Raw genomic sequence first — 144,179 nt, forward strand, 5'->3', positions numbered from 1 at the left:
AACAGCAAATAGCCATCTGGCGATCGATGAATACTGAAGCTTTTTCAGTATTCCCTACATTTTCTCACAGCCACATTGGTTCCCCCTCAGCCTTAATGGGCAAAATGCCGGGTGCATATCTGTAAAGTCTAGTGTGACAGGTGTCCTATGTGAGGCAGGGCAAAGTCCCTTTAGTCTTGTGGTTAATGAAGAAGTCATGCAAAGAGTTGCCTCACCCATTTCTCACTCTTCCTCACCCTCTATTTTCCCTCCATTTCCATTTGTTCCCACATTGTGGTTAACAAGTGAATGCAAAGTGTTGTCTTTGTGCTTGGACTGTACCCATTAGTGCCCTTATATTCTGTATTGTAAATGCCACCAAGTGACTAAGCCTTCTGATTTATTCATTGGCTCGTTTGGGATTTGTGTCTCCTTGTGTGGTTGGTTTTAAGATTGGCTGCCTCTGCTGCTTGCACCACTGACCTGCTTATGTTTTAACAGATCTTCTGGGTTACTTAACATGTGCACATACACAAACACACATGCTACAAAGGCATAAAGTAATGACATCTTGAGGGGTGTGAATGGCTAATTAGTTAATTGGAAGTCTCCTTCTCAAGCTGTCTGAAATGATCTATGTCATGAAAGACAGTCATTGATTTTTGTGCTTGTCTGTAGTTACTTCTGTATTGTGTATTTACTGTCTGTGCCTGTTCACAATCCAGTGTTTACCATCTTAAAGCCAGATGTATCGTCAAATAGCTCTTCTATTGATATATCACTTCAGTTCTTACAGTTACTCTTTAGACATTACAGAGTCAAGGCCCATATACATGAACTTTTAAAGATTAACCTAGTGAGGTTTCATGGTGTGAAGTAACCCTTTTTATGTGAAAACATGCAAATGTTATATAATGTATTTCTTATTGTTGCTTCTTTTGGTTAAGGTACGATACGAAGTAACAATCCGATTACTCAGAACTTACAGGGCTAACCCCAAAGCAACATTAGTCATCCTTATATTGAAAGAAAACATGTACAATCCAAAACATGTGATACAGGGTGAGTTATTAGCAACAAGCAGTAGCAGCAAATGCCTTGTATCAACCCAGCAAGCTAGCATATTAATGACTGAGCTGGGCCTCTATCAGAACAGCTTTGTTGCTGCTTGTTACAGATTCTCCAGTCTTAGAACTGAAAAATAATTTCTCTTCATGAAGTGATGAACGCTATTCTTAAACCCCTCCATAGGGGAAGCAGCATGTGCTCTGAAACAGTCTTTTCTATGGATTGGGATACTCAATTTCAATTTACTGGTGTTCAAGTAAAGAATGGCACGAGGACCACAGCGCAGAACAACATACATTCACACAACCAACAGAAATGCATGATGACAGTGAACAGGTGTATATGGTACACATGATTTTTATTTTTTATTTTTTTTTTTTTTAAAAATACATAAAGGACAGTACAGGCAGAGCACAGCGGCCAGCCCAACACAAATTTGGGACTGTTTGCTTAAACTAATTGTCAGGACAGCTGATGCTGTTTCTTTAACAGTATGAAGTCTCCCATATATGTTCAGTTGGGCTGAGATCTGTGAGGTGTATAAATCACATCATTTGAGCTTGTACCCCATCACCAATACCGAAACTGGTTTTCCTGTTTTTGTTACCTGTTTGTAGGACATGAGTTTACATAAAGCTCTACGTATTAAAGTGGTCATGTGCAGAGGTTCCCCATTTATATTACAGGTTCACATCTTCCAATTGTTGTTGTGAGAAACGATTCTTGTAGGTCTTTGGCCGTAGTAATGTCCTGGTTCCACTGCACAGCTGTGAAGTCCTGACATCACAGCCTTTACAGTGATATCTGAATTCTGAAGTATTCTTTATTCAGTATTCATATCAGTGTTGCTCTGTCATAGCAAAGTGTGGTTGAGGTCACAGAGATTTCAGTCACGCAGACACATATATATTACAGTACACATTTTTACATTTAGATAAGGGTATGCAGAGTGTTCAATCACAGCTTTTATTCGTTTACAAAATATCCACAACGTTGGGAAGTAAATGCTGTTAAAATCAAGGCTCTATTTTTCTTTTTGCAGCTTTCACTCAAGCGGTTTTCCTCACAGATCTCCATTTCTCTTCTCATTCTCCTTTTCCTGCCCTCAGAACCTGAATTCAGTCCTCCATACCACACCAGTGCTGCTGCTGCTCCATCCATCCTCCTTGCATTTTGTGCACATTTTGTCATGAAATCACCATAAAATCTTTACACAGAAGAGACACTTGTTTTGGATAGATTTGCACCAATATTGTGTAAGTGTAGCTGATGTATGGAAACAGTCACCTTTACTAAAACAATCAAGAGTCTACTAGTTCCATAATGAAACGTCTTGAGATCAGAGTATTATATTTAATCTGTAAACTATATTCAGTGGAGCTCAATATTGTCTGTACAGATTCCAGTGTTGTCCATTTAATAGTGCTTGTAGAATTTTAGTGCGTACAGGAGTAGCACTGTCATGTCCTGAGCCATTACACGTATACACTACGTCAGCTGCAGTTCCTGATAACCCAGTAAGCTTTGTTTTTTGTAAAGGCAGCAGTCGCTGAGGTTCTCTGACCATGTGATGCTTTCTGTATATTACCTCACATACTGTCAATTCATCTAATGGGAAGTATTAAAAACAGCTGCATCTGCGACTCTGTTTCTAAAGTTTTAAATGCCATTCTGCCAGACGTTTATCAGTCCACCACCCATTTTACACAGTAATCGGTCAGATGACCACAGGTGAAAAAGAAGCCAGAATTTGCCCTGCTTGTGTTGCTTTTCATGTGCCCACATAGCAAAATTGGTATGGCCCGGATCTGGCCCACACAATGTGCTTACACATGGCCCACATACCGCAAAAAATGACGGCCCCTTGGAGGCATATGTGAAATGAGAACTTGTAAAGGTACTCACCTGTCCTGGTTGCCTCTTGCAGGATGTGGAGCAAAAGAGTGAAAGTGGCTCAATCACCTGTTTAAGAGCTCTTGGAGCAGACCAGTGTGCCAGGTTAGGGAGTGTGGTTAAAGAGGGTTTTAATTTAGATAGAAATGGGTGAACCTTATGTTATTGGTTTGTTTATAGTATGTGTTGGAAATATGTGTATGTTTGTGATGTGCTTTAATGTTATTGTATGTTTGTTTGTGTGGAGGGTTATGTTTCATGTTGATTAGTTAACCCCATACTTGGGCTATTCCGGATGCTCACCTGAAAAGGTAGAGTATAAAAGGAAGCCATTTTGTTTAGTTGTAGTTAGTGTTTGTGCTGTTATCATGCGCCTTCTTTAATAAAGTGCCAATCCATGGATGTCTTTTACTCCAGTCTCGCGTCATATTATTGGACAGAACCTATGACCGCCGGCCAAAACTGACAAGTGGTGGCCCACACGTTGGCCAGCACAAGGCCAGTTGCAGACACACTGCTGGCCCACAACAGTTTCAACTCTGGCCCCAGATGTCAGCCTAATGTGTACCTTAATCAAGCCTTGTAATGACGACATGTGCTGGAACATAATAGTGCAAAAGCAACATGACGAAACTCTGTTCAGACAGTGAATGGACTGATTCTTATATAGCGCTTTGCTACTCTCCCGGTTTACTCAAAGTGTTCTTTACAACATACCATATTCACCCAATTCCTCTAAACTGAGTGCTTCCTAACTACAGCCACACACATTCTCACTCTTGCAGACTGGAAGAACCAGGGATCGAACCACTAACCTTCCAAGCAGTAGGTGACCTGCTCTTCCTCCTGAGCTACAGCCACCCACCAGAAAAGATGAGTAAACCGTCACTAGGTATTGCTGCCAAAGGAATCTCTGAAGAAACTACATGCTCAATTTGTTGGCTTTGTTTGATTATGCAGCTGTGTAAAAGATCAGCCCTGATCTGAACATCATTTACTGCATCCTTTAAAATCATTGAATCCTTTTCATATATTTATTAGCTCTTACAGTCTGATGCTGATCTCAGTAACAAATGGGCTGCTTCCTTCCCTGTAGGAAGGTTTGCAGATGTGGCTAAAAGAGGGTGATGCACTGTCATCAGTCAGTCAGCAAAGGAGACTGTTTTCTAAGTTTGATATGTAGGATTCTCTCATACTGAAATATTTATTTAGCATAGAAATTTTTTTTACTTGACAGTGTTTTGTGCTGAAATTAGGATTATTTCATATTAAATAGTGATGTGCATTGGCTGAATAGCACTAAGTGGGAAGGAGACTTGCGTTTTAAAACTTTTGTATTGTTATGTTTGGATTACCTGTGTCTGAAGAATACTGCAAAGAGAAAGAATAAAGGCATGCTCACATTTACAAATACATCACCATTTCCTTGTAAAAGCTGTATTTATGTTACGTTATATTTAAGTTCATATTATTCCTAATTATTCAATAATTCCTCATATTTGTTCTATGAGCACTACATTGAATAAAATATATTGTGTCAAGCTTCAGATATGAGAGTATAGATCGTTCCCTGGGTGCATGATGGAAGCATTGGTCTGTGCTGGGGCAGGAATAACACACACACTCGATATGTACTGTGCCCAGCTGAATTGTTGGCTTAAAAAGGCATGGAACAAAAAGGGATGGTAGAAACTGCCTTATGTGAGCACGCCTTCATTCTTTCTTTTAGCACTTTCTGTTGTCAGAAGGGAGTTTCCCGATATTCTGGACATATCTGCAGTACCTTCAGTCTCGACATCCACACAGCAGGAGAGATATGCTTAAATTTTCGATGGTCACAGATGGACGTGTGTGTGTGTGTGTGTGTGTGTGCGTGTGTGTGTGTGTGTGTGTGTGTGTGTGTGTGAGTGAGAGAGAGAGAGAGAGAGAGTAGAAGAGGGAGAGTTAAAAGTTTCTGCTCTAATGCACCTTGTTATCCATTCATACTGCACTAAACACAGCCTGAGGCGATTCTATCTCTCCCTCTCTATCACTCTCTCTGTCTTGCTCCCTTTTATGTCCATTTCTATGTTAAAAGAATGAAGATTTAAATAACTCTGACTGTGTGCAAGACTGAATAGGTATGTCTCCCCTCCCCCCAAACCCAACCCCAACATCACCATCACCACATTTCTTGTCACAAAATCAATTTTTAGTTTAGCAAGAATAAACCTGTCTCCTTTCATCGCAGAGGCTGGCTAAATAATTGAGTACATATACGCACACACATACACCTAAAAAACAATTACACACTTTTGCACTTGTAAAGTACTTTTTGTGAAAAGGAACATTGCTGAGCATTTTATCATTTTGCTTTCTTACATCAATGTGTGTCTGTGATTTTGATACATTTTAGAGAATTATTAAAGATATCCCTCTGAGACATTAAATCTACTCTGTGTTTTTGTTACAACATACCATAAAAATCAAATACAATAATGTATTCATTATTGGACTCCACTCCTATTTACATGACTCTCAAATAGACTCTCAAATACATAGATGCATAATCCAACCACTCCAAGGGTGTTCTCGAACTGACCCACATAGCAAAATTGGTATGGCCCGGATGTGGCCCACACATGGGCCAGCACAAGGCCAGTTGCCGACACACTCCTGGCCTTGTGCTGGCCCATGTGTGGGCCACCTCTGGCAAACCTGGTCTGGGCCACCAAAGGGCCGTCATTCTTTGCGATATCTGTGCCATGTGTAAGTTGTGTGCAGCCACGGGCCAGTTGCAGACTGCTGGCCCACAACAGTTTCAGCTCTGGCTCCAGATGTCAGCATAATGTGTACCTTACTCAAGCCATGCAATAACAGAATATGCCAGAACATAATAGTGCAAAATTAACATGACAAAATTCTGTTCAGACAATGAATTACCTGAATCTTATATAGTGCTTTTATACTCCCCTGGGTTACTCAAAGTGCTCCATACAACATTCACACACTTCCTCTAAACTGAGTGATTCCTACTGCGTTCATACACTTTCACACTCTTGGTACGCAGACTTGAGGAGCCAAGGATCGAACCACTAACCTTCCGAGCAGTAGGTGACCTGCTCTACCACCTGAGCTGCAGCCACCCAGTGGCAAACCTGAGTAAATCGTCACTAGGTTTTGGATAAAGTGTACACTCACAAACCTGCTTTTGAAACGTTGGCTACCATAGCAGTATAGTATTGCAACATGCCATTTGGATCTTCTAACTAAAATAGGAAAATAGGAACATAAAAAGTGTCATCATTGCCAGACCTGGCCCACATCTGGTTGGCATACACTCTGCCATGACACCAGTCAGTCCGAAGTGCCTGCTTGATGCTAGATCCAGGCCAGACCTGTTTTCTATGAGTCTGGGCCACGTAAACCAAACCACAATCGGGCCAGATATGGCATGCCATCACATAAACAGTGCCATCTATGCCAGGCCTAGCCCAAATCTGGATGACATACCACTCACCATGCCAGAAGTCAGCCAGCAGTGCCGGCTTGACACCAGATCCAGGCCAGACCTGTCTGCTATGTGGGGAGTAGTCCTTAGCATGCAAAGCATCTTTGACCACCAAATGCATTTTGGGGCTGTTTGAGTAGGTGAGCCTGGGGACAGGTCCTCTGGACTTGGACTGTAAAGGTGTCGTGTGATTGCACATTCACTCAGATAGATGCACTGTGAGCAATTTGGTGTTCAGTGTCCTCAGAACCCACACTGTGACACGAAAGAGTGAATCGCTGAAAGGTGACCTAGTCCCATGGCTGCAAAAGAAGCTCCTCCCTTCACAACTATTTGCCAGTTAGTTTACGGTGTTTGTCGTGACATGCTCTTTGGCTTTGACCAGCTGTAGTGCAGGCCAAACCCTTTTCTCCACCATTTCTCTGAGCACTGGGGAGAATTTGCTAAAGCTGTCCTGAACGTTTTCCACTGACACAGTTTAAAATGTCATATGCTGTTATTTATGTGAGGTTGTGCTGTAGACCTGCTTAGGACCAGATATTATTTTATGTCCTGAAACATAAATCCTTAGAAACTGAAGACTGTTTTTTTAACTTTCTTTTTCACATTACTGTATACGACACATATACATACAGTGGGGCAAAAAAGTATTTAGTCAGCCACCGATTGTGCAAGTTCCCCCACCTAAAATGATGACAGAGGTCAGTAATTTGCACCAGAGGTACACTTCAACTGTGAGAGACAGAATGTGAAAAAAAAATCCATGAATCCACATGGTAGGATTTGTAAAGAATTTATTCGTGAATCAGGGTGGAAAATAAGTATTTGGTCAATAACAAAAATACAACTCAATACTTTGTAACATAACCTTTCTTGGCAATAACAGAGGTCAAACGTTTACTATAGGTCTTTACCAGGTTTGCACACACAGTAGCTGGTATTTTGGCCCGTTCCTCCATGCAGATCTTCTCGAGAGCAGTGATGTTTTGGGGCTGTCGCCGAGCAACACGGACTTTCAACTCCCGCCACAGATTTTCTATGGGGTTGAGGTCTGGAGACTGGCTAGGCCACTCCAGGACTTTCAAATGCTTCTTACGGAGCCACTCCTTTGTTGCCCGGGCGGTGTGTTTTGGATCATTGTCATGTTGGAAGACCCAGCCTCGTTTCATCTTCAAAGTTCTCACTGATGGAAGGAGGTTTTGGCTCAAAATCTCACGATACATGGCCCCATTCATTCTGTCCTTAACACGGATCAGTCGTCCTGTCCCCTTGGCAGAAAAACAGCCCCATAGCATGATGTTTCCACCCCCATGCTTCACAGTAGGTATGGTGTTCTTGGGATGCAACTCAGTATTCTTCTTCCTCCAAACACGACGAGTTGAGTTTATACCAAAAAGTTCTACTTTGGTTTCATCTGACCACATGACATTCTCCCAATCCTCTGCTGTATCATCCATGTGCTCTCTGGCAAACTTCAGACGGGCCTGGACATGCACTGGCTTCAGCAGCGGAACACGTCTGGCACTGCGGGATTTGATTCCCTGCCGTTGTAGTGTGTTACTGATGGTGACCTTTGTTACTTTGGTCCCAGCTCTCTGCAGGTCATTCACCAGGTCCCCCCGTGTGGTTCTGGGATCTTTGCTCACCGTTCTCATGATCATTTTGACCCCACGGGATGAGATCTTGCGTGGAGCCCCAGATCGAGGGAGATTATCAGTGGTCTTGTATGTCTTCCATTTTCTGATGATTGCTCCCACAGTTGATTTTTTCACACCAAGCTGCTTGCCTATTGTAGATTCACTCTTCCCAGTCTGGTGCAGGTCTACAATACTTTTCCTGGTGTCCTTCGAAAGCTCTTTGGTCTTGGCCATGGCGGAGTTTGGAGTCTGACTGTTTGAGGCTGTGGACAGGTGTCTTTTATACAGATGATGAGTTCAAACAGGTGCCATTCATACAGGTAACGAGTGGGGGACAGAAAAGCTTCTTACAGAAGACGTTACAGGTCTGTGAGAGCCAGAGATTTTCCTTGTTTGAGGTGACCAAATACTTATTTTCCACCCTAATTTATGAATAAATTCTTTACAAATCCTACCATGTGAATTCATGGATTTTTTTTTCACATTCTGTCTCTCACAGTTGAAGTGTACCTCTGGTGCAAATTACTGACCTCTGTCATCATTTTAGGTGGGGGAACTTGCACAATCGGTGGCTGACTAAATACTTTTTTGCCCCACTGTATGTACCACATAGCATTTTACACAGATGAAATAGGTCAAATTTCTGATTCTCTGTAACATTTCAGGTACTTTTCATTGACCATCAGTCAAACACAGGCCCTAAATCTGCTCCACAGCCATGAATCACAAAATTATATCTATCATCCCTTTAGCCAACTGTCTACTTTGTAGAGTAGGGTTCTAGATAATCAACCACTGAATATCCATATCATCAATGGACTATATGTTCTTGATCACTCTCTAAATTATTTTTGATTACAAATAACAATGCTTTTATTTTCTTTTTCCTTCTTTTTCTTTTTTTTGGGGGGGGGCCAGTGGATACACAGGGCAAAACGAATTCACACCAGCAAGACTGAGGTACAAAGGAAAAAACAGGGCTTCGGAGTCACAGCAAACTAAGACGAGGCGAATGAAAACATCCGTTCAGTCAGCACAGGGACTTTGAGGTCCTCTAGTGAATGAGGCAATATAGTGGATGAGCCTTCAAGGTTCAAGGTTCAAGGTTCTTTATTTGTCACATGCATAGTTATACAAGTATAACACACGGTGAAATGTAGCCTGACACGCTCCTCGACATGTGCAAAAAAAATTGGGGGGGGTGTAGAGGAAGAACATTATATATATATATATGTAGTATATACATTGGGTGAATGTGCAGTAGTAACAGCAAGCAGGTGAATTCTGTACATTAATATGAATAGACGAATAGACATCAGCCTAGAGCATTGCTTAAGACCTAGAGCAAATACAACGACGTTAGTATTATATACTGATCTCAAACTTGACAGTCTGATAGTTTCTGGCTTCAGAACTTTTTAGGCAGCTCTGAGGTATTTCAGTGACTCCTACAGCAGGAAAGGTGGAGACGAAACAACACAGGGTATGTGTGGAGTCCTATTAATTAATGCTTAAATATGATCTTAAACCAAATCTACCTTTATTAATCGTGTATGTACCACAGGCCTTCAAGCTGGCTGTAGTTAAACCTTTACTCAAAAAGCATCTCTAGACCCAGCAGTCTTAGCTAATTATAGGCCAATCTCCAACCTTCCTTTCATATCAAGCATCCTTGAAAGAGTAGTTGTCAAACAGCTAACAGATCATCTGCAGAGGAATGGTTTATTTGAAGAGTTTCAGTCAGGTTTCAGAGCTCATCACAGCACAGAAACAGCTTTAGTGAAGGTTACAAATGATCTTCTTATGGCCTCTGACAGTGGACTCATCTCTGTGCTAGATCTTAGCACATCATTCAAAACTACTGACCACAATATTTTATTACAGAGAATAGAGCATGCTGTAGGGTACTGAGCTGCAATGGTTTGAATCATATCTACCTAATAGATACAATTCCTGGCCACAATTCTTTCATTTACCTGTAATATCTCCAGAATTAAAACATCATATCTCAGAGTGATGCTACATCTAGACTTCAGTATTGTAATTAATTATCATCAGGTTGCTCTACATCCAGAATCAATTTTTAAATGCTTATTCTGACACAAAAGGTCTTGAATAATCAGGCCCCATCCCATCTGAAAGACCTCATCTTATCATATGACCCAATATAAGCAACAGACAGGCTCCAGTTTATGAGACTGGGCAGTTCTCTGATAGATTTGGTGATGTATAGTACAGAGGCTGCTCCCCTGTAGGCAACATACAGAAGTACTTTGCTGGGGGTGCCTGTACTCCTAAGCTTTCCAGTCCAGTGAAACAGTGAAATATGCCACCGGCAGAAGTTCTCTGTTCCCACCACAGTGGCGGGGTCTTTTAGAGTTGGGCAGGAACTGGGGAATTAAGGAACTGGTAAGATTTCTGTGGAGTAATCCAGCAGAACTGGAGGGCCAACAGTTATGCTGTGCACAAGAAGCGAATGGGAAGATTCTATCTTCCGAGGAAGCTCAGATCCTTCATCATATGCAGCAAGATGTTGGAGATCTAATGCCAGTGTCCATCTATTGACTGCCCGCCTGTCCACCCGTCCACCTGCCCGCCCAAACCAACACAGTGTATACAAGAAGCAGGCTCTATTTCCTTAAAGAGGATGAGATCTCCCAGTGAGTGTGTGCAGTAAAATAATGAAGGTTTTCTATGAGCCAGCCGTGAAAACTGGAGGAGCAACATCCCTTAGGAAAGCTGGCTCTGCGGTGGAAGCATGTCATTATTACCTGTTACTGTGGATAAACTCGACCACAGCATGTGCAGAAGAGGCGGCGGAGTACCTTCACACTGTTTAAGCTTCGCTGCAAACAAGAAACCTTGATACATCATCTACAACAGAGCTGTCTAGAGCATTATTTGCCACACATTATTATTATTATTATTATTATTATTATTGTTGTTGTTGTTGTTGTTGTTGTTAATGATAATAACAATAATAATGGTGTCATCATCATTTTAACTGCTGTAACAAAAGAATTCCTGAAATATGACAAATAATATTAATAATAAATCTAATATTTTGCAGCACATTGTACTTCCTTAATGATTCATAGTTAGTCACAGGGAGTTGATTTTTTTGTGGCTGACAGCCTTTTACTTCTCCCACAATTTGCAATGACAAACTGTGAAAGCACCCATCTGTGTCATAAAGTAATCTGAGTGATTAGCACCACGTTAAACATGCTGTACTCATCACAGTAATCAGGATAAATTCTCAAATCCAAAGGGGCAATGATTCAGTTAAGGACTGTCTACGTTTATGAGCGATCAAATGGGCAGAGGGCAGAATGAGACAGTTTACTGTGTAACTCTATAATGTGCAGTTAGTGCACATCGTGGTGCAGGTCTGCGTTTTATCCAGACTCTTTGGGTCTATTTGTGTCATTTAGTGCTGCTGCGAACTGATATGTCAGAAAATCAATTAATTACTTTGAAGTGGCAGTTAACTGCATCCGCACAATACACCCCATGAATTATAGATGAAGTGTGTGTGCAAATAATCTGTGTGTGTGTGTGTGTGTGTGTGTGTGTGTGTGTGTGTGTGTGTGTGTGTGTGTGTGTGTGTGTGTGTGTGTGTGCAATACCAATGGTTTCTCTGTTAACTAGAGACAATTGCTAGCTCTTCTGTCCCTAATAACTTGATGAGAGTGCTTTGACACAAATCCACTGAGTTGTGAAGAGTCTGAAGCAACTGAAATGAATAATAGGACAATAATACAAAGATGTCAAGTAACATGAAAGAAACAAAAGTTAATAAAAATCCAATAAAGCATTTAACGTGATGTCTAAAACATTTCACTGCTGTACATTCCTATGTGTGATCTCTCTGTATCATTTTCTGGAGAAATTCAGTGATGCTCGTAAAGATTGGATTTTATCGCAGTCTGAACTCGAAATTCTGGTTTTGAGAAAATATGATGAGACATGTTAGAAAAAACAAAGGATTCACCCTCAACACAGCCACTGGTTTCTCAATCCATTGATCCCCTGCTGAAGGTGTGTGTGTGTGTGTGTGTGTGTGTGTGTGTGTGTGTGTGTGTGTGTGTGTGTGTGTGTAGGTGTGTGTGTGTGTGTGGGGGGGGGGGGTGTTGAACAAGCACTGTCATTAGCCTCAGGCTGGCCTCAGTTCAGGCGACGACAGGGACTGACAGCCACTGGCATGGGTGGGGGCGGGGACCATGAGGTCATTTTATCTGAGTGCTTTTTCACCGGACTCTGATTATGCACAACTTTACAAAAACTGCACACAATATCAAATAGCATGTATTTATTATTACAAGCTGTTGTAATTAAACACTTACAGTTCAAGTAGTACAGAACTTTTGGTCATTTAAATGAAATCACAAAACAAATTATTGCGTTTGGTTCCTCATTCAGCCAAAATGGTGAAAAACAACAGAAAAAGAAAGACAGTTTCTCAGCTTTCAACATGTTCTGCCTGTTAAATTGTTGAATTTAACACGTGGAGTATCATTGCAGTTCCCCTTTATGTTAATATCAAAATAAAATAAAGTTTAAGTACACTGTGAACCCAAACGGTCAAAGTAAAAATGAATAAAGTCATGTTTTTTAAAAGCAGTCCTACAAACTCTAACGTATTCAATAAACCCATCCAACATTTTCTTCAACTTATTATTTTTGATCAACTTCAGCTAGTTTGCAGAATCAGAATCAGAATCAGAAAGGGTTTTATTGCCAAATGTTGAGCGGGTTTACAACATTAGGAAATTGCTGCGGTGCTTCAGTGCAAACATACTGTTCTAAATTAAGCTTAAATAGACATGAAAATAAAAATGAGAATAAGAATTAAAAGTGCTAAGCAGATAGATAGATATATACATGATATATACATGAGTGCAGGTGGTGATCAGTGCCAAACATGGAATGATGCAGTGAACACAGCGTAGGGTCATGTGTTAGTGGTGGGAACAGTCATACGGTTATTGTTCATGTGTTCAACAGCAGAGGGGAAGGGGGGAACATTGCACATTACATTCCTGCTACTTAAAAATGTGATTATTTCTTTTAATAATGTAATTTTACTCATTAATTTCATCTTTGGAAGGTTTTATTGTTTGGGTCGATTTGACCCCAAACATAAAGAAATCTTTTGTTTTAAGTCTTTTGTCAGCTGTTCACAAGTTCTTGCACTTCCATTATGTTTAAGTTGAATCATTTTTGGGTTGCTTTTATTTATTTATTGTAAACTGCAGGGGAAAAATCAGTATGAACTGCACATCTTAAAAAGAGTCAACCGACTTTTTAATTTAGGGTTTTAACTTTTTAAATGCATTTCTTTCTGAGGTCATTAAATAATGTGAGGTAATCTACTGTCCAACAGTGTCTTCAGTTTGTCTCCCAAGTCTGATATAATTAACCAAAACTCAGTGACCCAAACCCTCCCAGCTGTTCCTTCCTGTAAAAAAAGGATTTACAAAGTTTCATGGATTTGGAAGTTAGCAGTAGAGTTTTATACATACGATGCTCTGACTGAGGGATTTCTGAAAAACTAAAAGATGGAGCTGTGCTATCACTGCAGGACATCTGGGAGCTGAGACAGACCTCTAAGTTTTTAAACTATAGACAATGTGCTATTCTTATTTGGTGCAATGGACAGACGCACATTATAACAAAGTCTAACCTATGTGAAGGGGAATCAGTGGATGAAAGAGAGCTGATGAAAAACATCTGCAGTTATTCCCAGGTAAAGAGAAGTGAATTTTTATTTAGTGATATAATAAGTATGTATGATACGTAAAGAAATGGCTGAACATTTTGCGTGGAATATGTTGCTGCACATCTGCTCAGTTAAAGCAATGCAGAAATCTACAGCCAGGATGACGGCCGGTCAGAACATCCCTCACACTTGTGTTTGAAACAAATACCGCAGCAGTAGTCACGCTGCATCTTTGTTGTTTTTTTCAGTGTAGGTTTACTCAGAGTTTCAACATTTAAAGGAGGATTCAGAGGATGCAGGACACTTTCTACACCAAACTTGCCAGCCTGCCAACCAAAAAAGTCAAATCAGCAAAGGTTCTGGGTGAAACATTAAAGTTTCACAGTGCAAAGAGATCGTTTAATGTGAACCTCAAAATGTGATTTTTGACCAGTAGTTTACTTTGTTTTCCTCTTTCTCTTCTTCCTCTTTTTAGTGCTTTTGTAGATCCTTGCACACTGTGTCCACTGTCCCTCCTCCTGCTGGTGTCTAAACCATCTCAGCCTTTCCTCTGTTTGTCATCTGGGTTTGGTGACCATACACAGGCGATCTGTTTTGATCTCTCCGTTTGTTCTCAAAACAATTATAAAAATACAAAGTAACTAAAATAATATGTAGTTTTCAAGCATTAAATAATAAACTGGAGATTTGTAAAATCATCATCTGATGAGCCGAATCTGAGAAGGTGCCTGTCGAGTCCAGCATCATTCAAAGCGACGGTGTGGACGTCTGAAACTGCAACCAACTGCTGAGGAATTGATGCATGCACCATACCTACAGTACTACGCTGCATTCATTCAGAATACAGCTGGAGTCTGTTTCAGAGCACGCTATCTTGCTTTGTATTTTCAGTGTTTTTGAGTTTTGTGTTACATGTTTTGGAGATTTCTGAATTTCAGCTGACTGACTTCTGTTTAATTCAAAAGGATCACAGACATGAACCGTTTTCTAAACTCAAACATGTGACTCTGTTATGTCAACTTATTCTATGGGATATTGATTTAAAACATTTACTACATTTACTCAAACCATTATTTGGTCAGATAATATCTATGCGCCATTCTTCCTGTCAGTATTCATTACCAGTGTATGAATGAGAGAGTGAATGAATAGTGGAATTGTAAAGCGCTTTGAGGGGTCCCGAAAAGCGCTATATAAATGCAATCCATTATTATTATTATTATTATTATTATTATTATCCACTAAATACATCAACGCGATGATAAGCAGTGATGTATTTGCATCCAAGGAAAACCATCATAGGGATCAAGGTAACTGTCTGTGTTGGTTTTCACTTCTGCATTATGTCGAAGCATCAAAGCAAGCAGATCTGAGGCAGGCCTCGACCACGACCACAGCGGCTCACCAAAATCACAGATAGTTTTTGGTCCAGCAGTCACATACACGCTATAAGTTTGCCAGAGCCACTATGGGGAGACAGATAGACGTCACCTGCTAAAAATCCTCTGTGGGAGGTTAAGTGAGCACCGATGTTGGTGTGAGGTCTGGCAGCATGCACCATCTTTGCCACGTATAATACTCTTTTACATCTATGTTGAAATGTAAATCTGCACATACCATGTAAGCATGTTGGTGGACTAGAATTTATATAGGAGTTTTCTAGTGTCACTAAACACACAGAGTAACAGCAACATTTACCTTTGGGCCATGTATAAAAATGTCCATTCTCCTAAATATTCATGTAATACTTTTGTTAATCCCCTTGAGGTGCATTAAACTCACTTGCCCATTGGCCATTAAACTCAAACTCACATCAAAATCACATTTATGTGTCTATAACAGGGGTCGGCAACCCTGGGCACGCGTGCCACAGCTGGCATGCGACGGGTTAACTGATGGCACGACCATAGCTGGTCTGGCTGGTGGGCCGATGATTTTTTTTTGTAACGGTATAAACAATGAGAGGTGGTGGATTGGCCAGATGCTGGCCAGTGTGTAAAAATAACTCAGTTGTTTGATGGTGGCTATGGCGGAGCTTCCACAGATTCAGTAACATTATCAAGTGGTGGAGGCCAGCAGGTGGATGAGGGAAGGGGAGGCAAGAGGAGCAGAGACCCGAGGCGGCCGCCGGTCCGAGTGTCAGGTGAACTGAACTTCAGGTAAGAAGTTATGACCTGCAGTCTATCTGGGTCAGATATAAACCAAGTTTAGGTGCAGTTTATTTTCATTGTGCCAACTTTTTACAGTCAGTTACAATAACTCCTACTGCTACTAGCTAGCATGACAGAGTTTCTACAGCTGGGTGGGTGCTATGATGTTACTGATAGTGAACTTTATTTTGTTCATAGGGTTAGTTAGTAGAGTTGCCAACCGTCCCGTAAAAAACTGAATCATCTCGCATTCAGAGAAAATATTACGAGTTTCGTGTTGAGCTGAAAAGGAACAGTTTGTCCCGGACTTCAGCTACAATGGAAAAAGACACAAAGCTGGAGTTATTCTGTCTTTGCTGCACAGCTGCCTCTTCTCCTCTCATTCTCTCCCCTCCCTCTCCTGTTTCTACTTCAGTCATGAAACTGATCAATGATCAGCTGATCGTCTCTCTTGTTTGTTTATCGCCCACTTTGCGCCAGAAAGAGGAAACCAGCGGATGTCACGCTAAACAACAGCAGCACGTTTAAGCTTGATCAGCTGTTGTTAGCATTTATTTAATATTAATTTCTAGTATCAGCTGATGTTTGCTGGAGCCACAGCTGTAAAGCTGCTGGTCATGATGTCGGTTTGGATACGTGGTGAGAGGGAAACATGAAGATGAAACCAGGAGATGTCCTTACTGGATCATCAGAGCTGAACAGGTGATGGAGAAACAGGTTTACCTTTTAGGTGACATGGATGAGTTGAAGTTATGAACTGTTTCTGAGAGACACAAAGAAATACTTTCTTATTCTCATTTAAAATGTCTCGCTTTAATAAATAATTATCTGAATCTTACGACCAAAGTTTTCATCAGATGTAAAATGTATAGAAATCATACATATACCAACAAGACTGTACATCACTGTCACAACAGCGTTTGTTTTCATTCAAAGGCTTTATGGCTTTAATACCTGGGGGGCCGGTCTTTAGTCAAAATGCTGATTTTTTGTCCCAGTCCAGCCCTGCGCACGACACGCAGTGAATTAATCTGAGAAGGTGCATTAAAAAATAAATGGCCGCGCCAGCGGTGCACATCGCAAATTAGCTCGCATAAACACATTAGTTGTGCTGCTTCTTAATGACGGTATCTTAGCTAACAACCCCAACTACCAGATTCAACTTGTAATTGGCTAAAAATAACTTAGCCTACCAGTGAGAGGGACGTTGCTAGCTGGCAGTTTTATCAAGCGATGTTGAAATTTCCACATTCTGACACTTCAAATGCTTCAGCAGCTGTCCGCTCAGCGCAGCATCAGCACCACGGAAATACATGGATACATCCGTAGACTCGAGACAGAATTCACAATGTGTTTTCAGGACTTTCAGGTGTTTGGACCAATGTTTTATTTTCTGATCAAACCAGAAAGCTTTAATGAGCAGCTGGTTTGTCTCACATTAACTGGCTGAGTTAATGCCAGTTAATGCAACACGCAGCTGGAATCCACAGCTGTGCGTGTTCATGGAGCTGCATGTTCACCTGCTGGACGTCACTACCTGAAAGTTTAACTGTCTTCAGAACATTGCAGAGGCCTTATTGACAGCATTTGGCTACATGTCTGTGTGAGCAGATTTTCTCTCACATGAGTCCTCAGGTAGCCTCTGAATGCTGGACACTGGGAGACCTGTGTCTCTGAGTGGGAGACCAGAGATCACATAAACATGTGTGTCTCTGTATTAACAAACATGCCATATTGGCCCAGTTTATTTTTCTTATCATTGTTGTGAGGAGACCATAAATAGCATTCGTATTTTCAGTTGTACAGTTCATTTGCTGTTATGGATAAAAAGTCTTTTTTTTGTTTCCAAATAGCTGATAACTATTCGCTGATAGCTGCCAACATCAGCGAACACATATAATTCTATAAAGTGGTTCTATATAGTGTGTAATTGTTCATATAGAGCGTTATTAAATGTATTGCTAATGCAGTCATATGGCACACTGACCTCTGAGGAAATTTTAGATGCACTCGTCATCAGAAAGGTTGCCCACCCCTGCTCTATAACAACTGGGACATGTACCAGCACATCAGGGATGCCAAACCTGCCCAGGATGAGTTTGTTGGGTTTCAGGTTGCTGAGCTAATCTGAGCTCATCTTTTTAAACAACCCACAGAGCTGTCACTGGTCGCTATGGTGACAGTGTCCAGCAGCAGCCTGTATCACTTTGAATATTTTTATGTCTTTCAGTGTAAAATCTCACTTTTGGGTAACGGCACAAACACTAAGAAACGACAGAGAACATGTCATTATTACAAAGCTGTAGCTTCTGTTTTGCCCACATTTATTGATGATGATTTCACATAACTAAGCAGTGTACTGTACTCTCATCAGTTATTTGGGCTCTTATAATAATTAAGAGAGAGCACAGAGAGGTGGTACGGGTACAGGAAGGACGACGGAGCAAACAGTGAAGTTAGCTGAAAAACAAACGTTATTGTTTATAAAGTAATTGTTCGTGTATTTCAAGGATCTGTGCTTTCTAGTAGCACACTTAAAAAATGCCAGTGCACATTCTAAACAGGAAATATTGATATGAATGGTAACATTTCACAGGATGGCTGCTACACTGATGTGACGGACTACAAGTCTACTCTCCACTCATGAAATTGGGGTACACAGTGCTCTGTGCTGAGACTGCATAAAAAGGGAGGGCTGTATTTTATTACAAAACAGCTCTATTACCAATTTGCTTTGTTTGCAGGTCTTTGGAATGAATAATGCTGCTTTTGGTGGACTGGGATGGTCCATATGTCAAATATCAGTGATGTAATATTTAGTTAGCATGGTTTCAAATTGAACACAATAGCTATCTGCAAGTTCAACACTTAAATAAAGCTCATCATACTGATTGTTTGACCTCAATGTTCAAGCAAATCTTAGCAGAACCAAATAGAAAGAGCAAAGAGCAGATCGAGAGATGGAGAAAAAAAGAGAAAATTATTTGAGCGCTTAAATAAAATTAGCAGCTTTAAAGAGCCTGAGGGCAAAATGGAGTTGTGTCCCTCGTGGCTATGCTTTGAAGAAGGGGAGAATGAATTAAGCTTGACTTGCTCCTCTCCCTCCTCCTCTTCTTTGCTCTCACTTTTAACTCCCTCACTTTTCTTCTGGTTTGCACTAATATGTAGGGTGACATGGAGGGAGAGGGAGGGGGTTGAGGAGATGAACGAGGGGTATAAAAGCAAATGATGAAGGTAAGGGCAGGCTGGAGCACTTCATTGCTGAACAGCTTTTTGGATTCTCTTACACGTGTTGTTCTTAAGTTTCACAAATACTTGATTTGTTCCCTTCCTATTTAAGTTCTCTTTTTCCTCCCTCTTATCCTTCTCCGTACAGTTTTTCCCTCATACGTTCTGAGTATCTGAAATTGGGCCCCAGTTGTTGGTGCTTCTACACACAGGACCGGAGCATGAACCCCGGGGCTTTCTCCAGCTCTGGGCCTCTGTCTTGGGCTATGTATCTGATGAGGAAAGGCCGGACAGGCAGCGGACTCTTTGGTAAAGCTGATTCTTCTTCATGTTTGACGTCACCTCGATCACTATCATATCTGCTCTGTTCGTGATTATGTTGTTTTTGTTCTTAACTATTTGTTCTGTTGTGGCTCCTTATTGGGAGGTTTTGCATGACCTAAATCCTCACAGTACAAACAGTTAAACTGAACTGTGCTGCCCATCATCAGATGGCTCTTACCTGTTCCATTTTCTTGTCTAATTCTGTTTCTTGGATTTCTACAAGCATTTGTAGATGGAGTTTCAGGGCTTTTTGAAATTCTGCTGGGTGCTTCAGTTGGTTCTGGCTAAAGGCTACCAAAGTTTGCATTGTCTCAGATCTGCAGCCGTGCCTGTTTATTAATATAAATCTTTAAAAAAGAAATAAACAAAAAACCATCAAACGTGTGAGAAGCACAGCTGATTCTGACTGCAGATATTGATCAGTGTCAATCACTACCCTGGACAGGACATATCTCTTTAGTAAACTTGTCCTTCTGCTATTTCAGAGAAGCAGCTTCTGGTTTTCACAATGAAATTTTTATGTCTAATAAATAATTAGAAATGGAAAACAGTTGCACGCACACTACTGATCCACGCTGTATTTCTATGAAAGATATCAAGCAATGTTAGTATCAATAACGTTGATAGGACACTGTGGCTGAGTATTGATTATAGATCAGAGGGCAGTAAGCAGCTCACATTACAAGATAGTCAGCAGTAAATGCTGGCTTCGTGAAATCCAACTCCACTGCCACTGTCATCACTCTTTCTTTCTTTCTTTCTTTCTTTATCTGTTGTTTTATTTGACTTCTCAGATGTCTACAGAGGACTTTCATTGAAATAGTGTTTAGCAGGCTGCTCTTTGTTTTTTCTTTTATTGTGATGAGCACCAGAACTCTATTTCTGTCTTCAGAGATATACTGTTTCAAACAATCCTTCAGTATTTGGAATATTTAGCAGTTTACTCATAAGAAAAGGAAATGTCACGTTTAAAAAATCTATATTTTAAAACAACTTTAACTTGTACTTGAAGGAAAATAATGGTAAAAAGCTGTGAAGTCAGCCTTTAATAGGTTTAACGTTTTGATTTCTGTTAACTCCTGATGACCTGCACAGTGTGGACAAACAGGCATGATGTGAAAAATGGATATTTCCAAGAGCAAAACACACCGTGTCCATCTGGGGCTGGGGCATTTACATTTTTTATTATCCCCCGTTGGCTACAAAGACAGACGGGTGTCTGCATGGACAGCATGTGTTTCTCAGGCAACACAAAGCTGTATTTAATATAGTTTTATAGTGAAAGGAATCATCGCTACTGTGTGTACAGCATAGGTTTACTCCTGTTTCTGGAAAAACTCCAAGCTGCTGATTCCTGATTTTTTTATTTCATTTTTTAGTTTTTATTTCCTCCAAAGGAATATTAATGGAAGAGGAAAACAGATATTTGAATTTGGCTTCAAAGCAAACAACTGCAAAATGATTTCAGAGATACGTTCACTTATAAGTTGGTGTGCTGCGGTTTGACATACAGATATACACAGACACAGAGGAACATTAACGTCACGCACACACAAATGAGTGGATCATTTTCTCATTTTTGGATAAAAAAAGAAAGAAAAACATGATTTCATACACTCGTTTTAGTCTTTAAGATTAGAACATAATGTAAAACTGAAGCACGTGAACTCCCACGTGGTTACTGTGTGACTCTTTAAGTGCTGTTGGAGTTTCAGCAGCAGTTTAAACACAGTTTAGTTCTTCATCATTGAGACTTTTTTTAGTTGAGCAGATAAGTCATAGTTACTTTTTTCACCTGTCAGCTCTTTCCCTGTTGCTGCTTTCTTCCAGAAATGGTTAATAGCTCCATAATAATAATCTTCATGGTCATCTTCATTTATATAGACTTTACATACAGTACATGCAGAAGACAGAGTGCTAAAATGAACTCAGTATCTAAACCATTTTTTGTACATTAAAGTTTTTGTGTGTGCATGAAGACAATGTGCATGTGCAAATGTTGTTCAAATATGAAATTAATATAATAGCAATATAATAAAAATAGCTTTTCCTTCATTTAAAGTTATTTTTGGTGCTTAATTTGTTTTGTGAAATACTTTCCAGTAAAAACTTGAGCGGGATTCAAACTATCCCTGGTCAGTATAGGCAGCAATAACACAGTGTTCACAGTTTTGATGATAACATCACAATAATGCAATTTAGTATAGCTGGAGGCTGAGAGCATTATAAAACGGTCAGGAGTTCAGAAGTATCATTTATATCAAAGTACTAATGCAGATGTTTGAATGTGTATTCGAACTCTTACTATTAGAAACAGATGAAATCACATGAAAGTGGAAGTCATCCATGTGAGTCGGCTCGTTCGGCCTGTGCCGTCTTCATTTAGGATCAGTAACGTGCTTTAGATCACCTGCTGCCCTCTATCGTCTGTATGTGCTACTGACAGCTTGCATATATAAAGCACACAGATTCTGTGGTGAAAAGAATAAGAAAACAAAGATTTGGAGGCATGTGACTCTGACTTTGATCCGCAGTGATGCATTCATATGTCGTTAGTTTGTTATGTGTGGATAACGCACATAACCACACAGTGTCACGCAGGAAGAAGCGCAGCTCTGCCTCCTTGTTTCTCTGCTAAAGCCGCCTCCTTTCGGACGCACAGGATGCTGATTGGTCTTGTGTTTTCGGCGACAGCCTCTAGAACGTGTCCTGATTGGCTGAGAGCAGGTCTTTGCGCAGACGAGATGCAAATCCAGAGCGGTGCCGGTAAAAGGCTGACGCCAAGATCGGAGATGGCCATTCATCTGCAGCGGAAAGGACATAGAAGTAGTTATGATGAAAGCGCTTACTTACCGAAGCAAAATTTGAAATACAGTCAGATACTCTCTCTTTTTTCCCCTCCAACGTCTGCCCATTTCCTTCCACTTTCAGTATGAGCGGAAGTTTGTTCTGCTGAGCTTTGAAGACTACAGAACCCATCTCAAGTCTGCCTTTGACTTCTACTCTGTATGGAGAACGCATCAAACACATCTGAAAGCGTCGGGGACATGTTTGCACGGATTTAAATGTGTCGCGTTTGGTCGGGGTAGTTTGACAGATAAGTACTGGACGACGCGCACACAGGAATCCGCTTCTTGGCCGCAAACAGGAGGAAAGCAGGAGGCTTATAGTGAAAGTCAGCGAGAGGAGACTGTGGACGCACAGATGGTGTTTCCGTGGGACGCCAAATACGGTACGACGTATTATTCTGGTTATTGTTCACGATAAAGTATGAAGACATGCGCAGAGAACATATTTGTTCTCTTCAGCTGTCACATTAGTTTGACTGACTGAGCTGTTGGAGAAATGGTCTCTGACGGCGCGGTGTTTGTTGGTCCGTGTGTGTTTGTGTGTGAGCAGTGATGGTGATGTCCATATACTGGAATGTGTGTCATTGTACAACAACGTAGTCATTTACAGGCCTGTAGAAAACTGTAGCTTTATACATAATATAGCACAATCCAGCGTTCGTGTACCGGTTTACTCTGTGACATCCAAATCAGCTCAAACGATCATTGTCAGGTTATTGGTTTGATCCAGTCCATGAGTCAAAGTTTCTTAGATTTAAATATACAACCCCACCTTTTCTCAGTGACTGCGTTTGTGAATGGAAACAGAGTTATTGTGTGAACTGGTGAATGTGGTTTGTAGTGTTTGTAAAAGGGGAAAAAGTGGAGTCTGAGTTTTGCACTGCTGCCAGAATTCTTCAGAGATTGATGCAAAATGTTAACCATGTGTTGAAGTGTTCATTCTGAACTAACAAATGTGTGCTATAATACGAATGAGTGTTACCTGAGCTCACTAGGATCCAAAACTTTGGATTTGACTGAGAAGGTCATCAGGTTGGTCCAGTCTGCATGCCATCCTTGGGCAAGATACGAACCCCAGGGTGCTCTCTGTGCTCTCAGTGTGAATGTGTGTGAATGTTAGACCAAAAGCGCTTGTATGAAAGGACGTGAATGAGGTGTGTTGTATAAAATACTTTGAAGGCTCCAGATTAGAAATTTAAAAATCAGATATAAGAATCAGTCAATTTAACATTTAGATACAAATGTAACTATTAGCAAAATAAACGGTCACACCTGTTCACCTGGTTACCTTCTCCTGTGGTTGTGGTGCCCCGACAAGTGTACAACTTAAACATCTCTCAGTCTCACTGTGTGTGTGTTTTATAGATCCCAGTTCACACACACCTGTACAGTGAAACAGGTGTGTGTGTGTGTGTGTGTGTGTCTTTAACCTGAATAAAAAGCAAGCGTAGTCATAATTTGTCAAACACTATCTATAGAAATCTTTCTAGTCATTACCTACTAATCTACTTACTGATTGATCATAAGTTGTGACAGAATAGTGAAAAAAGTCCTTGTTAGTGCAGACTGGGGGGGGAAGAAAATATCTGTGAGCAAACAGAATCGCTACGTTTTCTTTTTCTGCTGAAATTATTTCTTAAACAATGAATGAAGAGTGAAAATATATTCTCATACTGTTCTGATGATTACGTGATTCAAAGAATATTTTTTCCTGGGTTCTGTCATAGACCCTGCCCCCGGTCGCCGCTATACTCCCCCCTCTACCACCCTTGCCTCGGGGGGGAAGATGGCCGAGGCCCTGCCTCTCGGAGCCCAGGAGGCCGGTGGTGGAGCTGCTATGGTGGGGAAATTGCGAATTGCAGACCACGGCATGGTGGAGGTAGGGCAGCACGGGACTGGTTGCTTATTTCTGTCTTAGACTAAAATAACTGTGCTGCTGTTTTTTCAGGTGATGCCAGATCATCCAGGAGAGCTGGTGAAGACAGACAGTCCCAATTTTCTGTGCTCTGTGTTGCCTACTCACTGGAGGTGTAATAAGACTCTGCCCATTGCTTTTAAGGTGTGTATGTTGTCATTTTAGCACAGGCCGTGCTGTACATCGTAATGGACTGTGCGTACTTAGAGTTCACATACATACCAGGTTTTACTGTTACGTATACAGTCAGTTCCACCTCTAACCAAGTGATCACGAACCTTTCACCTACTGAAAGTTTCCTGATAATAACATGTAGCATTTTTATATTATTACATCATCATGAGTTCATCTCTCTATTACTTTGATTGCCTTTACTGTTCTTGTCCAACGTGCTGTTCAGTATATTCACTGACAAACAGAGAAAAGCAGCATTTCCTCACATCTGGGAACAAATGTTTGACATTTTGCCTTTAAAAGTTAATTGATGTAAATGGTCCGGATGATTTACGACTTTAGTGTTTAATGTACCAAATCTAACATTTTGTACATTTTCCAGCATCACTCACAAAGGTCCATTTTTACAGACCTTTATACTGTCTTACCAGTGGGTCATATGATCCATCCACCCTCAGTGATTTAACACAAGTTTGTTTGTTTTTGCTGCGTTTCCCTCATGTGGATGGTTTTCCTGCACTTTGAGACAAAATGCATTTGTGAAAAAGCGGCTTTTAGCTGCAGAAAACACAGTGGATTGATTTACTGAGTTTTATGCATTAGTGTTTGTGCATACATGTGTGTGTAAGAGAGAGTTTGGTGCATTATGCATCATTATGGAGTGTCATGAGCGGATGTCACTGCCTCTTACTGATAATGGATGACTGTTGAGATGAACACGCACATTTTATGCACACAGCGAAAGACGCGCATCCATATTGTGTGTAGCTGATAACACACACTCTTCAGGTATTGTTCTGTATACATACACAGACACACATATTTGCTGGGCTGCTTTTTTGCTGCTGCTCCACAGTCTGCCCGATGGTGAATTTACTGTTTGTTCTTGAATAATTTCCAAACCCAGTGAAATGCTTATTGCAGCCAGTGTGATTCCATCAACTTATCTCATTACTGTGACCGGCACTGGTACTCAGTCTCACACCACTTTAAGTGATTACCAATAGGTGGAAGGTATAATTGAGTCGTTTTAATACTAGTGTGGCAGTCAGCGCTGGTTGGAGCGCTCTGGGTCACAGACAGAGATGCTCCATAGTACTATATCTGCCCTGCTTATTTGCACAATGATGCTTTGGTGTGATTAGCCATAATATGGAAATCAGCCTGCCTGGCTCTATATTTGTGTAGGTGTGGAAAAGGAGAGTGTGCTTTCTAGTGCGTTGAGCTCTCGTGGAGGGTAAAGCCTAACAGTATGCACAAAAGCTTTATTCAACAACTTTTAGTTAATCATTTGCATCTTTTACTGTCCATGAAGTTCAGTGTAAAACTGCCTCTTTGCCTCTCAGTCAAACCAAGCGTATGGTCAGTTTGAAATTGTGCTAGCCTCTCAGCAATTCAGTCTTTATATATGAACATTAGCTGCTCAGTCACTAATAGATGACTTTTTTGTTGTACTCTACTTTGGATCATCCCACAATCATCCCATCTGCATAATCAGGAGTTTTGCACTCCTGCTTTGCATGGACTGACATTTGGTGCAAAGTAGCATCAGGTGTGTAAAAACCTCTGTGGGACGTGTGCACTGAAAAATGGCACCGAACAGGTTGGATACAAAGATGTTCTGAAAACCTCAAACTTGGATTAAACCCTCGCGCAGACACAGCGCACACTCGTGCTTTTCTCTTGTTTGTGCCAACATGTCACTAGGTGGTTGCCCTGGGCGACATTCCAGATGGCACCTTGGTTACAGTGATGGCAGGAAATGATGAGAATTACTCAGCAGAGCTTCGCAATGCGACAGCTGCAATCAAGAACCAAGTGGCCAGATTCAACGACCTCCGCTTTGTGGGCCGCAGCGGTAGAGGTACGCACAGACACGCAAATACATCCATGGAAATGTGAATGCAGATTTACTGTATAGTGTAAAAGTTGTACAGTGTGAAATTAGCAGGCACCAGTTTATTAGTATGAGTGACATTAGTCAGAAGAGTTTCACCTTTAAATCTTCCACAGGTTGAAAATTAATAGACATGTTTTGTACAAGCATACAGCACAGCATTAAATTAGGGGAAGTACATGTGAATAAAAACAGCATTCACACAACTTCCTCCTAATATCCCATCCAGTGTCTGCCTCTTTCTTTCTCCCTCTCTTTTTAACGGACACACAAGCACAGTTACTCTAAATCAGGCACAGGCAAATGTCCCTACTTATCTATTTAAAACACCAGTCTTGTGTACACAAACCCTGCTAACATACAGACACACACAATATTGATAAATCCTCCCCCAGCCAAAAGAAATTGGTATAACTGTCAATATTTTATCAGCTGTGCAGACCTTAAGTTGAAAAAATGAGCATATTAATATTTCAAGTGCAGCAGAATTCAAATGAAGAAGAGTGAGGAGTCTAAATTTGTTTCATGCAAATTTAACAGCACAGAATACAATGGGACCATTTTCTCTCCCAGCAGTATTTTAAGATAGTATTTCTGTAATGTTGACTTACAGCTGGAAGACTGTAGTTGCATCTGTCTGTAAAACAGTGTGTGACCCAAACTGCTGTGACACGCAGTGCTTTGTTCTCTGTGCGTCTATTTCTTATTAATGCGTTTCATGATAAGGTGACAGGAACAACACGCAGGAAGGACGCAAATCATTTACACACACATGTGTAAAATGTACAGATGTGACGGAGACGATACAAACCTGCACAAATGTCACTTTCATTTCCACTAAATGGCCAAAAGTTAAATTGGAAATTGGTGAAAAATTTGTTACAGACTTGGTAACAAAACTGCTGGTTCGTGGATCAGTTTTCAGAATGCAATTATTGGAATCTGTCTGGAAAAATAAAGCAGTCAATATGGAAATAATCTGGTGAAAAATCTGGACCTTGCTTCTTCATTTTTGAATAAATGTAGTGGAGACAGTTACATACGATATGCCTCGTGCAGTAAATACATATTTTATTTCTTACCGTTTTCTATATGTGTAAAATCACATCTCACCGTGTTTCTGTTTGCTTTTGATAAACCTTTACACTCATGGATTCAAGTCAAGATCATTTTTTGTGCAGATGTCATCATCTCATGCTCACTCGATCAAAGCCTGATTTCGTTTATTCATGAGTGCTGCCTTTGCTTTGCACAGAGATGTTCTGACTTTAGAACGTTTGCCTCGCTAACCTGTATTTTTTCTTTGTTTATGCTTTCTGATGACTTTTCAGTCCCCTCGTAGGGACCAAAATCCACGTCCCCACGAGGTTCAGGCGTTTTTCACACTCAAAATGTGGTTTTAGTGTCATGGTTACAATTAGGTTATGGTTATAGTTAGGGCTAGGCATTTTTGATGGTTAGGGTAACCGGCTCAGGAAAGCATTATGCCAATGAGATGTCCCCATGAGGATAGCAAACCAGACGCGCGCGTGTGTGTGTGTGTGTGGCCATATATCGTGAAATACAGAAATCATGGTCTTGAAAGAGGAACTGAGAAAAAGACTGAAAATTGGTTACATACATGTGCGCGCACACACACACACACACACACTCTGTGTGTATTTAACTTTGATTGTTAGCTAAACTGAGTAACATGATGTGCACATTCATGAATCACATCTCGTCCTATTTTCCCAGGGTGAGATGTGCAAGAGTGACTGCAGAGAAAACATTTGTTGAGACGCACACAGGCTCTTTGTTATCTGTTAATGTAGTGTGTGTGTGTGTGTGTGTGCATGCATGTAACTCTTTTTGTAAACAAGGGAACAGAAATGCTGTTATACATTTTTCATTCATGGTGTGCTTTTCCTTTGCTTATATAGAGCAGAGAAAACACTGTGTGTAGACCAGGATCACGATCTCTTTCTGTTGGTTGCACAAAGACAGCAGAGACACACTGATGTCAGCTGCCATCTAGTGGCCATTAATACAGCTGAGAATGTCATGTGTTAATCGTTAGTGTTTCCTATAGAAGGGTTCTAGACAACTTAAACTGTTATTCAGTTCTGAGCTTTGTATAGCACTATATATGTTATATAATATATGACTACATTTCATGTATCATAATTTAAGATAATGAGAGGAGACAGAAAGGGAGAGGGAAATGAGAGTAACACCCGACACACAACAGCAGTGGGGCTCTGCCATGTGCAGTGTTTACATCTAGCACAGTGTTAAGTGACTGCTACTTCACACAGACACAGAGATAGTCCTATTAATGTGTGGTACATACACTCATATCTCTTAGATATGACCGCAGTTAAACACTGGTTTGTGATTGGCTGGCAGGTGTCTATTAGAAATGGGACACAGTAGTTTTCTAAATAAGTAATTAGGCTACATCCAAAGCCAAGCTTTAAGTCACTCAAAAAAGTATTTGTCATTTAAATGATCAAACCTTTACAAAAACTTGTTTTTTATAACATTTAAGGTAAAGCAGAGAATTTCGTTTATAAATGAAAGACAGATTTTTAGTTTTTCTCTCATTTTTTAAAAATATCTACTTGAAAAGATTGACTGCAGATATGTGCGAATAGCTTCATAATACCTTGTAATTAGAGCTGGGCGATAGAACGATAATGATATGTATCGCGATATAACTTTTTCTCGATAGAAAAATTAAACTATTGCGATAGACCTCGCCGCTCTTGTCCTCTTAAAAAAAAAGAAAAAAAAGAACAGCCAATCCAAATTAAGTAGCGCAGAGCCGAACCAATCACAGCCGCAGCGTCACGTCACGTGACTTGTTACGTACAGCACAAGTGCCAAGCCGCACATGTGTATTTGTTTGGGAAGCAGCCAGCCACCGTACCGCCCGGGTATTGGAGGAAATGAGTGTGCCACTAGAAAAATCAACCGAGCGTGACCGAAGAGAAAACAGATGATGGTTCCAATGCCGGAGAGATTGTCGAACGGAAGAGCCAAAGAAGTTCCGTAGTGTGAAGGTATTTCGGCTGTTTCAAGTCTGACAAAAAACAGAGTAGCGCGCACTGTAAATTGTGCCGAAAGCAAGTCTGGAAATACAATAAACTGGTGCATGCTCAGGCTACGTCCACACGTACCCGGGTATTTTTGAAAACGCAGATTTTTCTATGCGTTTGCACCTTTCATCCACACGTAAACGGCGTTTTTGGTCACTGAAAACGAAGATTTTTGAAAACTCCGTTTTTGCATTTACGTGTGGACTAGAAAAACGGAGAAAACGCAGCGTCAAAGGTGTGCGCATTTTTTGACGTCACACTGTGCGCCACATTATTGTTTCGGTGAAATTAATTTCTACAATACTGTTACTGTTAATTCTACTCTCTGCAGTGTTTAAATGCTTACACACAGTTACTGTCCCTCCACACATACGACTCTGTTCTGCTTCTATGCCCCAGCTTTGTTTACTTTTTCCCACCGAGGCTTCTAGACTTCTGATTGGCCAACATTTCTACACGGTTAGGAATCTAGCGCCACCTCCTGCTTTGGCATGTTCATAGCAGCGTTTTCCTTCATTTCTGCCTTTATGTGTGGACGGGATTATTTTTTAAAACGGAAACGGAAAATCTCCGTTTTCAAAAATACCCGTGTACGTGTTGACGTAGCCTCAGTCTCTGACTGGAAGCGCTAATTCGTCATTCGGCTTTTGTCAGACTAAAGTAACTGTTAAAACTGTTTGAAAAGCTAAGCTATACAACAAGGACAGATTGAGAATTTCCTTTTAGTTCTCAGTTTATTTGATATTGACAAAAGTTAGTCAATTTTGTCTGTTCTTCTGTAAAACAAACTAAGATTTATTTTTAGAATTAATATTTTGTTTCTAAGTGGAATTGACAATTTAGTCTGTTTCGTTTGTTCTATTTTGAAACTTAAACGCTTTAGCGGCTGCCTTTTGTGTAGTTTGCAATATTTGCCTTTATTTATCTGAAAAAGTCTCATGTTCCTTAAGTACATCTACCCTGTTGAACTTATTATGGGAAATAAATATTTAAATAAAAATAAGCTGCTGATTATTTCACATTTTACTTGTGAGCAATGGCACATTTAAATCTTACAAATATAGTTATTTGGCTTATATCGTGATATATATCGTTATCGCCTGAAATGAAAAAAACATATCGTGATATGAAAAAATCTTATATCGCCCAGCTCTACTTGTAATATTCATGATTACAGGTAATATTCTGTATTATTGTAGAATATGTAATATTCTACATTTGAATTGTTAACTTTGTCTATGACCACAAGTTTGCATGAAAAAACATTTTCATGTACACCATCCTTTTTTCTTTGCTCCACAATCTCAGGAATCAAGTCACATCCAGCAAAGGACAAAGTAATAGTTTTTTATTCTCATACATATTGTTTGCTTTTCAGAAACTCTTTTACTTTCAGTACTTTTTGTATATCACACTCAGAAGCTGGAATAAAGTTTACACATCGACCATTACCAATAAAAACCAAATTCAATGTAATTTACAGGATTACTATATAGAAAGAGCCAGAACCCCCACAAAGCACCTCAGCACTCAATGTCTTTATCCACCCTGAAACACTGTCGACAGTGTTCACTAACATTTTCCACACCTCACTGCAGATATGTCATGTGCCAGCCTGCTTCAAGGCTGCCAATATCATTCCTGTTCTGAAAAACAATGATCACAATGACTACAGACCTGTCGCTCTCACCTCTGCCTGTCCCATCTACAGTCAGTGATTGACCCCCTCTCTCTTGAACTCCCTGTGTTTTGCGTACAGAGCCAACAGATCAGTAGGTGATGTAGTTAGCATGGCACTAGACTTCTTCATCCAGCATCTGAACTCTGCAGGAACTTAGTATAATGGTTTTGTGGACCGTAATTTTGCTTTGAATACAATCATGCTGTAGGACAAGCTCCCCCACAAGCTCCCCCACAAACATCTTCCTTGGTTCCTTATACATATATATTGGCCGGTAATTGAATGGGACTGGCGCAGGACCCAACCAGGCCTTTGTTAGAGGACCCGAGCCTGAATCCTTTCCCCCCCGAGACCTAGCCTTCTCACTCACACACACACACACACACACACACACACACACACACACACACACATACACATATATATATATATATATATATATATATATATATATATATATATATATATATATATATATATATATATATATATATATGTTGTATAGAGGTTTTGCCCTGTGATTTTTGTCCATTCCCTTTCTCTCGTCATTTCTCTCTTTTCACCTTCCTTTTTCTCCCTTTCTTGTGTTTTCATAGGGAAAAGTTTCACACTGACCATCACAGTATTCACCAACCCTCCACAGGTGGCCACATACCAAAGAGCCATTAAAATCACAGTGGATGGTCCCAGAGAGCCGCGGCGTGAGTACTACTGACATACAAATGTTCACATTTTCCTCCTAGGCAAACGCTAACCTGGTGTTAAATACAGTTCGCTTGTAGATCAAATCAAATTACAAAAATACATATGTTTGTGGTCAGAAGTTTACGTACAGTCATGATGGGCATGAATGTCATGGTAATTTGGGGGTTTTAGTGAGGTTTAAATTGCTCTTTTTTCAGAGTGGAATGATTGTATATGTATATATTTATTTTCATTTCATTTTCATTTTTTATTTTATTTATAAAGCATCAGATCAGCACAGCTGCCTCAAGGCGACTAAAAATGAGGAATTGGGTGAACAAGTTTGACTTCATTTTGGATTTTCTAGGATCTACACAGGCTGGTTAAATTGTTTCCTTTCCTGGCATGGATCCGCTTAAGTGTTGTCATTTGGGAAGCTTTGGGAAGGGCATTGCAGAATCTTTATGTTAGCCTGCTTTATCCATTACAAAACCAGTTTAATCTATCTTTGTTATCTTTGAGATTATTATCCTGTTGTTTAAATATATTGTTGTTTAAAAGTTTTAACCATCTAGCTGTTGACTGAAGTTAAAGAATTTGGAGGTCATCCTCCTCCTTCATCACTAGGAGAATAACAGCCCCAGAGCTTAACACTACCATCTCCATGCTTGACAGTTGGTACAGTGTTATTAGGCCTGAATGTCTCAGACTTACACCTGGAAAAATTACCTCTGGACACCTTGGCCAAATAGCTCAGCTTTTCTCTTGTATATCTCTTTCTTCTTCTTTTCTTCTTCTCTTGTAAATATTTCGTTTTAGCCACGCTTGAAGGTCTTGATTTTGGAATAGGGGTTGACAGTCGATGGTGACACTAGTGTTCATAGTCCATGCCAGGATTGATCCTTGATCAATACTGCATTTCATTTATAAATGGTTCCAAAAGACCTTCGCAACTTAGATCTTCACTGAGTTTGTCGTTCCCCAGTTCCATGGTTCTGAGTATTGGTCAATCCAACAAGCGCTGTCGAGCAAACTCTTTTTATGCCACACAAGTTCTAATTGCTAGCATGAAGTTAATAGAGCTTGGCCTTTAAAACATGAACCAGGGCTCTAGTAGTAGTAAATTTTTCGATGGTGCAACTAAAAAAAATCTTAGGTCGCACTGGTGCGACCAAATGTTCGGGTACCAAAAAAAAATCTCTGCAACTCTGAAAGTCTCCGTGTGGTCAACAACAGACACACATTATGCCCCTATTGTGGACTAAACCAATCAGAGATAGTCAGGGGCGGGACCTCTCTGATTGGCCGTGGTCCAGTTGAAAGTGCAGGTGGATAGAGAGAGATGAGTAGCTTGAATAAAGTGATATCGATTCATTAAATCCACTTTTAAATATAACCGTGTTTTGCCAGAAACGCCAGATTCCCAGATTAAAGCTCACAGTTAAAGCTTTAATCTGGGAATCTGGTGATTTCAACAACCACCAAACAGTAAATGGACACGGACACGCCGTCGGGGCTGAAAGCCGACAGCTCGCTGACTCTGATGCGTCGGGTCCACGCTGTGTTTATGTCTTTTTGCGCTGATTCTGAGCTGCAGGTTTTGTCTCTCTCCAACCAAAATTCACCGAGCCAGCAGCAAAAGAAGATCCAAACTACGCTTCACATTTGATCAATGTCGTCATTAATTCCCTCTTACTATTGCTGTTTTGCTTCCACCAGGATAAAAATCACTTCATGCACAGCTCTCTCTCTCAGTGTACTTCAAGAACAGTTTCCCATCTCAAGTCTCTGTTTTCTGCATTATTCTTTCGCTTATCACCCACCAGTCTACCGTTGTTTACAGCGCTGTCGGCCACTATCTTTTTTTTCTTTTCTTTTTTAACTTAGTGACCTTGGATAAGAAAGACTAATTTCTGCTGTTCTATACTGAAGAAATTTTAACTTTTTTAAATCTATGCAAAATTGCAGAATATTGCAGAATATTTTTAAGGTTATCTGCTATAAAAATCCAGGCCAGGAAAATCTCCTTCATGTTCTTCTGTGTTTTACTCTCAGCTACTTTCACACAAAGGCATCTGCTGTGATGTTCACACCTCTGATGAAGTCTCACATGTATCAGTACTGATAAATGATCAGAATTATAATATTTCTGACTATCTGACGCAAAATTGAATCGAATCAGGATTTGTGAATCGGAATCAAATGGATCAGAAATCAGTGATGATACCCAGCCCTAGTGAGTAGCCTAGGCCTGACAGAAGTGGATGTAGCTGTGGGGAATAAGAAAAGATGAAAAGAACGATTGATAACTTTTTTTGTTAAGTTAAGGCCTGATCCATCTGAAATTCATAGCCAGTGCTCTGACAGGGAGCTATCAATTTCTGAACGCTGAAAAAGCAGCAGTGTATCCAGAAACATATTATATGTCGTCATAAATGCACTGCCCAAGTGTTCCCTCTACCACTGCCTTTCAGCGGCAGGCAGCAGCAAACAGGTCGTCAGAGGAGGTCGAGATGATGATTAAGTTGAACATTTTCTACAATATTGCCAAAGAGTGCCAAAGCACTTTAAGCACAAAATTGTTAGTTAATCATTTACAAATGAATACTGTCTATATGGACTGCAATTTTCCCCCCCAAAAAGTGCACATGTAAAACTGTGGTGTTAAGCGATGCAGTTGAAAAATTTGAGTGCACCTAACTTTTGTGCTGGTGCGCCTAAGAAAAAAAGTTAGGCGTACCAGTGCAACCATGGCGAAAAGTTAGTCTAGAGCCCTGTGAACTGTCAGAATCATCTTTGAACCTGTGAGCAGAGAAAATCCCAAATAAAGTCAAACTTGATAACCCACCTCTCATTTTTTTAAATCACTAAAAATGTATGCAGTGCAATCATTCCACTTTTGAAAAAAAAAAACAATTAAAAGAATTATTAAAAGCAAAGAATTACCATGACATTCATGTCCAAGTGAAGTACAAACCGGACTGCAAAAAAGTTGGGACACTAAACAAATTGTGAATAAAACCTGAATGCAATGATGTGGAGATGGCAAATGTCAATATTTTATTCAGAATAGAACGTAGATGACAGATCAAAAGTTTCATCCGAGAAAATGTTTCATTTGAAAGGAAAAATATGTTGATTCAAAATTTCACGGTGTCAACAAATCCCAAAAAAGTTGGGACAAGTAGCAATAAGAGGCTGGAAAAAGTACATTTGAGCATAACGAAGAGCTGGAAGACCAATTAACACTAATTAGGTTAATTGACAACGTGATTGGGTATAAAAAGAGCTTCTCAGAGTGGCAGTGTCTCTCAGAAGCCAAAATGGGTAGAGGATCACCAATTCCCACAATGTTGCGCAGAAAGAAAGTGGAGCAATATCAGAAAGGTGTTACCCAGCGAAAAATTGCAAAGACTTTGCAGTTATCATCATCAACTGTGCATAACATCATCCGAAGATTCAGAGAATCTGGAACAATCTCTGTGCGTAAGGGTCAAGGGCGTAAACCCATACTGGATGCCCGTGATCTCCGGGCCCTTAAACGACACTGCACCACAAACAGGAATGCTACTGTAAAGGAAATCACCGAATGGGCTCAGGAATACGTCCAGAAACCATCGTCAGTGAACACAATCCACCGTGCCATCCGCCGTTGCCAGCTGAAACTCTACAGTGCAAAGAAGAAGCCATTTCTCAGTAAGATCCACAAGCTCAGGCGTTTTCACTGGGATCATTTAAACTGGAGTGTGGCAAAATGGAAGACTGTTCTGTGGTCAGACGAGTCACCATTCGAAGTTCTTTTTGGAAATGTGGGACGCCGTGTCATGACCAAAGAGGACAAGGACAACCCAAGTTGTTATCAACGCTCAGTTCAGAAGCCTGCATCTCTGATGGTATGCATGAGTGTGTGTGGCATGGGCAGCTTGCATGTCTGGAAAGGCACCATCAATGCAGAAAAATATATTCAGGTCCTAGAACAACATGTGCTCCCATCCAGACGTCATCTCTTCCAGGGAAGACCCTGCATTTTTCAACAAGATAATGCCAGACCACATTCTGCATCAATCACAACATCATGGTTGCGTAGGAGAAGGATCCTGAAATGGCCAGTCTGCAGTCCAGATCTTTCACCTATAGAGAACATTTGGCGCATCATAAAGAGGAAGGTGCGACAAAGAAGGCCCAAGACGATTGAACAGTTAGAGGCCTGTATTAGACAAGAATGGGAGAGCATTCCTGTTTCTAAACTTGAGAAACTGGTCTCCTCGGTCCCCAGACATCTGTTGAGTGTTGTAAGAAGAAGGGGAGATGCCACACAGTGGTGAAAATGGCCTTGTCCCAACTTTTTTGGGATTTGTTGATACCATGACATTTTGTATCACCATATTGTTCCCTTAAAATCATAAATTTTCTCAGTTTTGTTCTGTGATTTATGTTCTATTCTGAAGAAAATATTGACATTTGCCATCTCCACATCGTTGCATTCAGTTTTTATTCACAATTTGTTTAGTGTCCCAACTTTTTTGGAATCCGGTTTGTATTTTGGCATTGTTTATTGGGCTCGCAGAACAAGGCATGGTAATAATAAATGAACCTGAAAACTAAAAAACAAACTTCTGATGTGCCATTGTTTAAAGGGTTTCCTTTTAACAACACATTAGACTCACCAATAATAAACAACTTTTATTATTTTGTTTATTACAAAAGGTCGACCTACCAAATGTAAGACCTTTTTACTGTATTTGGTGCTAGGCTGCATTTATATCATGCCATTTTAATTGCCCCGACTCAACAACAGCTGACCTACCTCAACTGCAATTTGCACATCAGTACACTTTGCACACTAACTTTATTTTGCACATTGAGCTCCTTTGTACATCCATTTACATCTGCATACCTCACTTGTCTTCACTTACTTATTTTTGTACTTATTTATTTAACTTTCACTATTTTTATCTGTATATATCTAATATCTTGTCTTATTGTTATCCTTGTTTATCTTGTTCCTCCAACCCTACCTACTTGGCATTTGTGTATGGACAGCAAAGGAAGAATTTCATTGCACAGAGAAATGCTATTTCTTCTGTACACATGACAATAAACACTTTGAATTATAATAATATTATTGACAATTTCTTAGGATAATGTGTTTTATTTAATGTCATTATTTCATCAATTTTATTTTATTTTGTGAACTGCATACTCAGTGAAGACGCAACCCTGCAGACAAACTTTCAATTGAGTGTTTTCATAAGGGGAACCTGATGCAACACTTACTTCCTCTCCCACTGAGTATGATGAAACACGGGGATTTCTTTAGGCTTACGAATGGGAGAAGAAAAAAGATAGACGTGTTTCTTCTAATAAATGCTAATAAGTGTCATTAAAATAACATTAGTCCACTTCACTTCCATATAACATGAACAAAGTGATACTGGTCAGAACAAGAGGAGAAGTAACAAAACAACAGGAGCACTTGTCAAATCTGCTTAGCTGTGAATACCCATCACTCGTCTATAACTCACCCATGCACACACAGTATAAATACACAAATGCACACTTCCCTTGTTGTGAGGAAGTGCCTGTAACTGGAGCTCAGTATCAGAGCTTTAAAGTGCAGCCACACACACACACAGTGTAATCACATCACAAGCATGGAGTGCTTTGCTGACAACTCAATAAATTTCAGGAATTTTGAGCTCAGGAGTGATACTTGAAATTCTAACGATTTCCTCTTGACTTTCTGCCTCAGGTCATCGTCAGAAGATGGACGAAGTCAAACCAGGCTCCCTGGCTTTCTCTGAGAGGCTAACAGAACTGGAACAGCTGAGAAGGAGCTCCATGAGGGTGACACCTCCTCATCACCATCATCAATCGTCAGCCAACAGTCGCCAACCTCCAACTCTCAACTCTGCCGCTTTCTCCAGCCCCACACACACTCAGATAACTCCTGGTAAGGATGTTTATGTCCTTCAAATCAGTCACTCATGTTCCTACCTGTCCACAACTGTACAACTGTTATATATATCACCATTTTCATTAACTGATGCCCCTTTAATGTGGATCCATATCCATGACAGTCATCCAGCTTTCCTGATGTAGGGGTAAAGGATATAGTAGCTGTTTTTCAACCAGACCCAGGTTCATTGTACTATGTGTCAGTGTTAAATAGCAAGTTCGAAGGTGAGATGAAGTTGTTATCACCATGGGCAGCCAGTCCGAATGCATAGAAATGACCATCAACAATTGTGAAGTGGGTCTGGGTTTATTTCACGTTAGATCAAAGGAAAGACACACATGAACTTCTCAACTCTTCAAAAGAAAACTAAGTTGGACATGGATGTAGTGACCCACTCGCCAGTCCAAGTGGGTCACTACATCCAGGTCTTCACATTGTATATACTGGTTTGAAAATAGGGATTGTCCTTTTCCCGATTTACTTTTTTATATATGTTTGTCACATTTAATGTTTCAGATCATTAAACAAATTTAAATAGTAGACCAAAAAAAGGAAACACAAAATGCATTTTCTAAATGAAGGTGTTTATGATTAAGGGGGAAAAAATCCAAACTCTAATCTCTTAATCATTTGTGTTGAGAACAGACATGGGCAACGCGTTACGGTAATCCGATTAATTTTTGTCCCTTACCTTAGTAACGACTAAGGTAAGGGATTACTGTTGCAAAAAAGGTCATTAAGCATGTTGCGTTACTGCATTACTAAAACCGTGATTTTTTTTTTGTGAGAGTGTCTCATGACAGTGATGCAAGCGTGTGCGACGTTCGTGACAACAGCTGTGATCAACAGTGGATCATATAACAAGTGCGGCAGCGAGTTTGAGTGTGCAGCGTTTAAAGCGTGGAAGTGCTGACCTTACTTTGAGTTTGATTCTATAAACAGTGACAAAAACATTTGAGTCCGCTGTTCACTGTGTGGGAAGAAAACTTCTTTTTACAGCAAAAAAACCCCTAAACTTCCGAGCAAACGCCAAATACGCTGCCGCTGGAATGTGACATTCACAGAGAAGCTGCCGTATCCTTCCACTGACCGCTGCGACACACCTGCACCAGGGTAAACCTCCGCCTACCCCACTCCTGCTTTACAGGTGAAAATAGAGCAACAGGACCTCTAGTCTTTATTTATTTTCTGCTGTGTTTTACTTGCACCTATTTGAAAGACTGAGTGTAAACACAAAAAATATTTTATTTTATTTGCTGGAATGACAGAAAACAGGTTTAAATGTTAAACTAATTTCTCCCAGTCAGAGAATGTTGCATATAATTTAATGTTTGCTTGATGCATAAAGTTAAAAGATTAAAACTAACTAACTTTTCCATTTGATTGCATTTTGTATGATGGATTATGCAGAAAAAGTAGAATTGGGCTGAAAGATCTATCGATTTATCACCTATTCAGGTTGTAAATCATGTTTTAAAAAGTAACTAAGTAACTAATCACTTCTGAAAATAAGTAATCAGTAAAGTAACAGGATTACTTTTTTGGGGAAGTAATCAGTAATTAGTTACTAGTTACTTTTTTCAAGTAACTTGACCAACACTGGTTAAGAATATGATTAAAATACAGCCACATAAATAATTATTTGATTCCCTGCTGAATTTCTAAGTTTGCTCACAAAGAAATGACCAATATCTGATTTTAATCAAGACAGATAGAATATCAACCCAAAGTTCAGAAAAGCCACATTACATAAACGTTATAAATTGATTCGCATGTCACTGAGTGACTTAAGTACACATATGAATGAACACTTCGGATTGTAAAGGAAAAGAAAAACATCATGCTGGATGGCTATACTGATATGGACTGGGTATTTTCGATGGAACTGAAGATGATCAACCTACAGAGGGCTGAATTCAAAGACACTCCAAAAGTCAAAGACAAAAATTTTGCCGAAATTTCATTGCAGCAGTTGAAAATGGTAGTCAATAGGTTGCCATGTGTCACGTGCCCGTGACACATGGCACGTCACACGGTCACGGGCACGTGACACATTCCTGTTGAGACTACAGATCATCTCCTAGGGGATCTCGTCCCACATCTGGACAAGGGCATAACAGTCTGGACGACCTGACGTCCAACCTGGTGGTGTCGGATGGAGCAAACCATAATGTCCCAGAGGATTAAACATTAGATTTAGGTCAGGTGAGCATGGGGGAAAGTCAGTGGTGTCTCTTTCTGAAGCTCCATGCAAGATCTTGCTCATTCGATCAGTTCCTAATATTTAAATTTACAGTAATGGATTACACAGTAGTGGGAATACATTTCATTACAGCAGAGTGTCTTTTGGAAAGTGCTGTAACTAAATTTAAGGACATAATTCCTCTACTGTTACACTTTTCAATACCATGTGCCAAAACAGTACAAAGCAGCTATCTAAAGTCTACTGCTTCAGAAGTCGATTATCTTGCTGTTACATTCATACTGCAAAGGGACGTGCAAGGGACGACACAGCCATGAGGGACAATGCAAACAGTAACAGAACCAAAAGCAGATCTAAACAAAGCAGATAATGAGGGAGTTGGCCTGGCCAAGAGGTTAGTCTTAAAGGCTGCAGCAGCTTGAGTGGCTGGTTTGGCCATAAGGCAAGGTCTACAGGCAGACCTCCTCAATGCAGGCAGGCAGTGAGGAGGTCTGCCTTGGAGGCCAACAATTTAGAAAAGAATTGAGGGGGCATCATGGGTGACAGTGTTTGAGGAGATGTGGCTAATCCAGTTATATGGCAGGAGGCTATTTTTTACTCCGGCGATGATTTATTGGACGCCAACTGTGGTGTCAGAAACCTTTGAGCGACAGGACTGGAGGCTGACAATGGTGGCAAAGACTGGATTCCAGCGACTGCAGCGACTCCGGTGGCTTGGATGGAGGACAGCATCGAAGGAAGCTCTCAGATGGCTGTAAGGTGATTAGAGTGACAGACTTCCTTAAGCTGGGTTGGAGGTCCACATAGGCAGTGGAGTTGACAGACCCCATCAGATGGCTGTACCGGACACACCGGGGATCGGTGAAGGTGGAGTCAATGGAACACCTCTGGAGGCTTGGTAGGGGACCAGCATTGGCAAAGGCGACGGGTACTTGGTCCAGATGACGCTCGTTAATGCATCAACGCATTAACGAGCTAGCCGCGCCAACGCGTTGACGCCATACAGCCCTCGCACGAGGCGATCCGCGTTAACTAACGGGGATTTGGGCTGATGAGTCCAAATTTGTCTACAGGAAATCATACTATCCAGGGAGAACACGAACAAAGATCAAAGGGAGACACAATATTGGAGGGTTGTTAGGAAAGTGGGGACAGCTGGGAACAAATCAGGGACAAATCAGGAGTAACAAGACAGGGGAAGCAAAACTGAATGTGCCACACACAGGACAAGTGAATAAAACTGGAAGTAGCACTGAGACCAAGACTAAGAAACAAGCTTGACACAGGGACAGAAGACAAATCATGGAGACAAGACCAAGGGAAGAGAATGGGAACACGAAGAGAAACTATAACTGCTAACCAACTAAAGGCACAGATGACAGGAATAATCCAAAACCCATAGCCAGAAATAAGAACCAAGAATAATCATAAAAACAAGACAACAACCAAAAATGCCAAAGCTCAAAATCCTCGAACAGCAACCCAGGAAAAGAACAGCTAGTCCATTTAACTCCGCTTCTAGTGATAACAGGCATTTGTGTGTCATTTATCTTCTTGTGGCTTTAGTTAATGAGATCTGTTATCTTCTCCATGGATGCTCTATGTTGTACCGAAAGAAAGTATTTGTTTCTCCTCGTCTTCAGTGGAGGTGACACAGAATGTCAGTTCCTACTAATGTGTGCTTTTAAATATTTCTGTGTGTGTGTGTGTGTGTGTGTGTGTGTGTGTGTGTGTGTGTGTGTGTGTGTGTGTGTGTGTGTGAGGACACAACTGGCATCTTAAGGAGGAAATGAGAGTCAGCTAGCAGGAAGTGCTACTGTGAGAAAAAAAAAAATTTGTATGTAACTGTCACAAACTAAAAAGAAAAAGCTCACATACTACAGCTGCCATATGTAGCTTAAATGCCCCTTCCAGCTGAAATAGTTCAGAAGTGAACTGTTTTTGTGCTGTTTAAAAATATGTTAAAAGGAATAAAACTCAAAGTAAAATTCCAGATAACTAAGCAGCCAAACATCATAACATTGCTCAAAACGAACCTGTTTTAAGGAACCTTAAGTTCAAATACGCAAAAAAAAATACATTTGTTGGATTCCTGTTATAACATTCTTACTACCTTTAAAACGACTGTACTGTAGCATGGCATGGAGGCATGGAGGTAATGTGACTGTGGTGGATGATTGCTTTCTATGAACAGTTTGATATTTCTTTCATGTATTTTCAAGCTGTGACGATGAGCGGAGATGTAAAGTAGCAGAAGAGGTGTGTGTACACTGAGTGAAAAAGAAACAGAGGTGATCTCTAAGTGCTTCCTACTGTCATGGACCCTGTTAAAATGAAGAAAAAAATCAACATTCAGCAGTTAACTTACTTTTTCCTCGCCCTTTCTTCTCTGAACAACCTGTCGCTCTCACTAACCCCACCAAGCGTTCATTTCTAATTTGTCTTCCTTTCTTTCACATCTATAATTTCTCCATGCTGTGAATAAACAAACATGCACGGAGCTGTATCTCCGTTACATTTGAAATGGCAGCTTATTACATATTTGTGTTGTTGGCTCTCTGCGCTATTGTATCACTTCCAGTTCCTGTTAAATGCACAGTGGTATTTTGTGTAGCCAATTTAATTAAAACCTTCAGATAATGAAGAATGTATGAAGAAATATAAATATATATATATATATACAATAACAGCAGCTGTACAAGTATTACATGGAAATGAAGAAGTATAATGTCCAGTGTTGTGCTATCCACATTTGTAAGCGTCTTACACCATCTTACAATGCTGTGATTGCAGCCATTCCCCAACTCTCTGTGAATGGGACTCATGGTTATTGATCAATAGTCTTTGATCAATGATCAATGGTCTTCCTTACAGATGGACTTCTAATAGGATCAGTGCCTTTATCGTTACAAAACCTCTGAAGAGATCAGATAGGACCATCAAAAACAAAGGACTCTGATGCCGAACTGGCTTTTCTACAGGCATTTCAAAGTTCCTGTTCCTGCCAGTCTTTTTGGACCTCAAACAGCTCAAGACTTGATCATTTTGTTAAGACCTGACAAAGTGAGTCCAAGAAATACAGAGTTAGAATTAACACGTGTTGTGTAAAAAAGCTTTATATATCTTTACATACTTTGTCTGCATAGCTGCCCACAAATATTACCTGTTGGGCTGATTAAGACCCAGTTTGCCTCTTATAGCACCAGGAATGCTTAGATGTATCCTCACTGTGTGAAAGGTTAGGATCTACTAATACTGATACAGGCAGATAGCCCTTTAACTCATGGGACTACCATCAATACCAGTGTGAAAACCCATGCCAACCCAACCAATTCCATTTGTGAGTGACTGGGAGAAAATCCAGAGAACAAGCCTCCATACTTAAGCTCTGGGTACAGAATACCACCACAAGTTGGAGGTGGAAATACACTGTCCTGCCACTTCATTAAATACTAACCAGGAGCCACCCATGAGCCAGTAGCCTTGGTAAAAGCCTTGAAATAAACAAAGCAAGTAAATGTCAAAACAGGGTGCTGGTTGAGCTCAGTTGGATAACCCGGCGATCAAATGCTGCATGGCTGAGAGTGGCCAGCCCAGGTTTGAGTCCAACCCGTGGCCCGTTGCCACGTCTCCCCCCTCTGCTTTCCTGTCAGTCTTCACTCCACCTTTCTAATAAAGCTGTAAGAAGGGCGATTTTTGTTTGTATGCGGCATCAGTCCATAATTCCTTCAAAAAAAGAAACAATCAGGAGCCAAAATCAATTATCTAGAAAGACTTCTGTATTGTTTCATGCAAGCTGATGCAATGCATCATTTAATTTATTAAGCTCGTACATGATCATTTCTTGAAGTGTCATGTAATTTTATTTTTTCATTTGATGTTTAGTTTATGATTAAAGAGTTACTGACACAAACCTCTTCCCTTAATTTAATCTCAGTATAGCAGGACAGTTATTTTTCTTGAATCAGTCGTACCACACAGTTTTTGTTATCATAGAACAGTTGCTTATTATGATGAATGTAACTCCAAATTCTCAGTGTAATAGTTAACAAATTAAAATTAAATTCTAAAGTTTTATATCTCAGAACATGTAAAAAAAATAATGTGGTCTGTAGTAGGTCTTAACATTAGTTTAATACAAACTCAGATAAACTATAAAATGTGACATATTACACTGTGTTATTATTTATTTACTAAAGAAAATAAGCCAAAATGCAGAAGCAGTGTATAAAAAACCAAGCACACCATTACTACTTCCATGAAGATGTTAATCAAATGGTCATGATGAAATGATCATCAGCGAGTGTGCCCACCTCTATAAAGGCAGACATTTTTGGTCGTTTGCTCGGTGGGGTATTCCTTTGGGATTTAATGCAACACCAAGGTAGAAAGAGATCAATGTTAGAGGCTCATCAGTTCCAGGTTTCTTTCAATGTTTTTCTTTTGATTAGAAAAAACTGAAGAGGTATGGCTTGTTTGGTAGCATTGTCAGCCAAAAGCCTTGTATCCCTAAAACCTTAGCTTTGCAAAATGGCATCTGAGCAAGCCACAAGACTTCTGGGACGATGTTGGATATAAAAGTCTAATGTGGATATGTTTGGCCAAATTGGCTTGTTTGGTGAAAGGAAAAAAACACAGTATTTCAGCACGAACATATCATACCAGTCCTCAATCCTGAGGTAAGAGTTTCGACTTAATTGCAGCCCCAACAACAGAGTAAGGAAGACATAATTAACGTTGTAAGAAAATAGATGGAGGGACATAATTAGGAAGGGAGAGATTGGGGTAAAATGAATGGCTACTTTGAACATGAACATTTAATAAAGTGTGGCTTTGAAGTTTTTAATAGTCACATTCAACATCCATCCAGTCTCATCCACTTATCCTTGTCAGGGTCGGGCTGGAGCCTATCCCAGCTGTCATAGGGCTGGACAGGTCGCCAGCCTGCCGCAGAGCTAACACAGACAACCATTCATACTCACATTCACACCTATGGACAGTTTAGAATTACCAGCTAACCTAACCCCAACTGCTAATCTTTGGACTGTGGGGGGAAGCCGGAGTACCTGGAGAGAACCCACGCGAACACGGGAGAACATGCAAACTCCAAACAGAAAAACCTGGGGGTGGAATCAAACTCAGGACCTTCTCACTAAATAGAAACAGTGCTAATCACCCCACCCACATGCAACATAACATAACATAAACTGGGAGTGTCAGTAGCACAGGAAAAAGTCATGTGAAAAAAACTTTTCTTGAACCTCAAACGTTGATCCTGTTCATCTGGACGTAACGTTTTCAGTGGGAGAAACGTTTCATCCAGATGACTTCTTCAGTCTCAGCTGACTGCAGGATTCCAACCTTATATACAGTACATTTGCACAGTAACTGAAACTAGCACTGTTGAAGGAATAAGCCTTTCTTGAAACATTTTACTGCTCCAAAGGTATCAGTGATTATATATTACATGTATTTTCGCTCACAGTCCCTTTCTCCTGTCTTGTCTCTTTCAGATTCCAGACAGATGCAGTCATCACCATCATGGTCTTACGATCAATCGTATCCTTATCTTGGCCAGATAACTACACCCACTGTTCCCACAGCTAATTCTCTATCACCTGGTCGTTCTTCTCTCAGTGACCTGTCCTCTCGACTAACAGGTAACAAACCTATGCGTGGTGACACACGTAGGGAACACTGTGATTAAGTTGTAACAATCAACCTTTGTCTTCTTTCAGGCTCTGAGCTCACTGCCTTTGGTGACCCAAGGATGACCTTAGAACGGCCTTTCAGTTCCCTGCCCTCCTTGCCTGACTCACGTTTTTCTGATCCCCGGGTGCACTATCCTCCCACTGCAGCTGCCTTTACCTACACCCCATCCCACAATCCAGTCTCCAATGGTGCACTCGGTATCACAATGGCAACAGCCATGGCCACCACCCCTGCAGGGAGGTACCACACCTACCTGCCTCCACCCTATCCTGCAAATGCTCCCCAAGCTCAGAACGGGCCCTTCCAGTCCACCTCCTCACCATATCTCTACTACTCCACTGCCGCTGGCTCCTACCAGTTCTCCATGATGACAAGTGGAGCAGGCAGCAGTGATTCACGCTCACCACCAAGGATCTTGCCACCATGCACCAATGCCTCCACAGGTTCTTCCCTCCTGCACCCCTCTTTACCCAGTCAGAACGAAGGGGTGGGTGCGGAGGTGGAGTCCAGTCACAGTAGCTCACCAACAAACATGGCTCCTGCTGAAGCTGTCTGGAGACCCTACTAAACGAGCAATGGCAGAAGTGAAGGGTGCACCCACCCACTTTGTCATGTGATGCACACACTGGCAAGGGTGGAACAAATAAAATGAAACGGTAACATCCGGTGGGTCTGCCTACTAATTAGCAAGCAATATTGAGTTTCAAGTTAAGCTGCATGTTAAGACCAGTTTATGTTAGAACTGGCTAATGTCGGTACCAAACATCACACAACTAGGAGACAGAAGAGTACAGCCAGTAGGAAATACTGTCACATCAGGGTCTATCAAGATAGGATTGCTGTAGAGGAGAAACAACAAACTGAAGACACTGTGCTTGAGCAGGACTGGACTGATCTCAGCCAAGCATCCTTTGTTCAGTACCAGGACTTATTCGTCATAATGTGGTTGATGATGTGAATATATTATTTGCTCCTGACAAATGTTGTGATGAACTGTTTGTGTTTACTGTAGCAATTTCTGTCTCTTTATACATCAGCATTCTTTCCCCCCCTTTTTCTGTCTCAACTAAAGTTCAAGAAATATCATTATAGACATGAAATAGTTCAAAGTTTTCCATTGTTTCCATTTCCAAAGTTCACTGTATTCCATTAGCTGTGTTCATCCAAGATGGTCTTCTCTGTTCTCCAAATCCACCACCATTTAATTTTGAACCAACAAACCATCGCACCAAAGATTGCACCATTGTAAAAGCAGTGAATTTGTTCTCATGACACCTTTTTAGAGTTTATTTCATATTTGTTCCTGTCTGTGTGCATATGTGTGTTTGGGTGAGAGTCTCTGTGTGTCAAATTTTCCAGTGATCCACTACTGATTTGTACCATATATAGCAATGACTGTATATGACACCCTAAGATTGTTTTCATCACCCCTTCCTCTCTCTCACTGTCTCTCTCAAATAGACACACAGACTCAGAGAGACATACAAAGACACACACACACACACACACACACACACACACACTTACGTCATAGTTTGCTATAACACTGTTGTGTGTATTTCAATTAGACTGATGTAAATATAAAGAAAACACAACTGTTTCCTGGTCCTTTAATATGTTTTCATTGTTATTTGTCTCTTCATGAATAATCTGCCCTAAGACAAAACACACACACACAACACACACACGATCTTTTGCTGTTTCTGACCCTGAACCTGAAGTGCAACACCAACACACTTAAAAGTCAAGTGAGATACCTGACACCTGCAGCCTGGAATTTAATACCAAATGAGTAATTCAAGTTTGTAGATGACTGGATCTATTCATATAAAAAGGACCCTAACCCGAAGCTGGCGACGTTAAATTTGTCTCAAATCCCCTCTAAGTTCCAGGTACTCGTCACTGTATATCCGCCGGTAAGGCACAGGAAGCCGCTGCAGTATTCTCCTGGACGATAGGCGTCGCCACTCAGACAATATTGCCACATAAGCGCTGATATAGGAAGAGAAGAAGTCAAAGCCGGAAGTCAAGGCTTTGGCTTGTGTTTTTCTGAAAAGGTCTTTCCACAAACCCTCAAGTTTTTAAACTGTTCCAACATCTGCTTGTGTATACGTCTCTGATTATTATTTAATTATTAATTTAAATCATACAATTCAAATGTAGTAAAACCCGACGCGACGTCACATCCTGACGTACCATAATGTCCAAAGTTCCCGATGAGTAAAGGCTCCAACAGATACAATAATTGTATTTAACACTGTAGATTATTGTGTATTTATTTTTAACGCGCGTCACAAAAACAAACGTAAGAAAATGACGTCCGTTTAGCTCCTTTTCACAGCCATCAACACGCGGGGACTCTTTACGTCAGCACGCTGCGCGCCAAATTTTTACAGCGCAGAAAGCGCAAAACAAAAACAGCCGCGGGTCCTGCGCTTTCTAAAGGAAACAGCGCTAAAAGCGGATTGTTTGGGGCAAACTGCATCTCCACAGGATGTCGGAACACTTTGGATACTCACCCAGCTTCAAGCGACCAGCGGAAATTTTGCGAATGAGGTGCAAAAGAGCCCGAAGCGACACCGGTGCCGGGTCCACAGACCGCCCCGAACAAAGCGGCTCATCTCCGACGTGCGTGCGGACTTTCTCCCCGGAACCGCTCTCCGGTGCCCAGAACCATTCCGGGGTTGGAATAAAACGCAGGAACCCGTTCGCAAAAATAGAAAACACTTACAGTCCTAAGAAGAAACGTCTGACTTTCAGCGACGCCAGCTGTAACCCCGAAAACTCTGAAAGCTCCGGGATCACAAACAATGAGAGAGATGAAGAATCATCGAAGAGAGAAGGCGCGCTAGATCTGGCTCTCAGTTTCAGGCTCGATGAGGCACAAAAACAGGAGTACCGACAAGCTTCCAGCCAGGTTGGTCTCGGTCCTTTGCACCGCCCGTATCATCAGAAAGCTCCTGTGTTTATGTGGTATAGATGTAAACATGAAGGGAGACACTATATGACCCCCTCTTACCTTTCCTGTCTGTGTCCTGCTGCAGAAATCTGGATCTCTGTCTGACAGTGATGTGTTGTTGGAAGAAGAACCGGAGCATATTAAAAGCCCCCTGCTAAAGGTGGGGATTTTTTCTGTATTTTTTTAAATGCTGACTGACATATCTGTGAGAATTGTCACTTTTTCCCAGGTTTTCTGTTGTGCAGTGTATAACCGTGTATTCAAAGGATTCCCCTCTGTCCTTCTAGAGCCCCCAAGCCAGTGCTCCCACTGCAGCTCCTGTGTGCACCCAGTATCCAGCAGACTGGAGCCTGAAGACTCGTCTCCTCCTGACCTCTCTGGTCTCCCTTTCATGGGCAGAGCAGCTCAAGGCTCAGGAAGAAGCTCAGGGGCTCAGCCAGCACTGCAGGGCACAGTTCAGTTCCCTGCCACACAGTCCACAGGTAGGCTCATTGCATACATGTGGAAGATGGACAGGCACACAATAGTCACATATGTTGAGACACCAGTGACACCAGTTACAGCCCTCCAAATAAATATTTTTTCAGCACTTGTTGAGCCCTCACCATGTCACGACTTTTCGATTTTAGACCTACTTCAGATGTTTAAACCTAAAATCTTGTTTTTTATTCAGCCAGATTATTTTTTCTGTAACCAAATTAAAAAATGATATCACAGAATAACAGAGATGATCCATGTCACAGTTTCCATGTAAACCTGGATCAGTTTGATGATTCTGAGTCTCAGTCTAAAACAAAGATTTGCGTCTTAATAATTATTATTTATAATAATAATGAAAATTGCAGGTCCCTGCTGTCATTAGTAGGGATTTTGTATATATGAGCTCTTTAGCCAGTAGGCGTGGATGATGTCAGGGCCTGGTGCTGCCCAACGCTTCATGCTTGAGACTCTTTCATGGATGTCTGCCGCTGTGATGCTTAATGGATCCCGTTCAGAGAGGCTGCTGTGGTCCGCTCTTAGATCCACTTAACACTGAGCATTGCTGTCATGGGTTGTGTCCTTCTGCTGTATACTCAAGGTTCAAGGTTCTTTATTTGTCACATGCATAGTTATACAAGTATAACACACAGTGAAATGTAGCCTGACACGCTCCTCGACATGTGCAAAAATTGGGGGGGGGGGGGGGGGGGGTGTAGAGGAAGAACATTATATATATATATATATATATATATATACAGACATATAGTATATACACTGGGTGAATGTGCAGTAGTAGCAGCAAGCAGGTGAATTCTGTACATTAATATGAATAGACATCTGACTATTTTACAGGATAGACAATATAAACATATTTAAAATTAAAGGAATTGAAATGTACATTGTGCCTTGGTTTAGTGTCTGGAAGAGTCCTGACTCAGTCAATTATAGATGATGTGAGAGGGCGGGTGTGTGTGTTTAGGGCACGGATGGCTTGGGGATAGAAGCTCCTCTTGAGTCTCTCTGTCCTTGCCCGGAAGATGCGGAACCTTCTACCAGATTGCAGAAGTTGGAACAGTTTGTTGCCAGGATGGGACGGGTCCTTCAGTATCTGCGCTGCTCTAGTCCGGCATCTCCTGGTGTAGGTGTCCTGAAGCGGGGAGAGAGCAATCCTGCAGCAGCGTTCTGCTGTACGGATCACTCTCTGGAGAGCTTTTTGGTCCTTCACACAGCTGTTCCCGAACCACGATGTCATGTTCTGTGTGAGGATGCTCTCCACAGCGCCTGTATAGAAAATCCTGAGGATCTTTGGAGAGACCCTGAACTTCCTCAGTTGTCGTAGGTGATACAGGCGCTGCCTAGCCTTTTTGGTCTGGACCTGAATGTGGGCAGCCCATGTCAGGTCTGAGGAGATGTGGACACCAAGATACTTGAAGCACTGCACCCTCTCCACTGGAGCTCCATTGATGATGATGGGCTTGTAGTCTCTGTGCTGACCCCTTCTGAAGTCCACCACCAGCTCCTTGGTCTTGCTGACGTTCAGCTGGAGGTGGTTGTCCTGGCACCACGATGCCAGATTCTTCACTTCATCCATGTAGGCCGCCTCATCGTTGTTGGAGATGGCACCCAACACCACTGTGTCGTCAGCAAACTTCACAATGGTGTTGGAGCCATGGGTGGCCACACAGTCTGAAGTGTAGAGGGAGTAGAGCAGTGGCGAGAGGACACATCCCTGAGGTGCTCCTGTGTTGATGGTGATGCTGTTGGAGAAGCACCTGCCCACCCTCACCACCTGAGTTCTGCCAGTGAGGAAGTCCAACACCCACTCACACAGATGGCTGTTAAGTCCCAGATCCCTCAGCTTTGTGAACAGTCTGCAGGGCACTATTGTGTTAAACGCTGAACTGTAATCAACAAACAGCATTCTCACATAGTTACCCTGTTTCTTGTCCACGTGGCTGAGAGTGGTGTGTAGGACGTGGGCGATGGCATCCTCTGTGGATCTGTTGGATCTGTAGGCGAACTGCAGCGGATCTGTGGTGTCTGGGATGGAGGAGGAGATGATGTTCTTCAGCAGCCTCTCAAACATCTTCATTACTACCGAGGTCAGTGCAACTGGCCGGTAATCGTTCAGGGATGAGGGTTTGCTCTTCCGATATTGCTCCATCTCCAGCACCTCACACCTCAGATGATTTGATTTTCATGGCTTCGATCTCTCTGGTGTACCTCTTCAAGCTGCTAGCCAAGGCTGTGAGTCTTTGATGATCAGGTATGACCAGCTTGCTGTACTTCTTAGACATCCCTTCCTTTATCACACCTTTCTGCAGCTCCGATACGTCCCTCTATGCTGCCTTGACTTTGGCCTCTAGTTTCCTTCTCCATGGAGGGTACTGCTCCTTGTGGGTGCTCATTTTGTTGCCAAAAAACTCACTGATCACTGCTGTTGTGGGGTAGATCAGTTGGTTGGTTACATTGATGACCACAGTGGGGATTGTCTGTAATGTTGCATTCACATCGCACGGGGGCTGCACGGCCTAGAGTCCTTTCTTTTTCTCAAAAATCGACAGTGCACCTTATGTATGAATTCTGGTTGTGCTTACTGACCGTGAACCGATTTTATGTACACGGCGCTCAGCAATCTGTCAAAAATGTTTTAGTACGACTTTGGTAGCTACGAAGCTGCACCGCTTGATGGATTGTCGGAGCATTACGGAGTGATACGTACTGTGCTTCAATGCAATACTACCGGATTGTGTGCGTATAAGGACCACAAATGGCACCTGTTAAGAGACGTGGTTATGAAGCGGATTTCAGACTCCAGGTTGTCAGTCGCGCAGTAAACTTGGGAACAGAGCAGCTGTGAAATCTGTCTTTGTTATTTTTTTTTTAACATTTATTTATTGGTTTTAACCGGTTTTACATGGTGCACCGCGAGCATTAAAAAAAAAAAAAAGTAAAAAAAAAAAAATACATAAATAAAAACAAAACCACAACAACAACAGAAACAACATAGTAATAGAAACAAAAACAAAGCAAAGCATAACAAAAGGGAAGGACAGATATACAAATCAAGTTAGCACTTCAGGCCGTTAAGTCCACAGTGTGCACGCTGCAGTTCTCCAGAAAGTTGTAGAATTTTGACTATATAGCTCAAACTTGTCCAGTTTATTTCTTAATGCATAAGTTATTTTCTCCATAGATAGTATAGATGTCAGTCCATTAAGCCACTGAGATAGTCCAAATATTTTTTGATTTTTCCAGCACATAGCAATACAGCGCTTGGCTTCCAAAAGTCCAATCGTTAACAGAGCTCTATTGTTTGCAGCAGGTACAAAATTATTTGGGTATATATTTAAAATACATATTTTAGGATGAAGTGGAATCACATCACCAATAATTTGACTCAACAGATTTATTACCTTTTCCCAAAAGATTTTCACATGTGGACACTCCCATATACAGTGAAATAAAGTGCCCCTGTCCACTCCACACTTAATACAGGTATCTGGGATGTTTGAGTTAAAATGATGCATTTTTGACGGAGTCTTGTTAAACATTTACCGTATTTTCACGACCATAAGACGCACTGTACTAAAAGGCGCAGTCTCAGTTATGTGTGCCATTACTGTATTTAACACACACATAAGGCGCACTGGACCATAGGGCGCATACAAGTACCGTATGCGTATTTAAAAATAAAGCGGGAGCAAACCTGAGTTCGGTACCTTACTCACATTTTTATTACCAGTAATCGTCATCATCAACAACACACAAGCATACAAGTGTGCATATTTAAAAATAAAGCAGGAGCAAAACTGAGTTTGGTACTCACATTTTTATCATCAATCAAACCCATCGAAGTCCTCATCCTCTGTGTCTGAATTGAACAGCTGTGCTAAATCTCCATCAAACATGCCAGGTTCACTTTCTTCACTGTCAGAGTCACTTTCCGTGCCGTGCGGCTCCTCGGAAATGATGCCGGCTTTTGCGAAAGCTCGAACAACAGTGCCAGCAGACACGTTAGCCCAAGCATCTACAATCCATTGGCAAATTGTGGCGTAACTCGCCCGGCGCTGCCTTCCACTCTTGGTGAAACTGTGGTCCCCATCGGTCATCCATCGCTCCCAGGCCGCTCGCAGCCTTACTTTGAACGGGCGGTTCACACCGATGTCCAGCGGCTGGAGTTCCTTTGTCAGGCCTCCCGGAATGACAGCAAGCTCACAGTTCATTTGTTTCATTAGTTTTTTCACATCGGCTGTGAGATGGACACACATAGAGTCACAGATTAAGAGCGATGGTGATGCGTGGAAAAAACCACCTGGTCTCCTTACATACACCTCCCTCAGCCACTCTTTCATCATTTCCTCATCCATCCAGCCCTTTTCATTTGCCTTAATGATGATTCCTGCTGGAAACTTCTCTTTAGGCAAAGTCTTTCGCTTAAAAATCACCATAGGCGGCAGTTTCTGTCCATTAGCATGGCAGCCAAGCACAACAGTAAAAGAAGACTTTTCGTGCCCCGTTGTGCGTATCGCTACCGTGCTGGTCCCCTTCTTCTCCACAGTGTGACTCACCGGGATGTCAAAAGTGAGCGGGACCTCGTCCATGTTTGTGATGTGGTTGGGCTGGATGTTTTTGTCGCCGATGTGTTTGCTGCAGTAGGAGCGGAAGATGGCCAGCTTTTCCTTATAATCCGCTGGAAGTTGCTGCGCTACCGTAGTCCTGGTCCGGATGGAAAAATGGCACCGTTTCATGAAACGAAAGCACCAAGACGGACCTCCTTGGAAATGTTCAATTTTCATTTCTTCTGCTAGCGAAACTGCTTTTAGCCGAATGGTGACCGTCGAAACGCTTCTCCCACTCGTTCTTTGCTCGATGATCCACCGCTCGAGTCTTTCCTCCAACTCGGGCCACCTCGCCTTATGTCCGCGGAAACTCAGCTGCGTTTTCTTGACCTGCCGGAGCTTGTTTTCTAGCTTCCTCCATTTGCGAACCATCGATTCGTTAATCTTAAATTCTCACGCCGCTGCTCGATTTCCATGTTCCTCCGCATAGCTGATGGCCTTCAGTTTAAACTGTGCTTCATAAGCGTGTCTCTTTGCCATTTTCAGGGTTGTTAAAACAACAATGTTCCACATAATGCACATACCTGTCCTTTTAGACAGGTATGTGCGATTGTCCGGTATATACGATCAACGCCCACACTTCACCCTTTAGCGTTCTCATGGTGTTCTCTACTACGTCCTCCTTACAACACACAGGGCGCACTGCGCTATAGGGCGCGCCGTACTTTTTGAAGAAAATCTAAGACTTTTAAGTGCGCCTTATGGTCGTGAAAATACGGTATATTGAAATAGTTCAGATTGCACATTAATTGTCTGACTCTGGGCCAAGGAGCATGATTTATACCACTCATCATCAGATATATCCATTTGCAAATCATTCCTCCAAGCCTCTAAAATAGACTGTGTTGATTCTTTGGAATTGCCCATAAATAATTTGTACAATGCAGAAACTCAGCCTCTCCCATTTAGATGCTTTATAACTGTGTTCTCTAGAGAGGAGTAGGTGGGGATTTCTAAGCTGTCACCTTGTGTGGTTAAGATAAAATTTCTTAATTGAAGAAATTAAAAAAAATGTTTGACAGGAATAGAAAAAGTACTTATAAGTTGTTCAAAATACATAAGAGTATTATTCCTAAATATATCAGACACTTTTCTTATACATTGATCGAACCAAATTTAAAACCTGCATCCGCCCTACCAGGAGGAAAGCTGTTATTTCCAAATATCGGAGTAAACCTAGACAGCTGTATCATTTCTCCCAAGTAGTTATGCATTTCAAACCAGATCATTATAGTGTTTTTTAAAAAGGGGTTCTTAGTTTGCTTATTTAGTGTCTTCCTGTCGGCTGAGTAAAGATATAAGTTCGGGGGAATTTTGATTTCTGTGGACTCCATAGAAACCCACACTGGAGTCTGCTCATTAACAAAATAAAACATTGCCGCTCTGATTTGAGCAGCCCAGAAGTACCACTTTAAATTTGGAAGTTGTAAACCCCCTCTTTCATAAGGAAGGTATAGTAATGAGACTCTGAGTCTTGGTCTTCTGTTGTTCCAAATAAAGTTTCGGAATAGTTTTTGCAAATCTAAGAAGAAAGAGTTTGGTGGAGAGAGAGATACTGATTGAAAAAGGTAAAGATATTTTGGCAAAATTGACATTTTTAGTATATTAATACAACCAATTAAAGATATAGGTAGTTACATCCATCTGTTTAGAAGTGCAGTAACTGACGTTGTTAAGGAATTATAATTGGATGCCAGAATATTTTCAATTGAGTGAGTTAATTTCACACCCAGATAAGTAAACCCATGTTCACTTGTACAGCTGCTGTTATTGTGTATATATATATTTATATTTCTTCATACATTCTTATATATTTCTATACTGTGTATTGTGTATTTTGTTGTACAGTTATTTTATTTTCAACTTTAATTTATATATTTTATCTTATTCTTTCCCAGTTAAATTTACCCTTCATTCTAATTTGTGTTGTACAGTTATTTCATTTTTAACTTTAATTTTTATATTTTATTTTATCCCTTCTTAGTTAAATTTACCCTTTTTAATTTTCATATTTATTTCCTATCTTATTCATAGCCTTTTCTTTTTTTTTTTCTTTAGGTCACGGGCAGTTTTCTAAACATTTCACTGCATATCGTACTGCGTATGACTGTGTATGTGACAAATAAAATTTGAATTTGAATTTGAATTTGAGATAGCAGAAAGGGAGTGTTGATTGGAGGATTTTGTCGTTCATTTTTATTCAAAAATAATATTTCGGATTATCAGAATTTATTTTATAACCCGAAAATGTACTAAATGTATTAATGAGACTTAATATGGATGGTATTGATTTGTTTAAATTAGTGCAGAACAGGATCACATCATCTGCATATACAGGGCTCTAGAGTGCGACCAATTTGGTCGCAAATGCGACCAAATTTTTCAGTGGTGCGACTAAAAAAAAGAATTTGGTTGCACCTTTGCGACCAACTGTTCGGGTAGCAAAAAAAAAAAAAAAAAAAATCTGCAACCTTCCCTGTGGTCAACAACAGACACACATTATGCCCCTATCGTGGACTAAACCAATCAGAGATAGTAAGGGGCGGGACCTCTCTGATTGGCTGTGGTCCAGTTGAAAGTGCAGGTGGAAGTGGGAGGTGAGTAGCTTGAATAAAGCGATATCAATTCATTAAATCCTGAATCTGTGTTTTGCCAGAAACGCCAGATTCTCAGATTAAAGCTCACAAAACCATTTCAACAACAACCAAACAGCAAATGAGAGCAGGTACACGGATTCCACACAAAGACGTAAACACAGACCCGACGCATCAGAATCAGCTTTGTCTTTCTCGGCTTTCTCACCCGACGGCCCTCAGACGGACACGCTGTTGGAGCTTAGCGATCCTGATGCGTCCGGTCCGCGCTGTGTTTACGTCTTTTTGCGCTGATTCTGAGCTGCAGGTTTTGTCTCTCTCCAACCAAAATTCACCAAGCCAGCAGCAAAAGAAGCAGCAAACTGCGCTTCACATTTGATCAATGTCGTCATGAATTTTGCTGTTTTGCTTCCACGACTATTAAAATCACACTCCATGCACAGCTAGCTCTCTCTCTCTCTCTCTCTCTGTACTTCAAGAACAGTTTCCCGTCTCCAATCTCTGTTTTCTGTATTATTCATTCGCTTATTACCCACCAGTCTACCGTTGTTTACAGCGCTGTGGCTGCTGTCTTTTTCTTTTCTTTTTCTTTTTTTCACTTAAATGACCTCGGACAAGAAAGCCTATTTTTTCTGTTGTTCAATACTGAAGAAATTAAACTTTATATGCAGAACATTGTAGAATATTTTTAAGGTTATCTGCTATAAAAAGCCAGACCAGGAAAATCTCCTTCATGTTTTTCTGTGTTTTATTCTCAGTTACTTTCACACAAAGGCATCTGCTGTGATGTTCACAATTCTGATGAAGTCAGTACTGATAAATGATCAGAATTATAATATTTCTGACTGTCTGAGGCTAAGTTGAATCGAATCGGGACTTTGAAAACCGGAATCGAATGGATTATAGAAATCAGTGATGATACCCAGCCCTAGTGAGCAGCCTAGGCACGACAGAAGTGGATGTAGCTGTAATAGGAAAAGAACTATTGCTAACTTTTCTGTTAAGGCCTGATCCTCCTGAAATTCATACCCAGTGCTCTGACACGGTGTCATCAATCTTTGAATGCTGAAAAAGCACAGTGTATCCAGAAAAACACATTATATTATATCAATTATTATAAAATTTGTGTGCGCCTAACTTTTTAAAGTTAGGCGTACCGGTACGCCCATGGCAAAAAGTTAGTCTAGAGCCCTGATATAGGGCAATACGGTGGTCAACATTGCCTACTTTAATTCCTGATATGTTTTTATGATTCTGAATTGCCATCGCAAGAGGCTCAATTGCCAAGGTGAACAAGAGAGGTGACAAGGGGCACCCTTGTCTAGTTCCACGATATAATCTGAATGGTGCGGAAAAAAGACCATTAATTAAAATCTCTGCTTGAGGGTTGGAGTATATCAATTGAATCCATTTAAAAAATCTGTTTCCAATACCAAACTAAGAACGGCCATTCGATCCTGTCGAAGGGTTTTTCCACATCCATTGAGATTAACGCATTGTCTCTTTTTTTTTGTCATAAATGATATTCATGATAGGGCTGGGCCGTATTATACCGTTCACGGTAATACCGGTATAATGTTAGGCAACGATAGGAAAATGAAATATCGCGATAGAATATGAGTAAAACGCGCATGTGCAGTGCCTTTGTTTTCATACGCACATGGCCGATTGTTGAGTGAAACAGATGAACCAGAATTGGTTTGTAAAAATGGTGCAACTTCAGTGATGTGGAACTGGTTTGGTGTTTGTCCGTCAGATACACGACAAAGCACATTTTTTTTGCAGAACATGCAAGCGGCCGTCGTTATTGTCGTATTTGCCGGACTAAGATGCTCTTAAATCTGGGAGTAATCTGGGTCCTAAACTCCGTATTCTTCAGGTCAAACGAACACTGCAGCATCACTGAGAGTTAAAAACTGTCTAAATTCTTTCATCTTTAATAAAACGATTAGCATTGCTGCTTTACCAGGTGTAACTATAAAGTTTAACTTCCAGGCATCCATGAAAACAAAATGTATTACATTTAACGGAGTTAGAAGTTAGCAGGAAGCTAGCGGAAGTTAGCTCGCTAGTTTCGCTAGTTACCTAAGCATGATATTGCATGTTCTGACTGAGAGATTTCTGAAAAAAATCAAACGTACAGCTCTGCTATCACTTCCAACATAAATGAAGACAGGAAACTAAACAGCAGTGACGTTTGTAGGGTTACTGAAGTTGGGCTAGCTGGTATATAATGATGTGCTACGTGATCGCTAGTGACACAGCTATGTTAGCATAACATAAACAGTGAAGCTGGAGGACGAACACTAACACTTTTCCACTTATAAAAGTTAACGTGAAGGTTCCTCATGGTTAGAGACAAATGCAATCGCATGGCAGGATGCTGTAAATGGACCAAACTTCAGTCAGGAGAACAACTGAGATAATCCATCCACAATACGAGGTTAGTCATTAATATACTGCAACAACATGGGAATAGAGCAGCTGCCAGAGAATTCAACATTAATGAATCAATGGTACAGAAGTGGAGGAAGCAAGAAGAATGAGTTTAATAAAGTTTGATTTATCTGACTGCTTTGTTTCGCTTAATGTGCCTTATAATCCTGTGCACCTTATGGTCCGAAAAATATGTACTGCACACTGCAGTTTAATGTTGCAAAGCACCTCTTTTTAACTTCAGTGGATATTATACATGGTTATGCTCAGGATATGTCAGCCCATTTCTACTGGGAATGCCTTTTGGTTAAACTTTCAGCAAGGAATTTGCATTTGCACTGTTAAATTTTTATAAAGCTTTAATGTACATAAAAACCAGCTTCTTGTTTAAGTGAAAATAAATGGAACGTTGTCTTTTTGCGCTAGTAATGTTGTGGAGTTGTATTTTGTCTCGCATCAATTATATCGTCAGTTATATCGCTATCGCAAATTTTCAAATATTTATCGTGATAAATATTTTTGGCCATATCGCCCTGCTCTAATTCATGACCCTCCGCATATTGTGAAACCCCTGCCTCCCCTGGATAAAGCCATTCTGGTCTGAATGAATCATCTTAGGCAAGAGTGTCTCTAGTCTTATAGCTAATAGTTTGCAAAGTATCTTGTAATCATAATTCAACAGTGAGATTGGTCTATAAGAACTATAATGTGTTGCATATCCAATAAAGGCTGGATTAATTTATCTTTAAATATTTTAAATATTTCTATTGGTATTGTGTCAGGTGCAGGAGTTTTGCCCCCTTTCATGTTCCTTATAGCATTAGTAATTTCTTCTACTGTTATATTAAGCTCTAGTTCATCCATATTGTTTTCTGGTAGTCTAGGAAAATGCAGTTGATCCAAAAAGATTTTTTGTTTTGATGAAAATGACTTTAAATGCTCAGTTTTGTATAGCTGTTTATAAAAAGTACAAAAAGAGTCATTATATGTTTAGGATCAGCTGTGATCTGTCCTTCATCTGTAGTTATAGAGTTTATTGTTCTTTCAGCCTGAGTCTGTTTAATACGCCAAGCCAGTATTTTACTTGCTTTTTCACCCTGTTCATACTGTGACTGTTTCAGTCTTAGTAAACTTTTAGTAGCTTTATTTAATGACAAAATATTAAATTTAGCTCTGAGTTTATTTAACTCTACAATTCGAGCATTAGATTTGGATATAAATATCTCTTCCTCAATATCTTTTATCTTTTTCTCCAAATGAACCAGTTCCATCCCGGATGCTTTATGTTTAAAGCTTGTAAAACTGATCATTTGCCCTCTCAGGAAAGCTTTAAAGGCCTCCCATTTTATAGTCGCCGTAGCTTGAGTAGTGTTATAAGCAAAATAATAATCTATTTGCTTTCCAATGTATTCTAAAAATTCTGGATCCTTTAACCAGAAAGATTGCAGTCGCCATCTAGTGGTAAATAATGGTAAGTTAGGTAAATTTAGTTGAAACGAAACGGTGGAGTGATCTGATATGACAATGCTATTATACCAGGATTTAGTTACCATGGGTACCAAAGATGGGCTTTACGTCTACCAACAACTGCTCACACTGCCAAACCAATTCACCGGACAATTATATCCACGCTCTTTGGTTCTGTCCACCAGTTCAGAAGTTTTGGCACGAGATATGTGAAGACTTATCGAAGTGTCTGAAATGTAACATTCCAACTTCCCCCTTAGTGTGTTTGTTGGGCAGCTTAGATAATGTCACTTCAGAAAAGAATATCGCCCATATGGTTTTCACTGCCCTATGCATAGCCAAGAAAACAGTCCTCATGAACTGGAAAAATAAAAATAATCTTAATTCTAACCAATATAGAAATTATCTATTAGATTACATTAGTCTTGATACAGCCTCTGCCACCACATCAGATCAATTGCTCTGGGCTCCTTTGATCAGCTCCATCACCTAGTGGGGGTGGGGGGTCATAGTTTGGTCCCGCCTTCACTGTTGTGATTGGTGTGGGGGTAGGGACAGGCTTAGGGCGTCGGGGGGTTCCCCGGAGGCATCTTCCTTGGAGGGCTCAACCCGGGGTAGCGGTCATGTCCGGTTAGGGGCTCTGTTGGCTCTCAGGTGACTGTTTCCTCGCGGCTGCGTGCAGCGGGGCTAGGGGAGGGTCTGTGCTGACGGACGTGGGTTACTGACCTGGTAGCCTGGCTGCCCCTGGGTGGGTCCGGGATGGGCGTGAGGTTCTGGGGGCGCTCCGTCTCTGGGCTGGGGCCCGGGCCGGGCCTCGGGGGCTTGGGTCCTGGTTGGTGTGTTGCCGGGGTTGTGGGCGGGTGGGTGCATGGGGGCCCAGCCCTGGAGCAGGGTGCCGCCGGTGCATCGAGCCACCTGGGGGGCTCTTCAACTGGTGGGGAAGATTGTCACATCTCGCAGGAGCTTTCCTCTCCTCAGGGGCTCTCTCTGCAGGAGGGGGAGACACAGGAGAGGTGGAGGAAGATCTCAGCCTGGGTGTTTATTGTCTTATGTAGTCTGGAAGATGAGTGGATGGTGGGGTGGGTGCAGTTTTCTCTGTGGTGGGGTTGGGTGGACTGTCCCGGGCTCTGTGGGGCCGGGAGGCGCTGCTGCGCTGGGCCCCGGTCTGGATGGGCCTGGGCCCCCTTTCCCTGGCGGGTCGCGGAGTATGGGGGTGCCTACTGGGGTCAGCGGGGGAGCTGGCCCCAGGGAGGGGTCACTTGCCCCTCCCTTCCTTCCCTCCCCATCTCCAGCTGCCTCCCTCTTCCCGCTCCACCACAACCACCCACACATGCAGGACCTTGGAGTAGGGGTATGTCACCAGGGTGCAGAGGAGGCTACCACCCCCCCTGTCCCCTTCTGGCTGCCTCTGCCTCAATTTTATCCCACAACTTAGACATTCACATTACTCACACTCTCATTACACATACATATAGGATCTTGGGGGTGGGCACGATACACGGAATCCAAAGTACCATCAGGGTGTACACCCCACCCCTGGCGTCGTTGCCCACCTCTCAATGTTAAACACACGTAGACATTGAGGGCTAGCAGGAGGGACCATGCGCTTACCTGCTGCTCTCTGGCAGGTAGCTCCATGCCCTCCTGGGTTTTAAATGCACCTTAGAACACACATGCATCAACACTACAATGAGCGGGTGGAGGGAGGTTTGGAGTCTTCTCTCACCCCCATTCTCTGCGACCTGCTGGAGCGGGGGGGCTAGGAGGAGGAGTTGGCCGTCCGACTGCGGTCTGGAGTGTGGGGCCTCCCTGCTGCTGCGGAGTCGGGGCGGTCTGCCTCCCCCCACCGCAGGGAAAAGGGTAACACCACCTGGGTCTGGGTGCGGTTCCCCCCTCCAGGGGCAAGGGTACCTAGACCCGGTTTGTAGAGTATGCTTGGGGAGTGTGATTGTGTGTACAGCGTCTCTTTATGTCTGTCTCCACGTTGGTTGAGTGTGGAGTAAGTGCATATGAGAGCATGAGGGTGGGAATGGATGTTTGTATATGTGTGTGCCTGTATTTCTGTGTCTATATGTCAGGTTGGGTGTCAGGCGCCACCTCTCTGGGGACATCTTAGGCCCTCCAAGGTTTGGAGGCCTATCTCCCCCTACCACCACTTCCCCTGCCAGTGGCGGACTCCTTCAGACATCGGTGCGTTGGTGGTTCTTTGTGTCTGGGGATGGGCGTCCAGGTACACACCGGCTCACTCCTTGGCGGCCGCTTATCGGGGCCTGGAGCCTGGGGCTCACTCGGGCCACTTCGGAGGTGGGGTGCCCCCAGCCTCTCGGCCTGGGGCTCGGTCACTCAGGCACGGCTGGCTGCCGGCGGAGCTCACGGGCGCGTCACTACAACCCCCCCTGGCTTCTGCTCCGCGGCTGCTGAGTGAGCCCTCATCTGGGACTCTCCTCAGCTCTTACTGGGACAGTGGCGCGGCTGCCCCTCTGTTGGTCTTCCTTGGTCTCTTGTGTTCTGGGGGCCTCTGGATGTCTGGAGTTTTGATCTCCTCCATACCTGCTTCATGCCCTGGAGGATGGGGCTGCGGCCCCCCCACACCCTCTAGCAGATCATTACATGAAGGAACCTTTTGAAAAAACAAGCGCGTCCATGCTCACAGGTGTACACACGGGTGATCACACCCACAAACTACACCCTTTTTGGCTTCTACCTCAAAGCACACTGTGTTATGTTGATCTTATGTGCTGCACAATAATGTTTAATATTTAGTATTTACTGTCATATTCCCATATATCATTGTGATGTTGTTGATTCTATTACTCTTGTTCTCTTCTGCTTGTTTTCTTTTTTCTTTCTCAGCAGGTGATCCAGGTGATTGATATATGCATTTTTTTCTTTCTTTTTTTTTTCTGCTCATTCTGTTGGTTTTTGTCTTTTGCCCTTCTCCCCCGTCCCTCTTCTCAGCTGTTTCTCTTTCCCTCTTTCTTTCTCCCCTTCTTTCCCCCAGTCAAGTCTGTCCCGTATTCAGTAAGTGAAAATAAAATAAACAATAAAAGGTGAATCAAATGGACCATTACGGCAAGGCTGGGATGGTCAATTTGGTAAAGTAAATCCGTTGGGCATCTTTCTTTGCCTTTAGACAACAATTCTGATGGCAAAAGAGCCAAACGGGACAGGCAAAAAAAAAAAAAAAAAAAAGAAAATAAATGGAACGTTGTCTTTTTGCGCTAGTAATGTTGTGGAGTTGTATTTTGTCTCGCATCAATTATATCGTCAGTTATATCGCTATCGCAAATTTTCAAATATTTATCGTGATAAATATTTTTGGCCATATCGCCCTGCTCTAATTCATGACCCTCCGCATATTGTGAAACCCCTGCCTCCCCTGGATAAAGCCATTCTGGTCTGAATGAATCATCTTAGGCAAGAGTGTCTCTAGTCTTATAGCTAATAGTTTGCAAAGTATCTTGTAATCATAATTCAACAGTGAGATTGGTCTATAAGAACTATAATGTGTTGCATATCCAATAAAGGCTGGATTAATTTATCTTTAAATATTTTAAATATTTCTATTGGTATTGTGTCAGGTGCAGGAGTTTTGCCCCCTTTCATGTTCCTTATAGCATTAGTAATTTCTTCTACTGTTATATTAAGCTCTAGTTCATCCATATTGTTTTCTGGTAGTCTAGGAAAATGCAGTTGATCCAAAAAGATTTTTTGTTTTGATGAAAATGACTTTAAATGCTCAGTTTTGTATAGCTGTTTATAAAAAGTACAAAAAGAGTCATTATATGTTTAGGATCAGCTGTGATCTGTCCTTCATCTGTAGTTATAGAGTTTATTGTTCTTTCAGCCTGAGTCTGTTTAATACGCCAAGCCAGTATTTTACTTGCTTTTTCACCCTGTTCATACTGTGACTGTTTCAGTCTTAGTAAACTTTTAGTAGCTTTATTTAATGACAAAATATTAAATTTAGCTCTGAGTTTATTTAACTCTACAATTCGAGCATTAGATTTGGATATAAATATCTCTTCCTCAATATCTTTTATCTTTTTCTCCAAATGAACCAGTTCCATCCCGGATGCTTTATGTTTAAAGCTTGTAAAACTGATCATTTGCCCTCTCAGGAAAGCTTTAAAGGCCTCCCATTTTATAGTCGCCGTAGCTTGAGTAGTGTTATAAGCAAAATAATAATCTATTTGCTTTCCAATGTATTCTAAAAATTCTGGATCCTTTAACCAGAAAGATTGCAGTCGCCATCTAGTGGTAAATAATGGTAAGTTAGGTAAATTTAGTTGAAACGAAACGGTGGAGTGATCTGATATGACAATGCTATTATACCAGGATTTAGTTACCATGGGTACCAAAGATGCAGAAAGTAAGAAATAGTCAATTCTGGAAAAAAAACAAACAAGCAAACAAACAAAAGAAAACAGAGCCGCTCTCTAATAATAAAACTAATAAAATAGAAAAGTTAACTATGAATGGATGGTCAGATATTATAAAATAATAACAGTAAATTGCCACCACAACGAAAAAGAATTAAATCAGGCCATGACACTTCTATACTCAAAGTATATTTGTTATTCACTAACTATATGGCCTGGAATGAAATTATCCTTAAATCCAACATTACAATCATGACAACAGAAGCTTTACCAGTAAGTGAGCATTTGCCTTTCAGGTCGTAACGTTCTCTTGTCCATTTGGCTTGAGTTGTTGTACATATGAACTTGCCTCAGATGGATTAACAAAAATATGTCGATCCCCTTGAAAGGTTATCAACATCCTTGCTGGGTAGATGAAGCCAAAACGGAGGTCCGGGATGCGAAGTGTTAACAACTGGTTTTTTTACCGGGTCAAACAACCTTCGTTGTTTACGGAGCTCCACTGAGAAATCTGGAAAAAACATGACTCTCTTGCCCTCATAAAGTACGCTGCCCTTTTGCCTGGCGATTCTTAGAACCCAAACCTTATCAGCAGAGTTTAACAACTTCATTAACACCTCGCGGGGCCGTGTTGGATTTACTGTTGACTTTGAAACATCCCGGGGTCTCCCGATTCTGTGGGCTCGCTCAATCACTATGGGTTCTGGGAAAGATTGAATCCCAAGCACCTCTGGGACCCACTTAGTTAGGAATTCACACATATCTGTGCCCTCTTCTCCTTCACGGAGACCCACCAAGCGAATATTATTTCTTCGGCTGTCATTCTCCAGCTCTTCTACCTTGCGTGTTAGTGTCTCCAACTTCGTTTCCAAAGTATTCGTAGCTTTAACAGCAGCAATGTCGTCCTCGTTTGTTCCAATTCTGTCCTCTGCCAGTGCGACACGGTTTGCCAGAAGTTGTATATCACATCTTGCGGCTTTGATTTCGGCAAGCACAATATCAAATCTTTTCCCAAAGTCTACTTGCATTAACTGAAGTACGGATGTCGAGACAACTTCGCTAGCATTAGCATCCGTAGTTAGCTCATCTTCCGTGATCTCGCTTGCTTGTTGTTCCGGATCTTGAACCAGGTTAGGCTTTTGCTGTTTTGAGTGTTGCTTCGTAGTTTTGGGAGGCATCGTATATATTTTTTTTGAATTTGGCCCTTCCGGTAAAGCTAGAATTTGATGTAAATTCGATTAAATTATTATTGAACTTCTTGAAAGTTAGGAGCGGCTCTGCCACGCGACTGCTCAGCAGCGAACCATAGCGGAAGTCTACGGTCTTTGTTATTATGCTCAGCGTCTGTTAGTTCACGTTTTGACTGCACAATTGTGAGCTTTTTGTTATGCACAAAAACAACATTGTTTTCTTTTATTTATGGAGCATTATTATTTAATAAATGCTCATAATTTATTTCTGAGTAATTTTTTCATGTACATCTGTGCTGTATGATAATGAAAGTGCCTGTGTGACATCTGGGACACAGCTTTGACTAAGAACTCTCTTTTTGTTCTTACTTTATGGCTTTAAAAAAATATCGAGATATATATCGTCACCCAGCTAAAGAATATCGAGAAATGAATTTTGGGTCATATCGCCCAGCCCTACTTCACATAGTCTTCGTAATCATTGAGGGTCCAGGTTTTCCTCTCAGGTCAGCGGCTCTTTCAAATCTCTAGTTGCAATAGCAGTTGCTTCTTCTGCATATTGGAACACTGAGCTACTAGTTATTTCACCATTAGGTTTTAATACTTGTGCTTATCACACAAAATGCATGTGTGTATTTGTTATTAGTCAATACCAGATGACAATTAATCTGCACCAGTTTAAGAGCACCAGAGTGAACAAATTATTTCCAGAAATATAGAACTAAATACACATGTGTAACATACTGTATCGTTAAATAATCTCGTCTGTAGGGCTGCCACAAACGATTATTTTGATAGTCGACTAGTCACTGATTATTTTTGCAATTAGTCGACTAATCAGATCATCATCCATTGAACGTAAAACGTACAGCTTATTGCACCAGCAGCATCTGCTCTTATATAACTATCATTAGCTTACAGCTTTAAGTGTTTACGTATGTGCTAACTAAAAATAAAGACAAGATTAATTACACTTTAATGAAATCTGCAGATTGTTTCAGTGGAGTTTAATAAACTCAGCCGTCTGCTCCTTGCTATCTAAAATATAACAGGACACTGGAGTAAATCCTCGAGCATCTCACACTTCTGATAATCAGCTGTCTGCTTGACGTTTATTCAGCGATGTAAAAACTTTAATCTCAGCCAAACTGATTTACTCAGGAACAAATAAAATTCTAAAAAAAAGCCAAACAATAACATTTTTAAGTTATCTGAGTGACTTATATATCATGTTTAACCTGAGTAGTGAAAGACGGCGGTGGGTTTGAAAACGATTTGCTGGGAGTCCAGTGTTCTCACGGCTCTAGTTAGCCTTGCCCCCTGCTAGCTATCGAGCTAGTGGGTAACAGACGTCTTCGACAAACGTCGGAGCGCTTTTGAAAATATGTGGTGTCTTGATAAACTGAGCAGATATTTGAGGTTTACACAGCTACATTCTCGCCTGAAAATATGTTAAACGTTTATTTTGTGACCCAGAAAGAATAATAAGAGTAATATTAAAACTAACTAGCTGCCGCCATTGTTGGAAACTGAGCTGGGCCGCGCTATGAATTCTGGGACAGCTTCTTCTTCAGGGTTTAATGGCAGCTGGCATCCTTGTACATGCAGTGCTGCCATCTTCTGTTTCAGTCCGTTATTACACTCTTAAATCCTGCTACTTATTCCTGCGTCTTTTGGGATCTTACAAAGCTTCAAACGACGCGTCGACTATTAAATTTGTCGTCGACGATTTTAATAGTCGTGACTAGTGACTAATCGTGGCAGCCCTACTCGTCTGTTACTGTTACTTTACTGGAGCAACTGTAACCCACATAATTTCCTTAGGTATTAATAAAGTATGCTGATATGGATACCCGACAGCTCTTAGTTTGTCTTGGTTTCTTCAGTAGCTTGTTCCTCAGCCCGACCTGTCTCTGTGCCTGCTATAGGATCCCAGGTCCTGCTCAGAGCTACGTTGTGCCTTCCAGCAAAGCCTGGTCTACTGGCAGCATCCCTCCATACCCTGGCTGTCTCTGTTCCCTAGGATCAACGCTGAAAGGAGCTTCTTTGGCAAGAGCGCCCCCTGGGCTCATGATGCAACGATACAGCAGAGTCTCATGACAGAATGGTGAGGCTGATAGGGTGACAAGGTTTTACTGCAATGATTTCATTTTTCTCTCTGTCCTGATTTTAAATGAATCAAGATGCGATTGAATCACAGACTTTCAGCTTTAACTCGACGGATTTTAATAAAAATATTGTTTGTTTAGGAATTACAGCCATTTTTATGTATAACTGACTGATAGGTGGTTTCACTGATATGTCCTATTGATAAATGAGTCATTAAAAAAAACTGAACTTGATTCTAAGATTTGAGATCTTTACACTGGAGGTCCGAAGAGATGTAGATGAAAGAGGTCATTGTTAGGCTGAGTAGCCCCAATGAATCTGTCAGAGAGAGAAGGAAGTTACGACCTCCTTAGACTGTGTTTTAGTATCAGGGACCTTTTTTTCCGCCGAGTTATCAGCTCTGTCACAGTTAGCTAACACAAACCCAGTCTGTTAGCAGCAACCAGCTAACCATCGGACCCAGTGACATCACGCTCTGTACTAGCGCTAAACATGTTTAAACACTTCTTTCCTGAATCCAGCTTCACAGGTGGGGTTAAATCTCACACAGCAGGGTTGCACATTAAATGAACCTTTGTACAGTGAAGTGTTTCATGGCCAAGTAAGAGCAGCCACACAATGAAGTAGCATTTTTAGGTGGAGCTCCATGGTGATGCTCTGCAAAAAGACTTCTGACATTGTTGTGTCTCCTGGACCAGGTGACGTGTGCGTGTGTTCAGCTGTGAGTTTGAATGTAACTTTACTGTAGCTGTGACAAACAGGTCAGGTGTAGTTATAAAGTGAAACGGGTGTTTTAATGCCAGCCTGTATCCAGTAAAGGTTTTAGTGGAGCTTCCAGGAACAGGTGCTGCCTTGTTGAGGTTTCTTTTTTGTAATTCAAAATACTCGATGCAGCCAGAGTCAAATGAATGCTGTGTGTACTGTGAAACTGCTGAACACTGACTGCTGTGTTCTGTATACTGTACATGTATTCAGTGGCATTATTCCCACACTCCTTCCTTTGTCCATGTTTGTTGCTCAGGTCCGTCAGTCTGTCATCTCTCTACAGTCTGTTAAAGGCCAGACTGTGTCCGTACTTCTACCTCTGTTCCTATCAGGTAGGTGTTAATATGCAATCTGAACTGTGCTCAGCAACACCGTCCTTCAGCTCATCTGTTTCATTGTCAGTTCACAGTGTTGTTCCGGGCAGCAGGTCTTGGAGGATCCAGCAGCATCACTGCTTTCATTTCCCCCACAACGAGGGGCCTCAGAGAGGCAATGAAGGCTGAAGGTGAGAGCTGAACTGTAGCTTTGGTCTCAAAATTAATTTTCATTTGATACATTTACAGCCGTAAAAGGCTGATAAGGTATTGTTGTCAGCCTGCCGGGCAGGCAGCGTGGACAACCAACATTTTCTTTCCACTCGTCTGAAATGTGACATGTAGTGGCAGTAAAATAGTCCACAAACCTGACCGCTGTATGAAAAAGCTTTGCCTGTAATTTATTCTTTAAGACATGACTTGTCAAATAAAAAAGTACAAGAAAAATTAGCTGTAGGAGTTAAACAATGTCAGACCTCGAGCCTGAGGTTAGGACTGAACAGAGGACATGACAGCTTCATCATTCGCTGCTCCTCACTGATCAGTTTACCCATATAGGTATAGAGTTCAGCCTCCCTCTGCTGGAGGAACAGAGGAGGTGCAGGGAGGCACAGAAGCAGACCATTCACCAAGAGGAGGAGCAGAAGGAACAAGAGGTCACGTAAGTGCTGCTCTTTCATTGTCTGTGCTCAGTAGGGCTGGGAGCTGTCGGGGTTCTGATTCTGATCACTGTTTTTAAAATATGTGTAAAATATCAGTTTGGACTCACTCAGCAGTTTCCACACAGCTTCATATCATTCTAGAATAGCTGACTTCTCATACAGCTAATAATAAATAATAATACTTCCTTTTTTAAAATGAAAAATCTTTGGGTAGTTCACATCTGGCGGAGCTGCCAGATGGGAAAGATTTTTAAAAAGACGATTGAAGAGACAAACACGATGTCTGAGCGGCCATGAGCCAATTTAATAGTCGATGCGTCATTTGAAGCTTTGTAGGATCCCGAAAAACGCAGGAATAAGTAGTAGGACTTAAGAGTGTAATAACGCCTGAAACAGAAGATGGCAGCACTGCATGTAAAAGGATGCCAGCTGCCGTTAAACCCCGAATAAGAAGCGGAAGAAGCAGCAGTCTCTGCTTACTGTGTCCAAATTCAGGGGCCACATCTTTTGACCCCTGAATTTGGAGAGCAGACACATGTTGATGCAATAAGCTGTATGTTTTACGTCCAACAGATGCATGATCCGATTAGTCGACCAATCAGATCATCATCCATTGAACATAAAACGTACAGCTTATTGCACCAGCAGCATCTGCTCTTATATAACTATCATTAGCTTACAGCTTTAAGTGTTTCAGGTATGTGCTAACTAAAAATAAAGACAAGATGATAGTTTATTAAATTTTAATGAAATCTGCAGATTGTTTCAGTGGAGTTTAATAAACTCAGCCATCTGCTCCTTGCTATCTAAAATATAACAGGACACCGGAGTAAATCCTCGAGCATCTCACACTTCTGATAATCAGCTGTCTGCTTGACGTTTATTCAGCTGTGTAAAAACTTTAATCTCAGCCAAACCGATGTACTCAGGAACAAATAAAATTCTAAAAAAAAGCCAAACAATAACATTTGTAAGTTATCTGAGTGACTTATATATCATGTTTAACCTGAGTAGTGAAAGACGGCGGTGAGTTTGAAAACGATTTGCCGGGAGTCCGGTGTTCTCACGGCTCTAGCTATCGAGCTAGTGGGTAACAGACATCTCCGAAAACGTCGGAGCGCTTTTGAAAATATGTGGTGTCTTGATAAACTGAGCAGATATTTGAGGTTTACACAGCTACATTCTCGCCTGAAAATATGTTAAACGTTTATTTTGTGACCCAGAAAGAATAATAAGAGTAATATTAAAACTATTGGCTGGGCTGTGCTATGAATTCTGGGATAGGTTGGGCCATACGCCCGACCCGTCCTTCAAATCTGGGGAAAAGTAGGATGCATTTGTCGACTGTATTTGCCGAAGTCTTCGACGTTGGACAGCCTTCATCGCATTGCTGTAACGTAATCGGCCTTCAAATGCGGCCTCCGAAGGATGCGGCCCCTGAATTTGGACACAGCTACAATACCGGACACAGCTTCTTCTTCTTCGGGGTTTAACGGCAGCTGGCATCCTTGTACATGCAGTGCTGCCATCTCCTGTTTCAGTCCGTTATTACACTCTTAAATCCTACTGCTTATTCCTGTATCTTTCTGGTCTTACAAAGCTTTAAACGGCGCGTCGACTATCAAATTTGTCGTCGATGATTTTGTTAGTCAACTAATCGTGGCAGCGCTAGCTGCTATCCACACAGACATAAGTCAAGAGGTCCAGTTCGACCTGGGTCAGTTTCAAGAAAACATTAGAGACAACCTGAGAAATGATAGCAGAACTTTAACAGAAACTAGGCGACCTAATAACTGATTTGAAGACGACGACCAACAGGGTGGGAAGATGAGCTGATATGGAAGAGTGGAACTCGAATCTGCATTCATGAGCTGACCTGGAGGCTCCTAACATGTGGAGGCCTTGGAAGGATACAACATCTGATTCTATAAATGATTTTATTAAAACAGCTCAAGAGCCCTGAGTGGAGTCAAACTCAGAATACAGCAGCAAAACTCGAAGCAAGACATTTGATCCCAGACACCAGCCCTGCTGCCAGAATACAAGTGTACAGGCTGGTAGTGTACAGCAGGGCAAACAAGGCAGTGGAGGATTTAAGGAGACCAAGGGGATCTGCTGCACAGGACACCTCGAGGCAGAAACTGAGAAGCGCCCAAGTCAGGACTAGAGATGGCACGATACCACTTTTTTATGTCCGATACCGATATCACAAATTTGGATATTGGCCAATACCGATATGAATCCGATATAGTGTGTTTTTTAATCAATGAAACTTTTTTTTTAATGTATTGCTGCATTGTGTATAAGTTCATACTCAAGTTTAAAAAACAAACAAACACTAAAGCTATTCTGTTATACCTGTATGTAAAAAACACACTGCACCCAAAATATTTCATAGTTCAGCAACACTGATCAATCTAATAAACCTAAACCTGCTCCATCCTCCCTATTCTGGTATTTTAAAGGGTACTTAACAGAAATATTAAGCAACCTAACTAATAGGGTTGCAAACTTCCAGCAAAAAAAAAAAAATAGGGAACCACCCCCCACCCTCCACCTCATGATGCTTAATCGATGTAATCAACTTTAATTTGATGCAGTGTGAAAAAAAAATGCACAGAAATCAATTATTTTTCAAGAATAATTAAATAGATTCAACATCTTTCTTCAACAGAACTGCAGACTGCACAGATGGAAAAAGTAGTATAGCTTACCAGGGTATATTAGACTTAACAGTTACTATATACAGTAATGGACTTCTATACATTTTACATCAGATTAAAACTTTGGGTGTAAGATTCAGATAATTATTTATTAAAAACTAGACATTTTAAATGAGAATAAGAAAGAAAAGTATGTGTTTGTGCCCCCTTTTCCCTGTTCATGCCCTATCGGCCCCCCTGGCTAAACTTTGCTAGATCCGCCCCTGCACAGTTACCAGCTGTCAGCTGCATAGAAAAAGATCCTGGTGTAGAAAGTAATATTAAATCAATTCTAACAACAGCTGATCAAGCTTAAACGTGCTGCTGTTGTTCAGCTGCTGGTTTCCTCTTTCTGGTGCAAAGTGGGCCAAAAACAAACAAGAGAGACTCGCGACAGAAAAGCCGATCAGCTGATCATTGATCAGTTTCATGATTGAAGTAGCAGCAGGAGAGAGAGAGAGAGAGGCAGTCGCTAACGCTGGAATGCTTTACAAACATTCAGAGATGAAGTTACACACTTGCTTTACTTCTCTCTGGGATAACTTCCTCGGAGATGAAATGCCGGTTTGGTAGCAAGGCTACAAATGCTCAACCAGACCGCTGACAGGTCTGGCGCGCCACAGCCGCTCTATCACGTGATGCATACTGCTCCCACGTGCTACGGTTATGAGCCGAGTTAGGAGTTGTCGCAAGTTCTGTGAGCTGTTTTTTTGATATTTAATGGATCGGATTACATTTTTTATTTCTTTTTGATATCCGATCCAGTAAGTTAGGTCTGATACGTAATATCGGATCGGTCCATCTCTAGTGAGGACATATGAGAGCTAACAGAGCAACCCTGCAAAGCTTCCAATGGCTGTGCTAAATTACAACTTTGCAACTGAAGGCAACAGTCTGAAAGAACTGCATGGCAATAATGAAGAATTTGGGTAAGAGAATGTGCAGTTAGAGAAGTCGACACCAAGCATGTGGAGTAATGCCATCGCTGGCATGTTTAATAACTGATCGTGGTTCACATTTCACTTTTATGGAACCACATTTTCTTGGTTCCTGCGTGGACAGAACTCCGGTTCTCAGCGGAGTCGCCTTCTCACAGAATTATTCACTGAAGCTGGTCCGTGTGGACGTTCTTACCCGGCTGTGGATCAATGTCCATACAGGCGCAGTACCACACTATGGATTCAAATACTGGATGGAGCAGCCAAGTACTAGCAACACTCAGTACTACAGATGTTTCTTCTAACATTCATAGTTTCCTGGCCTTTGCACTGGATGCTTGGACCACTGACAGCAAGGCGAGTGCACCAGGGAGTGTCTGGCCTTACTATATCATTGAACCCAACTTTCAATGACTTAGTGGGTTATGACTGTTTGTATGTGCATGATGACCAGGTACCCCTATGCCTAACATAAGCATAATTCAGACTATCCACTGAATAATGAAACATTTGGTGAAAGATCGAATCTAAATGGACAAAATGCACAGAACACACTTTAGAAGTTGTTGTTTTTTTTCCTGTTGCATTAAGGGGGCTCTGCTGGGTTAGCTACATTATCCCTCGCACACCAAAATAGCTAACGCTAAAATGAAGTTCTTCCAGCTTTGTTTTCTCTCTCTCATTCTTTCTGTTTGAAAATATCCATCAGTGTGCTTCATAGTTCTGCAACAGCTCACGTTTGGTCACCACGTAACTCAACTGTTAGAACAAAAAACAACCAAATGCAAAATCAAGTACGTAGTATGATTACCCTTCATGTAAATGGTTTGCACAACCCAATCAAGAGAAATAAAGAAAGGATTTAATTAGATTGCAGCAGAGGCTTCGGTAGTCCAAACACATGGTGGAGATTAGGATATTCATGCGTCAGATACAACTGATCTAATACTTTTTAAGAGACTCAGATGCCTGGATTATTCTTGTTAATTAGGTTAAATTAAATGTTAATTAAACGGGGAATGACTGGAATAACTTTTTGGGCAATAAAAAGAAACCTGCACCCTACAGACTTAACACAAGCACTCTACAAAAGATAAGAAAAGTAAAAAGTTTAGTTATTTTTATGATAAATAAAACTGTTAGCAAGGAGAAGCAGAGAGCGCCACATATGAAAGTCTACTTTAACGATGGTAAGTTAAGCCATAAAGGCCTGTAGAAGGAACTAGATATAACCAGTCGTCATGCTTTAAATATACCTTAAGGAAAAATGAGGCACTAATAACCTGGAAATTTTAAAAGTGTAATCAGTCAGACGTAAGAAGAACCTTTTGTTGTGGTGTTTTTGTGCCATCGTGTGTAAATGTGGTCTCAATGTATAGGTGCTCCAAGCTGAGCGATACAGTTGATGGAGGAGACCATGATGGAGACTGCAGAGATGAAGACAGCACTTTGTCTTGGCTGAAGGAGATGGGAGTCCAGGACAAAATCAAGAAGCCAGACCTCCACACCCTACAGCTGTATCCTCATTAGCACTGTCACGTTAGTCTGTTTTACATGTACTCTGTGTGTTTTTCTGTGACAACTCCTTGACCTCTTCTCTAGTCATAAGGAGGGCCACGTCATGTCTGTGGACCATAAGCCTGAGTCTGTGATATGTGTGAAAGGACTTCACACTTTCACTCTCATCAACTTCTTCATCAATTGGAAGGGTGTGGTTGCTTCATCCGGCTCCCAGGCAGGGTTACCGCCCACACTGTTGGCTCCCAGTGCTTTTAGAGGAGCTACAATGCACACTCTGAAGGTGTTTGGAGCACACACACGAAGCTCTGTCTGTAACCATCTCACGTATCATTTATACTTCTGAGTTGAATTTGACACTGTGTGTGATTTATGCTTTTATAGAGCCGTTGTGTGAACGTGAGAAGTCAAGTTGGTTCTTCCTACCAGAACATCAGCAGTCTGGAGATCACAGGTACGCAGCTGGTCAAGCAGACTTTTGTCTCGTATCAGTTCTCAGCTCCCACTGTGTGTGTTAGTGTTCAGTATACTTGTACTTGCCACACTGCAGGACCTGTCCTCCCCTCGTCTCTCCATGCTATCCTAACGTTACTTCGGCCTGCGCAGAAAGGAAACTTCTCAGCTGCGCTTTACACACATACTCCTACCGCGGTTATGAACGTACACGGCACCAAGCAGCAGGTAACACACAGAAAACATGAAGCTGCTTTTTGTTTGATTCATGAATGTCATGTATGTATGAGCTGTAGCCTGAATGTGATCAAATCAACTTTAATGTCAACTTTACTTCTTAGCAAGCAACCTGCAGATGATGCCTAAACCATAACCAGGGTTATCTGCATGTAACATGTGTGAAGCCTCTGTCTTCTTCACACAGTCGGGCCAGCCACTTAATTCACGATAATTTACTAAATGTACCCACTGAGGCGCTCAGCTTTCTGGCACGTGCATTGGTAATTTAAATAATGCAGATGTTGAACGAGCTAGTTTGCATGGCTGGTTTTGCTGTTTGTCTGTTAACCTGTGTCAACGTGCTGTCCACAGCACTTAGTGCCAGCTAACAACCTCAGATTTATTCTAAAATAGGAGTTGGAGAGAAAGTGTGAATTAGTGTAGGGGTATTTATTCTGTGAACACTTTGCAGGTTGGCGAGGCCTCGGTAGAACTGTCCTCTTGTGGTCTCCATCCTGCTTCCATCCAGCAGCTGCAGCAGCCTTCCACCCTGGGAAAGACAGCCCTGACACACATCACCATGAACAACTACAGCTACACATGGAAGAACTAAGAACGTGCTGAGAGTTTACACAACACAAAGAAGTTTGCATTAATTTGAGTTAACAGCTGCAATCTTGAAACTCAGATCAGATTCCACTGTGACGCTGTGTGCATACTGGAAGAGATTCACAGCTACACGCTGACCAGAAAGTGAAGGGTGTTCCACGACTACAGCGGGCAAAATAACCACTGGTGATGTGAAGTAGACGGGATTCAGAATAAAAGTTTATTCATTTTCAGGTGTCAGGTGAAAGCCTGAAGTGCTACCTGTGGGAATGAAGAATGTTGTTGATTCACAGGGTAGTGGTATCTGGGCAACTGGGGCCTGGAACGTCAGCAAGCAACCAACCACCAGCTTCAAAGCAATGTGTGATGAGTGAATCACTTCCGGCATGTACACAGCTCAAGTGTCTGTTTATGTTGAGGTTTCTTTTAAGCAAACTTTATTGCACTGCACCGGATGTGATTATTTATTAAACTCTATATTGCTCAATTACTTTTAATCTTTCTTCTCATACAAGATTTATCAACGATAAATGCTGGAATGTTTTCAGGTACTGGAATGCTGATGAAATAAATTGTTAAAGTTACTGAGCTCGAAAGATTTATTAACTGCAGTATCAAGAAAACATGGTGAGCAAGTTTCTTGCTTTGATGTTTTCAACATATTAGATGGGTGGATGAAGTCATTTATCAACTCCAGTTAAATAAAAGGAGAACATGAGGAAAGTAAGAGCGAGGCCGTTTGCCAGGACTGCTTGAACAAAAACCTTTTGGGCATTGACTGTCACTGACAGTCTCCATTAAACACAGTTCTTTCCTTAGATACATGCAGGAGAGCACATACTGTAAGTGGTCCTACAGGTGCACATGTGCTGTCAAACTAAAAGACGCGCACCAGATAAGAAGTTGCAACGCGCGTTTGCGTACATAAGATTTTCTGGAGGGGGACAGACATTTGTTTAGAACTCTTAAAAATGTCGAAGAAGCTCCTTTAAATGGACTGATTCTTATGTAGCGCTTTTCTACTCTCTCGGAGTACTTAAAGCGCTCTATACAACATGCCATATTCACCCAATCACACCCATTCTCACAAGCACTTCATCTATACTGAGTGCTTTCTAACTACATTCACACTCCGATGGATGCATCGGAGAGCAACTTGGGGTTAGTATCTTGCCCGAGGATACTTGACATGCAGACTGGGGGAGCCTGGAATCAAACCTCCAACCTTCCGATCAGTAGGTGACCTGCTCTATCTGCTGAGCTATAGCCACCGAAGAAATTACTTTGGTGTTCCTTCACTTCCAAAGAAATGTCAGCAGGAGTACGAACAGCAAAAGAAGTGCGTATTCTCAGAAAAATGGTTGCAGGAGGTGAGCTGGGTTCAAAGAAATGATGAACGCACAGAGATGTGGTGCAGAATATGCTGTGAAAATCATTTGAAGCCAGCTCACCTTATCTTGCGTACATAAGATAAAATCTTATGTAAGCAAACGTGCGTTGCAACTTCTTATCTGGCGCGCATCCTTTATTTTAACAGCGCATGCGCACCTGCGGACCACTTATGTGCATCCCTGAATATATGTACACTAACACAATCATTCATTACCTAGGGTTACCTCTTAAAGTCTTCAAACACCGGAAGAGACACCCAAGCACAAAGAAAAAGCTCAGAGAGTGGAGACTTCACACAAAGGAAGCATCGGTGATCATCGGAGACTCCAATGTGGGCATGATCCCTCTCTATGTAGCGGAGGGAGTACAAATTGACAGCTTCCCAGGAGCTAGATGGGGCCATGCAGAGATCCATCTAGATAAAGCAGACTATGACACCGGTGGAGAAGCTGGTTCTATCCTTCGGCCTGAATAACAGGCGTCAGAGGGATAAAAATGCACCAATAACGGAGCTGAGAAGGGCGCTGAGGTCAGCACAAGAAAAATTCCCCCAAGCTGACATTTATATCCCAGTGATTAACTTCTCTTCTGCCCTTCCCAAAACAGAACAAGACACATTATTGCACATAAACAATTTCATTACAGGTCTAAAGGAGCACATTCCTGCACTACCTGCTGATAAGTTCAGCACGGAATCAGACAATCTCCGCTGGACTGACAAGACTGCAGAGCACATGTTGGATCATTGGAATAATCATGTTAATGGGGCATCTCCATGAAACCAATCAGAGTGACTGATTTTATGTATTTCTGTGCTTGAGGGAGGCTTCAGATGCCATTATGTGAGAGCTTAACCCCAATACAACCCACTAGAGGGTGCTGTAACTCCAATTAAGGGAATTTTCCCCTTCTCTTTACTTTTTTCCTTTTTCCTTCACTTTTTACTTGTATAGGCCCTTTTATGGCCATCCCATTATAAACTCCTGGCCCTGAGGCCTTCCCTAACCTTAACCTCTTTTAACCCCATGCAGGGACTTCATTCCGGCCCTAAACCTAACCGCCTGGAGCCCCAACCGCACATTGGGCCCTAATTTCAATCCCCATCTTCTTCCAGTCCTAAACCTAACTTCTGGGTTCCCTAAGCCCAGCTTCAACCCCCTTATTCAGGACAAGAGAGGACACTTCCCTCCTGGAGAGCAATCCATGAGTGACGTGGGGGCCCGGGATGGGAACAGGTATGGACTGTGCATGGAGTTTGGCCACCTTTGGTGGCCAACCTCCCAACTTGAGCTCCCCCTAACCCGCCCGTGCTGCCTGGCCCCCCACTCGGGTCACCCTATGTCCTCACATTGCAACAACTGAGAGGAAAAGGGGTCCCCAACTAGGGGCATCAGCTGAACTGGACAATAAAAACATGTGCCTTTTGTGTATTTTGATTGTGTACATAGCTCAGAGGATCATTATAAGCTCTGTACATCCATTATTGTTTACAATCTGAAGCCCAATTCTGATTTGATGTTTTTTATTATTATTATTATTAATAATAATAATAATAATAAATTTTATTTATGAGCGCCTTTCAAGTCACCCAAGGACACTTTACAATAGGATAAAACACTTAGTAAAACAATGGAAGAATAAGAACAATAAAACAAAAGCACAAGATAAAATTAACAAACAGTGGATTCACAGTGAATATGCAGATTTCAACAGATGAGTTTTGAGTTGGGATTTAACCTGGGGGAGAACCAATGTTTCTTATTTCTGGGAGCAGAGCAGCTGAAAGCTCAAACCCACTTATTGGGACAATTTATGTTATTATGAGGACTTTTTATGGACCCTAACCCTAACCCCTGTTTTACAGACTTTGAACGGCCATTTTGCCTCACTACTGTTCATTAGTACGGTCTTATAATGTGGAGATTGATAATTTGTTTTCCAACGGTACCTGAAAGCAACATGCCTGTGTGCGACCAATCAGAACGGTGTTTTATAAGGACCTTTGACCCTAAGGATGAGACTCTTTGTTATTGGTTATTGTAGCTGGGAACTCTAAGCATTATGGGAAATGTGGTCTGATTCACACAACACTGCATGAACTTTCTGTTGAGCACACACCTGCTTCGAAAAAAAAAATATTGTAACTGAAATAAATGCACTGAAAAATCTTGTATTGAAACAAGTAACGCGTTACTGCCCATCTCTGGTGCACAGTGACACAAAACTCATTCAACAACGCAAACTATTTAAAAAATGATGTAGGCAGATCAAGGCAATGTTACAGATTCAGTAAGAACGGAAGTTTATCGTAATCTTTCAAATATGCAGGGCATCACACTAACACAGTTGCTTATGTCCAGCATCGCTCTGTTATTATCAATTTGATTCGAAACGTGTCCAGTTTAATGTCTTAAACTAAACTGGCATTAAAGTTTCAATGAACTAAGGTGGTCCCTCTGAGTCAGCACCCAGAAAGCTCGTCTCTTTTAAAAAAGTGGCTATAAATACGAGCGCTGCTGGGATCTTACAACACTGGGGCTAAATCCAGACCTGAAATCTTTGTTTCACTCAGTAACAGCACCTTTTTAATATTATCGACTATATGTTATAGTCACATTTATATAAAATGTCAAACATCATACGTTAGCTAAAGGTTGAAGTCACAGAATTATACTGAACAACAATGCAATTTGAGTTCTTCTTGTTTGTACTATATATTTGATTTACTGTAAAAAATAGTAAAGATATGAATGAATCTCTGCTCTTACAGCTTTTATTGTGCCGTGATGTCTCCTTTAAAACTGTCCTCTTGCTCATCTCTTGGATGCTCACCTCTTCTTCCCCTTTCCTGTTCCTTTCACCAAACTGCTGCACTCTTGTTCTCTGCTCTCGCCTCCTGTTCTGGTTATAATTAGAATGCAGTCAGCATGTGCCAAACAAACTCCCCCCAAATCGATCATGTTTGATATGATGATGATGTTTTTTAACATCTTATTTATGCACATTTTTAATGCACTGTATTGATCAATTAGTAAACAAATATCAGACTGTAGAAAAACAAATAATAATGCACTGAGCAAGTTCATGCCATAAGAGCTAAATGGCCATCAAAGAAAATCCTGAATGCCTGATACAGGACAGGCCAACATTGAATGCAGCCACGGGTGGACATCAGTCAGCTTTCTGCACTTTCCACCTGATCACATCTGTCCTGAAAGTCATGTCACTTCCTCTGTGGTTCATTTATGTTTACTTTTACATTTGCAGTGACAATAACTTTAGTGACATAGTGCACACATTGTTTCCTATGGACTGCTGGGTTATCTTGGTTTATTTAAGTTAGTATTTTTAAAGGTGCAGTCAGTCATGTTTTATGTTACTTGATAGAAAAAAGGATCTTGTACTCATAAAGAAACATAGAATAGTGGATAACAATGACACATTGTTAAACGTGTCATTGGTCGCTGCTTACTTTCCTCATTCTTTAAGCATTACTCATCCTTAGTATGTCATTTATAAATACAGATATACGTTCTTAGAAAGAACCACTTCTGCACCTGCTCTTCTTACTCCAAGGAGCTTTTCTGAGTTATCGTTGTACCAGGGGAGGAGGGCATTCACTACTTCTTTCATTACACCTGAGTTCACCTGTGGGAAAGCACAGCGCTGAATCCCATGAATATTTCTTTGAATTCAGGAGGACTTGGGAATCTTGAGTGATTATTGAATTATCTGAATAAAGCTAATGAACCAGAGAAATTCTAAACTCTTAAACATCCAGGGATGTCTGAATATACAGTGGGGCAAAAAAGTATTTAGTCAGCCACCGATTGTGCAAGTTCCCCCACTTAAAATGATGACAGAGGTCAGTAATTTGCACCAGAGGTACACTTCAACTGTGAGAGACAGAATGTAAAAAAAAAAAATCCATGAATCCACATGGTAGGATTTGTAAAGAATTTATTCGTAAATCAGGGTGGAAAATAAGTATTAATTCTTTACAAATCCTACCACGTGAATTCATGGATTTTTTTTTTTACATTCTGTCTCTCACAGTTGAAGTGTACCTCTGGTGCAAATTACTGACCTCTGTCATCATTTTAAGTGGGGGAACTTGCACAATCGGTGGCTGACTAAATACTTTTTTGCCCCACTGTACACAGTATCTAGACTTGTCTGTGAAGGTTCTCAGTCATCCAGGTCATCGTAGTCAAAGGAGCTTGCAAAGAGAAGCGTCTGGACTTCTTTAAGTTACTTGAAGATGTTTCACCTCTCATCCGAGAAGCTTCTTCAGTTCTAAGGTCAAGTGGTGGAGAGTCCCAGATATAAACCTAGTGGGAGTAACCCCCCACAGAGGGACAAAAGGACCCCCTGATGATCCTCTAATCGCCTGAGCCAAGGTGTTGTTAGATTATAATATTATTTTATGCCATGTTATACCCCTAATTAAAGATTGTGAATCATTATGTAGTTTTAGTTTGCATTATTCTCCTGAATTAGAAGAAACTGATAACTATTACATTAGTTAAACTGATTTGCATTACATTAGACTGCTGATTTATTGTGGATGAATGATATTGTTTATGATGCATTATACTGCTGAGTTATAAGAAATACTGTTTGCAGAAAGTCATCGCCTTATTTGTTTGATTAGAAGAGAACAGAATATACTGGAGTTTTCTGCCCCATCTCAGCAGGAGCAGATAAACGGGGAGCCAAGGTCGTAGCTTAGGCGCCGTGTGAGAGAAAAGCATGTGAATGTTTAGCCTTTTATGATAAGGTGGGAGAACCAGAGGCTATAAGAGTTTGAGCAATGCTCCACCATTTTGAGATCTGAGGCTGTCTGCATACAGTGTCTATCTCCCACGTGTGTGATCATTAAAATCATCGTTTGACTTGACCCGGCCGGACCAGTGTTGTTATTGCGGTTTTTTCTCTTGTCTCCATCCCCAATATTTGAACCTTAACAGCTTGGGGGCTCGTCCTGTGGTATTGGGGTGGAAGTTAGAGGTTTGGACGGTCCGAGGTTGTTGAACGGACAGGCACAAGCCAGTGGTCTGACGTGAGTGGGCATAAGCCGGCTTATCCAAAGGTAAGGCACTACCTGTTGAATTATTTCCAAAGTTTGCCAAATTGGACATGATTAAATTAAAGTCTACTCACTGAAATTACTGGTAGAGGGCCTGTTTTGATTTTGATGAAAAAACCTCATGAGTTGAAGCAGTTAGAGCCTGCTAAAAAGAAATTAAAGCAGTTAAAGTCGGTTAAGAGTGTATAATGGAAGAAATACTGGGTTAGAGTCCCAAGATATTGAGTTAGAGTCTCAAGCAGTTTGGTAGGGAATTGGTTGGATGCTCTTTAGAAATGAGGCCAGATACAGTTAGACTCTGATACTGGTTGATTGATTACAAAAAAGTTGGACTTTCTTCGGTTGGACCCGTTAACTTAAATTTGTCGAAATTGTGTAGGCGAAAATTATTATAGGACGGCAGTTAGAGTCTGCTAAGAAGCGCATTGTTCAGAGGTAACGCTTGCCAGGGTTGGGGACGCCCAATGCTTGTCCTCTTTGAGGGATAATAATAATAATGGATTGGATTTATATAGCGCTTTTCAAGGCACCCAAAGCGCTTTACAATGCCACTATTCATTCACTCACTGGTGGAGGCAAGCTACGGTTGTAGCCACAGCTGCCCTGGGGCAGACTGACAGAAGCGAGGCTGCCATATCGCGCCATCGGCCCCTCTGGCCAACACCAGTAGGCAAGTAGGGTAAAGTGTCTTGCCCAAGGACACAACGACCAGGACAGAGAGCCCAGGTATCGAACCAGCGACCTTCCGGTTACAGATGCGATTCCCAACCCCCTGAGCCACGGTCGCCCCTGTGACCAGTCAGTTGGTCACTGTGGAGCCTGGGGCACTCCAGAACAACTAAGTGGTTTCACCACTTCACAAAGGACAAAACAGATTCCACTTCTTGAGGTGTGTGCCAGGCGGGCGCCAATGATTTTCATGTAAATCAAAAATAGGGCCATCAGATAAATCAGTGTGTTACTAATTACACTGGAAAAAATAGAGGCTGGCTCTGGAGTTCCTGGAGCTTATTCACATTCTGTGAGCAACCAAAAAACTGTTTAGTGAGAGACTTCTTCAAGTATGCTACAAGCCAGAAAGAAACATGGTCATTCCTGCCAGCAGCCACCAACCTCCAGAACAACATGAGCTGATGGTTTCATCTCCACAATTTGTACAGTCTATCTAAACCACGTGTCAAAGTCAAGGCCTGCGGGCCACATCCGGCCCGACATACATTTATATCCGGCCCGCAAGATCATTTTATATAGATGTACTATTATTGTTATGCATGGCCCGGCGATATGAGGCGCTAATACTATACAAACTACAGATCCCCTAATGCAGCGCTGAAGCCTCCTTGCTGACCGCTAGGCTAACTGGGAACATTCCCGCGTCAATCAAGTCAAACTTCTGTTATTGCGAAGCTAGGCGCTCACAATGGTGGAGAGAAAAGTTGATTCTGAATGACTGCAGCTGTAGTGAGCATCCGTTATTCAAACATCAACAAAATATCTTACAACTAATGAACTTACCATATAGCACTTCAAAAACTTTAAGCCCTCGAAATTCCCGCTTTCCATGGCACCCAACGAAGTTATATTGCCTGGAAAGAGCATTGTCCATAATGAAGGCCATCATTCTTCTTGTGGCTTCATCAACAGTGCTCCCTCTGATCTCTGCCACAACAGCAACCTTAGGACACGCAAGGACAATAATTTTACTGACAGTAGTACCATCAGTCACACCTAAAAGAAAGCAAGCACAGCTACACAGTAATTAGGCTCTATAATATTGATGCTAATTGACTGAGAAAGAGTTAGGTGTCAAAGTCAAACACTGTCTGATGTGAATGCAAAGAGCTAAATGATTCACCAAAAGTAATTTCTTAAGTTTTGGGTTTGGCATGGCACAACTTATAACTAGGTAATGTTTGGAGAAGTTATTTTATTAACAAAAATAGCAACTTTTGTTCAGCTCTCCTCCCACTCCTTCATTGCACTGACCATGTTCGAACAAACAGCAACTTTCCTTGATCATAACTGCTAGCATGAAACAGACTGATTGAGGCATTAATCATTGAATATTGTTATTACATCATTATTATTTACCACTTCTTTTAGGAAGACAGGGTCTGCCAGTTTTTGCTCCAGTGCTGCCACATCTGCTACTGTCCGGATGGGAAATACAGCACCCTCGGGTAATACTGAAGCAACTGGTCCATCACGTTGTGTAAGGAGAGACTGTAGCATTCGACTGTGGACCCTCTGAGTGTCCTTAATGTCTTCCAGGAGGGTTAGAACACGTACAAACATGCTCGTATTGGTGGCTTGTAGAAGTTGTCTTGGAACTGGTTGTAAAACCACAGGTGAAGGAGTTGAGGGTTGTAGTGGCTGAACAAATGGATGAGTGTTGTTCAGGAAGTGAGTTTCACTTGAATGTCTATTCTCCATTGCTGATGGTGGTGAGGTCTCTGGCTGTTCCGCAGTGTTGTCCCAATCCTCATCAGAGCTCGACGGGATCACTGGCCTTAAAACAAACAAACAAACAAACAAACAAACAAAATACAACAAACATACACACACAAATAAATAATAATCCAAACACATAATTTAGGGTACTGGTTAGTCCTACAAACTAAAAACATTAATGTATATAATGGCATCAAAAAAAAGTCTAAAACAGATTTTTAAAAGTCAACAAGTTATAAAGCACTATTTTGAAATCATATCTGAACCTGATGAGCAGCAAGGGTCTGCTAAAGAAACTGTCAGTTTTTTTTTCTTATAATCTCAATAATAAATTTTTGCTTTTAAGGTGTTTTCAACATAATTACCTCCTTTTCTGCTTCCCTTTCCCAATCTGCTTCCAGAATCCAAATAAATTCCACCAAGGAAGGTTTCTAATGGGAAGCAGGAAATGCTGTCTAAAGGGCCAAACTTCTGTACATCTTGAGCTAGGTGTATTAAAGAATGTATATTATAACCAACAAAGTCAAGACCATAAATCAAAGCAAAATCTTTCACAAACTGCTTCAAAACATCCTCTGCATAATCACAGTCAGTTATCAATATACAAATCAGGACTTAGAAGAATTCTTGTAGATACAGATAACAGTATAAAGTATCTATACATTTGGCTTGGTATATTATTCAGTAGAACTGGGCTTGTGTAATGCAAAACTTGTCTCAATTCAGTTGCTTTCTATGTGCTAATTTCAATGAGAGACCTTGGTTTCCTTGCAAAACTTTAAGGAAGATATTGCCTGACAGAAACCATGAATGCTGAAATCAGTTCGAATTTGCATAGACTGTCTGCATTTTCGGGGACTTTTTAACCAAAGATAAATAAGCTTGCGCATTACCCCCATATCCCACACCCAGCTCGTTCAAAGTGACACCCCAACCTGGTGCTCTTTGTTGGCCATAGCACAAAGTTTCATCAGTCCTTTAGTCAACAGAAATTTCATGATAACATAATCTTTAGCATGTTCATCGCAATCGTAGTGCTCTTCCTCAAGTGTTTTATTCTCAAAAGAATCAGAGCACAATATTAAGTCCTGATGATGCTCTGACTCATTTTACTGTGAAACAAAACTAAAATGTTCAACAACTTTCTGAGCTCTTTGTCCTCTGAGATTGCTCCATTGCTTTCTGAAAGACAGCTCACAGATTCTGAAGCTCCAGGTTTCATCACTCTCCAATCAAAATTCAAAATTAACTGAACCAGCAGCAAAAGAAGATCCAAACTACGCTTCACATTTGATAAATACTGTCATTAATTCCCTCTTCCTGTCTTGTTTCCACCACGATTGAAAAAAACAAAAAACAAAAAACAAAAAACATCATACTTCTTGCACAGCTCTCTCGTAGTATACTTCAAGAAAAGTTTCCCCATCTGAAATATGTTTTCCACATTATTCCCTTGCTTATTATACATCAGTGTACAGTTGTGCTTAGCGCTGTTGTCAGTTGTTTTTTGTGACAAATTATGCCAAATTGCAAAAAACTCACCTTGTTCACTAATAAAACCTCTAGAAAAAATCTCTGTAACTTTGCTCTGCTTTACTTCAGCAGCATCAGGTAATGTTCATATATTGATTCATGGTTTTCTTCAGTTTTTGTTCAACTGCAGAATATTTCTAAGGCTATCTGATTTAAAAAGCCACTCCAGGAAAATCTCCTTTTTTCTGTGTTTTATCCTCAGTTACTTTGGCATAAAGACATCTGCTGTGATGCTTACACCAGCCTTAAAAGCTGTTGTATTACAATAAAAGACCCTGACATCACTTTATAAAGTAACAATTCTAATTGTTACAAACTCAAAAAAAGATTCCTACTAGTATATTTCTGGCATGCATCAAATTTTAAATAGAAATGAATTTTGAAATATACACTGCTTCTTATGTCAAAGTCTGTAAAAATAAATAAATAAAGTAATCACACATAACCCTTGCTACTATTCACTCCACTGTCCAACAGCAAAATCAAACCAATATACAGATATTAATAACATATTATTGTAATAGTGTGACTATGCAATTTATAAGTAGCCATAGTCATAATCAAAACAACAAACATCTCAAGTTTTGAGATAATTGCAAACCCTCCTGGCCAATAACCACACAAGCTGTCCATGCAGGAAGGCTGATAAAGGAGCATGCACAAAATTCAAACAAATTTAAGCCATAATGAAACAAATTAAAATAACAGTGCGCATGCACAAATAAGGCATCAGACAAACACTTAAAGATCACAGATCTTTAGGACCACATCCAAAGAGCAATTGCTTTTGTTTTTTATAAATAAATAAATGTGTAGATTCTAGCCAAATATACATTACAAAAAGGAAAAAAGGAGGGCCACAGCAATCATAGTAAAAGGAGTTGGCACTGTGGCCCTAACAAGACCGACCAGTTCTGCTTAAGTAATCAGTTTCCCTCATGTACAGAGCTTGCACAACAGTAAGAGGCAGATTCTTGAGTCAGTACAGTATTTCTGATGAAGTTCTCACTAAAACAACTACACATATAAAGTTACATACTAAAGTGTGTATAAAAAAAAAAAAAACCAAACAAATCAAGAATACCTATATTTTCTTTTTTGCTTTTTCTGGAAAAATGAGAACAATGGCAAGAAAAATGATGATTATGACTTCTACAGAAATAGAGTGCTCACTGATCTGCCTCTCTGACTGCTGTGCATGCTCCTGACACAGGGGCAAAAGCTGGGGACTAGTTGCTCATGGCCATGGCCTACCCTCCTCAGCCGTGAGGAATGAAGCTAATAAAGACAACACCAAAGCAATTTTGGTTGCTCTGATAGTGAAAATACCCTCCCATATTCCTCCTAAAAAACTAGAACTTTGTTAAATTGGTCTAATACAGTCCTTTATTAATACTAATCATAGAGAAAAACCAAGATAATGTTTAAGTACAACTTGATGTTAAGTACACGCAGTCATTAATTTTGGTGCTAGTTAAGCAGTATACAGGACACCAGACAATGCTTTCAAACTGTGAAAATTGGCTAAATCCAACATTACCTAAAAATTTAAACTAGCTTAGCCTTGCGTGAGTGCTAGGAAAAAGTTCGCCAGCACTTGTGCCATACATTACTTTGCAGCATCATAACTTTGTAAACATTTCATTTATACTTAGGGATTCAAATTAAGTCAAAAAGTTCTTACCGTTGGTGCAGAAAATAAGTCCGTAGCTCAAAGATGAACTTAATCCAAAAATTGCCAACTTAACTGTCAGCTTTGTCCAAGGGCGCGAAATGAAGAATGTTCCAGAATGGGGGGACGGGTTTGAGAAAACTGAAAGAAATCTCCGTCCCGGGTTTCTCCGTGGATCGGGTTTCCTCCAAGGCGTGAGCACCGATAAGCAGAGTTTTGTCCTTTCCTTATAAGATTCCTAATTATTCAAAGTAACGCTCAGGTATGCCGTTCAGCTGGGTTAGTTACGACGTCGGGAGCAGTTAGGAGAACAAAGTGATACAGAGACTGTTCAGGTTGCTTTCCCAAAATCAACTCAAAGGTTTATTCAGTATACAACAGTTTATATAGAAGAAAAAAAGGTTCGTGTGTCAGCAGGTTCTCAGTTCAAACCGGTACAGACCAAATAAGGAAACGTCTTCCTGCCTTCTGAGCAAAGAAGTATCCTTTGTGTAGTTTATCAGTTCAGCTACAATTTATGATCATCCCAGCAAAATACACTCCTAGACATAGAATACAGAGTTCTTTCATTAGTGAATTCTGAAACAAACCACCTGGCCTTTAACAAGCCTTTTCTAAAGGATAAGGAAGGGAGGATGGGAGTAAGGAAGTGGTCTCGTCTCTGTGGTATTTTCGACCTTGGGGTACCAGCCTGTGAGTCTTACACATCAATTCTTGGGTCAGAGAGAAAGAGAAAAACAACTAGTAAATGGGCCTTATTGAGTAACAGTTTTCCTGTATAATATCACTATAAAACAATATCCTGTAAATGCTACCATGGTATCAAAATATCACAACAGTTCCCCCCTTTTATCATGAAATGATAACATAGTATAAAGACAGAATGTAATAACATAATATAAAGACAAATCATAAATGTGAAACAAATCATAAATGTAACCAGTCCTTCGAGTAAGCTTAATATCAAAATTCTAAGAAAAAGAAAAAAGAAGAAAAGAAAAAGAAGAAAACTTCATTCTCTTCTTGGACAATCGAGTAATTCCCAATCTAATGCTCAATACATACATCAGGATCATCATTGATGACATCTGACACATAAGATATGATAAATAACCTAAATATATAAAAAAAATATATAAGGAAAAACACAGTTCTTCAGTCGTCTCCTGGCCTGGTCCCAGGTTCGAGAGACATTGAATAAGCGCCGTTTGATGACAATGGGCATTTCATTTTCTCCATTATCAGGATGGAATGAGTCTAGCTTTATCAGGTTAGACATCATGTGGTACTTTAGGCTTTCTATTCCTGCTGGATGTTCGAGTACCTTGCTGTGGCTCTTTCAGACGTTGTGTGTTAATCAGTGATTGCGTGTGTGTAGGTGGATTGGATCCGGGCGCTGGCTCGCCGGAGATGTCATCTACCCGTGTGTATTTATTTGTTCTGGTTCCCGGCGCTGGCCCGCCTGAGTAGTCGTCTGCTTGATCCGACACCTGAGGTGGTCTGATTGGGCTGGTCTTAACCCTGCTGGCGTGTATCCACTGAGGTTGTCCGTCCGTAAGGATGCTGGTTCTCGTCACTGCCAGTACAGTCTGGGGGCTGGAAAACGCGGCCTCCCCGAGTGTCCTTGGTTTTAGCGACTTCACCAACACCGCGTCCCCTGGTCTCCACTGGTGCGTTGGAGCTGTGGAGGGGAGAGGCTGGGAGAGACAAACTTTCTGATAGTTATTATTCAGTGTTTCTACCAAGTTGTGGACATAGTCGGACAATGCAGTATCTATATCACCTTCTAATAGCGGTGCCCCTCTGGAAGCTGACCATGGTGTTGGAAACGGTCTTCCCATGACTATTTCAAATGGAGATAATTTGGTTGCTGCAGATGGAGTCATTCTAATCTCGCAAAGGACTTGAGGAAGTAATTTGACCCAGGTCATTCCTGTTTCTATCATTGCTTTAGTCAGGCGATTTTTTATGGTCCTATTCATTCTTTCTACAACTCCTGAACTCTGAGGGTGGTATGGCACATGATATTTCCAGTCTATTCCTAAGGTTTTGGCACACTTTTGAATTACTTCTGATGTAAATGAGGGTCCTCTATCACTGTTAATCTGGTGAGGTATTCCAAATCTGGGTATTATTTCATTGCACAACTTTTGACAGACTACTTGTGCAGTTTCTTTTGAGGTTGGATAAGCTTCTACCCATTTACTAAATTGATCCACTATTACCAGTAAGTACTTGATGCTTCCTTGTGCTGGCATATGTGTAAAATCAATTTGTAATGTATGAAATGGAAAATCTGGTTGTGGTAAATGCTGATGTTTTGCTTTTGGTTTTCCTACATTAGTTCGTGCACATGTTAGACAGGTTGCTAATATGCTTTTTACTGCATGCAATGTTTTCTCAATTACAAATCTTGATTTTATTGCCCCTATTACCCCTCTTTGTCCGACATGACTCACACCGTGAAAATGTCGGACAAGGACTGGCAGCAGGGAAGATGGGAGGGCAATCAAACCCTCAAGATTTTTATATAGGCCATCTCTGTCATCTAAGGTACAGTCATTATTCTCCCAATAGGTGTAATCACATGCAGAGGCTTGCTCTTGTATGAATTTTAAATCAACATTTGTGTCTAAATAGTCTGGGAGTGTAACAAGTGGCAGCTATAGGGGCACAGATAATACTTCCTGTGGAGGTGGGAGCTGTGACGCAGCTGCAGCCTTGGCTGTCACGTCTGCTAAGGCATTACCTGTTGCTTCGTCTGTGTCAGCTGTACTGTGTCCTTTCGTTTTTACAACTGCAACGGCCGATGGTAGCTGTATAGCCTGCAAAAGTCTCTGCACAAGATCAGAATTAGCAATCGGTTTTCCATCAGCAGATCTAAATCCTCTTTGTCTCCACAATGTGCCAAAGTCATGTACGACGCCAAATGCATAGCGGCTGTCTGTGTAAATTGTCACACGCCTATCCACATGGAGCTCACAGGCGCGTATAAAGCCATGAGCTCTGCTTTTTGTGCTGAGTGAAATGGTAATGAGTGAGCCTCTAGTATGATGTCAGGCAATGTCACCACTGAATAGCCACAAAGAAATGAGTTGTCATTCGGCCTTGAACAGGACCCGTCCACATAAACCGTGGCTGAGTCTGGGATAGGTGTTTGTTCTAAATCTGGACGTGGTGCTGTGGATTCCTGTATACGTGTCATGCAGTCATGAACATCAAGCCTGTCTGAGCCATCCTGTCGGTCAGAAGAACACAGCATATGGATCAATAAATGTGCTGGCGAATTGGGTGTGCTGCTCGCTTTTATGGTGAGGTTTGCTGTGGAGGTCAGTGTAGCTTCATAACCTGAGCGACGTTGTGCGGTCATGTGTTGTGTAGTTATGTTTGCTAGAATGGTCGTGACCTGGTGATTGGTGTGTAGAATAGTGTCATGTGAGAGTGTGAGCTTCTCGCAGTCCCTTATCATGATAGAGCAAGCTGCTACTGCCCTCAGGCAGGCCGGCATCCCCTGAACAATCCACAGGCAGCACCTTTGAGTGGCGGAGGTCAGCACTCCCTTTAATGTATTGAAAGAGGCAGTCATTTCTGTGGACCACAGTATTCGAGGAGGCTTGTCTTTTTTACAACAGTCACGCAGAATGTGGTCATGAAAAGAACAGTCTGGTATCCACTGTCTGCAATAGTTCACCATGCCTAAGAAGGACAGCATTTCCTTCTGTGTAGTGGGCCGAGGGACGGAGGTCACAGCTTTGACCCTGTCTGCAGTCATGGAACGTTTTCCGTGAGACAGTGTGAATCCCAAATATTGAACAGAAGTCTGACAGTACTGCATTTTCTTTGCCGATGCTTTGTGGCCAGTCTGTTGGAGGTGCTGGAGAAGCATGTGTGTAGCAGTTTGACATAATTCCTCACTCGGAGCACAGAGGAGGAGGTCGTCCACATACTGGATCATAGTACAGCCCTCAGGAGGAGTAAAGCTGTCCAGGGTAGCACGGATCACCATTGAGAAAGCAGCAGGGCTATCTACCATGCCTTGAGGCAGACGAGTCCAAGTGTACTGCTTATTTCTATGTGTGAATGCAAATAACGGCTGTGTGTCTTCATGCACAGGTACTGAGAAAAAGGCGGAACACAAATCCACCACGGTAAAATGTGTGGCTGTGGATGGAATAGATTTCAATATGCTGGGGACGTCTGGAACGAGAGGTGGCAGAGGCATAATGACTGCATTAATTTGCCTTAAGTCTTGTGTAAAACGCCATACGCCAGGTTTGTTAGGCTTTGGCACAGGATTGACAGGAGTATTATATGGAGATACTGTGGGCTTTATTACTCCTGTAGTCAATAAATCTCCTATGATGACATCTAGGGCTGAGGCTTTTTCGGCAGAAATGGGATATTGCTTGACATACACTGGCTTGTTGTTTTTTAGCTGTGCGTGATAAGGTGTGCAGTCAATAAATCCTACATCATTCTCACCTTTAGACCATAATGTCATATTCTGGTATTCAGCTGGCAACGTAACTGCAGAAATAGTACAGTGGATAGGGTAGGTTAGATCTATGTGTCGACATGGTGTAGTTATGTCATAACCTATGTCTGAGTTATGTGACAAAACCACTGTTTGACCTTCACTGGTGTGAGCAGTTATCATGTTGTTGAACAGTGTGAGAGAGACAAAAGTGTGGCTCCCAGATATGGGATTACCTGGCAGTGGTTTTTGTACACGTTTTTGGCACAGTGTGTGACGTGGAATACCAGACAAAAAGGTGTTGAGTTCATTCTCTGCTGAGGCGTCCAGCTGACACAGAGGCTGTTCCTTCTCCATGATGTCGGTGCATAAGGCAGAGAAAACATAGCTGTTATCAGTATCAGCAAACATTTCACCCTTTGTGTTAAATGAAATACACAAATTCATTTTTGCCATTAAATCCCTGCCTAATAAATTCACAGGCGAATTTGGAATAATTACAAATGGATGATATGTGATTTCATCTGGTTTTGAGCCCCAATGTGTCTTTAGAGAATGAGTTTTGGGGCATTGCACTACAGTTCCATTAATTCCCATAGTGTTGATGCACACAGAGGACACAGGCCCATTATAGAATTTTCCAGACAGTGAACTTTTAGTGGCTCCACTATCCACTAAAAATGGGTATTTCTTACCATCTATTTCTACTTGTAGCATGGGCAAATGTTCTGTGTTAGAGGACAGTTGCAAATGCAGCATCGTGTGTAGTGCTTCACACTGCTGTCCCTCATCTTCACCTGGGCCTCCCTATCGGCGGTCCAGCCGGGTATTATCAGATGATGGGAAAAGATCATGGTGAGAATTGTAACGCACCCTTTCCCATTCTGATTCATGCTCTGGGTTTCTGCGGCTACTGGAAAACTGAACTAAATTTGCACCTCTAGCTTGTCTACCTTGTGGGTTATAATGCGGGTTGTAAGGCTGCTGCCTAGATGTGGGGCCATTATTGCGTGCTTCTTGTGGTTGCCAGTTACCTTGACTGGAAGAGCTCCGCTGACACCTAGTGGCAGGAACTCGTCCTGCGTTCTGTGGTTGAGGCACGTGTGCCTTGTTGGAAGCTGCAACTCGACACTCCCTGGACCAATGTCCTATCTTTCCACAGCAAAAACACACATCTCTACTCTTATATTTCTGTCCTCTGAAACTTCCTTGCTGTGCTGGAGCGGGTGATCCTGCATACATTAGTTTCTCACTTTCCTCTGAGCCTTCAACATCAAAATTCAACATCATCTTAACACTTTTAGCTTTTGTGGTAGTAGGGAAAAGATCTGCACTGGCCTTCAGTTGTACAAGCTTTAAGAAAGCACCTTTACTCAGTTCGTAGAGATTATCAGTAGCTGTCACTTTTAGCAACTGAGAGCACTCAGGGTGGATATTGTTCAAAAAGGTAGTAATGAAAATCTGATCATTACCATCCTCTGGCATGCATGCCTCGTTAGTCCAACAGTGCATAAAGCGTTTTATGAATACTAGGATAGATTCATCAGGCTTCTGTTTACACATAGTTACTGCATTTAAGTCAATTTTGTCTCTGGACATTGTTAGCAGGAATTTCTTTAGATTCTTAAAGAAATCGGTGATTTTGTCATTATTTACCCACAAAAACTCTGCAGTTGTGGATGCTTTATCATACTTTGGATCTAATTCATCTATCTCTTCTATGAGTTGTGACTCGGTTACTCCAGGAATGCATTGACACAATATGTACCTGTAATCCGGACCACCCAAGTGGTGATATCTGGTACTTGTCTGTAATGCAAAGACAAAGGCTGTAGGATTTTTAAGAGGGTCGGGAAGCTCTTTAATAGTTACCACTAATTCTGAGATTTTAGGGGGCTGAATACAACACTGATCTCCTATTATCATAAAGGGGTAAGTGTCATTGATGTCACTAGATATTGATCCTGATTGTTTAGTGAGTGTTGGCGTAAGGACCTTTGTCATTCTGGCTTTGTTTTTCCTTTTTCCTTTTTAAATAAGCCTTTATTAGAGTTCTGGTAATAGGTATTTCTTTAGCTGCCTCTAAACCTCTAGCCACGATGTTGTGGCGTTTCATATGGGTGTCTATGGTAGACACCGCCTGATGCAAAAGTTTTTCTTCACAGTCGTCTAAATTGTTTTTCATAAGTTTCACATTCTCACATTCTTCTTTCAAAAGTTTTTCTCTTTTTCTATGTTCTGCTAATTCTTCCTCGCGGCGTATATATTGATTTTCCTGATCTTGTTCAAAGAGACGGCTAAGATCCGTTGCATATGATTCAGGTTTTTCGTCACTTTCTTGTGAGCTGGTTAGATCAGAATGCTGATGTTGTGTGCGTGCAGCTGCTACAGCGACTATTAATTCGGTCTCATCTTCGTAAGGGGGTGGGGCCGTAGGCTGAACGGCTGAGCATGCAAGACTAGCTTTTCCTGCGGTAGATTTATTTTCTATGCTAGAGCCTGCACTAGTTTTATTTGATGTTAAAGCATCTACACCTGGTTCCGGTCCCTTTTTCCATAGCGGTAACATTTGATGTATCACGTCGCGGCATTCTATCATATATTTTCTACAGGACTGTTTAAGCAGACTACTTTTCTTATCACAAATGATATTCAACATTTCTACTGACCTGTTTTCTGGCGATAATCGTTCGGGATAAGGCTCCGGAAATAAATTAGAATGCATTGAACTTACAGTTCTTAAGTTGTAAACAAAGTCAGTCACATAAGCACTTCCACATGTTCTGGATACGTAATCATGGAAGTCTTCACCGATTCGCGGACGTGGGTTACACGTAACCAGAAGTGGGAGTCGTACTGAGCCGTTATTTGTAGCTTTATATTTTATTTTTTTTGGTTTTACAGGTAATTTCGATTTTTTCTCAGACCTGTCTGAGGTCTTTGATTTATTCTGACCCATGTTCAGTGATTTCCAGAGGGGTTTACACGCTTGAAGGATTTATGTTAGTATTTTGCTGTGGCACAGCTGAGGTTACTTTAAATTTATTGCTAGCAATTTTTGTTTGGGTGAGCAACTTCTCACTTAACGAGCAACTTCTCGCAATACAACAGGCAACTTCCTGTGTCTTTCTGCTTTTAATTTACTTTATTCGGGGACTAAGGAAGTCGTCAGTGTATCTCTCTGGATCACTAAGTGAAACTTCGTCAGCATATCCCGTTTCATTATAGATCGATCACTGAGAGAGGTATAATACAGTCCCATATAAATATTAAAGACGTGTATTTACCTTCGTCAGCGGATCCCACTTCTGACACCAAATTGAAAGAAATCTCCGTCCCGGGTTTCTCCGTGGATCGGGTTTCCTCCAAGGCGTGAGCACCGATAAGCAGAGTTTTGTCCTTTCCTTATAAGATTCCTAATTATTCAAAGTAACGCTCAGGTATGCCGTTCAGCTGGGTTAGTTACGACGTCGGGAGCAGTTAGGAGAACAAAGTGATACAGAGACTGTTCAGGTTGCTTTCCCAAAATCAACTCAAAGGTTTATTCAGTATACAACAGTTTATATAGAAGAAAAAAAGGTTTGTGTGTCAGCAGGTTCTCAGTTCAAACCGGTACAGACCAAATAAGGAAACGTCTTCCTGCCTTCTGAGCAAAGAAGTATCCTTTGTGTAGTTTATCAGTTCAGCTACAATTTATGATCATCCCAGCAAAATACACTCCTAGACATAGAATACAGAGTTCTTCATTAGTGAATTCTGAAACAAACCACCTGGCCTTTAACAAGCTCTTTTCTAAAGGATAAGGAAGGGAGGATGGGAGTAAGGAAGTGGTCTCGTCTCTGTGGTATTTTCGACCTTGGGGTACCAGCCTGTGAGTCTTACACATCAATTCTTGGGTCAGAGAGAAAGAGAAAAACAACTAGTAAATGGGCCTTATTGAGTAACAGTTTTCCTGTATAATATCACTATAAAACAATATCCTGTAAATGCTACCATGGTATCAAAATATCACAACAAAAACCTCGTGATATTTCATGAAATAACGCGAGATTTCGAAAAGCACTCCTACATGGAGTGAAATTTTTTTCCCACTCAAATGTAAAACCATTTGTTTTATTTTATTAAGCGTCTTACAATTTTAAGTCACATCTGTTCTTTGTGTTTCACTTATATTAATATATTTTATATGTATATTTTGTTATTAATTAAATATACATATGCTGCCTCTGGCATAATTTATTATCAGTTATTTCATCTTAATTCACGTTTATACTTACACATGACTAATAATTATACTTAACTAAGATCGTTAAACTCAGTTGCCTGTTCATGCAACTTCCCATATGTTACCCATATGGTGCCCATAGAATATAGCCCATCTGGGCTGGCTCAAGTGGGTCCTACTTGGCTAACCCAGGTGGGTCCCAGATTGGATGCCCATTGTAAGCCCATCCCCACTTGGAACCCCCATAGCCCATGTGGGGCCCACATACTGGTGTTTACTGGGCAGAGAGAAACACAGAAGAGGCAGACTCTTGCCAGATGAAGCAATGGAGGCTTTAAGGAAAGAAATGAAAATGATATTAATGGTATGGTTTAGTGTGTCAATATATATAGGCCACAAATAGATAAAGATGGACTTTTCTCAACCTAGAATTTTGAGCATAACAGCAAAACCATAGATTAACATAATTGGGAAAAAACAAGCCAAAGTTTGGCTTAAAATTTTACAGCTTGACCTCGCACTTGTCCCGATCCTGAGAAGAAGCTCAAAGGACAGTTAATCACCTGATGAAGACCAACAGAACATCGTGGACTGGAGAAGAATTTACAAGCAGCCAAAAGACAGTGCAATTGAACCGTTAACACTGAAACCAAACCGACGGGACCAGCAGCATGGAAAGAACTACGAGATGGAAACATGCACTGTGAATTACAGGCTGGACAGTTGAACGGGGGGAAAGCACTGGACACTGATTGTCAGATTTGCCATGCTTGGAGTAATCTTGAAAGAGATGACTGAAAGGATCAACAGAGAAGAAGAAACCACGTGATGAAAAATGCACGGCGGACTGCAGGCTGGCTGGGACTTAATCCCGAAGGAAAATACTGAAGAGAAACGGAGAAGAAACGGACTGTGTTTGCTGGAGAATTCAAGACAACAAAAGGACACTGAGACACTGAGGACAGGGACCAGTGAGAGGTGAAGCCCGACGAGTTTGACTACAAGAATACAGGGTATAATTGGATTGAAATGAAAGCCTGAACTCATGATGGTGTTTAGAGATGTCCACCAGAAAACTAAAGAGGTAAACAAAAATAAGGTAAAATGAAGAAAGAAAGTAACTGACAATTACATGAATGAATGGAAAACACACATACACAAAGTGTTATATGTGAAACTATTTCTGGAAAAAATTAGAAGTGAGATAGTTTGGAATTAAGAAATCAGTGAAACAATGCATGAATTAAACCTGATTATAACATACAGAGGCAATGAAGAAAGCAGCTTACACAGCTACAGGGTGGCTGTAGCTCAGGTGGTAGAGCAGGTCATCTACTGATCGGAAGGTTGGTGGTTCGATTCCTGGCTTCCCCTAGTCTGCATGCCAAATATCCTTGGGCAAGATACTAACCCGAAATTGCTCTCCGATGCATTCATCGGAGTATGAATGTGTGTGAATGTCAGTTAAAAAGCACCAAGGAAAAATGTGCTTGGGTGAATGCACAAGTTGTGTAAAGCGCTTTGAGTACTCAGAAGAGTAGAAAAGTGCTATACAAGAACCAGTCCATTTACCATACACTCACTGAACATTAACAAAATACATAGGAAAGGCAATGAAGACCTGCTTACACTTATACACATGACATAAGCTGGTATTTCTGACCAGAGAGAGGGAAACTGGTAGTTTAAGTACTCATGATAATAATAAAATGTCTCAGTTGTGTTTCTTCAGGTGCAAAACAGACCTGGATCGATTCTCCACATGCAGCGGTCGGGAGAAAGTTATAGGTCAACATGATTGGATATGTTAAGGCAAGTTTCTGGTTGAATTGTTCACAGCGCCATGTCTCCATAAACCTGACAAGTGGGCCCTAACTTCTGGCTGAGGACCAGGAATGCTGTTAATAAGGTGGGAACTTAACGTTTGGGTTAGCAAATTTGGGAAAGAAAACTGACGGCTTAAGTGGAGAAATGTGCAGGAGTCTGAAACACTGCAAAAGCAACATATGCAAAATCACATACACAAGCAGAAAATGCATTAACCTTACAAGGACAAGCTCATAAAGATTAATGCATAGACATTGATTAAACCTGACTAAGAACACCAACATACGCAATAGAGAACAGCTTGCTGTTTGTATGAGTGATAGAATGGTGTGAATGTTTAATAAAATACATTTGAGTATGTTGAATCTCGGCATGTTAGAGTGCATAAAGGGGGGTGATTGTTGTGTGCAAATTGTGTGGTTTTAACAAGACTTTCGGTGTATTGAGGAGGTGAAATTATGTGAGTTGACCTGGGAGTGTCAGGATTGCTGTTGCAATATTTGTGTGTTTAAGGTTGTTGAGGTTGTGGTGATGGGTTGATTCTGTCAGCTAGGTTGGGGTTGTTGTTGTTTTTGTTTTTAATAGAGGGAGTTTTAGGAAACATGGACATGTCTGAGAGGGGCCCATTATTTTTGTAACAGTGCACTTAGAGAAAACCTGTCAGGTGATTTTGTTTTGTGTTTTCATGAGCTAATAATCAGCTCTCTTTTTCACATTTTTGTTCTAAGCAGGCCTGCAACAGTGAATAACAGCGCTTACAAATTCTCGGGAAGAGCAAATATAAGGTGGGCTTTCCAGATTACAACTGGCCAAGGAGAAAGCTACCTGTGGGGGTCTGATCAGGTCGTAAGTCCCTGTCTAAAAGGATTGTAGCAATTCAATCCAGTCCAAAACATAAGGAGCTATTTTCCTATGGAAAATAAAAATGAATGAGCTCATTTTGCTGAGGGTGGAGAATCTGATCACTTGCGCGGGAGGCTCCACTATTAGCAAAATAGGGTGTGACTGTATGTGAGTGAAGGTGTGACTGGATGAAGGAGGGGATGGATAAATGTGGACAAACAATTTGCGTTTACCAGAGAAAGTTTCTGTTTTATTGAGTGGGGTTATATTATGGGATTATAGTATATTGTTGGGAGAATGCCAAATGTTAAAGGGGGTAGGTGTCAAAATAAAGGAAATGTGTCAAAATAAAGGGGGAATTTAGGGTTTAATAATTTAGGATCATTGTATGACTTTTGGGTTTTTGGTCATTTGGATATGGTAAAACAGAAACTGTTATTTTTATCTTAAGGTTAAAGGAGTAAAGTGAACTGAATCCTGTTTATTAGATACAATGCCAGTGGTTTTAAAGCTGTATACAAATCTTAGAGGGAAATTGTGGGACACGTTGACAAAAAGATATGCTTTGGGGAAAATGAGTGAGGGTTGAAGAAGAACAGGTTTGATGTCTTTTTTGATTTCTAGAAGTAGTGGTTATAATGTAGGCTTACACATACAGATATTACATGGCTTTATTTTTAGGATAAAGGGGAGAGCTTATAAATAGAAATGATTTTTATGCATATTGCATTTTGTGCCTTTAAAGGAGTTGTGGCTCAATTCGTCTCTTTGGCTAGCGCTATGATTGGCCAATCTACTGTGAGGATGATATGAGTTATTGAGGGATTGCACACGCTTACAGACACAGAGTCCAGAAACACACATGAGAGTATTGATTCCAGGCAAAAGGCCTCAAATTCGTTTAGCTTTTAACTGAACTTAAAGACGGACCAAAAGAGGAAGGAAAGCATATATTTTGGTTACGTCTGGTGAGCTGGGATTGGAGGGTATTTTTACATTGGAAGGAGCAAAATGGAATAAAAAGAGTTATATCAAAAACAGGTTATAACATAGGAAATGTGAGGTTAAAGTGAAGTTAGTGTTAACACAAAGGAGTTGTTTCTAGGCAGCAAATTCAAATTCAAATTTTATTTGTCACGTACACAGTCATACACAGTACGATATGCAGTGAAATGCTTGGACAACTGCTCGTGACCTAAAGAAAACAAAAAAGGAAAAGGCTATGAATAAGATAGGAAATAAATATGAAAAATTAAAAAGGGAAATAAATATGAAAAATTAAAAAGGGTAAATTTTACTAGGAAGGAATAAAATATAAATTAAGGTTAAAAAGGAAATAACTGTACAACACAAATTAGAATGAAGGGTAAATTTAACTGGGAAAGAATAAGATAAAATATATAAATTAAAGTTGAAAATAAAAATAACTGTACAACAAAATACACAATATAGAACTATATAAGAATGTATGAAGAAATATAAATAAATATATACACAATAACAGCAGCGTGATTTAAGTAATGAAGTGAAAACAATGTCCAGAATGTCCAGTGTGTGTAAGAACTGTATGTGTGGGTCAGGACTGTGTGGTGGTGTGATTGAGAGACCGTATCGCCTGCGGGAAGAAGCTCCTCCTCAGTCTCTCTGTGTTGGTCTTCAGGGAGCGGAATCGCTTTCCTGACCTCAACAGAGAGAACAGTCTGTTGTTGGGATGGCTGAGGTCCTTCACGATCTTCCTGGCCTTGGTCCAGCACCGCCTGCTGTAGATTGAGTGCAGGTCAGGGAGCTCGGAGCGGATGGTGCGCTCAGCTGATCGCACAACCCTCTGTAGAGCTCGTTTGTCCTGCATGGTGCTGTTTCCGAACCAGGTTAAGATGTTTCCCGCCAAGATGCTCTCTATGGTGCACGAGTAAAAGTTCCTGAGCACCTTGGAGGGCAGTTGGAAGTCTCTCAAGCGTCTGAGGTGGTAGAGACGCTGACAGGCCTTTTTCACCACGGTGTTGATGTGACAGGACCATGACAGGTCCTGCGTGATGTGAACTCCGAGGTATTTGAAGCTGTCCACTCTCTCCACAGGGCACTCGTTGATGACGGGGGTCTGGTAGTTCCTCTCCTGCTTAGTGCTGAAGTCCACTATCAGCTCCTTTGTCTTACTGACATTTAGCTGTGATGAAATTTATGCAGGAGTAATTGCTTATATGCTTAAACTCAATTGATTAAAGTGGAAATGGGGTTTTGTTTCCTTTGCAGAAGATCTCTGGACCACAAGAGGGCTTCTTTTTATTTAATTTTGTTTTAAAGCTTTACTTTTGATTTTTGATTTATATTTTGAACAGTGCACTGATTTTTGTTTGTGAATCTTTTCTTTAAGCAGATCTGCACATCGGAAATTACAAGCATTACACGTCGGCGAGAAAATTGTTGCAAGTGAGTTTCTCCACATTAAAATGGGCTCTGGAGAAAGCCACTTATTGGGACAATTAAGAAATGAGAGTCCCTGCCTGAGAAGGATTCAGCGAGGTAATCCGATCTAAAGTTCTTGTTTCTCTTTTTGAAATGACGTCATTTTGCTGAGGGCGGAAATCTAAATGCGGCGATGGTTTCCACTATCAGCAAAGAAGGAATGGATGAAAGACTGGAAATAAAACAAACGGACTGACTGGTAAAAGCTGACAAGACTTGACCACGACTCAAGGTTAACCTCCACCTAGATAGGATAAAAGGGTGGATGAATTTGTGTGTGTTTCTTTCTACAGGAGCAGAAAGATGACAGCGACATCTGAGGTTGCATGACAATTTAACTTTTAAATGCTACTTTCTGTGTTTGTGAAAGTGTGTACACACCTGCGCAGCGTTAACATTTGCATTTTCTTCTCTACAGCATTACAGTTCTTAATGTGCTTTGAATATGTGATTTATAACTGGACAAGTAGTTAATGTTTTCTAATATTGTTTTCCTACTACAGGATTTCTGGGCTTATGTGTGAAGAAACTGTGTTTATAGGTTATGAGTTGGTGATGCTATTACACTGTGGGAGACACATCCTGTCTTGAAAACAGTGTGATTCTTTTTACAGGAAATGTTTTTACAGGACCTCTGCAAGGTGGAGGGCTGACGCCTAACCCGAGATGGTCAAATGTGGTTTGCTAATGTTTGTTTTTCTTTTGTTAAGAGTGCATGTGGAGGATTCAGTAGAAAACAGACAAGGGACATGAGAAAACAAATAAGAGATGCAGTTTCTATGGAACAGTTTAATATGGCGCTTATAGGGATAAAGCAAGTGGAGTGACATTGCTTAAGGGAAGTCACTGATTAAATTCGGGATAAAATAAATTGCGGCAATAATAGTGATGTAATGATTTGGGAAATCCTGAACATGATACTTGTCTGTTGTGCTGAATACTTTATCGCTTTCATGATCTATAGTTGGGTGTAAATAAGATGTTTGATTTAGCAGATTTGTTTGCGAGACCTAGGTCCATTGGTCTCAATGTGCAGTCGCGGACGAGAGATAAGCTCCACCCAAAGTAACACGGGGGGAACATAGAGGCAGAATAATCCTCTCCCCCTGTGCAGCGGTTCTCCCCAGCAGTCTACCTGGGGAGACGAAGAAAGAAGAGGAGCGTCACGCGCCAAGCATCAATTCATTCCAGGCTCCTAATAGGCTAAGCTCTAGTCTAAAGTAATTGATAGTGTAAAGGAAGGGTAATAGTTTTGTACGTTTTTTACTTTTATACTCATAACCTTATACTCTTATCATGATGATGCCCTTGAGGAAGGTTGCAGGCCGGACGGAGGAGTGAGACAAATCCTGGTGGAGGTTGGACTCGCAAGCGAGCCCAAGAGGAGTTGTCAAGAAAAACATGTTATTTTACTGTCACTGTGTATCATTCATAAAGCACTGTCATTATTTCATCATTACTTCATTAGTCTGTATCAGTTTAGCATTAATATTATTTGGTATCATTGTTTAGTAAATCTGCTATAATACAATATTCTACCAGCCACCAGAGGAGCTGCAGGTCCAGGCGGACTAGGTCAGTTAAGGACAGTCAACTCTCTTTGGCTTGAACCCACAATCTCACAAAACTACACACTCGTTTACACACTATTGGTTAGGTTCCCAGGAAACATGATTGGAAACATCTGGGTTCAAGTCTGGGAAAGTGTTGTTATTCTGAACATAGAGGAGGTCAGGGAATTTTTCTGACGTCATAATGGCTATAAAGCTTTCTGCAACGAGCAGGGAGGCGAAGATCGGCTTCCCACACGGTACTGTGTGTTTTAATAAAATAATTTGTGTTGACCCACTATGGACTTTCAGTCGTATGTCTCTTCCTCAAAATTCGAACCGCGACACTTACCTTGAAGAGCTCATCAGGGGGAGCACACTCCCCCTCCTCGACGAGCTCCCCCACTCAAACCGCATCCCCAGAAAACAGCTAACCCCAGATAAGGCAGCGTGATGCATCCCGAGACAACAGGACTGGGACATCTACATAACTGTGTGAGTCAATGGCCTTCAAAAAGTTTATCAATTAACTGGAACCAAAATTAGGAGCACCCGGTGCTGCAAGAGTTAATAGTCTCAATACCCACGGATAAGCAGAAGAGCATGACTGATATGATGGAACAGAGATTTGGTTACACTTCATTTTTGCAAAACACAACTAAAACTATAACTGGCACTAATCAAAACTAAACTGAAACTAAGGATTTTCAGAAAATAAAAACTAGACTAAACTAGCAAATAATTGGTAAACACTAATTACAACTGATATAAAATTGAAAATCTGGAGTCGAAACTAAATAAAAATGAAAACTAATGAAAATGGCAAAACGATTAAAACCCTAGTGCAGAGATTGGCAAATCTGACCAGGAAATGTTATAAAATGGATTGTCGGAACAGTCAGCGTTAAAGTCACCTTTGACAGTCCAGACTAAGATGGCGTTGAACATCTTCAGGGCGGAAAAGGGTTGGTGTGACCAAGGTGTGGTTTGGCTTGTTGTATGTATATTTTGAGATCATGTGGCTCTGGATGGACCAGTTACCAGGGCATGGAAGGAGGACAGACTCATTAAATGAGGAGAAGGAATTTCCTGGGATTGGAGATCCTCTGGGTGAGTGGTTGACTGAAAGCATTCATAAAATAAAAACTATCTGTTGTTATTGATTGGTAATAGATTGATAATTGGCCACATTTACAGCTGTATTAACTTGTTGTGGACGTAGTCTGCTTCATGTTTAAGCACTCTAATTAACAGATTGAAAATGGTGACATTAAAGGAAGAGCATGCAGCGCCACCCTGTCAGATGCCAGTGACGGTGGGGCTCACTGATGAATCAGGCGAGCTGGATTCATGGCTGATTCAAAACTAAGATTCCCCTGCTGTGGTCAGTAGGGGGAAAAACAGGGGGAAATAAAATTTAAAAGAGGCATTTATAAACGCTTATGTGTCAAGTTAAACGGGATAAAAGGGGGTGTTTTTACTGTTATTTTAGCATCAGCATTATTATTGCATCAGAATCATATAATAAGCATTGCATTAAACATTTATTGAAGCTTTTGACATTGTACTAACATTTGTGTTCCAGTGATTGTTATAACCGCAGGTTAATCTTCCATTTACAGGTGTCAGGATAATCATATGATCTTTCATTGCAGGTGTAACCATGATCATTTTTAGACATATTGCAGTTTGTTGCTCATTATAGAGTTGTGCTCAAGTTAATAAGGGTTAAAAGCTACAGTCAACGGTAAGTGACGGAAGTGACGAGTAAGGTAAGCGACCCATGTTGTAGGTGACGTCAGAGAAAAAAAGCAAATGGTAGCATAGAGTTTAACAAAGGTTTTTCAAGCTTCAGTATTACCAAATATACTAATCAATTGTCATATAACTAACATCATCTGTCCTATCATCTTTAACACCCTGGATGACAACGGGGAGAGTTTAGACGCTCTCCAAGATTACATCGACCGCTGTTTTCAAGATTTAGTAATGAAGAAGGCTCAGGGTGCATCTTCCCCGGCCAAAATTGAGACGCCGTCATCGAAGAGATGTCGCCCGGCAGACTCCCCCGGTACAACATCGCCTGCCGGCAAAGACATCGCAGGCATCCTGGAGTCAATCGACAAGCGATTGTCCAGTTTCGATGCGAGGCTGTCCCTGGTGGAGATTTTACACCAGGAATTTAAATCTCTGAGAGAATCCCTGGAATTCAGCCAGCAGCAGGTGGAAACGCTTGCCGCTGAAAATGCCACGCTACGGGAGTCGGTCAAATCTCTCACCGATAACGTGACCCAGCTAAACATTGAAAATAAAAAAATAAAAGAATCCGTTATCGATCTACAAGCCCGTAGCATGAGAGATAATCTTGTGTTTTCTGGTATTCCAGAATCTGCCGGAGAAGACGCGGAGGCAACGGTGAAAAGCTTCATTAAAATCCACCTGAAGCTGCCGGAGGACACCGTAAAGAACATCGACTTCGATAGAGTGCATCGCTTGGGGGGCGTGCGGTCGCGGACCGGGAGACCACGGCCTATTGTGGCCAAATTCGGTCAATTCAAACAGAAGGAACAGGTGAAGAGTCGCGGCAGAGAGCTGAAAGGAACGGACTTCAGCGTGAACGACCAGTTCCCCAAAGAGATCCTGGAACGACGCAAGGTCCTGTTCCCAGTTCGACGCAGCTTTATCCAGAAAGGCTCCCGTGCTGTCATCGCCGTGGACCGGCTCTACGTGGACGGACAGCTCTACCGCGACCCCGGCACCACACCGTGGTTATATTGACTGCACTCCAGATAAGAACCCGCTACACTCTTTTCTTATTCATTCACACTTTCTCCTTTAACATGGGTTTAACCTAGTAATATCAATATGATGTCATAGCAGATATAACACCGTCACCCTCCGTCATTGCTTTAATTGGAATGTTTCCGTTTCGTTTCTTTTTTGTTGTTGTTGCTCACAGTTCATGTGGTTTCTTTCTTTCTCTTGTCTTTCACTGCTGTGATCACCTACTTCCCCACTCACCTACAAACAACACCCTCTATTTCTCCATATTTTCACACCACGATCACGCAAACACATCAGCTCAACGGCAGCACATTCACAACAGCCTCACAGCACGCACAGACTTGCAGGACACATAACACAAGCCACGCTTGTTCATATTAGTGAATATTCACACACATAGTCAGACTTATGGAGCCTCTCACCACACTTCTTTTTCTCTTTCTATTTACAAACAAGGGATGTTTCCACATTCTCTCCACCTGTCTAAACGAAACACCCAGCGTACATCATTAGACATACACACACAATTATGGGCATGCTGAGGTTGTCACATGGAATGTAAATGGAGCTGGCTCCAGAGGAAAGAGGTTAAAGATATTTAACCAGCTTAAAAAACTACAGGCAGATGTTGTTTTATTACAAGAAACTCACAAACCTGTCACAGGTTTAAACGAACTTAAAACACCTGAGTTTCCTAACGTGTTTGCAGCCTGTTATAATTCTAGACAACGGGGAGTAGCAATTTTAATACATAAAAATGTTAATTTTACAGTACTCGATACAGTTATAGATCCAGAGGGTAGATTTCTAATTATTAAACTATCAATATTGAACAAAAAACTATGTATTGTACGTATATATGGTCCAAATGTTGATAAACCCTCATTCTTCCACGGATTTTTTAGTGCACTCTCTGAACACCTTGATTGCACACTCATTCTTGGCGGTGACCTCAACCTTGGACTAAATGAAGACATGGATAGGCTCAACACAACAGGAACTCAGCGCAATTGGCAGTCCACAAATATAATCAAACAGTATATGAGCGACTTTGGTCTTTGCGATGCATGGCGCTCTCTTCACCCCACCAGTAAGGAATATACTTTTTTCTCGCATGTCCATCACTCCTACTCTCGTCTGGATTATTTTTTGGTCAGCAGCTCACTGCTGAACGACATTTCAGACACTGAGATTCACCCTATAGCTGTCAGCGATCATGGTCCTGTATCTTTAACACTAATGCACAAGAATAATACTACGCCAAGAAAAAACTGGAGATTTAATATATCACTACTTAAAGATGAAGACTTTATTAAATATTTTAAAAAAGAGTGGACTTCATATTTGGACTATAATGACACTCCCGAAACATCAGCTTCTGTTCTATGGGAAGCAGGGAAAGCTGTGATGAGAGGTAAAATAATTTCTTTCTCATCACACAAAAAGAAAGAAGAAAACAAAAATATTCAGGAATTAGAAAAAACCATCAAATCACTAGAAGAAGCCTATGCGTGCAACCAAGATCAGGAAACATTGAACAAAATATGCAAAACAAAACTAGAATTAAATGAAATTATTAATAAAAAAACACAATTCCTTATACAAAGACTACGCTTGCAGAATTTTGAACACAGTAACAAATCAGGTCGATTTCTAGCTAACCAGTTAAAAATAAATAAAGAAAAAACAACTATATGTACTGCTAAAGATTTATCGGGGAACACAATATATGATCCTGGAAGAATAAACAATATTTTTAGGGATTTCTATGAAACTTTATACTTACCACAAATAAACCCATCTAAAAATGAAATTGATCTGTTTCTTGACAACGTAACTCTTCCAAAATTACTAGACAGTCAAGCAATGGAACTGGATTCGCCACTGACGCCAAGTGAACTCCAGGAAGCCCTGAGAAGTATGCCCAATAATAAGGCTCCAGGTCCAGACGGCTTCCCTGCAGAATTCTACAAAGAATTCTGGACAATTCTGGCACCAGTATTCCACGGAATGTTGCAGGAAATTGAGGAAAATGGCAGACTACCACCAAATATGAATTCTGCCAACATTAGTCTCCTGCTAAAACCAGGCAAAGACCCTTTATTTCCCTCAAGCTATCGTCCAATTTCTCTTTTAAATGTAGACCTTAAAATAATCTGCAAAGCTCTCTCAAAGAGATTAGAGAAAATGACCCCCCTCTTAATTCATCCTGACCAAACTGGTTTCATAAAAGGTCGGCACTCCTCAACAAACACTCGTAGATTACTTAATTTAATAGACTACTCATACAATAAAAACATCGAAACCATAATATTATCTCTAGATGCAGAAAAAGCATTTGATAGAGTTAACTGTAAATTTTTATTCGCAACTTTACACAAATTTGGTTTTGGAAACTCTTTCATAAACTGGATAAGAATATTATACAATTCCCCAACAGCTCGTATCAGAACAAATGACCAGACATCCTCCAGCTTCTGTCTCCTGAGGGGCACCAGACAGGGATGCCCACTCTCCCCTTCACTTTTTGCAATTTTTATCGAACCTCTAGCAGCAGCATTTAGACAGGCTACAACAATTAAGGGCATAAAATGTAAGAACATAGAACATAAAATCAGTCTCTATGCGGATGATGTGTTGCTTTTTCTGCAAAACACACAAACCAACCTCTCTGAGGTAATTACTTTAATAAACTGGTTTTCAAGAGTTTCAGATTATTCAATTAACTGGCCAAAATCTACAGTTCTCCCCATTAACTGCTCCTTCCATAATTCTTCCTCTGCCCCACTGCAATCCGGAAATATTAAATATGTTGTCATGGTCTGGTTGGGCACCTGCAGGTCTCAGACAGCGGCTCCTCCTCCTTTAGGCGGAGTCCGGTTGCCCCTCCCGGGCTGACCACCTGTGAGCAATCGTGCCAGCGGTATATCAGACCTGCGCTCTCAACCATTCATCGCCTGAGTATCTGCTATTCCCATGTTAGTTCAGTGGAGCATCCTAAACCTTGTCCTGACGCCGTGTGATGACTCACCTGTTTTTTCTTGTCCTCAGAGATAGCACCCGGAGTGGAAATCTCGTTCCCCTCGCTCCCATCCTCCTGGACCTGGGCCGCCAGCTGCTTACACAACGTGGCCTGCCGGCCCACCGCTCACCTGCCTGCCTCCCCACGCCTCGACCGCTTCCGGATTTTCCGCTCCACCTGTCCCCTCCATCTGAAAACCAAGTAAGGCAATTCAATTCAACTGCGGAGGATTGTTGGTTGTCTGCTGGATCCCTCTGATCGTGATCTCCTCTTGTTCCAGTGCCCCCGGTCCCTACCTAGTCCTGTTTCTACCTCCCCGCTGCCCCCGCTGTTCAGCCATCTCCTAGAGGTGTCTAGGTTGCCCTCATTATTCACCGACGAATCCTACGCGCCACTAGTGTGGTGGCGTCGCTTTGTTTTTTACCTTTGTTTACCTGTGGGCGGAAATAAATCATTTGTTCTCTGTCACCTCGCTTCCGGGTTGGTTTCTGCACCTGTGTCCATCCCTGTTCCCTCGTGCCGCTGGGCTGTGACATATTTAGGTATTAATGTTTCTCCTAAGCTTTCAGACTTAACTAAATTAAACCACATCCCACTTCTAAAGAAAGTAGAAGGCGATCTGACTAGATGGAAATCTTTACCCATATCACTCATGGGAAGGGTCGCCACTATAAAAATGATGATCTTGCCAAAAATAAATTACTTATTTTTGATGATCCCTAACAAACCATCACAAGATTGGTTCAGATCTCTGGATTCATATATTTCCAAATTCCTTTGGAAAGATAAACCCCCGCGTATCAGCTTAAAAACGCTACAAAGAACCAAGGATAGAGGAGGATTAGATCTGCCTAATTTTCACCAATACTTCTTAGCCAACAGGCTTCAGTTCATCTCAGAATGGTCAAAACATACCTTCTCAGATGAGCCCTGGCTAGATGTTGAACAGGCACTATGCAAGGATCTAGAGATTTCAGACCTACCATTTATTAGCTCAAACATCAAAAGACATGAATGCTTTAAAAGTATCAACATCAGCTTCTCTCTGACAGCATGGTGGGAGTTTCTAAAAATAACGGAGTCTTCATTAGTCCCATGCAAACGTACACCTATCTGGAATAACCCTGACATATTACAAAACAATAATATGATTAATTTCCCAGAATGGAGTTGTAAAGGAATTAAATACTTAGAACATATATTAGAGGGAACAAAATTTATTCCATTTGACAGACTAGTTGCACAATATGGGATCAACAAGAAAAGATTTTTAGAATATCAACAAATTAAATCCATAGTAAAAAAGAAATTTAACCTCAGTCAAGTTGAATTACAAACACCACTAAGTGCGGCACATTTCCTTACTCTTAAATCCCCCAAATTATTATCTAAAATATACAGAACGCTTTCTAAATTAGATGAATCAATATCCCTTCCTATTGCAAAGTGGGAAGCAGATTTATCAGTCAGCTTAGACCAAAACTTCTGGTCTCAGATTTGCTTAAAAACCTTTAAATTGATTAAAAATCCCAGTCTGCAATTAATACAATACAAAATACTACATAGAGTGCACTATACAGGTCATCAGATGTTCAAGATGGGCTTTACATCTTCCAACAACTGCTCACACTGTCAAGGCAATACACCAGACAATTACATTCACGCTCTTTGGTTCTGTCCACCAGTTCAGAAGTTTTGGCGCGAGATATGTGAAGACTTATCAAAGTGTCTGAAATGTAACATTCCAACTTCCCCCTTAGTGTGTTTGTTGGGCAGCTTAGATAATGTCACTTCAGAAAAGAATATCGCCCATATGGTTTTCACTGCCCTATGCATAGCCAAGAAAACAGTCCTCATGAACTGGAAAAATAAAAACAATCTTAATTCTAACCAATATAGAAATTATCTATTAGATTACATTAGTCTTGATACAGCCTCTGCCACCACATCAGATCAATTGCTCTGGGCTCCTTTGATCAGCTCCATCACCTAGTGGGGGTGGGGGGTCATAGTTTGGTCCCGCCTTCACTGTTGTGATTGGTGTGGGGGTAGGGACAGGCTTAGGGCGTCGGGGGGTTCCCCGGAGGCATCATCCTCGGGGGGCTCAACCCGGGGTAGCAGTCATGTCCGGTTGGAGGCTCTGTTGGCTCTCAGGTGACTGTTTCCTTGCGGCTGCGTGCAGCGGGGCTAGGGGAGGGTCTGTGCTGACGGACGTGGGTTACTGACCTGGTAGCCTGGCTGCCCCTGGGTGGGTCCGGGATGGGCGTGAGGTTCTGGGGGCGCTCCGTCTCTGGGCTGGGGCCCGGGCCGGGCCTCGGGGGCTTGGGTCCTGGTTGGTGTGTTGCCGGGGTTGTGGGCGGGTGGGTGCATGGGGGCCCAGCCCTGGAGCAGGGTGCCGCCGGTGCGTCGAGCCACCTGGGGGGCTCTTCAACTGGTGGGGGAGATAGTCACATCTTGCAGGACCTTTCCTCTCTTCAGGAACTCTCTCTGCAGGAGGGGGAGATACAGGAGAGGTGGAGGAAGATCTCAACCTGAGCGTTTATTGTCTTATGTAGTCTGGAAGATGAGTGGATGGTGGGGTGGGTGCAGTTTTCTCTGTGGTGGGGTTGGGTGGACTGTCCCGGGCTCTGTGGGGCCGGGAGGCGCTGCTGCACTGGGCCCCGGTCTGGATGGGCCTGGGCCCCCTTTCCCTGCCGGGTCGCGGAGTGTGGGAGTGCCTACTGGGGTCAGCGGGGGAGCTGGCCCCAGGGAGGGGTTACCTGCCCCTCCCTTCCTTCCCTCCCCATCTCCAGCTGCCTCCCTCTTCCCGCTCCACCACAACCACCCACACATGCAGGACCTTGGAGTAGGGGTATGTCACCAGATGTACACCTCACCCCTGGCGTCGTTGCCCACCTCTCAATTTTAAATACACTTAGACATTGAGGGCTACCAGGAGGGACTATGCGCTTACCTGCTGCTCCTTGGCAGGTAGCTCCATGCCCTCCTGGGTTTTAATTGCACCTTAGAACACACATGCATCAACACTACAATGAGCGGGTGGAGGGAGGTTTGGAGTCTTCTCCCACCCCCATTCTCTGCGGCCTGCTGGAGCGGGAGGGCTAGGAGGAGTTGGCCGTCTGACTGCGGTCTGGAGTGTGGGGCCTCCCTGCTGCTACGGAGTCGGGGTGGTGTGCCTCTCCCCACCGCAGGGAAAAGGGTAACACCACCTGGGTCTGGGTGCAGTTCCCCCCTCCAGGGGCAAGGGTACCTAGACCCGGTTTGTAGAGTACGCTTGGGGAGTGTGATCGTGTGTACAGCGTCTCTTTATGTCTGTCTCCACGTTGGTTGAGTGTAGAGTAAGTGCATATGAGAGCATGAGGGGGGGAATGGATGTTTGTGTCTGTGTGTGCCTGTATGTCTGTGTCTATATGTCAGGTTGGGTATCAGACGCCACCTCTCTGGGGACATCTCAGGCCCTCCAAGGTTTGGAGGCCTATCTCCCCCCACCACCACTTCCCCTGCCAGTGGCGGACTCCCTCAGACATCGGTGCGTTGGTGGTTCTTTGTGTCTGGGGATGGGCGTCCAGGTACACGCCGGCTCACTCCTTGGTGTCCGCTTATCCGGGCTTGGGGCCTGGGGCTCGCTCGGGCCACTTCGGAGGTGGGGTGCTCCCGGCCTCTCGGCCTGGGGCTTGGTCACTCAGGCACAGCTGGCTGCCGGCGGAGCTCACGGGCGCGTCACTGCAACTCCCCCTGGCTTCTGCTCCGCGGCTGCTGAGTGAACCCTCATCTGGGACTCTCCTCAGCTTATACTTGGACAGTGGCGCGGCTGCCCCTCTGTTGGTCTTCCTTGGTCTCTTGTGTTCTGGGGGCCTCTGGATGTCTGGAGTTTTGATCTCCTCCATACCTGCTTCATACCCTGGAGGACGGGGCTGAGGCCCCCCCACACTCCCTAGCAGATCGTTACATGGAGAAACCTTTGGAATGCAAGCATGCTGATCCACACAGGTGTACACACAGGTGTACACACGGGTATTCACATACGCGGACTACAGCTTTCTTGGCTGCTGCCTCAAAGCACATTGTGCGCTGTCTATCTTGCGTTCTGCACAATATCGTTTATTATTTAGTATCTACTAATATCTACTGCTAGCTAGTTTATTGTGATGGTGGTGTTTTTTTTATTATGTTGCTCTTTGCTGTTTGCGTTCTCTTCTGTTCTTTTTCTCCATACAGGTGACCCACGTACTTTGTTTTTTTTTTTGTTTTTTTTTCTTTCTTCCCCCCCTCCTCACCCTCTCTTCTCCCCTTTGGTTTTCTTTCTCTCCCTCTCTTTCTTTCATTCTTTCTCCCTGTCCTATCCCCCAGTCATGTCTGTCCCATTTGTAGCAACCGAAAATAAAATAAATTCATAATTATAATAAAGGTCAATCAAATGGACCAATATGGCAAGGCCATGATGATCCACTTGGTAAAATAAATCCACTTGGCATCTCTCTTGGCCTTAAGACAACAATTCTGATGGCTAAAGATCCAAACGGGACACAAAAAAACAACAAAAAAAAAATATAGCTACAGTCAACGCGATGTTTGGCTGATCTATGGAGTGGAGTGACTCCGAGCATAGAAGGCCGCACGCGCTTACATAACACTGATATCATGTTAGTCTTTGTGATCTTTTATTCAATTATATCTTTAAGTTAAGTTTTAAGTAGTGGCAGTTAATTAAACGACATTCATTTAATATTACATACCTGAGTCAGAGCATTACACGCAGATCAACTTAACAATCTGGGAAACCTTGTAGCTGCAATATTGTGTCTCCACAAGGGACAGTTGGCTCCAGGAGATAAGTGGGAGTCAGTGCCTGTCCTCCAGAAGGAGAGGATATTCCTTTGCTGTGTCAAGAGTAATCAACAAGTTCATATTCGAGTGAGGTTCATACTAATACAGGTTTTGGTTCTGGGCAACCCTGCGGACGCGGGCTGTGTGCGGAGCCTGGAGTTGAACAGATCTAGATATCTAGATCTAGATATGAACAGTTTTATGACTTCATTTCATGTTTTTAATAACTTAGATATGGTAAAGCTTAAGATAATAGTGACCAAAGAGATTTCCGGACTTTTTTGGAGAATCGGTGAGAAGCATAAATCATTCTTTCCATGTTTGAGCACTAATCATTGAAATGAACTGAATAACCGTGGGACAAAACACATGATTTTTGGGGGGCAAATGTTAGGATTAAAAATGGCTAATTTGTTTTTGATGTTTTTTCTTAATATGAGTGGTTTTAATAATTTTCAGACACACCTTGCAAATGTGCTTATAATGAGTTGGCACTCTGTCTTTTGAAGGTCATAAGCTTCGTTCGGTGTGATGGTCCGGACTGATATATTGCAGGTATTGACTTTGAGTGCAGAGGGCATAATGCAAACATGCTTACACACACATAGGATATGATTAGAATAAGTCCCTGGAATATTCTGAATATTCTAAACCAATTCTGAATCGCTAGAAGGTCAATAGATAACAACATTAGATTATTAGGGCTAGGAAGAGAGGTGTTTTGGTTTTCTGTCTCTTACAGAGAAAGGAACAGACACCAGACGAGGTCACAGATATACGAGGATCCTTCGCAGCAGAGACAGACACAGTGACTGCCGAGACACCAACTGGGTCCAAGTGTCATGGCGTTTGGGCTCTGGCTAGTCACCTCAAAAGGATGGATCCCATAAACACAGCAATAACCATGAAGGGGTTGGCGGAAATCCGGGAACACCAGACCAACGAGGTTCGAGAGGCTCTTGGGCAAAAGGGGGACGCGTTCCTGTTCCTTTTTCTGGAGGATACACAGGACCGGGGATACACAGATCGTTGTTTGAAATCGGGGCAGAATAATCCCCTGATCTGTGCCACGGCTGAAGGATTGTCTAACCCCTGAGGTTGAAGAAAGAAGAGCAAAGGATCACCCAACTGGAAGACACTGGTAGCTCCAGCAATAAAATAAAGGCTAAAAGCTCCTTGGACAGAGGTTCTAGTCTGAGTACATCTGAAGGGTATAAGGTAGCACCAAAATAAAGCTGTGGGAGAACTGGGGAGTGTCATCTGTACCTGCTATTGTTGTAATAATAGTTTTTCTTGCATCTGACCTGCGCAAACTCAGAGGTCATCTCACATATGGTTCGCCCATCAGGGGGACAAAGGGCCTCTGGAGTGACAAACAAAAACAAATAAAAAGCATGATTTAAAATTGATTAAAACAAGCAAGCAAACTAACCAATTAACAAACAAACAAACAAAACAGTATGTAAAATCAAAACAGATAAAATCAGAACAATAGATAAAATCAGTAGTTAAAATGTAAGTTTTGAAATTTAAGCTTAAAAGTGCGGATTTGGTGCTTTATTCAAATGCAGCTGAGAACAGGTGAGTCTTCAACCTGGATTTAAATAAACTGAGTGTTTCAGCTGATCTGAGGCTTTCTGGGAGTTTGTTCCAGATATAAGGAGCATAAAAGCTGAATGCAGCTTCTCCGTGACTGGTTCTGACTCTGGGAACTGATAAAAGACTGGATCCAGATGACCTGAGGGATCTGGAAGGTTCATACTGGGTCAGGAGGTCATTGATGTATTTTGGTCCTAAACCATTCAGAGCTTTATAGACCAGCATCAGAACTTTAAAGTCTATCCTCTGACGGACAGGCAGCCAGTGTAAAGACCTCAGAGCTGGACTGATGTCGTCCACTTTTTTGGTCTTAGTGAGGACTCGAGCAGCAGAGTTCTGAATGAGCTGTAGTTGTCTGACTGATTTTTTAGGTAGACCTGTAAAGATCCTGTTACAGTAATCAAGCCTACTAAAGATGAATGCATGGACTAGTTTTTCCAGGTCCTGTTGAGACATCAGATCTTTTATCCTTGAAATATTCTTGAGGTGATAGTTAGCTGACTTTGTTATTGTCTTAATGTGTTTTTCTAAGTTTAGGTCTGCATCCATCACTACACCCAAATTTCTCGCCTGGTTTGTGGTTTTTAGATGTATAGATTGAAGTTCTCTGGTGACCTGTAATCGTTTCTCTTTGGCGCCAAAGACTATTACCTCAGTTTTATTTTTGTTTAGCTGGAGAAAATTGTGGCACAACCAGTCATTAATTTCCTCAATGCATTTACCAAGAGCCTGTACAGGGCCTCGGCCTCCTGGTGACATTGTGATATATATTTGTGTGTCATCTGCATAGCTATGATAGTTTATTTTGTTGTTCTTTATAATCTGTGCCAGTGGGAGCATGTAAATGTTAAACAGAAGGGGTCCCAAGATGGAACCTTGGGGAACTCCACATGTGATACTTGTCTGCTCAGATGTGAAGTTATCTATTGATACAAAGTATTTCCTGTTTTCTAAGTATGTTTTGAACCAGTTTAGTACAGTTCCTGAGAGACCTGCCCAGTTCTCCAGTCGTTTGAGTAATATGTTGTGGTCAACTGTATCAAATGCTGCACTGAGATCCAGTAAAACTAAGACTGACATTTTTCCACTGTCTGTGTTCAGACATATGTCATTAAACACTTTGGTCAGAGCGGTTTCAGTGCTGTGGTTCTGTCTAAAACCTGACTGGAAGGCATTGTAGCAATTATTCTGTGTTAAGAAGTAACTGAGCTGTTGAGAAACTGCTTTTTCAATGATCTTACTTAAAAATGGGAGATTTGAGATCGGCCTGTAGTTGTTCATTTGTGTCTTGTCAAGATTGTCCTTTTTCAGTATAGGTTTGATTACAGCAGTTTTTAGTGATTCTGGAAACACACCTGACATTAAAGAAAAGTTGACGATCTGTAACAAGTCTAACTCCAAAGTCTTTGAGACCTTTTTGAAAAAACTTGTTGGCAGGACATCTAAACAGCAGGAGGAGGAGTTCAGTTGACCTAAGATGTCCTCCAGGTCTTTGCTGTTAATAGGGTGAAACTGTTTCATGGTGTTTAAACAGTTTTTTGGTGGACACAGTACATATCCTGGATCTGCTGTTGATGTACCAATTGCTTGTCTAATTTTTTGGATTTTTTCTGTGAAGAATTTGGCAAAGTCATTGCAGGCCATGGTCGAAGTTCAGCTGCCACTGACACAGGAGGGTTTGTTAGCCTGTCAACTGTAGAAAATAAGACCCGAGCATTATGGCTGATTTTAGTGATGATGTCAGAGAAGTAGGACCTCCTTGCACTCCTCAGTTGTAAATTATAATTGTGAAGTTTCTCTTTATAAATGTCATAATGAACCTGGAAGTTTGTTTTTCTCCATCTGCGCTCAGCTTTCCTACACTCTCTTTTTTCATTTTTCACTAGTGTGGAGTTTCTCCATGGAGACTTTTTCCTTCCAGAGATAACCTTCACCTTAATGGGGGCAATAGTGTCCATTACATTTAACATGTTAGCATTGAAGCTATTGACGAGCTCATTGACTGACCCTCTGGACAGGTCAGGTGTTAATGGGAAGACCTGGTTAAAAATTGCACTACTGTGTTCAGTTATACACCGTTTTGTGATCACTGTTGTTGATATATTTGTGTGGGCTGAGATTTTACTTTCAAAGAAAACACAGTAATGATCAGACAGGCCCACATCAGACACAGTAACCTTTGAAATGCTCAGGCCTTTGGAGATCAGTAGGTCAAGAGTGTGTCCTCTATTATGTGTGGCCTCTGTTACATGCTGAGTCAGCCCAAAGTTGCCCAGAGTGTTACTCAGGTCTTTAGTCCCTTTGTCCTGAGGGTTGTCCACATGGATGTTAAAATCCCCAACAATAATTACACAGTCAAAATCAACACAGATCACAGACAGCAGTTCACTGAGGTCATTAAAAAGTCTGTGCAGTATTTGGGAGGCCTGTAAACATTAAGAAACACAACTTTGGATGGGGCCTTCAGCTGTAAAGCCACATATTCAAAAGACTGAAAACTTCCAGGAGATAGCTGCTTACATTGAAATGATTCATTAAATAAGACAGCAACCCCTCCTCCTCTCCTGCTCACCCTGGCCTCACTGATAAAACTGTAGTTAGGAGGGGTCGTCTCGATGAGAACAGCTCCACTGTTACTTTGGTCTAACCAAGTTTCAGTTAAAAATATAAAATCAAGGCTGTGCTCAGTGATTAAATCATTAATTAAAAATGTTTTCCCAGCTAAAGATCTAACGTTTAATAAAGCCAGCTTAAGTGTTTTAGAGGTATTACTTGTCCCCTCGTGTTTGGGAGCAGTCTGTGGCACACAAGGTATGTTTACTATGTTTAAAGATCTTTTAGAGTGCACCTCTCTGTGTTTTGACCAGGCCACATGTCTCCTTCTGTCACCTAAAAGTACAGAGATTTTAAAACCTTCTAGTAAACAGGGTCCCAGCTTCTCCTGGGAAAAGTCACCACTGCCATAATCCTCACAGCCCGGACCCTTCACACATCACACATCAGACTGCGGAGACAGGGCATGAAGGTGGTAAGGAGGAACTAAGGGGGGCGAGGCTGGGCAATGTGACTTCGATTGCTCTGTTGAGGGTGGGGCTCGATGGCGAACCTTTGGCTGCTCTGGTGGGGGGTTTATGGGGGACAAAAAGGGATTGGGACGGGGGGCAGATCTGAGCCCAGCATTGACCCGCTCCATCATCTCCTCAGTGAATGTCAGGTGTGGGGAGGAGGGAGAAAGGGAGGGGGAGGAGGGTGATGGCCTGTCAGGGGTTTGGGGGACTGGGGAAGATCGTGGTCCCTGGTCCTGGTCGTTGGTGTTGTTGAGAGAGTTGGAGGCAAATAGGGACCCCTCTTCTTGCCTTAGATGTCTCTCCTTTCTGAGGCACTTCCCGGGTGGGGGCAAATGGAGCTCCTCCTCAAGGTTTCTGCTGGGCTTTGTCTGTTCTTGGAGTACTGTTTGTTCCTCTTTATGAGATAACTCCTCGTTTATCTCAGCCTTGGCACCAAGCACAGATGGATGACGTATGGAATAAAACAAGTTGGAGGTGAACAGTTTGACCCCTGACTTGTTAAAATTAAATCCATTTGCTTTAAACAGATGCCTGCGTTCCCAAAAAATATTAAAGTTGTCGATAAAATGCACTGAGTGGTCAGTACATGCTGATATAAGCCATTTATTCAGTGTAAACAACCTGCTGAATCTCTCGTCTCCTCCTCTGACCGGCGGTACAGGTCCACTGATGAATACAGCTGCATTCAGAGAGTTTACAGTATTTAATAATCCAGTAAAGTCCCGTTTCAGAACCTCTGACTGTTGTTTGGACACATCGTTTGACCCTGTATGCAGAACAATGTTTGTCACAGTTGGATATTCATCTGCAATTTGAAGAATTCTCTCCTTCAGGATGTTGACCATATCCTTAGGAAAGCAGAGGACTTTAGTGTTCTTACCGCACATCCTTTGTACATCCTTTACGGCAGAGTCACCCACAATCAGAGTTTCAGGCCTAGCCTTTAGCTTTCCCTATGGTCTTTTACTTTTCAACAGATTTTCAGACCTTACTTCGCTGCTTTTAGATGGATGGTTGTCCGATATAGATCCAGGGTCCTTTGATAGTGGAGCAAATCTGTTCTGCAGTTTCACATTCAGTTGTTTTGGAGGTTTGTTGTTAACCTTCCTATTCACGGTTGTCCAGTCCTGTTTCCTCCCGTATACAGGGGTAGAAGAGCTTCTCTGTCTCGTAGGAAGTGAAGGCCAGTCGGTTTCAGAGATTTCAGCTCGCTGTGCTCTGCCCGTGATACGTCCTCCCCCTTCCAGGAGACATGATTTATAATAATAAGTCTGTCGATATTTCTAGAAATGAGAGCTGCTCCATCCAAAGTGGGATGGATGCCGTCTCTCCTAACAAGAAGCCCACATCGTTTCTGGGACACCACTCAGACAGCCAGCAATTTAAGGAGAACATGCGGCTAAACATGTCACTCCTGGTCTGATTGGGTTACACACCGATTCAATATTGATTTTAGTGACCTCCAATTGACGTAACCGGGTGTCATTACTGCCGACGTGAATTATAATTTTACTGAATTCACGTTTACCCTTAGCCAGCAGTTTTAAATTGCATTCAATGTCACCTGCTCTGGCCCCTGGAAGACAATTGACTATGGTTGCCGGTGTCTCTAGCTTCACATGTCTCAGAACAGAATCACCAATTACCAGAGTTTTACCTCCGGTGGGTGTGTCGCCGAGTGGGGAAAAACAGTTAGACACATGAACAGGTTGGTGGTGTACCTGGGGCTTCTGTTTAAGACTATGCTTCCTCCTCACCATCACCAGAGCCCTCTTTCCCCTGCTGCTTGGGAACAGCTAGCGAGGCCTACGCTATCTTCGGCTGCACCAGCTACAGTGACCTGGCTAGCTACGGGTGAATGAAGGGTGCGAAGCCGAGTCTCCATTTCTGTAATCCTGGCTTCCAGAGCTGCAAATATGCTACATTTGTTACAGGTATCATTACTGCTAAAGGAGGCTGAGGAGTAACTAAACATCTGACACAATGAGCAGGAAAGTGCAGGAGGGACTGGGACTCTCTAAATCTGGGACTCTTCACCATTGACCCTTAGAACTGAAGAAGCTTCTCGGATGAGAGGGGAAATGTCTTCAAGCAACTTAAAGAAGTCCAGACACTTTTCTTTGCAAACTCCTTTGACTACGATGACCTGGATGACTGAGAACCTTCACAGACTTATCTAAAAGTTTTTAGTTAAACTGCTCTGCAGATAAGCTACTGTGTGTTGGAACAGGAACAGGAAGTGATACTCTACCTCTCCTGCCGTTAGCTTAATGGACATTATACAGTATAAAACTGGGGCTCAAACAACTGAGGTTGTTTTGTATCTATGTGCACAAACCAACTGTAATATAATGCTTCTAAAGCTTACAAAACAATGAAGGGCTACCTATTAAATATATTAACAATGTACAGATTGTAAATTTATCAACTTTTAAACACTTTTACCTGAAAACAGGGGGAAAAGAATCACGAGATTTTTCATCATTTTGACTTGCTTCACTCATGCAGTTGTTTATTGCAATGAGGAAAGCGCACGAAAGCCCCCTTGTGGAGAATGGAGACACTACCAATCAATCCCAGAAGAGGCTTACTAGCCGATCAGTGATGTGCAGATGGCATCTCTCTTGAATAAAATGAGAACCATTGGTGTAACATGAAAAATAATAACTTGTCAACAATTTCTTTACTGTATTTACATTATTTTTATCAACTAAGATGAATTAGTATTAACTGTATAACCCTTTTAGTTTCAGTAGTCTTTCAACCTGTCACAATAGCAGAGCTTTATGTTTTAATGTTTTTAGAAATCTCTCAGTCAGAACATCGTATATCATTTTTAGGTGGAAACTAGTGAGCTAACTTCTTGCTAGCTCTTAACTCCGTTAACTTTAATAAATTCTGTTTTCGTGGATGCCTGGATGTTAAACTTATTTGTTACACCTGGTAAAGCAGCAACACTGATCATTTTATTAAAGATGAAAAAATTTAGACAGTTTTAATTCTCAGTGATGCCGCAGTGTTTGTTTGACTTTCGGACGTAAACACAACCAGAATTCATATATAAGACACACCGGATTAAATGATGATTTTTGAGAAATTAAAGGACTTTAACTGCTCCTTATAGTATAGAAAATGCGGTAAATAAAAATAAAATAAATAAATATAAAGTTTCACTTTCTCTACTTTGATGCCAGATGTTTAAATCTGCATAGAAAATCAACCCAATATTCTAATACTTACAATAAAAACTAAAAATGAAATTAAAACTGTATGAATCCAGGGCAGCAACAGCTGTGGCTCACCCAGATGATGTCATGCCAACCCAATCAAAGGTTGAGGGAAAATAAAAGTATAATTAAAAAGTAGCAGTGTGACCACAAATGCTTTGGTAGAGCAGACAAAAAAAAAAAAAAAACAGAGACCAAACAAAAAACAAGGAGCACTAGAGACCAAAAACGCAGGAAAGCACATCAAGAAACAATACGAAACCAGAGCTCAACAAGAGTCCACGAAAAGTTCAGGGGGCCGACCGTGCACACGGCAACGGTGGCGACGGGCGAACAGTTCTGGAGGCCGACCGTGCACATGGCAATGGTGGCGACGGGCAAACAGTTCTGGGGGCCGACCGTGCACACGGCAACGGCGGCGGTGCGGGCAAACAGTTCTGGGGGCCGACCGTGCACACGGCAACGGCGGCGGTGCAGGCAAAACCAATCAGGCCGCGATGCCAGCGGCGGCGACGAACTCTTTCCGGAGGCCGTCCCCGAAGGCCATGATGCCAACCTAGCGGCCTGGAAAACGGCTGGCAGAGGCGAGGCGGAACAGGTCGAGCTGTCTCTGACAGCGGTGTGGCAACCGCAGGACCAGGCGAGGCAGGACCAGACGAAGACGAAGGCGGAGCTGAGGCCGGACCAGACGAAGGCGGAGCTGAGGCCGGACCAGGCGTGGATGAAGGGACGGAGGCCGGACCAGGCGTGGATGAAGGGACGGAGGCCGGACCAGGCGTGGATGAAGGGACGGCTGCGGAACCTGACGGCAGCGGGACGGCTGCGGAACCTGACGGCAGCGGGACGGCTGCAGGTGATGATGTAAAAGTCGCGGGGGACGATTCAGCAGGTGACGGCTGAACCAATTTCCCCGGACCATCAGCGGGTGTGAGGATGTGCTGGCTAGGTCCCCCAGGACCCTCAGCTAACGAGGCGTGGTGCTGGGTGGGCTCCTCAGACCCTCCAGCAGACGTGGCGTGAGGCTGGACGGGCTCCTCAGACCCTCCAGCAGACGTGGCGTGAGGCTGGACGGGCTCCTCGGGCTCTCCAGCTGACGAGGCAGGAAGCTGGCTAGGTTCCCCTGAACCTCCAGCTGATGAAACATGAGGCCGGCTGGGTTCTCCCGAACCCCCAGCTGACGAAACATGAGGCCGGCTGGGTTCTCCCGAACCCCCAGCAGACGAAACATGAGGCCGGCTGGGTTCTCCCGAACCCCCAGCAGACGAAACCTGAGACTGGACGGGCGATTCGGGCCCTCCAGCCGGAGCAGATGCAGGACCAGAGGTAAGTGGGACCCCTGGCTGAGGGTGAAGATGAGTGGCTGACTTAGCAGATGACAACGCTAATGATTCCTCCACTAACTGAGCTACTGACTGGGTTATGGACTGTAACAAAGCGTGTAGAAGATCCGATTGCGGTAACGACTGAGCTATGGATAGCGGGGGTGAAGACTGAGCTATGGGTGACTGAACTTGAGGTGAAAGTGATAGTGGAGTAGGTGACAGGGCTACAGGTGGCTGCTGATCAGCTGACTGAGCTGAAGGTGGCTGCTGATCAGGGGATACTGTAAACTGAGCTGAAGGTGGCTGCTGATCAGGGGACACTGGAAACTGAGCTGAAGGTGGCTGCTGAGCAGAAAACACTGGAAACTGAGCTGAAGGTGGCTGCTGATCAGGGGACACTGGAAACTTAGCTGGGAACTGCCATAAAGGTTGTAGTGATGGTGGTTGTGATGGTGACTGAGCTAATCCTCCTGAGCCTTCTGAACACGAGAAAAACTGCTGGAAGGGCTCACCTGAGCCTCCCGCTGACACAGGAACGGGTGCCGGCACCAGCTGAACATCAACCCCTCCCACCCGAGGAACTGAAACGGGTGGAGGGGAACGCTGGGCCCGAGCTACCCTAGGAGCAGAAACAGGAGGGAGAAGCTCAGGAAGGGTCTCAAAATGCCCAATATTGCCAACTGGGTCTGGGCATATAGTCTTAGCAGAGTGGGCAACCTCAGAAACATTCAACTGGGACACAGAACAGTCACTGGGAAGAGCCACAGTCTTAATAGATTGTAGAGAGGTGCAACTAGAGTCCTTAAATGTCCTTGGGGAACAGACAGCCCCTTCCTTCAGAGAGCCTGAGTTACAGCCTGCAATTTCTGTCCCTACCAACTGCCTGTGCCCTTGCTGAAAAGTACATGGCTGAAAGGCTGGCTTAGAAACATTAACCACCTCCCTTTCAGCTGACTTGAAAACAGAACTTGAAGCCTCCGGAAATTTCACAGCAGTTCGAACATTTCTCCCCCCAGATTTGAGTTGAGTAATCTTGGTCATTTTAACACTGGGTTCAGATTGTGCAGAATGAAAACAGGTTCTTAAATCCTCAGAGCAGGGGTTCACAGGGTTAACAAACACAGACTCAACTACCTGTAAGTTAGTAGATTTAGATCCACTTGCATGGCAGGTAGTCTTCAGAATCTTAGGGGTGGATTTATTGTTTGTTACGTTCATGAGTTCAGGAGGAGCATGAGAAAGACAGTCTTTGTTGCTCACCACTGCTGACTGTCCAGAGGAAGCGGAGCGACGGCTGCGTGAGCGGCGCTCACTCTGGGAAGAGGGAGGTAAGCCAGACTGCGAATCCTCCTGCAGACCGGGCCGAAAGTCTTTCGGTGGGACGGGCTGGGACGAAGAGGCGGGAAGTTTGTGTAGCTCTGAACGTGGAAGTCCCAAAAACAAAGGATTGCAGTGGAGTAAGCCCAGTGTCTTCCACCACATAATCCTTCGTTCGTCGCTGCTTGCCCCTCCTGCAGGGCCTGAATTCGGAGAGCAGCGGTGGAGTGACACCAGAAAACTGAGGAGCTACTGCCGTCGGGGGAGAGCGCTTGGCCTCTCGCATCCCTGACGGAACAGCTGATGGAACGGCGGTAGCCATCGCAGTTTGGAAGCTGCAGGGCCCACCCAGAGCCAAACGAGACCCATCGAATGGTGACTCGTGCTCCCAGGCACACCTAGCCCCCTGCCTCTCCCTCTCCTTGAGGAAGGTGGAAACTGCGGGTCGTCGATACCATACGGAGTCTGCTGGATCCATTACTGGTCGCGTCGTTCTGTCAGGGCTCTGTGTGCGCGTAGGCGGAGGGGAGGATCCAAGTGCAGGACTCGAACACAGAATTGTAAATCAAAACCTCAGCTTTATTGCTGACATGAGAAACGAACGTGAAGTGCCATGAAAACAGAAACCAATAACACACAGGCATAAACTGAGGGTACGACGCGACACCAAGCATGGGAAAACACAGGGCTTAAATACACAGGGTAGGAATGAGGGAATGGGCAACAGAAGGGAGACACAGCTGGGGGAGATCAGGGCTAACGAGACAGGGGGAACAAAGCTACACACACTAACCTAAGACACCGACTTTCACAATAAAACATGAAACACTAATAATAAACATCACTACAACAAGAGAATGAGAAAACAATCCAAAACACCAAGATAACTGAAACACAAAGTACCTGAGAAACAAAGAATAATCCATGATGCAAAAGTAAACCAAAACATAAACTCAATTGCTGGGTCCAACGGACCCAGAACCGTGACAACGTCTTTGATTCAGTGATGTCTCTGTTTGGAAAAGATGTGGAGCAAAACATCATAGCTCTGATCACACACTCAGATGGAAGCAGGCCTGAAAACCCTCTTCAAGCTCTTGAAGCTGCAAACATTAAATGTGCCAAAAATGAGGACAGTCAGCCTGTTTACTTCCTGTTTAATAACTGCCAGCATGAAGAGCAAATGGAGGAAAACACAAATTTTAGAAATTCATGGGAACTTACACAGACAAACATGGATCATTTGACAGACTTGTTGGGAAAATCTAATCCTCAAAAACTGGTGAAAACAGCCGAAGTGTTAAATGAACGAATTAGACTGAAAGCCTGCATCCAAAACCTGGAAGACAGAATCGAGCTGGTTGAACTGAAACAAAGAGAAATCAGACAGATCCGAGAAGCTCTGAAGCAGACAAATCACAGAAGTAAAATGGAAATTGAGAAATTAGTGAGTCTTTTGGAAAATCTTGAAAAGGAAATGAAAGTGCTGACAGCAGAAAAGGAAAAGTGGCTAAGTGACTCCTACCACCATGCTGTCAGACTGGAGGAAATCGCTCTGAAAGCTGATTCAGCATCCACTGTTGTTCACTTGGACTTCCTGATTGAGAAGATGAAGGAGAAAGGAGACACAGACAAGGTCCAGAAACTGGAGGAGATGAGGAGAGAGGATGGAGGAACCAAAGAATCACAGAGGTACAAACTTGGTCAAACAACATCAGCTAGCAAAAACATTGGGAGACCCTCCCTCTGGTATAAGTGAAACATGTAAAGAAGCATCAGGCAGCTGTGTAGATTGCTTTTCCCCCCCCTGATACTGCTTTATGCTACATGTTCAGATGTACACCATGTGGTTGTTGTTGTGGACATGAGGGAATATCAAGTATACTTTCATATTTTATCCACTTATTAAAAAATATAAATTCTCATTTATAAAAAAAAACCCTTTGAGTTATTGCTTTTTCTTTATTAATATCAGAATCAGAATCAGAATCAGAATACTTTATTGATCCCTGGGGGAAATTATTTTTTTTGTTACAGTGCTCCATTTTAAACCAACATTAAGACAAGACAAGACAAGACAAGACAGACAATACACTAACTAAGAATAGTGTAATATATACATATATATACATACATACATAAGTCACTCATAAATAAATAGTTGGAAAAGAAACATGTGTAGTTGTAGCAGCAAACAGTGTGTTAAGTGGATGCGTTGTACAGGGAGATGGCCACAGGCAGGAAAGATTTCCTGTGTCGTTCAGTGGTGCTTTTCGGTAATCTCAGTCTCTCACTGAACGTGCTCCTCTGACTGACCAGCATGTCATGGAGTGGGTGGGAGGTGTTATCCAACATTGTCTTTATCTTGGACAGCATCCGCCTCTCCAACACCACCTTGAGGGAGTCCAGCTCCATCCCCACAACATTGCTGGCCTTACGGATCAGTTTATCGAGTCTGTTGGCATCTGCGACCCTCAGCCTGCTCCCCCAGCATGCAACAGCATAGAGGATCGCACTGGCCACAACAGACTCATAGAAAATCCTGTATTTCACAAAGATACCTGTACTTGTGTAACAGCATATAACAAATATCAATACATAAATAAAGCATTGTTATTGTGCAGAGCAGGTTTGAGCTGTCTCAAACTGTACGATTGAATCTCGTTAGAAGTTCATAGGTTAGAAGTTTGTAGGTCACGATGCAGGTTCTCACACTATACGGCCCGATGCTCTGATGCGACCTGAGTGCTCACACTGTGTGTCCATAACATGAAGGTTATAACCAGTGTTGGTCAAGTTACTTGAAAAAAGTAATCAGTAACTAATTACTGATTACTTCCCCCAAAAAGTAATCCCGTTACTTTACTGATTACTTATTTTCAAAAATAATTAATTACTTAGTTACTTTTTAAAAACACGATTTACAACCTGAATAGGTGATAAAGCGATAGCTCTTTCAGCCCAATTCTACTTTTTCTGCATAATCCATCATACAAAATGTAATCAAATGGAAAAGTCTCTTTTTAAAACTTGTTTTATTAGTTTTAATCTTTTAACTTTATGCATCAAGTAAAAATTTAATTATATGCAACATTCTCTGACTGGAAGAAATTAGTTTAACATTTAAACCTATTTTCTGCACATTCCAGCACATAAAATATATTTTTTTGTTTACACTCAGTCTTTCAAATAGATGCAAGTAAAACACAGCAGAAAATAAATAAAGTCAAAGACTCAGCGGTCCTGTTGCTCTATTTTCACCTGTAAAGCAGGAGTGGGGCAGGCGGAGGTTTACCCTGGTGCAGGTGTGACGCAGCGGTCAGTGGAAGAATCCGCGAGTTTCTCTGTGAGTTTCCCATTACGTCGTTGCGCACTCGGTGCTTGCTTGGAAGTTTAGGGGTTTTTTCGCTGTAAAAAGAAGTTTTCTTCCCACACACAGCGGACGCTAATGTTTTATGTCACTTTTTATGGAATCAAACTCAAAGTAAGGTCAGTACTTCCACGCTTTAAACGCTGCACGCTCATACTCTCTCCTGCACTTGATATATGATCCATTGTTGATCTGCACACAGCTGTTGTCACGAACATCGCACTTGCTTAGTCACTGTCATGAGACATTCTCGCAAAAAAAATCACGGTTTTAGTAACGCAGTAATGCAGCGTTCCTATGGGAAAGTAACGGTAATCTAATTACGTTTTTGCAATAGTAATCCCTTACTTTACTCGTTACTTGAAAAAAGTAATCAGATTACAGTAACGTGTTACTGCCCATCTCTGGTTATAACACAAAATCTGTCTCTCCCTCTCTGTCTTTCACTCACACAGACACTCATCACCATCATCAACTTTGCTAAATTGCTAATGAAAAACATTGACCAGGCAGCTGTGACTGAGCAGCAACGTCCATCCAACTATTTTCACAGTTGTTGTGGTCGTGGTTGTGATGGCTTATCAATCAGTTTGATCTGTTTGATTATTGATCAGTGATGTCAGACTGGAGTCAGTGTGATGTTGTTGTTGTGTGTTTGAGACTTTTAGTCTCATGAAGGTCTCTGCTGCCATAGATCCTCTGAACTGTGTCAGAGGTCTCACTCTGGAGGAAACTCTCAGCACTTTCCAGCAGCTCCTCCATCGTGGAGGATATTCCCTCACTGTAACAGGTGGAGGAGAGGAAGCACAGGTGGATCCTCTGAGGAAGAGGAGCATTCCTACAAACCACATGATCACATGACCAGAGAGTAAGTAAGTAAGTAAGTAAACTTTATTTATATAGCACCTTTCACAGACATATGTCACAAAGTGCTTTACAAGGTAAAAACATAATACAGTCATAAAATACATCATAAAAACCCTGGTCTAATTAAAAGCTTTTTGAAAAAAAAAATGTCTTTAGCTGCTTTTCTCCACCAAGTCCAAACCCCGTAGAAATAGGGGAAGTGCATTCCACAATCTGGGTGCAACAGCTTGGAAAGATCGGTCCCCTCGGGTTTTAAAGCGAGTGTGGGGGACCACTAAAAGGTTTTGGTTTGCTGACCTCAGGTTACGAGTGGAGGTGTGTGTATGAATCAGATCAGCAATGTAGGGGGGTGCCTGTCTCTGTAATGCTCTAAAAGGTAAAACTAGAATTTTAAAATGGAACCTGAATCTGATTGGTAGCCAGTGCAGCGACTTTAAAACAGGGGTCATATGAGCACCCTTGTTCGAGCGGGTCAGTAGCCTCGCTGCAGAGTTTTGAACAACCTGTAGACGAGGTAGCCGTTTCATGTTTAGACAAGTAAACAGGCTGTTACAGTAATCAAGTCTTGTGGAGATAAAAGCATGTATTATCATCTCGAGTTCACTTGTTGACACGATAGATCTAAGTTTATAAATGTTCCTCAAGTGGAAAAAGCAGGTTTTTACTGTCTGATTTAAATGTCCCTCCAAAGAAAAAGCTTCATCAAGAATGACACCCAAGTTTCTAAGGTTATGTTTCTGGGAGGAACCTAAGTCACCCAGTCGCCGTTTAATATCAGGTATTGCACTGCCTGGTGCAATAATCAAAGTTTCTGTCACGGCGAGTGAGATGAGCCGTGTGGAAAATAAAGGAGGATTCAAACGCAGGCACTTGTAAAGGTGTGATGGTGGTTTATTAAACACAAAATAAAAATGGACAAAAGGTGAACCGAACAAGCTAGACTGGGAACAAACTGACTACAGAACACGAACCTGAACATGAATGAAAGCGAGCAGAAACACTTGGCGGTTGACAGCAGGAAAACACACAGATGAAGCAGGGTGGAAACACAGACAGACCAGCAACTACAATGACAGAGGACACGACTTAAATACACACAGAGAAACACAGGGGAATTACACACAGCTGGGAATAATCAACAAGGTGAGACAGAGGTAAAACTGAACACACTCACATGAGACGCAGACCTTCACAATAAAACAGGAAATGAGAACACTACACCAAGACGCAGACCTGACACTGAGAAAGACAGACAGAATGACACATGGAACCTGAACTAAACTAAACGTGTGATACAACCGAGAACAAATCCTTAAACATGAATAAACAGAAACATAGAATTCTAATAATAATAATACTCATAGCGCCCAAAACCACAACAAACATTCAAAAATAAACTAATCAATCAAAACTCAAAACACTGGGTCGAAACTGACCCAGCTGAAACCAGCATGAACTAACAGTTGTACAATGAAAGGGAAATAAATGAGATGGAGACTTGGAGGGCCACACATCTGCTGTACTCTCATACATCTGCACTGAGAGTGTAACAACAACAAAGACTGTGAAAGTGTTCCCAAAGCAGAAGCCATGGCTCAACAGTGAGGTGTAAGCTCTACTGAGAGCAGTGCCTTCAGATCAGGAGACCAACAAACCTACAAAGAGGCGTCTAATCTAATTCAAACAGCGCATCGAGGAACACTTTAACACAAACCACTCCAGAAACATGTGGCAGGGGATCAAGACACTCACTGGCTACAAGGACAATCGCACACAAACAAACTCCCCGCACATCACCTCACCTGACACCATAAAGCAGTTCTTCATGACCAACAAAACAGTGACACCAACACCTATCCTGCGTTACAGAGAGGGACGACGCCCCCATCCAGCTGGAGCAGCATCAGGTCAGAGCCACACTGCGCAGAGTCTATGCGAGGAAAGCAGCTGGTGCTGACGGTGCAGCCGGTGGAGAGCTTAAAGCATGTGCAGACCAACTAGCAGAGGTTTTCACCACCATCTTCAACCTGCTACAGTCTGTAGAAGGCAAACAGGTGGACAGAGGACGCCATAATTACAGCTCTTCACACAACCCTCACACATCTGGACAGTAGTAAACACGGACGTGAGAATGCTATTTGTGGACTTTACCTCTGACTTCTTTTCCTGAACCAGACCCTGCAGGATCCACCTGAGGGTCCCAGTCCTGGACCCTGTTTGTAACCAGGAGGATCCCAGGCCTGATTATTGCTGATGTGTTATAAATATTCTTGTTTTATTCTCATTAAATAAATATGTGTATAAATATGTGGATTCATGTTTCAGTCCTGGACATTGATGCTTGTTTGTTTGAAAGGACACAGATGGACCTTGTTTCCGTCTTTCCTTCCTTTTTGTGTCCTCTGTACTTCATCTGCTGCTCTTCACTCTGTTACTTTGGACTGATCTCACTCACACTTTGTTTCCATGGTTTCTTTGTGTCACGCTGACAGCACGTGAACAACACGACATGTTTGATCTCAAAGAAGGAGCAGCATCCTCTCTCCAACCTGTTTCTCCATCTTCTACAACACCTGATTCATTCCAGTTTCTCTGCTTTCACTTTGATTCATGTCAACATGAAGCCTGAGTGTCTGTGATGAACACACTATCAGCATCACTGACATGTTTCATTATTTAAAAACACTTCCTGTCACTGTGGTGGTTACAGTGACATCATGCAGTTTGTGTTTTGACCTCCAGAGGGCGACAAATCAGCACAGACAGAGAGCTCCATTCAAACTTTGCTGCCATCAGGAATAATTCTTCAAATATAATCATCAGTGTTTGAGCAATTATGATATCAGGGACAATCTAGACATGTGTGACAATACTGAACATGTCACATGACACACCTTAAACATCATGTGATCCACTCTCAGTCTGCACTTTCATTCATGACTTCAACAGTTTGAAATGAGCTTGGAAGAAACATTCAGTGATTGCATTTGATTTCAGATCCCTGCTGTTCCCCATCTGCCCTGTAGGTGGCCTCAGTGTGTTCCCACTGTTTCCAATCACCTGACCCGTCCTCCATCAGCACACCTGCTTCCTGCTCATCCTTCTTCATGCACAAGTGAAGACAGAAAGTGTGGCTGGATCTGTAGACTGGAAACAGAAACTCATGTGAATGTTTGTAGTATTAAAAAGGTTTGTTCCAAACAGAGTAAGAAGTCTGGTTGGCTATATTTAATACAGCCACACCAAGACTGCTTACTGGCTGCAGTCAGATGAACATTAAATTATAAACACAAGTATCTGTTTCTACACAGTAGAGTCTGCACAATAATCAGAATCCATTAAAAATGTTGAACGTGGTTTGTCTTCATCAGATTTTTCTCGTTTCCAGAAATCTCGTGGTCTCTTGTGTGCAGTGGGTGTTTCTTGTTGACTCTCTATGACTTTTTTTTAAAAACTCTCTGCATTTAACCATTAGTTATTATTAATCTCTGGCTGTTACGTACAGGTGAGCCAATGTGTTCGAGGAGCGGACCAAAAGCAGACATAGGAAAGAAAAAAAGAAAGTGTAACAAAAGCAAGTCATTTATTTAGGCCAATAGTAAAACATAGAAAACAAAAGAACGATGACGAACTAAGGAAAAGACCAACAGCTAAACTAAACTGGGAAAAGCTAGAGCTAAACATGCAAACTATGACAAATACATGAACCTAAAGCTGAGCAGGAGCAGGAAGAGATGAGAAATCCAGATATGTGGCAAGATAAACAGACGATCTGACACTAAATAAAGGGTGGAGGGTAATGAGGGAAATGAGAACACCTGGGGAACACAGTTGACACAAATAAACCTGAACGCCACAGCGGAAGCACAACTAAGCTGGAGGTTTCTTCCTGTTAAAAATTAATTTCTTCCCTCCCCCTGTCGCCCAAATACTTGCTAATAAGGGGTCATCTTATTATTGTAGGATCTCCTTGACACAAATGTTGATGTGATTTCATGCCATCGAAATAAAAATGAACTGAATTGAATAAAATAACAGATTATCAAAGAATTTGCTGTGGCATGGTTTCTGGAGTGGGTGTCACTCATAGGAATAATTTTCTGTTGAAGAAGATGACAAGATTATGAAACACCCCCTGGATGAACTTAATGGGTTGAAACTTAGTTTTGTTTGACCGTTGTGGAGCAGGGAAATTATTTTACTGCTATTGTTAAATAATCATCATTATTACCATTGCATTAATAATAGAATCTGCAGCATTGATATTGCATTCAGAGGTTGAACAGTGTGTGTCTTTCAGAAAGGCTAAAAGTCACAGGCTGACAGGAAACAGGCTGGCAGAGAGTTTGCAGAAGTGAAAGCCGAGTCTTAAGTTATTTTGAGCAGCAGGCTAGACGAGGCTATTTGAATTACTAGGTTATTCAAATTGATCATTGCTTTAACAATGTAACAGATAGCTTTAAGAAGGCCTTAAGGTTTTATGCATACAGGTATTATATTAACCTTGTATTCCAGATGCAGTGAATCAGGTCATTTTTATATTAAGCTTTTAGTAGAGGTTCTTGATTAAAACATTTATTCAACATAGTACATGTAGTTTCAGTTAGGTTATTACACATAAGGATGAGCCTCTGGTCTGGTGAAGGGTCAGAAGTGCAACAGGTGAATTGAGAAAGAGCATTTAAGGACAAGACAGTAAGTGAGAGGTGACATAGAGGCTGAGTGAGGTCGTGACATACACACACACACAAACACATGAGTTAGATGTATTTATAGGAAAGAGGTTAGTCATGTCTGGTTGTAACTGCGAAAAGTGTCTTTGTAAAAGAGGAACAATTCACTTCAAGACAAGAACTGAAAGGTAGACAGGAAGTACCGGCCATGAAAATAGAAGACGATGTTCTTTCGAACTGTGTTAAAAGCCATTGTGGTTGATTTGACGTATGTGTATATATTCTGTCGGTGACGCATGAAGGGGCGTCGTTAAATCAAACCCTGATGCTATAAAAATCTGTGTATGCTTTGATTAAGTCGAAGATCAATCCCTGTCTGCGTACAGACTGGTCTTCCCACCCGTGTATTCATTAAAATCATCGTTTGACTTCACCCGGCCGGATCAGTGTGGTTATTCTTCGATCACCTCTTGTACCCTTCCTCAATATTGAACCCTTAACACCGTTCAATCAATCAAAGCTTTATTCACCACATGCAGGTTGCCCTGCAGTGAAAACTCCAGCCTCGAGACCGCAGCTGGCGCCAAAGGGGTCTCTGCATGAAGTGATGGTTGTTTTTACTTTAGTGCGAACAGCTCATATGAATTTCAAAGCAGTTCTACAGTCCAACACTGGTCTCTCAATCTCCCGTTGGAGAGCCGCGAGCTTCGCCATACTTGCGTTCTGTGATGTTGTCATTCTTGTGCTCAAGGAGCTGATTTCTGAGAACTCACGACAATGTGCCTCCCCGAGATGTCATCCAATTTGCGCTCAGAGATGTTATTCCGAGCTAGCCCTTCCGAGATGTATTCAGTCTGCAGTCAGAGATCTTATTCTGAGTATTCACAGCAGCCGTAGTCTCTCCAAGATCTTATCCGTGCTGCACTCAATGAGCCCATTTTGAGAAACTCACGCCTCTTCCCATCGTTTGAATCCCAGCGGGCAGCCTTGTGGGGGTTTGAACAGCCGGTTCCACTTTCTTAATTCTTCGATAAGTCAGGGCCAAGCCAGCTCCGATCAGCCAGAACCCTGTTACCATGGCTCCGAATAGGTAGATGTCTTCAGCACTCAGGCTCACCCAAGCCCAAACTTCTCATTAAGGGGTGTCAATTGCATTTAGGGACCAGTTGATCCAATCCATAATTCCTCTTTTAGGTTTTAGAGAACAGACTGTGAGACTGTTCCAGGGAAAAGTAATACACACGAGACAAGACAAGAACATAAGAGGCTAAGCAGGGAAGATAAGGGAGAGGAGAGGAGAAAAAGTGCGACCGCCTTCGCTGAGAGCCAAACGAGAATATTTATTATAAAGAAAGTTTATTGTCATTACCAGTGTTTTGGTAAGTGGAAAAATATCCCAGATACATAAATGTGGACTTTGTGGATGTGGTGAACATAGGAAGTTGAACAGGATCTAGACTGTAAACAGAGAAACTCCCTGGCTTTCAATATTTGCATTGGTCATATTCCAAAGAAAGCAAACAGTGAGTGTGAGAGCTGAGCAGGGATCAGTGTATTCACACTGGCAGTTACAACAAGGTTTCATTTCAACAGTGAACTTTACTATGACCAGTCTGACCAGTTTGAAGGCAAATATCCACAGTGATGGAATGCAAGAAGCTTGCAGTTAGATAAACAGTAAAGAACAAGCACAAAGACAGTAAAATGATCAGGATCCATTAAAAAATGATGGACTAATTTGATTTGTCTTTATTAAAGTTTTTTCTTGTTTATCTTTTGATAAAATTGCTGTCATTGGAGGAAGTCTGATTATGAATTAATAAATTAATCAATTGGTTGATGTTTGTTACATCTGAACACAGAAACACACACAGAGAAATCAAATGCAAATTCTATGCAATGAAATAGGAAAAAAAGGCGAGAAATTTTCCAGTGTAGTTAAATGAACTTCACTGCCCCTCCCACCTGTCCTGCTTCAGGTAGAGTCCCGCCTCCTTCCAGGAAGCAGCTCACCTGTGTGTCCGTGTTTAGTGTCCAGGTGTTGAGGGGCACTTGTTGTTAGTGTGTGTGTGTGTGTGTGTGTGTGTGAAGAAACTGTAAATTTGCTTTGTTTCCTCCTTTAACAGTTTGTCTTTAGGAACTTTACTGTTTGTTCAGCTCATGTTTGAGTTCTTCACACAACAAACTGTGTGTGTTTGTATTTCCGGTCTCTCCATTAAAGTCAGTGTGTAAAGTTTTCCTGCCTAACATCAGCTGTGTGCAGCTGAAATCTGCTGCTCTATAGTTCTGTTAGTGTGATCAGAGTCTGGGAAAAAGTTGATTCTGTTCATCTGGACATAGTGTTTTCAGTGGGAGAAATGTTTCATCACTCATCCAAGTATAATACAAAACAATAGAGTTTTATTTATTTTGCTCATTTGAAAACCCAAGTGCTTCACGATAATACAGAGGAACAACATAAAACAATGAACAAAGTATAGATGGGGCACCAGCACAGACAGAAGGCAGGCACTAACAGACCGAAGAGTAAAGAGTAAAATCGGTATCGAACTGCAATTCAGGATGAAGGTCAGCTTGTAATACAAATATGTACTATTCCGAGTGACTTCTTCAGTCTCAGCTGACTGCAGGTTTCCTAACCTTATGAACAGAACATTTGCATAATGACTGAAACTAGCATCACTGAAGGAACAATGGGCTGGGAGTTCAGTTTGTTGATCATAATATGCAAATTCACAACATGTTCTCACTCCCAACTCGTCAAACGTGTGATGCATGGTCAGGCTCCCTCTGCTGCACTTATGGACGCGCAGGGATATTTCGGAGGGCGTTCCAAGATGGCCGAGTAAGTACACGCTTACTGCCGAGCTTAGCAAATGTAACCTTATAATACGGTAGCAACACTGTGTCAACTCAGACCTTAGAAGCTTTTACGGTATTTAAGCCAGAAAAGGACTGATTTTGATCAATTAAGAGATAAAATGTAACAGCGTGACAATAAAAGACCCTCGTCTAGCTCCAAGACGAAGCTACCGCTAAAGGCTAATGCTAGCCAAACAACCGGGTCGATGAACCCACTGCTTGACAACTGCCATGACTATACAGCTCTTTCACTACCTCTCCCAATAACTGAGGACGTAATGGACGAGTTTCCACCTCTACCCGTCTCACCCAGCCAGTCTCCGGCGCCAAAGAAAGCGATGCATTCAAAGGGAGATAGCGTGGATATTGTTGAAACTCTATCAAAACTAATAAACGACAGAATGGATAACCTTGCACTACAGATTGACGGGATCAGAAAAACTGTGGACTTTGCATGCGAAGAGATAAAAGATGTCAAATGCAGAGTGGGCACATTGGAGCAGAAAATCTCCAAAGAGGAAGAGCGTATGGATAAAAACCAGCAAAGAATCACAGATCTCGAGCGATATTCCAGACGGTGGAACCTCAGGCTGTTCGGTGTCAAAGAAGAACAACAGGAGGATACATGGAAGGTTGCTGTTGAGATTTGTCAGGCTACGTTGCCTGAATGTAAAAACCAACTTTATGACACCATTGACACCGTACATCGGGTCGGCTCCAAACGCCCAAACAACACCAGTCCCAGACCTATTATCATCCAGTTCATCTCCCGCAGAACCAGAGATAGCCTGTGGAAAGCAGCTAAGACATCTCCATTCTTAAAGGAAAACCGGGGCTTGAAGTTTGCTGAGGACCTTTCCAGAGAAGAGAGGGAGCGCCGGAGCAAGTTGTGGCCCATTATCGAGAAGGCTCGCAGAGAAAATAAAAAGGCCTATTACGTCGGATGCCGGGGTTTTGTTAATGGGACAGAAGTTTTCCCGTCTTCAGAATGAGAGGTGAATATGGGGGAAGCTAAGGAATAGAAAAGACCCTACAATGTTGCACAGTTGCTTGGACTTGGTTGGCTGTTTTTCATTGATCCTTCTGGCGTTTTGGATCATTAAGTCTATGCCTCATTTATAGTGTGAGGACACTTTAAGTTTCAGCAACTGAGTTGTATCCTAAAAAATATTTCGTGTATTTCTGCCCAGTTATTTTCATCCGTGCAATGCTCGGTCCCTTAGTGAGGTTTATTTTTGTTAAGCACACAATATTGGTTCTTTAAATTTCTAGCTGTTTATTTTTTGTTTTCTTAATTGTCATTTTCTATTGTTTCCCTAAATGCCAGGGGGTTGAGACAGATCTGTAAACGTAAAGCCTTATTTTTATTTGCTAAGAAATATAAAAGTCATTTTTGTTTTTTCCAAGAAAGCCATTCTGTATCTGCTGATGTGAACTTCTGGAAGTCTCAGTGGGGTAACGATGTTTGGTATTCGCATGGCACAGAGAGGTCAGCTGGGGTCACAACTCTCAAAGGTAGCTTCGAAGGTATTGTTCTACATTCAGATTGTGACTCTTTGGGTCATTATATTTGTCTGATAGTAGAATACAATCACTCCATTTTCATAATTGTCAATTTATATGGCTATAATACCAAACCTGAAAATGATAATTTAATTGACTCTTTAGATACAAGGATTAGTTTTTGGCTCTCTAAATATCCCAGTTCAAACTTAATAATTGGAGGAGATTTTAATGTTTCACTAAATGACACTATAGACAGATGGCCACCAGCACAACATTATAGGAATAATTTGAGATTGGAAACATTTATGGATAAATTTAATGTAACTGATATTTGGAGAGACAAATTTCCTGATGATATATCTTTTACCTGGAGTAACCGTTCTGGTTCAAGGAAATCACGTATTGATTTCTGGTTAATATCAAGTAGTCTATCAAAGGACAGTGTTACGGTCAATATCCTTACAACTCCACTTACGGATCATAGAGCAATATATATTAATCTGCAACTCTTTCCTACTATTGCAATTAATAGATCCTCCTATTGGAAATTAAATAGCTCACTTCTGAGCCATACAATTGTAAAATCTGAAATTACACGACTGTTAAAACACTTTATACACAAGGCTAATATTGAGAATTCCTATAGCACAAACTGGGAAATTTTTAAATTTGAGACAAGTAAAATGTTGAGACAGTATGGGGCAAAAATAGCTAAGTCAAGGGCAGCAGAAGAAGAAAATCTAATTGTTCAAATTTCCGCAATATATCAACTCCCACCAGACGAGGTCTCGGAGGAGGATAGATTACATCTTAGGTCCTTTCAATCTAAACTGGATGAGATTTACCGCCAGAAAGCTGAAGGAGCTTTTGTTCGTTCAAGAAAAAGGTGGCTAGAGGAGGGAGAGCAGAATTCTGCTTATTTTTTCCGCTTAGAAAAACATAGATCTAAAACCAATATTATTCATAAATTGAATATAAATGGTACGGTCAGTGATGATGCAAAAATTATCTCTCAATTTTGTTGTAATTTCTACTCAAAGTTGTATGAATCCAATTATAACGCAAAGGTCGCTACCCAATTTATTGACTCTGTAAACAATGTTGAAATGATTAAAAGTGCTGATAGGCTTTTTTGTGACAGTCCAATTACTGAAAAAGAGATATTGACATCTATTGAATTTCTTAAAAACAACAAATCTCCGGGCACAGATGGGCTGGTGGCTGAATTCTATAAATCATTTTCTTGTCAGCTTGCACCCTTTTTGTTGCAGGTTTATAATGAAAGTATTGAAAGGGGCACTCTTTCTCCCAGCCTTACTCAGGGACTTATTACTTTATTTCCCAAACCTAAGAAGGACCTACTTTTTATAGACAACTGGAGACCAATAAGCCTCCTAAATAATGATTATAAAATATTAGCTCTATTGCTAGCTAGAAGAATTAAATATATTTTGGACGATATTGTAGACGAGACACAGTCTGGTTTTATGACAAACAGACACATCTCCAATAATATTAGACTCGTCTTGGATATTCTGGACTACTCAGCATTAATATCTGATGACTCATTTATCCTTCTCCTGGACTTCTATAAAGCCTTTGACTCAATTGAGCATGAATTTATATTTCTTACACTTCAGAAATTTGGTTTTGGTGATATCTTCTGCAGAGCTATCAAAACTCTGTATTCCAATGCTAATAGTTCTATTAGAATGAAAAATGGCACCACTTCTCGTTTTAGTCTTAATCGAGGTGTACGCCAAGGTTGCCCGATTAGCCCTTATCTTTTTTTACTTTGCACCCAAATTCTTGCCTCTCATATTTCGAATAGCCCTGTGAAGAGTATAAACATAGCAGACAGAGAGATTGTCATCAGTCAATTGGCAGATGATACCACAATTTTTCTTAAAAATGCCAGCCAAGTGCCAATTGCTTTACGTGTAATAGAGGATTTCTCAAAAGGGTCTGGATTGGTCCTAAACTTAAATAAATGTCAGTTATTACCTGTCAAAGAGTGTAATGTTCAGAGTATTTGTAATATAACAGTTAAAAATGAAGCAACATATTTAGGTCTGATTATCTGCAAAGATCCAAAAGACAGAATTTTACTAAATTTTCCCCCAATTATTAAAAAATCTCAAACCAAATTAAATCAATGGTTGCAGAGAGATTTAAGTTTAAGAGGAAGGGTATTGCTCTCAAAAGCAGAAGGTCTGTGTCGACTGACTTATGCAGCAATTTCTCTGCATGTGGACGGCAAAACTTGTAAGGATATTGACCGAATGCTCTTCAACTTCCTTTGGAAAAACCGGACACATTACATCAGAAAAAGTGTATTGATGAATGACTATGAACACGGTGGTCTCAATGTTTTGGATTTTACTACTCTAAACAATACATTTAAGATTAATTGGGCTAAACATTTTCTTAAAAATCCGGTATCCATTTGGAATTGTATTCCTCATTACATTTTCTCTAAGTTTGGTGGTCTAAGTTTTATCTTAGGTTGTGATTATAATATAGATAAGCTTCCAGAAAAGCTCTCGATGTTTCACAAACAAGTTCTATTAGCTTGGTCCCTTATATATAAACACAACTTTACACCCCATACGTATTCAATTTGGAATAATAGGAACATAGTGTATAAAAATAAATCATTATTTTTTTCTAGGTGGGTTGAGAAACGGATTGTTTTAGTGAATCAGCTGTTTAATCCTAATGGGCAGCTCATGTCCTACTCAGAATTCTTAAACACCTATAAATTTCCAGCCACACCCAAAGAATATGCCATATTATTTGATGCAATACCTACGGGTATTATAATGCTTTTTAAAGGTATTCAACCTTGCATATCATCTGTTTCTCTCCCCAACCCTTTAGATTCATACATAGGAAGAATCTGTCTAACAAACCACAGTAAAAGTAATAAGAATATCCGTGCTTTGTTCCAGACAGAATCTCTAACTATTCCACATGTGGTCTCTTATTGGAATTTCTTTGTCAGTGACATTAACTGGAAAAGAGTATGGACAATTCCTAACAAGTATCTGGTAACGAATAAAGTGAAGGAAGTCTCATTTAAAATATTGCATAAATTTTATCCTGCTAATCATTACATGACGAAGTTCAAAAGGGACATAAATGTGAACTGTGGATTTTGTGGAAGCCATCCTGAGACTGTGCAACACCTCTTCTGGATCTGTTCATACGCTAGAACATTTTGGAAAGACTTCAGTAGATTCATTGCTGGACATCTCTATAATGACTTTGCTGTGAAATGGGAAAATGTTGTATTTTGTTTCTTTCGAAGGCAAAAAAAAGAAGATGTTTACTTTATAATAAACTTATTAGTTATCTTAGCTAAATTTTATTTTCACAAATGCAAATACAGTAACAAAAAACCTAATTTTAAACATTACTATAATGATGTTTTATGTTACATAAAATTGATTAGTGGATCACTTAACAAAAAGGCTATGAAAACTATTACTATTTGTAGTAATTACAAATTATTTGAATGTTTGTAATTCTTTGTATTACACCCCCTGGCATATGTTAATTTTGTTCTGATTGTATACATGTTCTGTATACTGTTTCTTAATAAAGTTTAATATTTTGAAGAGAAAAAAAAAAAATTATGGATGCGCAGGGTACCCCATGTCACTACCCGATCCGTACCAGAAACCCGATCGGTACCCCGCATGCGCGAAAGGTTTCTACTTCCGGTCGTAGCGTTTTACGATAGTTATGGGTCAGAGTATCTGTTAAAATGTTAAGAATAACAAGTATATCTTAAAATGTTTGCAATAATGAAGCATTTCAGTACAATGTAGACAAAAACGAAAAATAAAAAGAAAGTTACGGATCAGGACTCTCCGTACCGCGCATGTGCAGATGTTTTCTTCTTCTTCTGTTCGTTTAATGGCAGTTTACTCCCCAGTGTACGAGGATACCGCCACCTGCTGACCGAGCGAATAAACCCTATTATAAACTGAATTATCGCCATTACAAACGTGTGTTAAATCTGATTTAGCGATAGTCGAGTGTGTTTATGCTTGTCTGTGAGGAGAGGATTGTTGGAATAGTGATGATGATGTGCGCTATCACTGTCAATTGTCAGTAAACACTTAATCTGGCTGATGAATCTACACGTGAGATATTACAAAGTCTGCATTATTAACTCTGTAATTAGGCGCCATTCTTCTTATTTTACGGCGCTGTTGCTCAATCGGGGGACGCTCTATGTTGAGGAGAAAAGCATGAATTTCTTTGTATAGGGATTATCCATTGTTTAAATGTCCCGGGCAGTCGAAAAGGAGGCAGAGCTGTTGAGAAATGCTAGGAGCTAACTGGGCGCTAACCGTACCATTCAAATATATTGAATGTCGCAATGTTGGCAAAGAGAGGAAGTGACGTAAGATTTGCGCATGCGGGGTACCGATCGGGTTTCCGGTACGGATCGGGTAGTTTTTTTTTTTTTTGTTTTTTTTTTCTTTTAAACTTTATTTATCACATTATAGACATACAGTCAAGTAAAACAGGGATCACATAAAAGATAACATTGTGGTAGTACAATGAGGAACAGAAAGAGTGACAAAGACAGTGAGACAAAAGTGAGTACAAAAAATAAAATAAATTAAGGGGAACATAAATAAACAAAAGTTTGCAAGAGCCAAAATCAAGTTAGCAGTTTCAATCGGTTACAGATGTTGACAGTCTTGAGAGCCTTAGTGTTTTTTGATGAGGAGATTGTCCTTATATACTGTGCAAGTTCCATTTTTAATACAAGAAGTTCAGGCTTTCTGCCGAGGACTTTGCTTTTGTGTATATGAAATTTTGCCAAAAATAAAACCAAATTTATAAAAAAGAAAGCATCATTGTCCTTGTCTTTAAAATTATAATAGCCAAAGATAATATCCTTATAGTACAGTTGAAGATTAGGGAGAACAAAGTCAGTAATAAACTTGTGGAAATCCTTCCAGAATTTACACGTAAATTTACATGACCAAAACAGATGAGAAACTGTTTCAGGTTGCTCTTGACAGAAGGTACAATTTACATTTATTTCAGCCATAAATTTGGACAAATATTGTTTGGTAGGGTAAAACCTATGAATCAACTTAAAGGAAATCTCTTTAATTTTGTTTGTCAAGAAAAACCTTTGTGGTAAAGTCCAAACTTTTTTCCATTCAATATCTGTTACAAAATTGGCCCAATAAAATATGGCTGATGGAACAGAGACCATTGCATCCTGAAAGAGAGATCTTATTTTGGTATTTATAGACTTATGAGAGGAAAAGGAAACATTGCCAAGAGAAGAATGTAACACATCCGGGGGAGTGACCTGTAGTGGAGCACTGTGGGAGCATCTGTGTAACATGGACAGACCAGATGGGATGGCATCGAACACTATTGAGAATTCTTTAGGCGTTATCGGTACATTGTATCTCCTGAGGAACTCAGAGTAATTATAAAAGAGTCCATCTTCTCTAAATAACTGACTAACCAAGATTATTCCATTATTAAACCAGTTATTTTAAAAAAGAGTTTTATTTTTATAAATAATATTGCAGTTATTCCAAATAAAACAGTTTTGTGGAGAGAAATTGTATTTGTAAATCAGCGCCCATGCCAAAAGAATTTGTTGATGAAAGTGAGAAAGTTTCAGTGGTATTTTTGGAATACTGTAATTGCAGAGCAGTAGGAAGTTAAGGCCGCCTAAATTAGAGAACACATGATGTGAGATAAAGTTCCAGATAGAAGTGGGATTTTTTAAATACTTTTTAATCCAGTTTATTTTAAAGGTGTTGTTAAGAGCACCGAAATCAATAAAATTTATGCCTCCTTTATCATATGAATTTAAAGCTACTGATTTACGTAAGTAGTGAGTTTTATTTTTCCATAAAAAATTGTATAATTTGTTAATTGACTTACAGGTTGTATTATCAACATGTAGTGACTGGGCAGCATAGGTTAGACGGGAGATACCTTCAGCCTTCGATAGCAGAACTCTACCCTTCAATGACAGGTCTCGCTGTAGCCAATGATTAAAGATATTTTGGGATTTATCTATAATAGGAATGAAGTTTCTGGAGAATCTGGATTGCTCATTTTTTATTATTTGAATTCCAAGGTATCTTACAGAGTTTCTT

The 144,179-nt window shown here is 41.6% G+C and overlaps 2 protein-coding genes and 2 long non-coding RNA genes across 4 annotated transcripts; 2 read left to right on the forward strand and 2 right to left on the reverse strand.

Moving 5' to 3' along the window:
• The first annotated feature begins 22,234 nt into the window (after positions 1 to 22,234).
• On the forward strand, positions 22,235 to 47,259 carry runx1 (RUNX family transcription factor 1). The gene is made up of 8 exons (XM_040014828.1): positions 22,235 to 22,723; positions 24,068 to 24,219; positions 24,289 to 24,399; positions 26,137 to 26,293; positions 31,684 to 31,788; positions 37,524 to 37,724; positions 45,447 to 45,593; positions 45,672 to 47,259. Exons 1-8 carry the CDS (start codon positions 22,696 to 22,698, stop codon positions 46,211 to 46,213), a joined length of 1,443 nt encoding a protein of 480 aa, XP_039870762.1. The 5' UTR covers positions 22,235 to 22,695; the 3' UTR covers positions 46,214 to 47,259.
• Positions 47,260 to 47,956: 697 nt separating this feature from the next.
• LOC120723394 (protein downstream neighbor of son homolog) lies at positions 47,957 to 76,791 on the forward strand. The gene is made up of 12 exons (XM_040014827.1): positions 47,957 to 48,562; positions 48,690 to 48,764; positions 48,892 to 49,086; positions 67,704 to 67,882; positions 68,906 to 68,981; positions 69,052 to 69,154; positions 69,522 to 69,624; positions 74,645 to 74,782; positions 74,868 to 75,066; positions 75,168 to 75,237; positions 75,334 to 75,464; positions 75,928 to 76,791. The coding sequence occupies exons 1-12, from the start codon at positions 48,140 to 48,142 to the stop codon at positions 76,066 to 76,068; spliced, it is 1,833 nt and encodes a 610-aa protein (XP_039870761.1). The 5' UTR covers positions 47,957 to 48,139; the 3' UTR covers positions 76,069 to 76,791.
• A 7,126-nt stretch (positions 76,792 to 83,917) lies between these two features.
• Positions 83,918 to 85,441, reverse strand: LOC120723440. Its single transcript, XR_005693752.1, has 3 exons — positions 85,362 to 85,441; positions 84,637 to 85,054; positions 83,918 to 84,220 (listed from the first exon to the last, which is right to left on the reverse strand). It is a non-coding gene; the product is annotated as an uncharacterized LOC120723440 (long non-coding RNA).
• Positions 85,442 to 98,112: 12,671 nt separating this feature from the next.
• Positions 98,113 to 98,978, reverse strand: LOC120723423. Its single transcript, XR_005693740.1, has 2 exons — positions 98,473 to 98,978; positions 98,113 to 98,184 (listed from the first exon to the last, which is right to left on the reverse strand). It is a non-coding gene; the product is annotated as an uncharacterized LOC120723423 (long non-coding RNA).
• Between the last annotated feature and the right edge of the window lie 45,201 nt (positions 98,979 to 144,179).

Source organism: Simochromis diagramma, unplaced genomic scaffold, assembly GCF_900408965.1.
Source record: "Simochromis diagramma unplaced genomic scaffold, fSimDia1.1 OVJJ01000165.1, whole genome shotgun sequence".
Lineage (NCBI taxonomy): Eukaryota > Metazoa > Chordata > Actinopteri > Cichliformes > Cichlidae > Simochromis > Simochromis diagramma.

Excerpts from the sequence above, each read along its gene's own strand:
- LOC120723394 (XM_040014827.1), top strand. The coding sequence starts at position 48,140 with ATGTCGGAACACTTTGGATACTCACCCAGCTTCAAGCGACCAGCGGAA. Across the intron at positions 69,155-69,521 it reads AGAGGCAATGAAGGCTGAAG|GTATAGAGTTCAGCCTCCCT; the intron begins GTGAGAGCTGAA and ends TTACCCATATAG. Across the intron at positions 75,238-75,333 it reads CAGCAGTCTGGAGATCACAG|GACCTGTCCTCCCCTCGTCT; the intron begins GTACGCAGCTGG and ends GCCACACTGCAG.
- runx1 (XM_040014828.1), top strand. The coding sequence starts at position 22,696 with ATGGTGTTTCCGTGGGACGCCAAATACG. Across the intron at positions 24,220-24,288 it reads CAGACCACGGCATGGTGGAG|GTGATGCCAGATCATCCAGG; the intron begins GTAGGGCAGCAC and ends CTGTTTTTTCAG. Across the intron at positions 45,594-45,671 it reads CCTGTCCTCTCGACTAACAG|GCTCTGAGCTCACTGCCTTT; the intron begins GTAACAAACCTA and ends GTCTTCTTTCAG.